The sequence below is a fragment of the Pleurodeles waltl genome, chromosome 5 (genome assembly GCF_031143425.1).
Source record: "Pleurodeles waltl isolate 20211129_DDA chromosome 5, aPleWal1.hap1.20221129, whole genome shotgun sequence".
Lineage (NCBI taxonomy): Eukaryota > Metazoa > Chordata > Amphibia > Caudata > Salamandridae > Pleurodeles > Pleurodeles waltl.
The window spans coordinates 548,917,541-549,061,719 of NC_090444.1; positions in this window are offsets into that span (position 1 = coordinate 548,917,541).

Sequence of the window (144,179 nt, forward strand, 5' to 3'; positions counted from 1 at the left end):
GTTGTGGGTGAGGGTGGGGGGTGGAGGTGTTGCGTGTGTCTGTCACTCTCTTTTCCCTCCCCTCCTACCCTGTGTTGTAGGTGCAGTACTCACCGTGGTCGTCGACAGCGTCTTTCCTGCTCCTGATACAAGAGGAGGAAGACCAGCATGGGCAGGACCTGTAGTTCGGGCTCCATGGCATCCTGGTTCCTTGTTAGGTGTTGTGAGGTGAGTGGTTTCAGTTCCAAGTCCTGTTTCCACTGTGCTTTTGATAGCGTTGGTACCACCCCGGAAAAGGTGGTGGATTGGTCTCTTGTAATACAGTGGGCGGCACATTGTCTTCCACCTGTCTGTTGGCGGTTACCACCGTGGTGTTTGTTTCTACTGCCGTGGCGGTCGGAGTGTTTAAGTGGCTGTCTATTTTGGCAGTTTTGGCCATGGTCGTGATTCCATTTTTTTCCCTGACGACCTGTTGCCGGTTTTACCGCTGCTTTAACACTTACCGCCAGGGTTGTAATGAGGGCCAATGTCTCTTTCATGCACAAACTACCTGGTTCGGGAGAAAAATTTCCACAAAGAACCGCAGAGGAGGAGATGGGTGGAACAAAGGGGTGTGCGTCGATTTCTTGGGCTGCACACAGCGATGCGTTGTTTAGTTTTCACGCAGGGACGGCTGTGAGTCGAATTCTGGTGCTCGGTCGTGGATCCTCTTAGGGTTGCAGGGTTTTCAGATGCCCCAGGGATGGTGCGTGGATTTCCTACACTGGCAGGATGAAGTCGCAGGAGCTGCTTCGATCTGGTTGGCGTTGCGTTGAATTGGCAAGGCAGGCGCTTCTTCAGTTCTTCTCTGGAAGTCAGGCTGCGTCATTCCGGCTCAGCTGTGTGTCGATCCAGTGGTTGCTACGCTGGCGCTGCCTTGATCTTCTTGTTGCGAAGTCATGCTGCGTCGTTCCGATTAGGCGTGCAGTGAAATTTTCACCTCTGTGCGTCATTTCTGGCAGGCTGTACGTCGAATTTCGCTGCACAAGGAATCTTTCTTGAAGAGATTAAGGGGGTTATTACAACTTTGAAGGAGGTGTTAATCCATCCCAAAAGTGACGGTAAAGTGACGGATATACCACCAGCCGTATTACGAGTCCATTATATCCTATGGAACTCGTAATACAGCTGGTGGTATACCCTCACTTTTGGGATGGATTAACACCTCCTACAAAGTTGTAATAACCCCCTAAGTCTTTTTTGGTCCTGAGACTTCAGGGAACAGTAGGCAAGCTCTATCTAAGCCCTTAGAGAGCACTTCTTCACCTCAGACAGAGAGCAGAAAAGCAGCAGGGCAACAGAAAGGCAGCAGTCCTTCACAGAAAGCAGTTAGGTGAGTCCTCTGGGCAGCCAAGCAGTTTGTCTTGGCAGGATGCAGGTTCTGGTTACAAGTTTCTTCTCCAGGAAGTGTCTGAGTTGGTAGGGGAAACCCAAATGTGCCTTTGAAGTGGGGGAGACTTTAAAGAGTGGCTTAGAAGTGCACCAGGTCCCCTTTCAGATCAATCCTGTCTGCCAGGGTCCCAGTAGGGGGTGTGGCAGTCCATTGTGTGAGGGCAGGCCCACCACCCTCCCAGCCCAGGAAGACCCTTTCAAAATGCAGATGTATGCAAGTGAGGCTAGTATCCTGTGTTTGGGGTGTGTCTGAATGAATGCACAAGGAGCTGTCAACTAAACCCAGCCAGACGTGGATTGTAAGGCACAGAAAGATTTAAGTGCAGAGAAATGCTCACTTTCTAAAAGTGGCATTTCTAAAATAATAATATTAAATCCAACTTCACCAGTCAGCAGGATTTTAAATCACCATTCTGGCCATACTAAATAAGACCTTCCTACTCCTTTCAGATCAGCAGTTACCACTCAAACAATGTATGAGGGCAGCTCCAATGTTAGCCTATGAAGGGAGCAGGTCTCAGAGCAGTGTAAAAATGCATTTAGGAGTTTTACACTACCAGGACATGTAAACTACACAGGTCCATGTCCTGCCTTTGGCCTACACAGCACCCTGTCCTATGGGTTACCTAGGGCATACCTTAGTGGTGTCTTATATGTAGAAAAAGGGGAGTTTTAGGCTTGGCAAGTACCTTTAAATGTGAAGTCGAATTTGCAGTGAAACTACACACACAGGCCTTGCAATGGCAGGCCTGAGACAAGGTTAAGGGGCTACTGAAGTGGGTGGTTCAATGAGTGCTGGAGGCCCACTAGTAGCATTTAATCTACAGGCTCTGGGCACATATAGTGCACTCTACTAGGGACTTATAAGTAAATTAAATAGTCCAGCTGGGTATGATCCAGTGTTACCATGTTTAAAGGGAGAGAGCATATGCACTTTAGCACTGGTCAGCAGTCTAAAAACCAGCGAAAACAGTATCTAAAAAGTGGAGGGAGGCAGGCAAAAACTTAGGGGTGACAACCCTAAGGCTGTCAGGTCTCACAGGATTCACTTAATATCAGTTCACTAATGTGTGTATAAATAATTGTTGGTTTTAGCTTTGTAAATAGGACTTCATGTCCCAGATTGCTGCATAATGGCATAATATGGGAGATATATATAATGAACATAGAAAATGCAGTCACTAACGTGATCAATCCTTGTTAGTCGAAAAGCATTGGTGATTATTAAAAGAAAACGAAGGCCCTCATTATGACATTCGCAGTAAATCCCACTTACCGCCACGGCGACTGCCGCCAACATACTGCTGCCGTGGCGGATGTCCGTTCACCATATTATGACACACACATACCAATCTGTCACTATTCAGCCACACGCACAATGCAGCCACACAGGTCAGTGATAAACTGGCGGTATCAAAACCCACACCGTTACGCTAACAGAACTACGCCCATCACATTCTGACCCACGAATCACCACAGTGGACATTTAATGACGGTAAACCATTGGCGGTATATACCGATGTGCTCAAAATACACACACACACACACATACAAAACAGCACCACATTGGACAATTCAAACAACATACACATGATAACCATACACACCCACAGTACCCACAACCCTTTACAACTGCAAACCATTGGCACGAGACAGACACCACGACCACAGACAAGACCAGAGCCACACACCGCCATCACCTATACACCACCCACGCATCTTACATGACACACCCCAACACATCACGCTACACACCCTCACCCACACTACATTCATGGCATCAAAAAGACACCCCCAATTCTCAGAGGGGGAGCTAAGGGTCATGGTGGAGGAAATCATCAGGTAAGAGCCTCAGCTATTTGGAGCGCAGGTGCAGCAGATATCCATTGCTAGGAAGATGGAGCTATAGCGGAGAATCGTGGACAGGGTCAACGCCATGGGACAGCACCCCAGAACAAGGGATGATATCCGGAAGAGGTGGAACGACCTATGGGGAAGGTACATTCCATTGCAGCAAGGCACCAACTCACTGTACAGAGTGCTGGCAGTGGACCCCCACCTGCTCCCCCACAACTAACAACATGGGAGGAGCAAGTCTTGGCAATCATGCATCCTGAGGGCCTGGCAGGAGTAGGAGGAGGACTGGACTCTTGTAAGTCAACTCTATACTATTCTAATCCTCTTACCTGCATGCCCCCACCCCACCCTCACTCCCATCACTCCACCTCCTCCCACACACCCCACCATCCCATATCACCCATCCCGATGCCAAGCCCTGCATGCATCACCAATGCATGGATATCGCTCACAGCCCTGCATGGGCACCTATCACTAAAACTTGCACACTACAGAGAATCAGCTAGCCCACCACATACCAACTCACACAAATGAAAGCTGCCAGGGAGAATACCCACCAATGCACAATGTCACACACAGAAACGATAACACTGCATTTACATCCCCACAGGTATCCCAGCCAGTGTTAGCGGAGAAGGTGCCAGCACTATCCAGTCCCCACACAGAAGAGGCCCACAGTGATGACTGCATCTCTGGTCGCCTGGATCTGGATGACCAACCTGGCCCATCAGGGACCTCCAGACAGTCGGTTACCCAGGCACAGCCACATACCACCACAGAGCCGCCCCCCTCAGGAAACACCACCACTGCACCCACCCAGCATACCCATATCTCTGACTCCAGGACATGTCAATCAGTACCAGGGGATCAGGGAGGACATGCAGGCCACTAACACCACCCTGGTCTCCACAGCGGGGGTGCTGGCAGACATGGCCAACATTATGAGGGAGACAGTCTTAAAACAGCGGGCCCCTGCCACTAGTCAGACATCTGAACTGACTTCCACCTCTGCTACCGCTAGTGGACAGGAGGCCCCGCCACAGGACCAACAGGCCACCAGTACCCCTCCCCCTGCAGTAGGAAAACCACTCCACAAACTTTGCCTGTGATACAGACAGAGCCAGAGACTATTGCCAAGAAACCAGCCAGGAAATCAGACTCTCATGATTGTCACCCTTGTGTCCCACTCTGTCACCCTGTCCACTTTGAACTGCCATTGCTCCCCTTCCTATGTCCCCATGGACAATGCACTTGTGCTACAAATAGACTGGAACTCTACCCTGGACTTCTCCATCATCACCCGATCACAATGCACTTGCCCCACTCCTCCTTATCACTTCAATAAATACCTTTTGAACAAATACAAGTATGGAGTATGTCAAATGAGTCACGTATGTATTTGGTTAACCAGGTTCTAAAATGGCAATTCAACTGTACAGTAATGTTCACATAGGATAGACCTGTAGTGATCACACCACGCATGATAGTGGGGCACCAACATCTGCAAAAAGAGTTGCCAATGGGTACAGTGGGTGGCATAGAAGTGGGAAATAACAGCGTGTCAGTGACAAAGTGAAACGAAAAAAGTCAATGAAATGTGAAGTAACACTGTCTTACCTGTGTGGCATTGGAAGTATTGTCTAATCACTGCAGTTCTGTTGTCCTCATCCTCATTCTCTGCCGCCTCATCCTCACTGTCCACAGGGTCCACTGCTGCCACACAGACATCTCCAGCCTCTTCCTCCTGCAGAAAAGGCACATGGCGTCTCAAGGCAAGGTTATGCAACATGCAGCACGCTACGATTATCTGGCAGACCTTCTTGGGTGAGTAGCGCAGGCATCCACCTGTTAGATGGAGGCACCGAAACCTGGCCTTCAGGAGGCCAAAGGTATGTTCAATTATCCTTCTTGTTTGCCCATGTGCCTCATTGTAATGTTCCTCTGTCTTTGTCCTGTGATTCCTCACAGGAGTCAGTAGCCATGATAGGTTGGGGTAACCAGAGTCACCTGCAAATATCGAGGGACAACATTTAGCCACACACTATCCCATATGGCCCACACCATACCCATACACCAACATTCACTGGGTGGGAACCAGAGGTCACCTATTAGCCACACCCGGTGCCTTTGTAGCTGGCCCATCACATTTGGAATGCTGCTATTCCTCAGGATAAAGGCATCATGCACTGACCCATGATACTTAGCATCGACATGGGAGATGTACTGGTCTGCCAGGTACACCATCTGGACATTCATGGTGTGAAAACCTTCAATTTCTGCACAGCTGTTCATTTTGCCGGGGTGGGGGGGCAAATGCAAAATGTGTTCCATCTATTGCCCCAATGATGTTGGGGATATGTCCCATTGCATAGAAGTCAGCCTTCACAGTGGCCAAATCCTCCACCTTGGGGAAAACAACGTAGTTGCACATGTGTTTAATCAGGGCAGACAACACTCTGATCAGCACTATTGAGAAAATTGGCTGTGACATTCATGCTGCCAAGCCTACTGTCACTTGGAAAGAACCAGTTGTCGAGAAATGGAGCACTGATAGCACCTGCACAAGAGGGGGGATCCCAGTGGAATGACGGATAGCAGATTTCAGGTCAGGCTCCAATTGGGCACACAGCTCTGTGACTGTGGTCCTGTCAAGTCTATAGGTGAGGATGATGTGCCTGTCCTCCATTTTTGCAAAGTCCACTAGGGGTCTGTACACGGGGGTATGTCTCCATCTCCTATTCATCCACAGCAGTAGCAATCCATGGGGCAAATGAGGAACTGGTCACAAACTGTACATCTTAGCCATAACAGTACGATGCATGATGACCGTTTTTAATGTATATGTGGCATTTGTCCTGCATGTCCAATTGTTTACTGTGACGCAGTTATAATCCAGGGCCTGCCCCCCCAGAAATGGTGTCTGCCTGTCTTTTGTGGAGGGACAGGTGGAAGTGAGGTAATTCCGTTGACGTTGTGCATCGTTGCGGGAGGCGGTCAGGAACCGCCATACAACTCCTCATTTGGATAATATTGGCCCCTATGGGGTACAGTGGCCAATGGTGATGTACGCTGGCGGTATGCACCGCCATGGCCGTGACCGCCATTTTCTATCTGATCACTCACTTGCTACCTGACCTTCAACAGCAGAGGACCTACACTGCTTGTGCTGCTGTGACCTGTGTCTGGAACATACCATGGTTCGTGTGACTGGGTAAAGGGCACCTGCCTTCACCTCAGTGGAGTTGGATCGACTGGTGGATGGGGTTCTACCCCAGTACCGACAGCTGTATGGGCCTCTAGACTGACAGGTGAGTACACTGTGAGCACCATGCTTGGGGCATGAATGCATGGAGTGGTGTGTGTGAAAACCTCATGTGGGAGGGGTAGTGGATTGCCCCTGGGCAGCGGACGGGTTGTGTGCTTGTCCCTGTGAGTGCAAATGGCAATGTGAAGGGTCATGGTGGGCCATGAGTGTAACAGGCAGGACGGTCTGACTAACACCTTTCCCTGTCTGTATTTCTCTGTAGGTCGGCGCCCATCAAAAGAAGAGTATGTGGCATGCCATCGCCAGGACGTGCAGACTGTGGGGGTCTACGGCAGTGGGAGCACCCACTGTTAGAAACAGTTGGAGGACCTGAGACACTAGGCACGGAAGATGGCGGAGGCCAGCTGGGGATGGCCTTCCAACAAGGAAGGGGTGCCCATCAAAACCTGGCCCCTCCCCCCCCCATTGCCCACATACTGGCGGTGGCCTATCTGGAGCTGGATGGGCACTTGAGGGCATCACAGCAGTGACCTGTGTCTGGAACATACCATGGTTCGTGTGACTGGGTAAAGGGCACCTGCCTTCACCTCAGTGGAGTTGGATCGACTGGTGGATGGGGTTCTACCCCAGTACCGACAGCTGTATGGGCCTCTAGACTGACAGGTGAGTACACTGTGAGCACCATGCTTGGGGCATGAATGCATGGAGTGGTGTGTGTGAAAACCTCATGTGGGAGGGGTAGTGGATTGCCCCTGGGCAGCGGACGGGTTGTGTGCTTGTCCCTGTGAGTGCAAATGGCAATGTGAAGGGTCATGGTGGGCCATGAGTGTAACAGGCAGGACGGTCTGACTAACACCTTTCCCTGTGTGTATTTCTCTGTAGGTCGGCGCCCATCAAAAGAAGAGTATGTGGCATGCCATCGCCAGGACGTGCAGACTGTGGGGGTCTACGGCAGTGGGAGCACCCACTGTTAGAAACAGTTGGAGGACCTGAGACACTAGGCACAGAAGATGGCGGAGGCCAGCTGGGGATGGCCTTCCAACAAGGAAGGGGTGCCCATCAAAACCTGGCCCCTCCCCCCCCCCATTGCCCACATACTGGCGGTGGCCTATCTGGAGCTGGATGGGCACTTGAGGGCATCACAGCAGCCACAAGGGGTGAATACAGTTCCCATCATTACAACTTATGCATGGTACGGGGATAGCCAGGTGGGGGATGTCTGTCAGTGGGTGCCATTAGGCCAGGTCTGACATTGCAGAGTAGGTCCCATGTTGGGCAGGGTTCAGAAGTGATAATCCTGCTACCTAGCTTGTAGGCATCCACTACTGGGCAAGCCTGTGTGGGTCCCAGGTGTGCTGCAGTTGGCAGTATGTGTCCATGCCCATGCCCTGGTGGCTAGCACTATTACTGGTGGTGCATTGCATAGTGTGTAGGCCTGTACCCTGTGTGCGAGTGTGCTGTGTACACCAACAGTGGTATTGGTGAAGCCATTGACCAAGTGTATACTTTGTCTCTTCCCCATCTTTTTGTTTTGTCACCCTGTCCTTATGTGCATTAGCATCATCTGGCAGAGGAGAAGAGGCACCGGCAAAGAAGGGAGCTGCATCCCACAGGACCCAGGAGGCGGAGTCCACTGACGCGAGGGCATCAGTGGGATGGAGGGCCAGGGGAGCACCACGGCAGAGACTGGAGGGGACAGTTCGGACACAGATACCTCCTCCGATGGGAGCTCCCTGGTGGTGGCAGACACTTTTGTGACCAACCCCAGCTACAGGTACAGCCGCCACCCCTGTACCAGCACTGCCCTCCCAGCAGCCCCTCATCAAGTTGCCTGTGCCCGCTCACCCAGGAGGGTGGGCATCTCCTTCGCCCCAGGCACCTCAGGCCCTGCCCCAGTTAGCCCTGCTGCCCTGAGTGAGAAGGCTATTGACCTCCTGTGACCCATCTCTGTAGAACAGTCGACCATTGTGAATGCCATCCAGGGGCTGGAAGCCCAAATGCAACAGACAAATGCATTTCTGGAGGGCATTCACACTGGCTTGGCGGCCCAACAGAGATCAATCCAGGCTCTGGCGTCCTCTCTGATGGCAGCCATTGTCCCCGTTTCCCCGCTCCCCCCTCTAACTTCTTCTTCCCAGTCCCATTCTCCTCAACCCCAACCTATCCTAAGCACACAAGCAGACATGCATGCACACAGGGCAACACACAAGAGTGGCACAGGCAAACACGAGCACCACACATCATCCCATAGGCACTCACACAAACACCATCCAGATGCAGACATACCAACATCCACTGCCTCTACTGTCTCCCCCTCCTCCTCCTCCACCTCCCTCCCAGTTGTGTCCACACTCACACCTGCATGCACTACATCCTCATCCACTACCAGCAGCACCACAACACCTGGCAGAACAAACACCTCACTGGCAGACACCTCTACAACAGCCATACACATGTCCCCTGTGTCCTCTCCCACCATGTCTGTCCCCCCCACCCAAGGTACACAAGCACAAGCACTCAGACACCCAAAAGCCATCCACCTCACAACAGCATCCAGCACATGCACCTGCACCCAAACACAGCAGACAGACACCACCTACAACCAGTCCCTCTTCCTCCACTCCCAAACCTTCTCCCTCTTCCCACCCCAATGTACGGAAGAAGCTTTTCCTATCTATCATTGACCTCTTTCCTACCCCCCCTGTCCTTCAAGCCTGGCCAGGGTGGCAATAACCCAGGCAAGCACCACAGCCACCCAGTCCACGGGCCCAGTAGTCTCCACACCCACTTGTGGTGGGAAAGGATCCAGGGCACCAGCCAGCCTAAAAGAAAGTATGCCTGCCCCAAGTGCTGCCCAGAAGGGCAAGGAAGCTGCCCCAAGTGCTGCCCAGGAAGGGCAAGGAAGGAGCCTGCCCCAAGTGCTGCCCAGGAAGGGCAAGGAGCCTGCCCCAAGTGCTGCCCAGGAAGGGCAAGGAGCCTGCCCCAAGTGCTGCCAAGGAAGGGCAAGGAGCCTGCCCCAAGTGCTGCCAAGGAAGGGCAAGGAGCCTGCCCCAAGTGCTGCCAAGGAAGGGCAAGGAGCCTGCCCCAAGTGCTGCCAAGGAAGGGCAAGGAGCCTGCCCCAAGTGCTGCCAGGAAGGGCAAGGAGCCTGTGCCAGCAGGCAGGAAGGACAATGTGCCTGGTGCAGGGACTCAGTCGGAGCCCACACCACCAACCATGGTTGTGCAGCCGTCTGAGGCTGCAGGGGATGGGCTGGAGCCTTCCCCCACTACTACCAGCAGCAGCACCAGCACCACCACCACCACCACCACCACCACCACCACCAGCAGTGGGCAGCCATCCGAGGCTTCAGGGGATGGGCCAGAGCCTCCACTCACCACTACCAGCAGCAGCACCACCAGCAGTGGGCAGCCATCCAAGGCTGCAGGGGATGCGCTGGAGCCTCCCCCGCCACTACCAGCAACAGCACCACCACCTCCAGCAGTAGGCAGCTGTCCGAGGCTGCAGGGGATGGGCTGGAGCCTCCCCCCACCACCACCACCAGCATCAGCAGCACCATCTCTGAGCAGCCTTCACCACCGGCGGACGGTCTGTAGTCCTGCCTCCATGGGCTGTTGTGTGGCCTGCCCCCTGCAAATCTTGTGGGAATGGCACCCAGCTAGAAGACTGTGACCATGCACTCCCCAGGATCTAAAGTACAGGGCCGGCCCCCTCCAGAACCAGTGGGTATGGCACCCACTCACCAAGATCTAAAGCACAGGGCACAATGCCCCCTCCAGAACCAGTGGGCATGGCACCCACTCACCCCATCCTCACCAGGATCTAAAGCACAGGGTACGATGCCCCCTCCAGAACCAGTGGGTATGGTGCCCACTTGCAAGACTGTGGCCTTGCACTCCCCAGGACCATGCACAGGGCATGTTGCCCCCTCCAGGACCAGTGGTGTTGTTACATCTGCCGGCCGAGGTTCCCCCCAGTTCCCCGTCCCCCTGAGGTGCCTTCCTATTTCCCAAATTATGCCCCTGCAGTGTTCTCTCCATGTTGCTGCAGGAGACAAGTGAGTCCTTGGACTTTGTTATGTGGCCCTGTGGCCCACACACATTGAGGACTGGGCTGTGTCCCTTGAACTGTACATATGTATATACCTTTAGACTGTATTTTCGTACTTCTACTATATTTATATTATTACACACACTTTCATCTATTCCTGAGGGGTAAGGGGTAAATATGTTTTCTTACTGCATCTGCTTGTGTGTATGGTGTTGGGGGTGTGTGTTGTGTGTGTGTGTGTGTCACTCTCTTTTTTCTCCCCCTTTCCCCTGTGTGCTAGGTGGCTGTACTCACCGTGATCATCTTCGCCGTCATTGGTGTTTGTGGTGGAGCAGGACGTAGAAGATCATTGGAAAGATCTGCAGCTCGGGCTCCATGGCGGCGTGGTTGTTCCCTGTGTCTCCAATGGGGAGTACTTTCACTTCTGTGCAGTGTTTCCACCAGGCTCTTGATGTCATTGGTACTGCCCCAGAAAAGGTGGGTGATTGGGTTGTCTTAATACGGTGGGCAAAACATTAGCTTCCTCCTGGCTGTAGGTGGCTACCGCCGTGGTGGCTGTTGTTTCCGCCCTGGCAGTCAGTGCGGTAAAGTGGCTGTCTATCTCAGTTCTCACCCCCATGGTCATAATTTGGCAGTAACTACCCCCAGCCTGTTGGCGGTATTACTGCCAGTTTATAACCGACCGACAGGGTTGTAATGAGGACTTAAGTCTCTTGGAGTGCTGTGACCTAATTTTTAATGAAAATTATACAAAGGGGAGTGGTCTGTCCCTGACAAGGGCACCAGCTGCTGAGCACGCCATGAGGGGACTGCTCTGTCTGTATTTTATGGTTCTTGGTAGCACCGGATTAATGATCCATGTTGAAGACTGTTCAAATGTGTTGCAGTGCATCAGGCTGAAAGGGATATCCAAGGAATGGAAATAACATCCACATGGAAATAATTTTAGCGCCTGTGCTGGAAAACGCGAGCACATTGGTATCACCTTCAGGAATCAACATTCAGCCAAACGAGTGGAGTCGGAGGACACTGCATGAATAGAGAGACTTCCCTCAGGTAAGAAAATATGCACTGCATGTGTTTAATTGGGTTATCATTTAAGCGGTTCAGGTATTGGGTCAAAAATTTCCACTATGCAGTAAACAGAGAGACGCTTTAACAGGACTTTGAAATAAATGGTGTTCAATTGCACCATCAGTAGTGGGTGACAATGAGACAGGGTTGATTATATTCTGTGAACTTTACATTTTGCACTACAGTTTCTAAAAGCATAATAAGTTGTAGGATTTGAAACATGGAAGCCAGGGCTGCAAAAACACTGTTCAATAGCAAATTGGCATCAGGTGAAGCCATTAAAGATGTGAACATTACTAGAGAAACATCCACTGATGATATCAAATGGATATAAGCAATTGGAATGACAATCTAAGAAGGAAATCACTAAGAGTTGGGGAGTATTTACTCTTGATAAATACATTCAGATGGGTTGAGTGCTCAGAGGACTAAGAATATTCATGTTACCTAATCATCCAGATACAAGTCCGGAAATGCTACAAGAATAGAGTGAAAACAGCATGCAATGTTCAAAACATATGATGGAAATTATAATTGAACACACAAAGAAAGACTTTGATGAGATAAAGAAAAATATGAATGAGCTGGAAATGCGAATTGATGCACTTAAACAAGAAGAAATGAGAAACAAACTGAGGTCGGCAATGGAAAAAAATTTGGACAGACATGAGAAACCAGTGGAGGAAGGTAGACAGAGGAAAGTTAGTATAGATGAGGTTGATTACAAAACAGGTAGAATTCTGATCTTTGCAAAAAGATTTGATATCTTGAAACAGCAACTGCACACACACCAGCTGATCCTGGAGGAATCTGTGGATACAATGAACAGTGAGTGATATAGATTGGAGTGCGGGTGAAGGAGAAGGGACATCTCTGAGAACTAAAAGAACAACTTTATTAGACAAGATTAAATTATTATATATGGATGAAACAACACCAAGAGGCAGGTGCAGAGGACAAGGATGTGGGTGTGGAATGACAAAGATGCAAAAAGAAAGAAATGGAGAAAGGCGAGAGGGGGGGTCCAGGAAAAACAAGAGGATACCCATTACGCAACAGACAGAGGAAACAATGGAGGAAATAGTAACAATCTTATTATCAATCTATCTAAATAGGAAATGACTCAACGAGAAACAAGGTTTCTCCAAAAAGTTCTGACATTCTGCCCGGAAAAACATTTTGACTATGTTGAAACTAAGACTGATCTATATAATTCATCCGAAAATTACAATTAGTGAAGTTATTTTTCCAGGATGGAACCCAGAGAACTAACAGAAGCATTTCAGACATCAGACTTAACCATCGAACAGAAAACTGATTTGAAAAATGTGTATGATCTGACACATAACCCATGTGGGGATGTGTTAACAGAAACACAAGTACTTAGTGAATTGGACTTCAACACGGGGGGGCATAATTTCACAAAGTGGTAACCAAGATCTACATTTTTCCCCAATTTGCCACCAGGGAACAAGATTGATATCTTCCATGAACTAGTACTAGCAGATCTGGAAACGTCGAAAAATATAACTCATGTGAATCAGAAAGAAAATCTAAGCATGGGAGAATGTGAGACACTTAAACAATTGATGAACAACAAGAGGCTAGAAATCAAGTCAGCAGAAAAGGGAGGGAACATAGTTATTATGGAGAAAAGTGACTATTTAGACAGCTCGTAAAAAGTAAAATAATATATGGTGAAATGAAAAGCTTTTGAAGCAAAGTAAGGGTTCACTTAGTATCAGTTCAATAATGTGGGTAAAAATCATTTTTGGTTTTAGCTTTGTAAATAGAACTTTGTGCCCCTAGAATGCTGCAAAATGGCATAATATGGGAGAGTATATATAGTGAACTTAGAAACCGCACTCACTACCATGATCAAGCTTGTAATTCGAAACGCGTTGGTGATGAGGATTGGTGGTGGTTATTAAAAGAAAACCAAGACTCTTGGAGTGCTGTGACTTCTTTTTTGATGAAAATATCTACCTCTGTTTTTATTTCAAGTGGCAGCGTTTCCTTTCCTTTTCCTGACGCGGTTTTGGCTGTTCAGCATCAGCCTTGTTCACAGGTGAGCCTAATTAATGTGCAGATATTCTTACTTCGGCACGTGACTTAAATTAGCATACAAGTCCCAGAATGCATCTTTTTCAAACGTTTGATTCCTGTATTTATGCGGAGTAGCATTTCTTGTTTCAATCATTTTTCGAATACATATTTGAGTACTTTACATTTCAAAAGTCTCGTGCAGAGTGTAATACAGTTCTTTGTTATAATCCTGGCTCAATTAGCAATCACAGTCATAATATCTCCTATAGCTTCAGTATAGCTGAATTATCGACAGGAGACATATTTCCTTGTTGTCTCCCTTGCTCACCTCCTTGCCTCCAAATATCTGGTTCAATCCATTTCATGACATAAAGGCAAGCAGGTCATGCTCCCATAAATTAAATCCATCATTCCCTTCTCCATCCAGTGGGAGCTCCCAACCCTGCAGGGCAGCCTCAGTTCACGGGGGACAGAGCATCCCGTGTATATTCAAACATCCAAAAGAAACACTGAAGCTTGATTCACCAAAAACCTCTGCTTATATTTCAAGTGGCAGCATTTCATTTCCTTTTCCTGACATGTTTCGGCTGCTCAACATCAGCCTTCTTCACAGCCTAATTAATGTACAGATATTCTTACTTCAGCACGTGACTTAAATTAGCATACAGGTCCTACAATGCATCTTATTCAAACTTTTGATTCCTGTATTAATGCTGAATAGAGTTTCTTGTTTCAATCATTTTTCAAATGCATATTTGAGTACTTTACATTTCAATAGTCTCATGCAGATTGCAATACGGTTCTTTCTTATAATCATGGCTCACTTAGCCACCACAGTCATAATATCTCATAAAGCTTCGGTATACCGGAGTCATCGAAAGGAGACAAATTCTCTTGCCGTCTCCCTTGCTCACCTCCGTGCCTCCAAATACCTGGTTCAATCCATTTCATGGCATAAAGGTAAGCGGGTCATGCTCCCGTAAATTAAATCCATCATTCCATTCTCCATCCACTGGGAGCCCCCAATCCTGCAGGGCGGCCTCAGTTCACAGGTGACAGAGCATCCAATGTATATTCAAACATCCAAAAGAAACACTGAAGCCTGATTCACCAAAAAACTCTGCTTTTATTTCAAGTGGCAGCATTTCATTTCCTTTTCCTGACGCGTTTCGGCTGTTCAACATCAGCCTTGTTCACAGGTGAGCCTAATTAATGTGTAGATATTCTTACTTCAGCAAGTGACTTAAATTAGCATACAAGTCCCACAATGCATCTTTTTTAAACTGGCTCCCAGTGGATGGAGAATGGAGTGATGGATATATATTTGGTGTGTGTGTGTGCATATATATATTTATATAGATATAGTTTCCTGCCAAATTTGGTTTGTGTGTGTGTATATATATATGCACACACACAAACCAAATTTGGCAGGAGGCTAGATTAGATGCGCATATTGTGCTTTTTGTTATTTGGTGTGAATCCATTCACAAGTTTTTGAGATATTAAAGGAAGTAAAGGAAAAAGAAATATAGATATCTAGACAGTTGCTGCACAGATAAGCTTTGATTGGCTAATTTAAAGGACACTAGTCAATTCTGGTTTGTTGGTGAAAACCTGAACAATATGTTTTGGCCTCCATTACAAAGCTGAGGGGCTTGGTCACTGGGTCCTGAAAATGAACGGAAAAAAAATGAAGTGGGCATGGTGATCACACCCTCACCCTAAAGGGCATATATCGGGGCCCCACATGGATCCCTCATTTATTGCATGGCCACAACATGGACAACATGCTGTGGCAGCACTTCCAGGACTCTGAAGTATAGTCCTCTTAGAAATGCATTGTAATGAATGGCAAGTTTTGAGGGTCACAAAAAGATAAATGTATAAAGAGTGATAACAGATTTTAGTTACAATATAAGTCATTTGTTGATGGTACCATAATAATTTTAGGAACTGTGGGTTGATGTAAAGTGATTTTACACTGTAAATAAGCCTTCTGCTGTGATTTCATGCATCACGTTTCAGAGAAAACTATTTTCTCATGATTTTCCCACAGAGGCAATGGAAGGTGCTACACGAGCTAAAATGAGAGCATATTTTCTGTAAAATCTTTTTTAGTCGTATGAGAATGAAGTCTGACGTTCTCAGTAAAACATTTACTTCCAAGAGGAGCAGCCTGTGAGTTGATTGCCTTGTGTTCTACTGCATCCTCTGAGAATGCGCTAAAGAACAACTAGAGTGCTAACAGTATTACTTGAGAGAAAAGTGGGGCACCCCTGAAGCCTTCTTGATTGAATCAAACTGATAAAACTTAAAACAATTACGTTTGAAAGGAACAAAATGAGGGGGGTCATTTTGTCACAGAAGGTATGGCTAGTGCTTGAGAAAGAAAAATTAGGACACATTTTAAATGAGCTGTCAAATATCTTCCTGTTAATGCACTTTCAAAACCAGCAGCAGACTGACAGTTAACTCCCTGGTAATCAGCAGCTTTACTACAGTGTTCAAATGAGCAACTACAGTGCTAACATTCTAAATTTACGGCAAAAGTGTGGCAAACTTGAATACCATCTTGATAGATTCGAAGTGGAAAACAGAAGCACTTTCTACGGAGGGTACTGCAGTAAATGAGGAAATTAGGGAGCTTCAAAACAAATAAGTCTCCTAAGATGTCCACCAGGGAAAAAGATCCCAAATATAGCAAAAATATCACCCAAATGTAGCTCAAGTATAGCCCAATGACAGCATGCAAAACATTAGATTTAGATCTTAGCGGTGGGGAATACTCTGTCACTAGCGTGACAGATATCACATCTGCCCTATTACGATCCCATAATATGCTATGGAGATCGTAATGCGGCAGATGGGATATCCCTCACATTTGTGACAAAGAAATCCCGCCACCTGCATCAAAATCAGGCCCTTAATGTTTTAGGTTGTGCCTGCAAGCGCTTTGACCCGTTGTTAATATTGTGGGCTTTTAGTCATGCTCATGTCACGCTCATCACTTTCACTTGTTCGTGGGCTTGCCTTTTAAAAATCACTTGATGTCATTGGTAAATGCTTTACGTTTGCCCCACCTTGAGGCTGTTTTTCTCACACCTTGCAGACTGCCCATATTTCATGGATGACTGAATGATTACCAATATACTTCAGCTTGGGCAAACATTTTCTATTGTCTCTCCACTTTGTGTTCCATGGCGGCCATGGCAATCAGAGCGCGAACAGGCACAACACGTGAACTCAATTGGCAGTATTGGAGCACTGGTCACATTGTTCACAGTTACCTAATCAGAGTAATTTCTTGTCGTTCTCCCCTTAAAACACTTGAAATTGGTGAATGCTTTACCTAAAAGAGAAATCCTCAAAGTTAAAACTGCTCTCCCGGCACAGGAGGAGAGCCAATACTACAACATTCACTGCACTCAGGAAACCTCGACCCATAATGCTTTGCAGGGCATTACTTTTACAAAAAACAAATGTTTGTTTATAATTCAGCCTGTGGTGGTCCTCAGACAATGGGGCCATCACCAAAATGGTCACTACAACGTGCTCTTTCTGTCCACATCATCTTTGGGCCCCCACACTAGGTTAGTGGGGTCCCTAAAATAATAAACCCTCCTACCATTCGTGCCTGTTTACACTCTTTCATTGTTGGTTCTTTGGTTTTGTAGTTGAGAATAGCTTGTGTTTTAAGTGTTTTGCATGTGATATCAATATACCTAATGTCCTATGTTCTCTAAGTGCTAAATATATGGTCATATGTCATTATTTATTTACTTTTTGTTTTTGTGTGGTTATGCCCTTTAGGGGCTAACTATAGTTACATCACCATGTTTCTTATAAATGCTATTTTCATTCTGATGTCCTCTAGGGGTTATTCGAAGCAATACAGTCCTATCAACATATTAAAATATTCATGGCACGGAAACTTGTCCTATAGTGCTTTGCAGGGCATTACTTTTACAAAAAATGTTTGCTCACAACTCAGCCTGTGGTGGTTATAGGACAATGGAACTGTTGCGTAGGCTCTCATTATCCTAATGAGACTACTGGATTTTTGGGCGGCAAGATCGTTCACAGTATGGGGGACTAAATCTGACCCACGGTGAAGGACTCTTGTCACCCCAAATCCGGGTTTTGCTCCGGCTAACTAGCAGTGCGTCATCTCTCCTGAAGGGAAGAGACAATTGGGCAGCCGAGCGCATGTCATCTTAGTACTTCCCAGGGAAGTCGTGGTCACTCAGGTCACAACCGGTTCTCTCATACACAGTATGGTCTCATATAGAAATGACAAAGGCAGTTTAAGTTTTAAAGATTGGTTTAATAAAACGACTGCATTTTAGATAGCAACGCGTGAGCTGCAATTAGCAGAACTACACAACACAGTAGGATTAAAATAGTAACAATGAGAGTGAAGCACAAGAATAAGGCTATCATAGTGCAACTAGATTAGGTTCTCTCTAAGTTATATTCTGAGCACAGCATGTGACGCTCTAAGCCTGCCTTTCAGGTTCCCCCAGGAGGACATCAACCCTCATACCTGAGCAAAGGCTTGTAATCTGCATCAGCATCTGCAACGGGGCAGTCAGCATCTAGTTGTAGGTTCCTGGTCGGAATCTTCCTCTCACGTGTACTGGGACTAGAAAGTGTTTTTATAACTAACATGCAGATGTTCTAAGAAAACGTCCCTACGTAAGAATGTGTGTTTTCTATGAACACTAGAGACTAAACTTCTACCACTTTACTGGCAATGTACCAGACTATAGCCTTGACTGAAGCACAGGGTGAGCAAGAATGCATTGCTTGAGAACACAGTGCTGAACTAAGCTAAACAGTGTGATAGAAATAAATAAAACAAGACCGTAAAACTGGTTATTGAAAAATAACAGTGCGAGGCTAAATAAAATGTATCTAGGGCAAAGTGCACAGAGACCTAATATGTTAACCTAACGTGCATGAAGCTACATTAAAAAATGGCTCCACTACACCCTCCCCTTGTCGGTAGAAAGTGGTTTAAGCCAAAGCTAAAAATGCCCTAAGCTAAAATATAAATAAAAAACCCTATTAAACTCCAACAAGTTAAGAGGACACTAAAGCACATTAATCCTCAATTTAAAAAATAAGCATGCGGCCAAATGCCGAATTCAAATGACAATGTAAATTTAGAATAAGTTCAATTCAAACAGTGGTCATGGAAAGCAGGAGATTCTCCACTTCGGCAGATGACAAAACGGGAAAATCCACACCAAAGACTATCAAGGACCAGGTGTGTTCTAAAGCCCCAGTGTCAACCAAGGCGGCATCACGTGCAGAGCCTGTGAACGAGTTAATATCGACTTCCTCCAGGAAGGGTATCTCGTAATCAGCTTCTCGAAGCAAACGCAGCAGCAGTGCGCATGTCTGGTAATGAGCTCTTATCGGGAATATCAACAGATCAGCATCAACCACTGGGGGGCATTGCTGTGAGAGACAGACGTCCAGTGCATGTTCAAAAGAGCACCAATGGCACCGAAACACGGGCTGCACACAATCCAAAACCGGTCTGAATGACAGAGACCAGTCACACTCCAAATGTTCCAGGAGTGTTGCATCATGCGTTCACGACACAGCTGCACTGATGGGAGCGCCCACATTTGTCCTTGTTGCGGCGGGACAGCCATTGCGGAAAAACAACAGCAACAGCAAAATGCCGGCTAATAAAGCCAAAGTTATAGGAAATCCCCCAAAAATGCTCCTGAAAATTGAAGGAATAGCAGAAGGTACTAAACCGAATATGGAAGAGAAGGCGTGAACGAAACCAACACCAACGGCTTTGAAAAAATGTGCTACTCCATCCATGCTGGACGCATTAACTATACATCCCATGAGTTCACCAAGGTGGCTCGGAAAGTTGGTATTTAACAGGGACTGTATTTCCGCTGATGACCTTGCCACCTGAAGTGCGTATGTCTCGCGTGCAGATGTAAGGGCCACATGCTTCTGAAACAATAAAGCCTTCAGTCTACTTAACTTGTCGAAATTCACCTTGGAAGTAGCAATGTGAGGCCAAATGTCCGCTACCTCCCTAATTTTAGTGGGGGGAAACAACACACTCCCGCAGCAAGTAGCGACCTTAGTGACCGAAACAACGCAAACTGTTCCGGCCCGCATGCCACAACAGTTGTCACTATTGAGGAGGATGTAGCTGCTGTTTGAAAGCACCTGGAATGTGTGTTTAATCAAGGGGACCAAAACTCCCTTCAGATAGCCAAATTCGTCACCGAGGCATTACACGCCCCATGCAAGGACAGCTGCTTACAAATCATCGAATGTCTGACTGAAGTCTCGCATTCACTACAGCTAAGAAAGACTTCTTTCACGCCATTGAGGCATTTGTACAAGAAGGGAAGCTCCCACACCTCATGGATGTAACTATCTCCCACCTTTTCATATCTGCCTACCGGAACATGTTTCAAACAAGAAATGAATTGCAATGTAGAAATAGGCAAATTAATAACCCCGTGTATCAACCACTCTGCAGAGGGAATCTCAGCCACGGTAAAAGGCAATCTTTCTAACTTTTCAATGTTGAGCATGACATAAGTTGCCTCCTTCTTAGCCATTAGTTGTTGTTGTTGCGTTAAATTAAAGGAAAAACATATTTCCCTGGCACTGATGTGCTGCCACGGAACGCGACCCGCCTTCAATGTCTGAAGCGTCCAACCCAACTGCATATTGGACCTGGTCTGACTCTGTCCATGACATAAAGAAGACATATCAGATTGTATAATATCCATAGCAGAAGAAACAATGTTGTTAATTGTATATATCCGGTTGGACAAGGTGTGAATTCCATTATCCAAAACAGCTATTGCTTTTTTTAGATGTTCCTGATCTATCTGCCTTAACCGGGCTGCAGCCTCTTGTTGGGAAAGTTTCCATATTTCATTATACACTTCATACAAGAAACGCTTCCTACGTGGTGTCTTCAGGCCTGACAAAAAATCTTGTAAGTCAGTGTTATTAGACAGGAGAGTGAGATGTGTCTTAACTGCATCTAGTGAGGATGATTTTAGACATTGCTAGCACAATTTTCCCAGACTATGGCCCTCATTACAACATTGGCGGTAAAAGCCGCTTACCGCCGTGCAAAAGACTGCCAACACACCACCGCGCCCGCGGAAATCCGCCACAGCTATTATGACCCACAGCACGGAATCCGCCAATGTTCAGACACCCACACAAGTCCGCCACACCAAAGGTCAGTGATAAACTGGCGAAAACAAAACCTCCACCGTCACGCCAACAGAAATACGCCCACACTATCACCACACACAAATCCACGTGGCGGTCTTTCAACCGCGGTATTCAATTGGCGGTACACACCGCCGCGCTCAAAACACACACACACATACAAAACACAACCACATTGGACAATTCGAAATACACACACCTGATACACATACACACACCACTCCCACACACCCAATACAATATAAAACACACACCCACATCACCCTCAAACCCCTGTGACCACAATTGAGAAAGAAGCACAGAGAGAGACACCACCATCAACAATAATAGCATCCACAGGCACACAACACCATCAACCACATAACATCCACGCACCTCACACAACACCCCACTACATATCAGCACACTTATCACCACACACACCACCCCACACATCACCCCACATATCACCCACACCACCCCATGGCACGGCAAAGACACCCCAGGTTTTCAGAGGAGGAGCTCAGGGTCATGGTGGAGGAAATCGTCCGGGTAGAGCCACAGCTATTCGGATCACAGGTGCAGCACACCTCCATTGCAAGGAAGATGGAGCTATGGCGAAGAATAGTGGACAGGGTCAACACAGTGGGACAGCACTCAAGAAATAGGCATGACATCAGGAAGAGGTGGAACAACCTACGGGGGAAGGTGCGTTCCGTGGTCTCAAGACACCACCTTGCGGTTCAGCGGACTGCCGGCGGACCCCCACCTCCTCCCCCACAACCAACAACATGGGAGCAGCAGGTCTTGGCGATTCTGCATCCTGAGGGCCTCGCAGGAGTAGATGGCGGAATGGACTCTGGTAAGTCAAATCTTAACTATTGCATCCCCCACCCTACCTACATGCAATCACATACCCCCACCCTCACCCCCATCACCCCAACTCCTCACAAATGTCCCAGCATCACAACCCACACATCCCAACACCAAGCCCTGCATGCAACAACAAAGCATGGACACCCATCACCAAAGCATGCCCACTGCACAAACCCATACACCCCCCTAAACCATCATCACACAGGGTCCCACACAGGAATGCAAGCACTGGGGTAAACGGTCACCTACCCATTGCACACCATGCCACACACAGATGTAATAAACATCCTTTTAATCCCCTGCAGGACCCCTACCCAACGTCACCGGACAGGAAAGTCCACATATGTCCACACCACCAACAGAAGAGGCCCACAGTGATGACAGCACCTCTGTCCAACTGGATCTAGATGACCAGCCCGGCCCATCGGGGACCTCGGGACAGTCGGTTCCCATCACACAGTCACAGGCCACAACAGAGCTTCCACCCTCTGGAAACACCAGCATAGCACCCACCCAGCGGGCCCATACCTCTGTCCCCAGGACACGTCAATCAGCAGTGTGTCCACCACTACAGGGAACCCAGGATAACCCACCACCCCAACAACAACAGGGACCTGGGGGCAGTGGCAGTGGGCACACGGTCCAGGGGACAGAGGCCCAGGAACACAAGGGAACTGGGAGGACTGCTGTGCGACAGGGGGAAGACAGGCCAAGGGAACCCACTCTCCACGAGGCCCTCTCCAACATCATGGGAGCCTACCACCACACCCAGGAGACGATTGCAACAGTACTGGCCAAATTTCAGGAGACCCAGAGCCTGCAGGAGGAACAGTATTTGGGCTTCAGGGAGGAACTCAGAACCATCAATTCCACCCTGGGCACCATCGTAGGGGTGCTGAAGGAAGTCCTCAACATAAGGAGGGACACTGTGGCATAACAAGGGGCCCCTGACACTAGCATGGACGTAGAACTGCCCACCACCTCCGCCGGCGCTAGTGGACAGGAGGCACCGCCACAGTACCACCACACCAGCACCCCACCCCCTGCAGAGGGAGAACCACCCTGCAAACGGTCCCTGAGATCCAGGACAAAGACAGAGAACAATGCCAAGACCCCCGCCAAGAAATGAGACCACCCTGAATGTCATTCTTCTATCCCACTTTGTCACCCTGTCCATCCTCAAACTACCCCAGCTCCACTTCCTATGCCCATTTGGGCAATGCACCTGTGAGACTAATAGACTGGACTCTGCCATGGACATTCCTCCACCATCACCCCTCACCATTTTGCAACCCCCTCCAATATTGAGCACTTAAATAAACACCCTTGAAGCACAAAACAATCTGGAGTCAGTCTGTGATTTCGAAATAGTGTATTAGCAATTACTGTGGCAAAAAGCTCTTTGTAATGTCAACATACCTATGTCACACAGCTCCAGTTCATGAGGAATCAAAGCAGATGTCACACAGTGGGACCCACATCTGTGAAATCGTAAGGGAAAGTGACAACTCAGTGACCATACACTGGGTGAAAACGACAGACAGTAGGGAGGTAGTAGTGTTAAAGTACATGTAGCAGGCAGGTTTGTAGTCTTACCTGTGTCTCACTGGAAATATTGCAGGATAACTGAGTCCCTGTTGTCCATGTCTTCTTCTTCTGCTTCCTCGTCTTCACTGTCCACAGGCTCCACAGCTGCAACAACACCGCCATAAGGACCATCCTCCTGCAGAAAAGGCACCTGTCGTCGCAAAGCCAAGTTGTGAAGCATACAGCAGGCCACGATGATCTGGCACTCCTTCTTTGGTGAGTAGAATAGGGATCCACCTGTCATATGGAGGCACCTGAACCTGGCCTTCAGGAGGCCGAAGGTCAGCTCGATTATCCGCCGTGTTCACCCATGGGCCTCATTGTAGCATTCCTCTGCCCTTGTCCTGGGATTCCTCACTGGGATCAGTAGCCATGACAGGTTGGGGTAACCAGAGTCATCTGCAAATGGTTAGGGACAACAGTTAGACACACACTAACCTGTAGGGATATCCGCAGACCCAGAAAACCATTCCCACTGTCTTGCTTCCAGGTGCTCACCTAATAGCCACACACGGTGCCTCTGGAGTTGACCCATCACATAAGGGATGCTGCTATTCCGCAGGATGTAGGCGTCATGCACTGAGCCAGGGAACTTGGCATTCACATGGGAGAGGTACTGGTCTGCCAAACATACCATCTGTACATTCATCGAATGATAACTCTTCCGATTTCTGTACACCTGTTCACTCCTGCGGGGGGGACCAAAGCCACAAGTGTCCCATCAATGGCACCTATGATGTTGGGGATATGTCCCAGGGCATAGAAATCACCTTTCACTGTAGGCAAATCCTCAACCTGAGGGCAAACGATGTAGCTCCGCATGTGTTTCAGCAGGGCAGACAACACTCTGGACAACACGTTGGAAAACATAGGCTGGGACATCCCTGATGCAATGGCCACTGTTGTTTGAAATGACCCACTTGCAAGGAAATGGAGCACTGACAGCACCTGCACTTGAGGGGGGATTCCTGTGGGATGGCGGATAGCTGACATCAGGTCTGGCTCCAGCTGGGTACACAGTTCCTAGATTGTGGTACGGTCAAGCCTGTATGTGATGATCACGTGTCTTTCCTCCATTGTCGACAGGTCCACCAGCGGTCTGTACACTGGAGGATGCCACCATCTCCTCACATGTCCCAGCGGTCGGTGCCTATGAAAGACAACAGCGAGCACAGAGTCAACCAATTCAGAGGTACGTACCCACAGCTTACACAGAACACGAATCCTAATCCGAAAAGTGGCCTGTATGTGTGTTGAGTCTAGGCCTAGGTATGTGTGACGCAGTAAAAAATGAAGCCATGTGGGCCCCTGAAATGGTGGCTGCCTGACCTCTAAAGTGGGACAATGGCATGTGAGGTAACTGCGCTGGAGTTGTACACCGTCGCGGTAGGCGGTGGAAGACCACATCGCAATGCTGCACTGGTTAACATTGGACCCTATGGGTCCCAGGAGCCAATGACGATGTACGCCAGCGGTGACGGTATGCACCGCCGCGGACGTGACCGTCATTTTCTATCTATTCAATCACTCGATACCTGATCTTCGACAGGAGAGGACCTACACTGCAAGTGCTGCTGTGACCTCGGTCTGGAAGAGAAAATGGCTCGAATGTCTGGGTAAAGGGCCCCTGCCTTCACATCGGAGGAGTTGCAGAAACTCGTGGACGGGGTCCTCCCCCAGTACACGCTACTCTACGGTCCTCCAGACAAACAGGTAAGTACACTGGGAGCATGCTGTATGGGCTATGCCTGTGTGGAGTGGGGTGGATGTAAGAAAGGGGGGGAGATTGCGGCGTGCATGAAACGACGGTGAGTGCATGTGCCACATGGCAAGGGTAGGGATGGGGGGCAATGACTGTGACGGTACACTTGGTAATAAGTTTTGCTTTCCCCTGTACAATTCATGTAGGTCAGCGCCTACCAGAAAAAAGATATTTGGCGTGCCATCGCCAAGGACGTCCGGACCCTGGGGGTCTACCACAGATGGAGCACCCACTGTCGGAAAAGATGGGAGGACGTTCGCCGCTGGAGCAAGAAGACGGCGGAGGCTCAGCTGGGGATGGTCTCCCAACGTGGGAGGGGTGCCCGTCGCACCATGACCCCCCTGATGTTCAGAATCCTGGCGGTGGCGTACCCGGAGTTGGATGGGCGCTTGAGGGCATCACAGCAGCCACAAGGAGGTGAGTACACTCTCATCCTGCTGATTTTGCGCGCAGTGGAGGGGTCTGGGTGGTGGAGGTGGGCTGTGGGTTTCCCTAGGCCACGGCGAGTTTAGTAGGCAAGGTCCCTCTGTAAGGCAGCCCATGGGCACCCAAACCCACCTCTGTAGAGTGCCAAGTACACCTAGTCATGCCCCTGTGTCATCCATGTGTGCAGATGTCGTGCATAACCTAGTAGGCCATTTCCCAGGGATTGAAGAGTGGAGCCCAAGAGCGCGGCGTAGTGCAGGGGGCTTCTGTGTCTGTAGTGTCCGCCAACGGTAGCAGTAATGCATGCACTCAACATGTCTTTCTTCTGTCATCCCCCCCTTTTTGTGGTCTCCCTGTTCTTGTGTGCATTAGCAGCATCAGGTGGAGGAGCAGTGGCACCGGAGCACGAGGGAGCTGCATCCCACAAGGCCATGGAGGGCCACACTACGGACTCGGAGTTCACCAGTGGGACGGAGGGCGAGGGGAGCTCCACGTCGGGGACAGGAGCTGACACCAGTGACACGGACTTGTCCTCTGATGGGAGCTCCCTTGTGGTGGCGGCAACATCCGTGCCCCCCATCTACAGGTACAGCCGCCACCCCCCCTACCAGCACTGCCCTCCCAGCAGCCCCTCAGCCTTTGCACCGTGCCCGCTCACCCAGAAGGGTGGGCATCACCTTCGCCCGAGGCACCTCAGGCCCTGCCCCAGTCACCCCTGCTGCCCTCAGTGAGGAGGTCATTGACCTCCTCAGGTCCCTCACTGTTGGGCAGTCTACCATTTTGAATGCCGTCCAGGGTGTAGAAATTCACTTGCAACAAACAAATGTATTCCTGGAGGGCATTTGTTCTGGTCAGGAGGCCCTTCAGCGAGCTTTTCAGACTATGGTCTCAGCACTGATGGCAGCCATTGTCCCTGTCTCTAGCCTCCCCCCTCCAACTTCCTCCACCCAGACCCAATCCTCTGTACTCCAGCCTATCCCAAGCACACCATCAGACCAGGATGCACACACGTCAACACACAAGGGAAGCTCTGGCAAACATAAGCACCACACATCCCACAAGCACTCACGCAAGCATCACACACATGCAGACACACCAACATCCACTGTGTCCCCCTCCTCCTCGTCTCCCTCCTCCCTCCCAGTCTCGTCTACACTCACACCTGCATGCACTACATATACAGCCACTACTGCCATCACCAGCACACCCACCACCACACCTCGCTCACGTGCAGTCACCACCCCCACTACCATACACATGTCCCCTGTGTCCTCTCCAAGTGTGTCTGTGACGCCACCTCCCAAGATACACAAACGCAGGCACACAGCCACCCAACAGCCATCCACCTCACGACAGCCTCCGGAGCATGCACCTTCACCCAAAGTCACCAAACGAACACCTCCTACAACCGCAACCTCTTCCTCCACTCCCAAACCCCATCCAGCTACCCATCTCAGTGTCTCCAAAAAACTTTTCCTGTCCAACCTTGACCTCTTTCCCACACCTCCCCCACCCTGTCCGTCTCCTAGGGCCCGACTCTCCAGGTCCCAACCTAGCACCTCAGCCACAACATCTCCGGGACCAGTGGTGCCTGTAGTCACCGGAATCTGGAGTGCACCGGCCACCAGGGCAGCCAGTGTGACACGGATCCACAGCACGGACAGTCCCCCACCTGTCAAGCATCAAAAGTTGGCCAGTGCCAGGCGGGAGAGGGGGAAGACTCCAGCCACCAAAGCCGCTCCCAGGGGTCCCGGTGGGAGTGTGGAGTCAGCTGCGACACCTTCCAAGGTGGGGAAAGGCCACAAGAAACCAGAAAAGTCTGGGAAAAGCAGCATGGCGGAGGAGACCGCCATCATCCCCGCTGCCCAGGAGGCCACCGCCATCATCCCCGCTGGCCAGGAGGCCACCAACATCATCCCCGCTGGCCAGGAGGCCACAGCCATCATCCCCGCTGTCCAGGAGGCCACCGGCCTCATCCCCGCTGGGACAGAGAGGACCACCAGCACAAGCCCCGCTGGGACAGAGAGGACCGCCAGCACAAGCCCCGCTGGGACAGAGAGGACCGCCAGCAGCTGAGTCACTGCAAAGGAGCCCGCCGCCTCAAGCACAGCTGAACAGGGCACGCTGCCTTAAGCACCGCTGAACAGGGCACTGCCGCTCCAAGCACCGCTGAACAGGGCACCGCCGCTACAAGCACCGCTGAACAGGGCACCGCCACTCCAAGCACCACTGGCCCATGAGCGCCAAGGGCACTGACGCTACTGAGTCCGTCACGAGCAGGATGATGCACTCTGGGCACAGAGCCCCCTCCAGCACCAGTGGAGACTGTCATCCACTACCTCTGTCCTTAGCAGGATGAAGCACTCTGGGCACAAGGCCCCCTCCAGAACCAGTGGAGACTGTCATCCACTACCTCTGTCCTTAGCAGGATGAAGCACTCTGGGCACAAGGCCCCCTCCAGAACCAGTGGAGAGATACATCCACTTGATAGACTGTGGCTTTTCACTCCCCAGGATGGAACAGTGGGCAACCCACCCACTGTAGAGACTTGAGAGACTGTGGCTTTGCACTCCCCAGGATATGGCAGTGGGCAACCCACCCACTGTAGAGACTGGTGAGACTGTGGCTTTGCACTCCCCAGGATATGGCAGTGGGCAACCCACCCACTGTAGAGACTTGAGAGACTGTGGCTTAGCACTCCCCAGGATTGAACAGTGGGCATGTGGCCATCTCGTCGATTTGACATCGTGCACTCAACCGGCTGAGGTGCCCCCCTCTCCCTCCCCCTGAGGTGCCTGTTTTCTTGCTCTCTGATGCCCCTGCAGTGTTCTCTCCATCATGGTCTGTGATCTTGTGTGGGCCTTGCCCATACCGTGTGGGCCCAGTGTTCCATGGACTTCATTGGAGCACTACCTGGACTACTAAGCTTGGTGTATATTTTGTTTATGGTGTATATATATATATATATATTATTTTTTTGCGTAATTGATTTTAATATATTACAATGATTACACTCATTTCCTTTTGTCTTTACATTCTTCCGGAAGGGTTGGGGGGTGTAACTATAATGTATAAATATGTATTAGTGTGTGTGTTGTAGTGGGTGAGGGTGGGGGTGGGGGTGTTGCATGTGTGTGTCCCTGTTTTTTCCCTCTCCCTCCCCTGTGTCGGTGGTGCAGTACTCACCGTGGTCTTCGCCGCCGGCATTCGTGCTCCTGGTAGTGGAGCAAGAAGATGAGGGCTGGTAGGATGTGCAGCTCTGGTTCCATGGCGTCCGGATTCCTCATGGGGTGTGTAGAGGTGAGCGTTTTCCCTTCGAAGTCCTGTTTCCGCTGTGTTTTTATCCGCGGTGAATCCGCCCCGGAAAAGGTGGCGGATTGGTAGGTTGTGATATTGTGGCGCTACTTTGTCTTCTGCCTGTCTGTTGGCGGTGACTGCCAAGCTGTTTGTCTGTACCGCTGTGGCGGTCGGAGTGTTAAAGTGGCTGTCTTTGTTGGTGGTTTCCGCCACGGTCGTAATTCAAATTTTTTTACCGCCGGCCTGTTGCCGATCTTACCGCCGCTTTAACACCGACCGCCAGGGTTGCAATGACCACCTATATGTTGTAATTATTTCAGCATGTTCTGGTGAGATATAGTGAGGGTCTGACCTACGCGTTTGGAAACCCCCCCGAGGAGGTGACAAAACGTTGATGACACCCGTTGGTATCTATGGGCCACAATAACCACCCGCCTGGACGTGTCTGTGAAGCATTAAATGTACCATTATGGACCATTCAGTAAGCTCACTAAAAGTTGCATTTGTGTACTTTTGCCACTCATCAAATTTTGCAGGGGCAGGTATACTAGGCATGTTCAATTCTCTGATTGTGGCTAAGCCTAAACAGCTAGTCTGTTGTACTGTTTCATTTTAAAAAATCATTTGAACGGGAATGAGACATACTCTAAACAAAGTTTCTCTACCCTTGGTTTGCCAATTTATTGTTCCCCAAACACTTTTCAAATCCACATTGTTTGACCAATATTCATAACCTTCAATTGATAACCGGGAAACAAAGGAGTCCGAATATATAAATTTAGTGTTGGTCAACAACATTTGTTTATCTTTAGTCGGAGTTAACCTAAAATAATATGACTTAGCATTCATTTGATGATGCCCAGAAAAATACTTAAATTTGTCAAAATAAGTTTTAGTCAAATATAGTTTTTGGACTACTTGCTTTATGTATGAAGTGGTGCCCATAATAATTATAGCAAAACATGTCACCATAATTGTCTTTAAACTGCTAAACATCTTCATTTTCATAGACAGTATAATATTGTAATTCTGTCATCATTGAGTCAATTGTCTTCACATCCCAATCATCACATACAATGCCTGGTATTACTATATCATTCATAGATAACTTTAGGACATACGGTATTTGAATTATCTCAATGGGACCGTATATATCAAACATTACTTTATCCCATACAATCCCATCCGGAATTGGCACTGCAGAAATGTTCACAAAGGACAAGTCTCTTCGAACCCTAGGTGATGAAAAATGTGGTTTCAACACCTCCTCCTCCTGTTCAACCGCTGATCTCTCAGGAAGAAAATGACCATGTATCAACAGAAAAAAGGTAATGACAAACCCAATCCAAAGAAAAAATGCTAGCAGAGTCAATAAAAGCCACAGATAGTTCCATGGAAAAACAAAATACATATCTTTAAGCCAACGCATCAGCTTACGTGGACCTGACAGGTCAGTAGTCGAAGAGGCAAACGAGTCTGATAGACCATCGTTGTTGTCGGCAAAGTAACCAGAGGCAGTTCGTGCAAAAGGCGTTGCCGTAGTCAATGGAGAAGTTGGTGTTTCTCACGGTGGTACACTGTAGATAGCACCATCCGTCACGTCTGTAGTCATGGTGACTTGATCAAATGTTTCTAAGTTGGTTGTTGTTAGTGGAACTAATGCGAGATCATCATCCACCCTCCCCAAGCTCGGAGAGGTAACAGTGCTGGTATAGATAACTTGAAGCAAAACCTCTTCCCCAGTAGTGAGAGGGATTCGGGAACTACTGGACTTTCCTCTTGGTCTGCTGTGTGGAATCAGCCACATGTTGTAACTTGACATTGTCAATAGAAACAAAGCGATTTTCTTTGGCTCCTGGCAACGGGGGTAGAATAACAGTTCTCGTTCCATGTATCCCCAACACAGGGACTGTTGCACGATAAGAAGGGCCAAATTCTTTTTTCACTACGACCTTTTCACGCACAAGATCCCCAACCCTGGGAATCCAGCCGGTAGGTGTTACTGGCACATCCTTAATTCCTGTGGAGGCGGCACTTTTAGAAGAGTTATCTTCATGGAACTGCTGTAATTCCTGTAAAACAGTGACACAATCCTTTATGTTAAAAGGTGTTTCCGCCGCCTCCACACCAGGATCATCAAGATCCGGAACAAACATTTGTGTTCCGAACAGGCACTCATATGAAGTACGACCCTCCAGGGACCTTCTAGGCAGGTTATTTAGTGCTCTCTGAACTCCATACAGGTTGGTTAGCCAACTACGACCCGTACCTAAGACTCTGGCTGTTAAGGATTGCTTTAAATCACGGTTTAATCGCTCCACAACAGAATTTCCCTCGCAATGAAATGGAGAAGAGTAATGGAGCTGGACCCCTAACGAAGCCATGGTGTCCCTGAATGCCCTTGAGGCAAAAGCAGGGCCCTGGTCCAAATGGAATGCCGCAACTGCATATGTACCGACAAAGACTCGCAAATCTTTAATAACAGTCCGAGCATCAGCCAAGCGCTGTGGCCACACCCACACAAATCTGGAGCAAGAATCTACAGTGACTAGTATATATTTGTATGCACTATCCGGTGTTAGTGGACCGCAATGATCCAAGTACACACATTGTAATGGTCTGTTGGGTATTAAGAGGGGTGTCTGCGGCGGGCACTTAGCTGTTGAAACTTTAATTGGTTGACAGATGTCACAACAAAGGACATACTGCTTAGTCTCTTTATAGAGACCAGGCCACCAGTAACGGTCCTGCAATAGCGAAATTGTAGCTGCCAGGCCAGCATGTGCAGATGCCACTCCCTCATGCGCTGCTTTGATCAATTGTGGTCTTACATCTTTATTGGGGATGTTGCGTACGCCTACGCTAGGAATTTTAACTTCAGCATACTTACCATGAAGTACTGATATTTATTTGGAAATCCTTTTGGATAAGGCGTGCCATCAACCGTAGCTTTTATGGCAGCCATAATCTCTGTGTCTGGTTTGGAACTCAAATGAGTCACTGCAGCTACAGTGGCAACTGCCACTGCCGACTTTGCGGCTTCATCAGCCAAAGTATTTCCAGCAACGTGTATTCCAACGCGCTGGTGTCCAAGTGTATACACAACATGAACTTTGGGTAGCGTCTCCTTCACGTCTGCTACCTTCCCCCACAGTAGTCTGTGTTTTATGGTGTTGCCTTTTGAATCTCTGAACCCATTCAAGCACCAGTAATGTAGATATTCATTAAAAGACTGGACGCAATAATACGAATCACAAACAATCAATGTGAACTGCGTCGGATCTGTATGTTCTAGTGCCATTAGTAGAGCTTTTAGCTCAGCCAATTGTGCTGTACAATCCCCTAAAGTCTGCATATAAGTATGTTGGGGGCAGAATTTCTCCCCCTCCATATAGCAGCTCACTACTGCACATGCATCAGAGTATTGGTGTTTTGTTCCAATCGCTGGTTGCGCAGAGCCATCGGTGTACATGACTACTTGATATTGATCAATAGGCAACGTGTCAGCGGGAACTGGATATTAAACTTCATATTGTAGAAATTCATGTGTTTGAAACTTTGGGTCAAAAATGTAGTCTACATCAGTGGCTGTTAAAGACGTAGCCCATTGGATCCATCACGGGTGAAGTGCTTTTGTGTTTGGAATGCTAGCTTTTGTAACAGCCTCGTGGGCCGGAATAGGAGAAACTACAATAATGCATTTCCCCTGGGCAAGAGGTCTTTCTTTAATAACAGCCACCTGTACAGCAGTGAGAATTTTCTCTGTGGGTGCAAATCGTTGTTCAGCAGCAGAATACAAGTGTGACTTGTATCCAATCGGGACTGTCTCACCGTCATTAAATGTGACATAAGTAAACCCAATGGCCCCAGCTATCACCCTGATGACCAAATGCGTCTTATTTTCCCATGTGTGTAGATGTTTTGCTGCTAGCATATCTGCTTGTAACTCCCGAAGAGTATGTGTATGTTCAATTGTCCAGACTTTGCTTGAAAAATCAGGATGTATTAATTCATATAAAGGTTTTATGCGTATAGCATAATCAGGAATGTATGTTCTGCCAAAATTTAGAAAGCCCAACAATGATTGGAGTTTCTTAATCGGATTGGGTGGTTGCAATTGTTCACACTTTCTAAGAATTGTGGCGCTAGGCTCTTACCTTAATTCGACAGCTCATATCCCAGGAATATGACGCTGAGGAAGGCAATTTTTGATTTTTGAAGTTAAATTTGTAGCCGACTTCGGCAAACCCTACAACAATGCGGGCTACCCGTCTTAAATGTTGTAGCAACTCTTCATCCGTGAGATATATATCATCCACATATGACAACGCATCAAGGTCTTACTTGTGTAAAATCGCAGTCACACGAGCTGCAAACAGTCCTGGGCTGTTCTTATACCCTTGAGGCAAACAACAGAATGTTTTTGGTGAGCCTAGCGCCCTAAGGCTTGTTAAATCTCGGCTTTTAGGTGCTATATTCTGGCAGAAGAATCCATTAGAGATATCTAAAGTCGTTTTATATTTTTTCCGCACAATGTTGCTCATTAGTGCAGCGCTATGTGAATTTTGTATAGCATATGTATGTGTATGTCCGTTCAAATGTCTGTAGTCTAAGACTATTCTTTATGAATGGTCCGGTTTAGCTACAGGAAATAAGGGATTATTTATCGGTGAGACACAGGGTTCAATTACCCCCTGGTATTCCAATTGTGTAAGTATTTCCCTCACCGGTGCCCTTGCTTCATGTTTAATGGGATACTGCGGTTGTGGCTGAGGCTCACCTTTAATAGGAATTACATGATATGGAGAATCCCTATCCCACCCTACGTGATTTCTATATAACGCAGGTGCCTGTGCGAGAGCCCATTTTATAGAATAGGGCTCAGCAAGTTCCTCTGGAACAAGGGGCGAGAAGGAAGGTTTAATAACCTCCTCCCCAGCTGGGCAGGTGCGGACAAAATCAGGCGGCCAATCTTGTTCTGCCAGCAAGATGTCATATATCTTAACTACACGATCCCAAAAGATTGCGTGTATAGTGCGTTCTATGTCTCCTTCCAATTGTAAAGTCACTGTATACAACCTATCGGGTTCGGAGACATGCATATCTGCTGTTTCTACTTGTATGAAGTCATCAGTTGCTTTCACCTCCAGATGCTCTAGAAGATTCAGGCGAACTATTGTGACCTCTGCCGCGCTGTCTAGCAGTGCTAGAGCCCATGTCTTATTCTTCAAGAGAACCCTCTTCCTGAGTGGCATGTCTAACTGAGACTGCTGCCACCTTTTTCTTTTTAAACTGTTGTTTTTGTTGCATCGGTTTCTCTTCCTTCTTGACAGAAAACTCAGAAGAGCGTTGTGATTCCTGTCTCGGTTTCATGTACTCTGTTCTCCGCTCTGACCGCCCACCTCTCTCATTTCTCTTTTCCGATGAGTCCTGAAAGGAACGAGATTGGCGTGTATCAGTATATTGATATCTATCAGAGGTTTTTATATTATCTCTATTTCTGAGATTATACCTATTCTGCGGGGTCTCCGTACGTGGAGATTCTCCCCTTTCTTTTTTGGGTGTTTGTTGTTTTTTCTCCCAGCGCTTCTTATTACCCTCAGGTTGCTGTTTAGTATTATCTTTATTAATTTTTCCCTGAAATTGAGGTTTTTGCGGTCTAGCCCCCAGGCTATCTCGACCGATACTGGAATATGTTTCCACTATTATTTTAGGCAGTTCCTGCTCCTGATCTTGTTGCAGGATGTCACGAAGACGCATGCACACTGCAAGTGCAACTGCTTCCCCTTTAAGATTGCTTAGGATTATCGAAGAAACCGTGGCAAAGTTGCCCATCAGTTGCATTCCTCAATCTCAGGCCGGGGCAGCCCCGTATTCATCCTGAATTTGTTTAAGCACTTCCGGCAGGTTGGCTAATGTCGGTGTACCGTGTGCCGTTGTATAGAGTGCAGCAAACACCGTGCCCCATGTATTACAATGTTCCACTGTGGGAACCATCCCAAAGGGTAAACACATAGTCAGTATTCTATGTTTGTCCTGAGGCCCCGTATTGGGAAATACTGCCTCCAGCGTATTAATTTTCTGCGCCAGCCAAAATGGTGTCTCCTCCCGTTTTGCTGGAACTTTACCCATAATAGAGTGTACAGTCACCGGGTTTATACCTGGTGTTACTGCGTGTGGTTGTGCTGGAGCAGCACGCGCTGGGTTTGTATTTAGTGACTGCATCACAAATTGTACTAATCGTCTATATATTGCTGTTAATTCAGTATATAAGTGTCGAACCTCAGCCACTGCCATATTGGCAGCCGCAGGATGTGGTGTATATGTGGCCAATAAAGGCCAGGTAGGACCATCATTACTAAGTGGACCTAACCTTACTGGTAATATTGTATGGAGTAGGGCGCCATCAAGCCAATTATTATGTTCTTGATAAGATAGAGGTATCTCTAAGTATGCGAACGCCCTGTATTGTCCAGGCGCGTTCGCTACTGTCTATGTATGGAATGCATTTGTATTCCCATCAACTGCTGGAAATGTGACCCAAGAGTAAAAAAGTTCTGTTCTATAGACTGCGTGGGTGTCCACCACAAACGTGACCGGACCACCCTGGGTGGTGAGTCCGTTGGCTAGTAAATGTGCCTTGAGCGGCTGTCTCATGTTAAGAGCTATTTGTACAACCTGAGTATTCGCCATTATAAAAAGCACCACAAGTTCAGAGAAGGCACACCAATATGGGTTCTTTACCCTTTTAAGGTTCAAGCTTGAACAACCATCCGCTGTAATTAGGATTACCTATACCGCGGTAGCGGAAATCCTCAGTGCCACGGACGTCTCCGCAGAAGGAACTGAGGGATCATTATATTATATGAGACCGAGATAAAGCGGTGGACCCGAAAAATAGAGACAGACCAACTTGGCGGCGCCATGTCGCGTAGGCTCTCATTATCCTAATGAGACTACTGGATTTTTGGGCGGCAAGATCGTTCACAGTGTGGGGAACTAAGTCTGAACCACAGTGAAGGACCCTTGTCACCCCAAATCCGGGTTTTGCTCCGGCTAACTAGCAGTCGCTCATCTCTCCCGAAGGGAAGAGACAATTGGGCAGCCGAGCGCATGACATCTTAGTACTTGCCAGGGAAGTCGTGGTCACTCGGGTCACAGCCGGTTCTCTCATACACAGTACGGTCTCATATAGAAATGACAAAGGCAGTTTAAGTTTTAAAGATTGGTTTAATAAAACAACTGCATTTTAGATAGCAATGCGTGAGCTGCAATAACCAGAACTACACAACAGAGTAGGATTAAAATAGTAACGATGAGAGTGAAGCACAAGAATAAGGCTATCATAGTGCAACTAGATTAGGTTCTCTCTAAGTTATATTCTGAGCACAGCATGTGAAGCTCTAAGCCTGCCTTTCATGTTCCCTGGGAGGACATCAACCCTCATAGCTGAGCAAAGGCCTGTAATCTGCAACAGCATCTGCAACAGGGCAGTCAGCATCTAGTTGTAGGTTCCTGGTCGGAATCTCCCTTTCACGTGTACTGTGACTAGAAAGTGTTTTTTATAACTAACACGCAGATGTTCTAAGAAAACGTCCCTACTTAGGAATGTGTGTTTTCTACGAACACTAGATACTAAACTTCTACCACGTTTACCGGCAATGTACCAGACTATAGCCTTCACTGAAGCACAGGGTGAGCAAGAATGCACTGTTTGAGAACACAGTGCTGAACTAAGCGAAACAGTGTGATAGAAAGAAATAAAACAAGACCATAAAACTGGTTATTGAAAAATAACAGTGCGAGGCTAAATAAAATATATCTAGAGCAAAGTGCACAGAGGCCTAATATGTTAACCTAACGTGCATGAAGCTACATTAAAAAATGGCTACACTACAGGACCATTTTCAAAACACTGAACACAATGTGCTCTTTCTGTCTACATCATCTCTGGGTCCCCACACTATGTTAGTGGGGACTCGAAAATAATAACCTCTACCACCATTTATTATGTTCTTCTGCTTACTCATAGCTGGAACTTTTGTTTTTACAGTTGAGAGAGGTTATGTTTTATGGGCCTTGTTTGTAATATCATTACAATAGTTCTGATAGCCTTAGAAATGTGTAATGCACTATATATGGTTACACTGCTCTACATTTTCCATTTGTTTTTTCATGTGGTTATGCTCTCTAAGGGCTGATTGTATGATTACATGACAATGTTTTTTTACCAAATGTTTTTTTTATGCTGTTGTCCTCTACGGGCTGTTCTGAGTATTGTAGTCAACATACTATAATATTCACAGCACGGGACCCACTTTCTAAACACTTTTTCTGTCTACACCATCTTTGGGTTCCCACACTTCGTTAGTGGGGAAACCAAACTAATAACTCTTCCCATCATTCAGTGTCTTTTAAGCTTTCTCATGGCTACATTCTTTGATTTACAGCTGGGAGAAGATTTTTTTAAATTCCTTGTTTGTAATATCATAGGGGTAGGCCTGTTATACCCAGAATGCCTTCTAGAGGTTAAGTATATAGCTACACTGCACTACTTTATCCTGTTGTTTTCATGGTGTTATCCCTTCTAAGGGCTAACAATATGGTTACATGACCACGTTTCTTACAAATGATATTTTTGGAATGGTGTCCTGTAGGGGCTGTTTTGAGCATTCTTGTCTAATGCCAAAAGTTTATTTCTACTAAAGATTTGCATGATAATTGTAAATGTTTTAATAATCGCTACTTATTACAATCATGACCATAATTCAGGCCAACTTAACATCCTCATTACACTATCACTGTTTGAACACTCTTTATATGTTTGAGTGACACTTGGGTGACCTTTCGAGTTTATTTGTCCTCTGTGGCTGTCTTATGTCTATTGTTGGAGCATTGTGTTAGCCAGTCAGCAACTCTGGTGGTGGGGTGGTGAAAGTGGTAATCTATTGGAATTAGCATGGCAGATTTAAATTAATGTGCTAAATGGCAAAAAATTTATTTTTTGATGCAGATAGTGGAAGAAGGTAAACGGATGTGCTTTAGTTATATGCAGGGGCCAGTTGAATTATATGGCAGGAAAAGACAACATTTTGAGTCAGAACTGGCCAATTTATGTGACAAGAAAAGTCCAGATATTAATTTACAATGCCAATAGCTCTAACTCAAGCAAATGTGAGACCTATTGCAGTGCAAATGCTTGTTTGTTTTTGTTGCGGTTTTATATAGCCCAGGCTTGACCAGAAGGTATTGGAGTGCTTTACATGAGCATCAGTTACATTACACAAGAAAACATTCATTTTGGGTTTAGGCATGGGAAGATTAGGTAATCTGCTGAGAATCACAGGATGTCGAGCTGATGCCGAAACACAAACCTGGCTCCCCGTTGGCAAAGTCTGCAACTCAGGCCATGATGCCACATCATCTCCCCTAAGTGTAACATATAATCAAGTGATCATCTGGATAAAAAACATAAATAAAGCAAATATAAATAAACAAAACCCCAACAACCAATTTCAACCAGTAATTAATTTGTTCTCAAGATGGTTGCATAAAGAAATTTTCTGTATGCATTCTAGTGAGCTGCCAAACTTATATTCAATAAGTCCACAGAAGAACTTCCACTTGTTCTTGAATCTTTCTTTTTACATATTCTACATTTCATTCCATAAGAAAATCTTCATCAAGTAGCCACCGTGTTTTGTCCTACTCAAGGACTTCCTCAGGAAGTTATGAAATCTGAATCAAGCTCTTACGTGACAAAATATATTTACATTATAAATCACATACATAACAACAATTCCTCCAAAAACTTCCATTCCTTTCCAAACCCAGTGTACTTTTCTGGCTGGAGGCATCTCAATCCTATAATCGCTTATGGTACCATTAGCCATTTTATAACACTAACGTCCATAGACTGTGAATCAATACCAATAATTCCCAAAGCAGGTGTAGCAAAAACCCATCACTTCCTACCTTTCATTGGTAACAATAATAAATAGAGCATGAGACTTTTTAGTTTTTGTTAAGCATTAGTTCGCCAGTCCACAAACCCACTCAAATCTCACTTATATATATATATCTCTCTCTATATATATCTATCTATCTATCTATCTATCTATCTATCTATCTATATATATATATATATATATATATATATAATAATAATACCGGTGTTAACTGGCTTAAAAAAACCTTGGTAACACAGAGTATTAATAGTGTAATACCTCCTAATAGTGTGTACTCGATATCTTCATTTCATAGTTCCTATCCTGAACAAGCGTATCAAAATTCTTCACCCATTGCGTGGCGCTGACAATAATAATGGAAAAAATAAACCAAAATATGTGTATCCTGAAACATAAATAAAAAGCACTGACATATCTATTATCTTAAATAGGCTGCAACATGTCTTATGTGCCCCATGCATTTAATTCTATGTTAGCCCTGGGGAGGTGGCGGTTCCCAGGGCTGCAGGTGGGGCAGAGGGCTCCCCCGCATTTAATACTGTGTTTGACCACAGAGAGGTGGCGGTCCTCTGGGCTGCAGGGGGGAAAGGTCAGCCCCCGCATTTAAAACTGTGTTTGACCTCGGGGAGGTGGCGGTCACTGGGGCTTCAGGGGGGCTGGGCAGCTCACCTTCATTTAATACTATTTGGCTACAGGGAGGTGGCGTTTCTTGGGTTGCGGGGGCCTGGGAGGCCTGAGCATTTAATTTTCTGTTAGACCTTGGGAGGTGGCGGTTCCCGTGACGACAGTTAATTCTGTGTTTGGCCCCAGGGAGGTGGTGGTCCCTGGGGCTGTGGGTGAACCCACTTGCATTCAAAAATTCAATCCCCTGGGACATGGCCCACCCAGGGGCTGTTTAAAATACAAGCGCTGGAGACCATGCTTGTGTTTTTTTATTTATTTTCTCTTGATCCGTAGATCTGCTGTGAATCCCACTGAAATGTTTTTTTTTTAAATATTGTTCTTGCTCAGTGGGTGTCCCTCTGGGACCCCTCCACCAGAACTAAGGGGTCAGGGTGTTTCTACCCTAGCCCCTTTTCTTTTTTTAAATCTTTTTTCTGGAACTCAGCTGACGCAGAGTCCCAAGATGGCTGCCAACACTTCCTTGTTGAAGTGTTGGCAGCCAATCAGATATCAGGATGAGATCCAGAGGGTTCACAGAGCCTTCACCTCCCTATATATAAACATTTGTTTTTTCTTTCATTTGTCAAAAACTTGTTAACCGATTTACACCAATTAAGCTACCATTCTGCCAAATTTGTGTAATTCTGTCCAGTGGGTGGTTCCGGAGCTATTTTCGTAAAAAATCTCCCCATTTTCTTGCCCCCTTTTTTATTGAACTTGACTTGACAGATCACTCCAATACTTTCCAGGCAGCAGCCGAAGTGAGTGTCAGATTTTTTGTTAAAATTTCGTGAAAATTCATCAAAAACCACCAAAGTTATTAGTAAAACAAAAAACACTTTTTCTCTAGAGACAAAGGGGCTGATTGCAAGTCTAGCATTTAAAAGACTGCCAGGATCGTGGGGGTGGTCAGACTGCCCGGCTGCGGCGGTCCGACTGCCACATTATGAGGTAGGTGGGCAGACTCACCAACCTACCATCATCCCTGCCAAGATTTTGATGGACTGATGGCAGTACTGGTTGTAATCAGCCAGGGCAGCGTTGAAGTCAGCACCAACCACCCTAATTAAAACTCTGCTGTTTGTCAGCCTTTCATGGCAGTTTCACTAGCTTGAAAAGGCTGGTGGAGAACAAGTGCAGGAGGCCATGGGTGGTCCTATGCTGTGCCCATGCCATGGCATGGGCAGTGCAGGAGTCCCCCTGCCCAGCACCCTTTTAATGTGTACTGTCTGCTGTGCAGACAGTGTGCATTAAAGGGTGCTGGTGCACCCTCCATGCAGCAGCATTGCTGCTGGCTCAATTTTGAAAAAAACAAAGGTTAAACCTATTAAGTTATGAAAATATGTTCGGCCGAAACAATGGTGTGAAGGAGGTGTCTGCACCATCAGCACTGCCACGCTGAGAACAGCCTGCACGCCAAATAACGAATCACAAATCTGCACTGCGGTCTCAACACTGCGCTATTTCATTGGCAATCTGAACCGCCATGGAAAAAAATGCACCTCCACCAGAACACTGCACCACATTGGACACTACCATTACCCCACAAATGATACACACACCTGACCACAGCACTATAAAACACACCCCCACACATACCCAGAACCCTTTGCACCCAGAAACCTTTTTAGAGCGAGGCAAGAGCACACTGAAAGAAGGCACAACACCTAGATATCACAGGTACCATCCCACTGAACACGCATCACACAACACACCACTGCACACAAACACCACAAACCACACGGACATCCCATTACCCTAACTTACACCAAGCACAACCAGCATCCCTGCACAACACACACCCCCACACAGAACCCAACCAGCATGTCACCACAAAAAAAAAACAGATTCACAGAAGAGAAGGTGAGGGTAATGGTTGAATAAACCATCAGAGTGGAGCTGCAACTGTTTGGAGCACAGGTCCAGCAGACATCCATTGCCTGGAAAAATTACTTATGGCAGAGGATAGTCATCAGAGTGATACTGCAGGGAACCATCCATGCACAAGGGAGGACATTAGGAAGAGGTGGCACAACCTACGGAGGAAGGTATAGACCATGGCTTCCAGTCACCAAATGGCCGTCATGAGGACTGGTATTGGGCCCTCACTGCCTCTCCCAGAATTATCAGCATGGGAGGAGAAGGTTTTGGCCATCCTACACCCAGAAGGGCTGACAGGAATACCTAGTGGACTGGCTACTGGTAAGGCTTTTACACACCCCAGTGAACATGTACCCATGCACAGCATGTACCTCCACCACCCACTCAATCCCCTCACATGACCCTTACATGCACAAACCCACCATGGACCCAATGTCCACCCTTGCATGCCACAGCCCCTACTGACACCATTCCCTCACAGGCCCACCTAGTGCATGGATATCCCACACAGCAGTAAGTACTACAACTACCACAATGCAACACTCCCTACCATTGCATTATTGCTACATCCACTTCACATCTCAGCACTTGTACGTTAAACAATGTCACTCCCCGTGACCAAAAAGTATTTGGAATGCACATCAGTACATGGCAATGACAGTAGCAAGACAAATATAAACTATTCCCCAAAATAGGACCGTTGCAACATTCCACTGATGGAAACACAAACAGTGGTCTAGTAACTGTCAATGCCATTACTGCCCTGCAAATCCTGCCAATAATGGCATACAACCATGTGTATCACTTCTACAATACCATCATGTGACACAATACCTCTCATTCCACAGGTCTCCCAAGTACTGCCACAAAGCAGAGGAGGCCAGTGACTGAAAGCCCAGGCCTGGAAGCAGGTCCAACAGTGGAATAATCCCCTGGATGTCTGGATATGGATGACGAACCTGGCCCATAAGACATGAGTGGACAGTCTACAGCCGCCAGCCTCACCCTGCCTACAACTGAAACAACCTCCCCTGTGCCATCCATTGCACAGCAGAGCCCACCTTCCCAAACCTATGTCCCAAGGTCACATCAATCATCAGTGTGCTCCCAAGGACAGGGGCATAAGTCAACAGTGCAAACCAAAGACAGTGATGGTTCTGGTGTCAGAGAGAGGGGGCACACTACACCAGGGGCACAGGGTGCAAGGTCCAGTGGAAGGGCAATCGTGGGCCAAGGAACAAGGCAGGTACAGGACACAACTGGCCAGGAGGCCATCTGCAGAGTCCTGGGAGCCTACTAGCAATTCCAGGACAAGACGGGCCAGATACTCACGACCTTGCAGGACACCCAACATTTGCGGGGGAATACCACCAGGAGGCCATGCAGCCGTGGCAGGCACTCAATGCCACCATGGTCTCCATATTAGGGGAGTTCAAGGAACTGAACAACATCCTGCGGACTTTCTCCACCCAACAGCAGGCCCCATCCAGTAGTCAGTCAACACCACTGCCTTCAACCTCAGCACCTGCTACTGGAATGGAGGCCCAGCAGATAGACCCACAGGCCACCAGCACCCCTGCCCCTGCAGCTGAGGGACCTTCCCATAAAAGAGGACCACCATTCAGACTTCCTGCCGGACCTTAGGCAAAGACCAATCCCCCCACCAGGACGTGATCCCTCTTCTGAACTTTCACCCTTGTGTGCCACTGTTACACGCTATTTGCTGTCCAATACCATGTTCCCATCATTCCAAGGCAAATGGATACAGGACCTGTGAAACAAACAGCCGTACCACCTACTCTGGTCTTTACCTAGACTGTTACCCCACTCCTCTGGACAAGTCATGGTGCATGTCTCTTCATTGTTTGTAGTGACAATTCTGCTTACAAGCAACAAATACATACACATGTCGACACAACAATAATGTCAAAGTGACAGATGTAGTGGGATACTCCAGCAGGTATGTAAATACATCCATATTTTTGTAACATCCACTGTCAATGATGCCAACAAGCAATAAAGTTAGCAAATTGCAAACAGACATGTGACCTGTAGAGGGAAAATTAAATGGAGTTGAACACAAACACAGGGTGACTGTCCCAGCAGCTATGATACCACATAAGTAGGGGCCTGCATTGTCACTCACACACATGTGTTGGACAGGTGAGACGTCACATAGGTAACATCCTCTACTGTTCACCTCCCTGAGTAGTCAGGCACAGGTAGTGGCCACACAGCAGCTGACAATATAACATGACATGCCTACACAGCAGGACAAGACTGTTAAGTCCCCCTCACATTAACCCAAACAGACAGACTGAGGACTCAAAATCTTTGGTACAACCATAACGATGTTCCGTAATGGCACCAGCACTCCACACATGTCATTAGCAGCAATGCATTTCCACTATCCCTCATGATAAGTCAGCTACCTTTCAGGGTCGGAAAATACGATGGAAGGCTGTAGCCCTCACACACATCTTGATGCATACAAAATCTGGGTACAGACTAGCATTAACAATACAGATTCCAAGTGCAGTTGACATACAAATCACACATACCTGTTCATCATTTAAAGTAGTGACAAATAAGGTCAGTCCTGTTGTCAGGTGCCTCATTCTCGTCTGCCTCCTCCTCAGCACCAGCCCCAAACACTGCTCCATCATCAATGTCCCCCTCCTCCAAAAGTGCGATGTGCCTTCTGAGGGCCAGATTATGGAGCATGCAACAAAGATCTTGAAGACTTTCCCATGGTTGGTATGTAGGGACCACCAGACACATGGAGGCAATGAAATCTAGCTTTCAAGAGGATGAAAATCCTCGCAATCACTTGCCTCATCTGGCCATGTGCCTCATTGTACCTGTTCTCCCCTTCTGTAGTTGGACGTCTAACATGTGTCAGGAGCCAGAGCAGGTTGGGGTATCCGGAGTCACCTGTGTGGAAAAGGGGACATAACTATAGGTAACAATGCTAGGCAGAGTGCAGACTGTGTAGGGAGGGGTACACACGTCTGACATGGACAGGAGTACACATACCTATGAGCCAGGCTCTTTCTCCCTATATCTGTGACATCAAAGCAGGGACACTGCTGTTCCTCCGGATGTAGGAATAATGTACTGATCGTGGGACTTTTGCATTCACATGTGTTATGTACTCGTCTGCAAGTCACACCACTTGTACACTGAGCGAATATGTTCTCTTCCGGTTTCTGTAGACCTGTTCATTGGCCCTCCTAGGTACCAAGGCAATGTGAGTCCCATCAATGGCTCCTATCAAATGTGGGACATTTGATATATTGTAGAAGGTTACTTTGACAGTGGCCAATTCTGCACGTTGTGGGAACCTGATGTACCTGTTCACATGCTTGAGTAGGGCATCCAGCACATCCTGCAACACCTTACTGAACTTGGGCTGTGACATCCCTGCAGCCAGTCCCACAGTCACCTGAAAAGTGCTACTTGCTGGAAAATGCAGGACAGGCAACGCCTGGACTGTTGGAGGGATGTCATGGAGATTTCTCAAAGCCGGCAGGAGGTCTGCCTTCTACTTGATGACTATTGCCGTGATTCACAAACGGTTAAATCGATAGGTCAGGATGATGTGGCGCTCTTCCATGGTTTCAAGATCTATGAGTGGCTGGTAAACTGGTGCATTCCTCATCACTTCATTTTGGCGATATCTAGGTAGGAAGACAAACAACAATCTGGGAACCTCCCACAATATTGAGAACCAAATATGACATACAACAATCACAAATCATTGGTCATGTAAGTTGGATGTCATGTTGTGTAAAGACATATTACTCCACAATCCATTCCCAACCCGACAATGCCACATAATCCCTGTGACAATGGACGTGTACAGGAGATGTAAACATACACCTTCCATATGTTCCACCATACGGATTGTCAATCCTGGCAAATGTAGTGACAAGTGTAGTTATGTCACCTGACACTCACTACATGTGTGATGATCCACAAAGTGTAACCGAAATGAATGAATTTGTGACGATACGCAGGTGATGACGCAGTGTGAATCCAGGACAGTCATGTAACATACTAAAAGGGCATCCACCTGTCCTGCATGCATTGGACAGATGGAAGTGACCTCATTCTGCCGGCGGCAGTGGTCATGGCAGAAGGCAGTCAGAACCGCCGTGCAACTACTCATGGGATAACATTGACGTCTATGGGAAACTGAGACCAATGACGATCACCGCCGGTGGTGACAGTCATGACCGCTGTGGTCGTAACAGCCGTTTTGTATGGGCCAGCTCACTTGACTCCTGGCATTCAGGCAGGAAAGACCTCCACTTCATGTGCTGCTGTGTCTTGATTCTTGGAGCAACAATGGCATGCACTGCAGGTGATAGGGCCCCAGCCTACACAAGTGAGAAGCTAGAGAAACTGGTGGAAGGGTTTTTACCCCTGTATGGGCGGTTGTATGGTGCTCCAGGGCAGCAGGTCAGTACAACGTCCTTTGTCCTGCATTTCAGGTGGTGTATGAGAATGAATGTGTGTGCACATTGACATATAATGACTGATTTGGAGTTTTGCATGCACATAATGTTTGTGGTATATTTGTAGTGTGCATGGTTCATGTATGTTGAGTGTAGCCAAAGGTTGCAGCTGAATTGTTATCACTTACAGCATGTCCCCCATTTTCGGAATGTTTCCCATGCAGGTCAGCGCCCATGAGAAAAAAGGGTTATGGTGAGCCATCACCAACGAAGTTCGGAAGCCTGAGGGTACATAGCCGGCGGAGAACCCACTGTAGGAAGCAGTGGGAGGGCCTGAGACGCTAGGCCCAGAAGACTGCAGAGGTCCAGCTGGGGACAGCCTCCCAATGTGGAAGGGGTGCCGCACGGACCCTGACCCCCCCCCAATCGCCCGCAAACTGGCAGAGGCCTACCCAGAGTTGGATGGGCGCTTGAGGGCAGCACAGCAGCCACAAGGCGGTAAGTGTAGACTGCCAGGTGACTTCTGCATGGTTGTGTACTGTGACCCTCACTGGACTTGGGATTTATGTGGTCAGATGAGATTTAGGGAGTGTACAGTCCTGGTTGTCACACCAATCATGTAGGATTGTGACACGTTAGCTATATAGAGTCATGCAGGAACAGAGGTGGAACTGTGACACACATTCAGCTGTATGTATGGGTCGATCAAATGTTCTATCATTTCACTGGATGCATCCTCCATCTCTGCATGTACTGAAGTAGTACAAGGTGATCATATTGACACTGTATTTGGGTAATGACAGGTATGTTTCATTAACATTGCAATTGCTTCAAATACAACATCAATAGACTTCTGTACCACATGTACTTCACACATTCCTGTCAGTTAGTTTGTGTGCACAGTTCCTCTGAGCTCAGATTTGTTTCATCCTGGAATGACTGAAATGTGGTTGGGTATGTTATTGGGTTGAATTGTGAGATCAGTCACTTAGCCAGTTGACAGGCATGTAGTAATTTTCAATCAGGTATATAGGCTGCAGGGTTGAGGTGATCACTGATAAGTTTGGGTATCACTTGCATGACTCTATTGTTAATAATTGCAAAATGGTCTCATGTTTACCCGGCAGGTATAAATTATATATTGTTTCGATGTGAAGTGGATGTGTGAGTAATCACCATTTCCTCCCTTTCTGTTTCTCCCACCCTCCTTCTCTCTCCACCTCTGTCTATGTGTGCTTTAGCATTATCTGGCGTAGGAGAAAGGGCACCAGCGTGTGGGGATGCAGCAGCCCACGGGACCCAGGAGGCTGGCACCAGCGAAGCCAGGTGGACCAGTGGGACGGTTGGCGAGGGGGCACCACAGGGGAAACTGGAGCAACCACCACATCAGATTCAGATTCTTCCTCCGATGGCGGTTCCCTGGCAGACCCATTTGGGACCACACAAACATCATCCTTGTCCACCCCCCCCCTTACCAGCACTGCCCTCCTGTAGCTCCCCACCCAGTTGCCCGTGCCAGCTCACCCAGGAGGGTGGGTGTCTCCTTTGCCGCAGGCACCTCTGCCCCTGACCCAGTCAGCCCTGCTGACCTCAATGAAGAGGCTATTGACCTCCTGAGGTCCATCTCTGTGTGGTAGACAACCATCATGAATGCCACCCAGGGACTGGCATCACAGATGAAGCAATCCAAATGCGTTCCCGGAAGGCATTCACAGTGCCATGTCCCGCCTACAGAGATTGTTTCAGATTCTGACCTCCTCGTTGAAGGCAGCCAGTGTCCCTTCCTCTTTCATTCCCCCCTCCAGCTACCTGTTCCCAATCCACAACCCTTCTCCCTAAACCCATCCAGGGCAAACCTAGAGACCAGCATACACCCACTACAACAGACAAGGTGCACATAGACAGAAATAAGCATCAAAATGAACCCACAGGCATGCATACACACAACACACATCTGCATACACAACAACGGACCACAGGAGTGTCTGCAGTGAAGTCTCTAGAATAGAGAACATGATATCCTCTATGGGGTTAACTTTATGGCCAGAGCCACCCAAGATGATTGCCATGCACAGGGTGCTGGGCCTTGTACTGACTAAAGCATAAAAAGAGTGTGGGTAAGTGTGAGCCATAATGTTGTTGGCAATGCAGCCACCAAACTAATTGGACATCTTAGCACTTACTTAGGCTGATTATTTAAGAAGCCATGCAGACTCCTCTGTCCCGTCACTAAGATAGTGGTAGTAGTAAGTAATATTAGTGAATTAGCACTCCTTTCTTATACAGTCCCAATCGCAATCTCCCAGTGATGTGTAGTATGCATCTATGCATTGAAAAGGGAGACTGAGTTGGCCCATCAAAGGTAGATGAGAAGCAAACATCATTCGATCCAATGCATTAATAGTTCCAAATTTAGTTTAGGAAACTTTGAATGGGGCTAAGGTTTTGGAAATAATAGGTCAGCTCAATGCTACTACAATAGGCAATCTGATTTAGAAAAGTACAATGTTACTGTGTTTGCCTTTGCCTGTCAAAATATTTTTGGGGAGATTAACTGTACCACTAATCATTTTTTTATCTTCTTTATTTCTTACCCCAACACCCAAGAGCAAAAAGAGGGCTTTAGAGGTGGGTCGGGGAGATGAGGGTGCTAACACCAGTGCAGCAGCTGGTGGGTCTGCTAGCCCCATTAAATCCTCCAGTTATATTATTATCTTTTTCCTAACTTTTGCCTCTCCCGATTTAGATAATTTTTATTTTTATTTTTACTGTCTGTCTCCTTTTTTTCCCTTCTCATCACCAATCTAGTTATGGTTTGTTAAATTCTTCTTATCCCTGCATTATCCTGTTATCCTTTTTATATTTTATATTTCTGGAGCTGATTTCCTCCTGTCTGTATTAGTCTGTAGCTTTCTTCTACTTCGTTAGTAAGCTTAGCTTTCTTTCTCCCCTTATATATATTGTGGACTGGTACTGTAAGATTAATAGGTCAGATTTTAGGACAGGTACTTTACCAGAAAGATTGCACGTCCACGTCAGCTTTTCCACGCATGTGTGTTGAGAAGGCATTCTTTTTCTTGCTCATGCACAAACAGTAAAACCATAGAGAGGATATCACCAATGTTGTGTTGTATGTATTATTCATTTATGCAGCAATATACCATGCCAGCAGTAGCATTTTGTTTAAGTTGTTGTTAGAAAATAACAAGGAGGGCCTTAGAGGTGGGTCGGGGAGATGAGGGTGCTAACACCAGTGCAGCAGCTGGTGGGTCTGCTAGCCCCATTAAATCCTCCAGTTATATTATTATCTTTTTCCTAACTTTTGCCTCTCCCGATTTAGATAATTTTTATTTTTATTTTTACTGTCTGTCTCCTTTTTTTCCCTTCTCATCATCAATCTAGTTATGGTTTGTTAAATTCTTCTTATCCCTGCATTATCCTGTTATCCTTTTTATATTTTATATTTCTGGAGCTGATTTCCTCCTGTCTGTATTAGTCTGTAGCTTTCTTCTACTTCGTTAGTAAGCTTAGCTTTCTTTCTCCCCTTATATATATTGTGGACTGGTACTGTAAGACTAATAGGTCAGATTTTAGGACAGGTACTTTACCAGAAAGATTGCATGTCCACGTCAGCTTTTCCACGCATGTTTGTTGAGAAGGCATTCTTTTTCTTACTCATGCACAAACAGTAAAACCATAGAGAGGATATCACCAATGTTGTGTTGTATGTATTATTCATTTATGCAGCAATATACCATGCCAGCAGTAGCATTTTGTTGAAGTTGTTGTTAGAAAATAACAAGGGGAGGCGTATCTGGCACCTAAAATATGCAATGTGTTTTTACAAGCCACACTGACCACCATTATACTTTAAGCCATTTCTGCTCCCCTTGGGGGCAGATCGGCCTATTTTTATTTGGCCCATCTGCCCCCAAGGTGGGCAGAAACAACTAAACTGCAGGGATTTTTTTATTATTATTATTTTATATACAGTCAGCGGCCCAGTAGGCAAGGATTGCTCCCCACGGGGGAATTATTCATTAGACAATTTCTGCCCCCTCCCTTGGGGGCAGATCAGCCTATTTTTATTACACCCACCTGCCCCCAAGGGTGGCAGACACCACTAGGCACCAGGTCTTGTTATGTGTGTATATGTGTTTTGTTTCAGGGTCGGCCCCTTGGGAAAAGGTCACTACCCGTGAGGGCACATTACTGTTGTCCATTTCTGCCCGCCTTGGGGCAGATCGGCCTATTTGTATTAGGCCCATCTGCCCCCAAGGGGGGCAGAAACCTTTTAGGTACCAGGGATTGTTGTGTGTGAGTGTTTTGTTTGGGGCGGTGGTCCCTTGGGCAAGGGTCGTTACCCATGGGAGCATATAACTGTTGGCCATCTCTGCCCCCCTTGGGGGCACATCAGCCTATTTGAATTAGGCTCATCTGCCCCCAAGGGGGAAGAAACCACTTAGGCACTAGGGATTGTTGTGTGTTTTGTTTGGGGGTGTTGCTCCTTGGGCAAGGGCTGCTATCCGTTGGGGCATTAATTTTTGCCATTTTTCCAACCCTTGGGGGCAGATCGGCCTATTTGTGTAAAGCCCATCTGGCCCCCGGGGGGCAGAAAGCCCAAAAGACACCAGGGAAGATTTTTCTTTAAAAAAGAAGGATGGAGCATGGCCATATCCCCACCCCTAATAAGTAGGGACAAAGTTGTTCTGCCCACCAGGAGGTAGAAGGGGTAATTACCCCCCGATCTGCCCCCTCGTGGGGACAGAAAGCCCACCAGATGCCAGAGATTGTTTTGTTTTAAAGAAAGGGGTGGGGCTGACAACCACTATGGGCATAATTATGCCCCCACCCCAACTGAAGTGGGCAAAAGTATTTCACCCCCTCAAACTAAAGCATGTCATCCTAATGGCAAGAAAGAGGACATTTGACTCTTTTTTGGTTTTGATTTTACATTTGGGCCAAGACAGCTTGGCTAATTCCCAATATCGTCCCACTTGGAATGGTGAGCAGCTGCACTTTTTGGACTTTGGTACGCTGCCATCTAGAAAAACCTGCCAGGCCTAGACATATCTGAAAACTAAACATCTGGGTGAGTCCAGGGTGGTGTGCTTCTCATGCACCCCACACCATTTTCTTACCCACAATGCCCTGAAAAATCTCCAACTTTGCTTGAAATCACACATTTTCCCTATATTTTTATGATGCAACCTTCTGGAATCCGCAGAAATACTCAAAATTTGTACCACCTAGCAATGTCACATCTATACCAATAACAATTCTGCCTCATTCTTCAGCCTCAAAGCATTTGGAACACAAATGTCCTTCTGGACCCGCTTTGGTTCCCCCTCAATTTCTACATGTTTTTGGCCCTTCACTGTCACAGACACTTGGCCCACCTACTCAAGTGAGGTATCATTTTTATCGGGAGGCCAAGGGGTAGGCTGGGTGGCAGGAAATTTGTGGCGCTGCAGTGATCCCTCACAGAAATGTGACGAAAAAAGATTTTTAGCTAAATCTGAGGCTTGCAGGGGATTCTGGGTAAGAAAAAGCTGGGGGACCCACGCAAGTCACACCTCCCTGGATTCCCACAGGTGTCTAGTTTTCAGAAATGTCTGGGCTTGGCAGGTTTCCCTAGATGGCTGCTGAGCCCAGGACTGAAAACACAGATGCCCCATTGCATAAATAGGAGTTTTATAATAGATAATTTTGATGTGTCGACATTGAGTTTTGGGGCATTTCCTGTCACGGGCACTAGGCCTACCCACACAAATGAGGTACCATTTTTATCATTAGACTTGGGGAAATGCTGGGTGGAAGGAAGGTTGTGGCTCCCCTTTGAATCCAGAACTTTGCAGCACTGAAATGTTAGGAAAACGTGTTTTAGGTGTATTTTAAGGTTTGCAATTGATTCTGGGTAACATAACCTGTTGCGAGCCCCACAAGTCATCCCATCTTGGATTTCCCTAGGTGTCTAGTTTTAAAAAATGTACAGGTTTGGTAGGTTTCCCTAAGTGACGGCTGAGCTAGAGGTCAAAATCCACAGCTACGCACTTTTCAAAAAACACATCAGTTTTCAATGGAAAAATGTGATGTGTCCATTTTGCTTCTTGGGGCTTTTCCTGTCACAAGCACTAGGCTTACTCACACAAGTAAGGTACCATTTTCATTGGGAGATTTAGGGGAACACAGAATAGAAGAACAAGTGTTATTGTCAATTCTCTTTCTCTACATTTTTGCCTTCTGAATGTAAGACAGTGTGTAAGAAAGAAGTCATTTTGAGAAATGCCCCGTAATTCACACGCTAGTATGGGGACCCCCAAGTTCAGAGATATACAAATAACCACTGCTTCTAAACTCTTTATCTTGTGGCCATTTTGGAAATACATAGGTTTCCTTGATACCTATTTTTCACTCTTTATATTTTACCTAATGAATTGCTATATATCGGGTATACAATAAAAACCCATTGCAAGGTGCAGCTCATTTATTGGCTCTGGCTACCTTGGATTCTTGATGAACCTACAAGCCCTACATATCCCCACAACCTAAAGGGTCCAGCAGATGTAATGGTAGACCGCTTTAAAAAATCTGCCATACTTGGAAAAAGTTACAGAAGAAACGTAGACAGAAATGGCTGTTTTTTTCAACAAAATTTCATTTTTTTTATTTCAACTGTTACTTTCTATAGGAAAACTATAGTAAAACCTTAAAGAATCTATACAAGTGACCCCTTGCTGAATTCAGAATTTTGTCTACTTTTCAGAAATGTTTACCATGGGTTTTACACCTATTTCTGTCACTAAGTGGAAGGAGGCTGAAAGCACAAAAATTTGTAAAAATGGGGTATGTCCCTGTAAAATGCCAGAACTGTGTTGAAAAATGTAATTTTCTGATTCAAGTCTGCCTGTTCCTAAAAGCTGGGAAGATGGTGATTTTAGCACTGCAAACCCTTTGTTGATGCCATTTGCAGGGAAAAAAAGTTTGCTTTATTCTGCGGCACTTTGTTCCTATTTTTCCCCAAAAACCCAAATTGTAGCCGTATTTTGGCTAATTTTTTGGTCTACTCCAAGGGAACTTACAAACTCTGGGTACCTTTAGAATCTCTGCAATGTGGACACAAATTTGGTTTCTGTGGACGAAAAGTTATGAGGGCCTAAGCACAAACCAAATAGCCAAAAAACAGCTTTCAGCTTTTGGTCCCGCTGGAAGATTTTGAGAACCAACAATGTGCTCAAATCTGAAGGTAAAACCTTGGATAAAGGTGAGATGGCAAATATATCCCAGCACTGAAGTGGCCTCAGGGGCTATGAAATCCACCTTTCTCCCACTCTCCTCTTTTGGCACCAAAACCAGTGGGTTTAGCAGAAACTAGATGGCGATGTACCTGATATTGCCAAAGGTAAAAGCTTTGACTGGTGTTATCTGTTAGCTTACCCAACCTTCATTCCATTGCTTCAGTACTGATATCATACCTAGGTCCCGGTCAACCACCAACTGCACATTGACATTGATGCTTTAATTTTTCTGGGTGCTTTTTGTCTTAAAAATCATATTTCAAGTTGTCCTTCGCTGATTTTTTTGTTCTGATGTCTTTTTTCTCATTCATTTTTCTTTACTTTTCTAAATCGGCTTTGGAGTTTTATTGAATTATTGTTTTCCCTTCAAAATTGTTGGCACTGCTTAAACTTAACACACATTTCTCTAGGCACTTTTCTGCTGCTTGTGCCAAGCTACCAGGAGTTAAGCAAAGTTTCACTGAGAAGTGTGCTGACACCTAATCAGAGTGTGTATATTTAGTTGGAAATAGTATACTCTTCCCAGATAGAGATGCTTGAGTGTTTCCATAATGCATTTCATTAAAAAAAGGTGTACAAGTTGATGTTTCACTGGTAACTTACCTTACACCGCCTTTGCCCTATGTGTCAGGAAGCAAATGAGATTTGTTATTGCAATGGAAGAGCATTGCTTATAAAGTTGGGTTGAAAGGTGATGATGTGCAGATTTTTTGAGAATATATTCTAGGGACAAAGAGCATAGAATTGAGCTCCAGATTCCAAGTGTGCCATTGGTAGTTTTGGTGGGAATTAGTAATCCAGGTACAAAACACATGCTTATGGCTCTCAATGTGAAGCTTGATCATATGCTAAGGGCTAATAAGAAGCTTATTATACTACACTGGAAGAATCTTGAGCCCTCCTATAGAGAAATCTGATTCATACTTTTTGGTCAATCAAATCACTCTAGGAATTATCATATTGTCTTTCTGAGGAAGGTAGGCAGTTCAAGCTGTTCTAGGGACTGCTTGTGAATCAATTTGTGGAGATAAACCAATAGATGTACTATCTGCTGCACATTCAAGTATTTCTATGAGATTTTGGCCCTCATTCCAACCCTGGCGGTCAATGACCGCCAGGGCGGAGGGCAACGGAAGCACCGCCAACAGGCTGGCGGTGCTTCCAGGGCTATTCTGACCGCGGCGGTAAAGCCGCGGTCAGAAAAGGGGATCCGGCGGTTTCCCACCGGATTACCCCTGGCCCAGAGAATCCTCCATGGCGGCGCTGCAAGCAGCGCCGCCATGGGGATTCCGACCCCCTTCCCGCCAGCCTGTTTCTGGCGGTTTACACCGCCAGAACCAGGATGGCCGGAACGGGTGTCGTGGGGCCCCCTAACAGGGCCCCATTAGGATTTTCACTGTCTGCTTTGCAGACAGTGAAAATCGCGACGGGTGCTACTGCACCCGTCGCACCCCTGCAACCCCGCTGGCTCCATTCGGAGCTGGCTTCATTGTTGCAGGGTCTTTCCCGCTGGGCCGGCGGACGCCCGCCGGCCCAGCGGGAAAGTCGAAATGACCCCCGCGGTCTTTCGACGGGGGAACTTTGGCGGGCGGCCTCCGCCGCCCGCCAAAGTTGGAATGACCCCCTTTATTATTTAACATGAATCAAAGTGGATCAAACGGTGTTGGTGGTAAGATCACTCATCTAGGCAATAGCCTCAACTGCTGAGAAGGAAGTATCCTAAGGGGGAGTAAAAGGGTAGTGCAAGGTTCATCTTAGTTCAAATTTGGTTTTTAATTTGTTCTAATTTCTTGGGTTTGTAAATACCTTGTTCCTTTCTTGTTATTCGTTTATACTCACACTGGAGTTCAGGAAAATGCTCATAATAAAACATTTGATTTGTGGGGTGGCAGGGACATGTTAATCATTACAGATTGAAAACATCTATTAATGTAAATGTGGTATATTTTGTCCTTCTCCTAAAAACTTAATAAACTATTTTTCAAAAGTAATAACTGTATATATTACAGATACCTACAAAAGTCACATTGTAAAACTGTTAACATAACAGACGTACATGCATATTAAAATACAAATATGTAAATTGTTAAGGAAATATGAGACACAACTGATGTCTGGATCCATGAACGCCTCAGAGCACAAGTGGCAGATAACAGAGTCCAGGCTGGGGGCTCCACTCATGTCCTCAAATAAAAGGCCTCAAACCAATGGCATATTTAGAACTATTACCTAAAACCTTCATGGGACTAGTGATGTCCATAGCCAGTTTGGGCCAATCTCTCACAAAACTCCTAAGAGCCTTGTCCACCCTCATCCACCAAATAACCTCCCACACTCTTTGATTCATAACCCCAGTTCCTTCATAGGTGAAGATCAAGACGTTTTCTCTCATGTCAACAGATACACCTAATTGTGTTTATCTGCATAATAACCACTCATCGCATGTTAATTCTGATGCAACCTCCAGATAAGAGATGACTTCCTGTGACATTGTTTTTGAATTAGGCCACCCACCTGCGACCCACAACATCACTAGTTTAAGAACAGCATCTTTATCTAAACAATCCCTCCAAGCACCCTCATCAAAAACACCATGTAACACTCCCGTAAACTGGTTAGTAATGCATACCTTCTCATCATCATCACACCCTCACTCATTTTGGCCACATAAAGGCATCCTGGATGTGCCACTTTATTCTTCTTTCCAGAACATACTTAATGCTGTAATTATACTCATGCAAACAGATCTACGATTTGGCAATTCTGGGAGTGGCCAGCTAGCACCTTTAGTGTTGAACAATTCGATCAAAGGATTATGATTAGTTCTTAATATATATGGTACACCCCAAATATAAGTTTGAAAATGCTGCATACTCCACCACAGAGGCAAAGTCTCATTTTCTATGGTGGAGTGTGTTGCTTTTGCCCAGTGGAGGGCTCTGGGTGCAAGAGAAACCACTTCCTCTCCCTCATCAATAATTTTCTGCATAGGAATGGTCTCCACAACCTAAAATTGCTTATGTCAGTCACAATGATGTTTGTGTATCTGGTATCAAATAGTTTCAATTCTTTAGTACTTACAATGTGTTTGGGTATGATATCCAAAGCATCTTGGCATTCTTAACCCAATTCATTCACTGTAATCTTCTTAAGCAACTGTCTTAATGATGCAAATATCTCAGCAAAATGTGGCATAAACTTCAAGCAGAACTCTGTAAAACCTAGGAAAGATCTTAATTAGTCTTTTTTAGACAGGGAAGGGGCCTCTTCTATGGTTTCAATAGCTTCATCTTAGGCCCCACACAATTCCTTGATATAGGATGACCCAAATAGTACACTCCTTCCACCTGAAATTTACACTTATCAAAGAGAAGAATTAAGCCTCTGTCCTGTAAAAAATGCAACACGCGCAAACCTGTAACGATGCTCATTACCATCACAGCCATACACCAAAATATTGTCTTGAAAATAAAGCACACTCTCTATATCCTTGAACATCTCTCTCATTAGCCTTTGCAATATGGAGGAGGCTGATGACAAACCAAAAGGCATATGCTTGTAACACAACACTTCCTCAGGTGTAATAAATTAGGTGAGATGTCCAGATTCATCAGTCTATACTACCTAATGATATGCTGTTAACATATCAAGCGTAGTAAATATAGATGCATTTTCCATAGTATAGAACATTTCAGATATATTGAGTAATGGTTCATGATCAACCCAAATATTACTTTTAATGTCACTTAAGTCCACAAAGAAATACAAAGAATTGTCCCCCTTGCATGCTGAAAGTACATGAGCTAGCCACCCTGATCACTCTATCAGATCGATGACATCCAGTTCGCACAGTTTGTCTAATTCTTCCTATAAATCACTGCTTAAGAACAGAGGTACTCTATGCACTTTGTGCACAATGTGTGCAGCATTGTTTTCAAGGACAATTTTATGTTGAAAACCCTTCAACTTTACCAATTAGTAATAAAATACTTCAGAAACAACGACACCCACTTATTCACAGACACCACATTGGTGCAACAAAGAGTGGATTTTGATAAAACCCAATCTGGATGATTGGGATCTAACGCAATGTCTAGTTCTCCTTGGTCGTTCCATCCCGGCAAATTGGAACACTCTTTAGGTACATATAAAGTACACATCACTCCTTTACCATAAAAATCCAATTCAATGTCAAACTCACCCTCAATTTAAATCCTTTTTCCACCATATGAAAACATTTTGATTGTAGACATTCTTAAATTTTGTGGACTAACTTTTTTGAATGTCTCAGGACCAATCAAAGCAAATGGCAAATCTTCCATCAACTGACCATCAGTTCCATTCACATTCACATTACAGTAGGGAAGCTTTCACTTGAATGATTTAACATGAGCCACTTGCTCACCTGCATCATTACTGTTACCCACTTATACCAACATCTTAAGTTATAGTCAGCACAAAAGTATCCTCACTCTCATTCACACATCCATCTTCCACATGTGATACTACATTCTTGTGCACATTTCCACACATCCTTTCAAAATTATCTTTATGGGTGCACTTAGAACACACTGAAGAAACAGCAAAAGAATTCTTGGCGGATGTCAAATGATTTTGATTACCACATCTGAAACACACACTACAGTCACTTTCACATTGCCCGTCATATTGATATTCACATTTCCTATCTAACCCATACTCCATTTTATGATCCGTTTTGTTTCCACACTCTTTCTTCATGTCTTTCTGATCCTTTTTTCTGATTAGTGCATTGACAACTTTTTCCAGAGTCAGTGTGGGATTATTCTGAAATATGCATCAGAATATTTCATAAATCAAGCAATTGTTAAGACAGTTTCTAGATCAGGATCTTTTGTGAAAAACAATCTCTCTTGAATTTTCTCTTTAGAGGTTTTTTCAATAAGTTGATCCCAAATGATTTCATCCTTAAGCTCTCTATATGTACATGCAACACCTAATCTTATCAATACTGACACAAAGTGATCTATGGGTACATTCTGCTGTTGCCTCCTTTGCAGTATAGAATGTCTCTCTAAAACTACATTCGTAGAGGGTAGAAATCTTTTATGCAATCTGTTAGAAATAGGGTCTCTGGTTGGCATTGAGTTTGCACTCTGTCTAAGCAGGGACCCTCACTCTAGTCATGGTAAGGGAGATACAAACCTAGGATCAACCCTGCTCACCCCTTTGTAGATTGACACAAGCAGTCAGGATCATCTCAAAGGCAATGTGTAAAGCATTTGTACCAAAACACACAGTAACACAGTGAAAACACTACAATTGGAAAAATTTCAGATAATAATCTAAATCAAGCAAGATCAGAATGACTAAAATCCAACATACACAAGCAAAGTTATCACCTCTCTTCCTTACTGTAAAAACATCAGTTTTTAATGTCTCCCTGGTGCAAATATAGCTCTTGCATATTCACAAAGAGTCGTGCAGCAGTTGCTAGCGTATGCTCTCTCCATCCACTAGCTGGCAAAGTGGGTAGCTCTAGGTGGCATGACGTTTTGGCTCCTTTCAATGTCCATACAACCCCCTCCAGGATGCCCTCTTTTATTTCTGTTTCCTTGTAATAAAGGAACCTGCTTCTTTTATCAGCCCTGGTGCCACTAGAGCTCTTTGCTTTCCACTGAGACATACCACTGCAGGTGCTATTGTTACAGCCCCTAGATACATTGAGGAATCCTGATATTTACGCCAACCTTCGATTCGATTAACTGGCCTTTTGCTTCACCAAAATGCCATTCACTGATTTAATCCTGTTCAATGGACTGATTTAGATGTAGTAGGTAACGAAAAATGCTTGGAATTCTAGAAGAAGTGTTTGTATTGAGCATGATAACACGTCTCTTTATGATAATTTATTACACATTAGCACTCGTTTTAGGCCAATGAATCTTTTGACCCAGTTGAGAGACACCTTAGGATGAGATAGCTAATCAATATGTCAATCAATACGTCAATAACATCATCAATATTTATCACAACAATACATTTCACTTTGGTCAAAGTCATTAATAAATTTCAAAACATTAGCATGACCTTGCAGTCACGAATAACCACACCAGTTTAATAGAATTTTATGAGTTTTATTCCCTATTAGTTACAATTCTAAAAGTAGATGTGTTAATCTCAAAACCAAGAAACATAACAGCATAGTCATGATAAGATTTCAATAAGGCAAGAATCACAAACATCAAAACATAACACGGCGTAAACATAGATCAATTTAGTAGAGTGTCAATAACGCGTCAGTTCAACAAAGCATAGTTTCGGTCGTTTGTCTATTTGCGTCAATTTGGTGAACACCTGTCCTAACCGCTAATTAGCATTGGCATGTTGGGCTTCATGCAAAACAATTTAGAACACCAATTTGGTAAACATCTAACTATGGTCTCTGTCAAAAGTAAGGAGTTGGTACCTAAAAAGGAAAAGCAAACAGACAAATCACAATTGTATTGTCATAGTTACCCTCCAAGGTTTAGGTCAGCACACAGGTTCAGTCTTCGTCTTCAGGGCATCAGTCTAATCGTCATCAGTCAGAATTCAACTCCAGGGCAAAAAGGGGCACTTCCCTCATAAGGAGGCAAAGTGTAATATGGGCAAATCTAAGGATGAGGATGGTTCTAAGCAAACCAATAAGTTACCAAACAGAGTGACAAGGTTTCTGGATAAAATCAATAGCATTCCCTAACCCACCTAAATGGCTCCCCATGTCATGGGTTTTTATCCCTTTTTCGTTGTACATTCCCCTAAAATCTCATTGGACATTGGTTATACCCCACTATCTTTACCCAATAAAAAGATGGATTATGTCATTAATCTTTCACCCCATATTATTTTACAAACTCTTCATTGGTCCACATGATCGCCGTCTTCAGAGGTAGCACGTCCGGTATGATTTCATCCTTTTGTAATTCTTTGCACATCTTTCGGTCAGTAGGTTCATTGTCTTCACTGGTTTGAACGACCTTGTACATTACATTAATCTACACTGTTGCATTTTGATTAACATTTTCCTCAAGCAATGGGGATTTCATGGGAACGTATCTACTATGGTTACATTCGGCTTCTAGTTTGAAGAAAACAAGGGGTCATGTCCTTTTGCGAGTCAGCACACTGCAAGATAGGAAAAATAAGTTTAATGTGAGAGCCAAGAAGCTAAGCTTCAGCCCATGCTAACTTAAGGCCTACAAGGATTTCAGCACAAATTCAATAACGCAATCATTAATAATTAGTACAAAACCACATTTTAATTTCATATTTTATCAATATTAGTCATTTTTATTAGTTCTCGTATATATTGGTGGCCACTCCCCGTGGTCACATTTTCAAGTGCACGTTTAAGCAAAAACTAATAATTTCGATTTCTATGCGGCATTATCACACATTAATTCATAAACATTTCATGTTAATATAGATTATATAAGCTACGCTCTCTCAGTCCCTCCTCTGATGACGTTCGTCATCACACAAACCTTTCCCTTTTGACCTTTCACTTTTCATTTTTCACCTTGCGCATAATGCACATTTCAACATCTTTTCCCTTATGTGAACTTTCCCAAATTTCATTAAACATTTTCTCCCTTTCACTTTCTTCATTTCTTTTTGTCCAATTTCTTTAAATTTTGTCATTAATTTTGCATGCTCCCCATAAACCTGATAAACAGACCAGAACAATTAATAGACCCCCTAGTATTTTTGCAAGAACCCCATTCCAAATGTTGCTAAATCAGCTCCCTACTCTGGCAATTCCTTTTCAAACTTTCTCCCACACTCCAGGTTCCTTCAATTCCTTCAAATCTGTACTGTCTCTAGTTAGGTTAGTAAGCATACCTCTAATCTTTTTACTATTGTCCCATATATACGAGCAACAATGACGCTCATTGAGCATCTTGCAGACTCCGCCGCTCTTTGCTAAAAGAATGTCTAAAGAAGCCGATTTTGAAGAGTCATAGCTCTTTCTGCAGCAAGTTCAGTATCCATCAAGAGTATAGCCCCTATAAAATTTGTCAGCATGTTATCCACAATAGTAGACAACTTTCGAATGGAGTTTAGAATAACCCCTACTGAAGGAATCATGGCTCCAAATATGTCACCAACGACAGCAGCCGCTGTCTCTCGTTTTTGTCTAGCATGTTGTAATTCAGACGCTTTAGGTATTTGCTTTAAGTCACCAATCTGGTAAATCGTTGGGAAAACTATCCCCAAATAACATGTCCCATACCATCCCTTAGGGAGACGGTAATAAGCATTAAGTCCACAGATATAATAGATCCCAGGGATCGCTGGATCCTGTCCATTTAACATGAATGTCCATTTACTCTGAAACAAAAACACATGCCTGCATTCACTCGTTCCCACAAATAAATTGTCATGATCAGATTTTGGCCTATATATACAAAGCCTTCCTACATGTAGTGCATCTATAGCTAATTTGCCTTGTGTCTTTATTGCTGTGTAAGCATAATCATTTGCATATGTGCGTTTCTCTAGCCCCTTTTCTAATCTTTCCTTCACTGCTTTACGTCTATTATCAGTGTGATCTAAGAAGCTTTTCTCTACAGGCGTTAATAAGCAAGTCAGACTGTTGCGGTGTGCATAAGCTGTCCCAAATGTAAGTGTTGGTTCAAAGGAGCCTCTAACTATTTTTATACCATGCTCCTTAGCTAATTTATTCAGGAACTCAATCACTGGCACAAAGAAAACACCGCATCCAAACTTGAGTAAAAATATTGCACATGCTCCTGGTCATAAAATCTTTTTAATAGCAAGCTACAACTTATCCCGTATGTTAGTGGAAGACTGTGATATGTGACCCCTTCCTGCACTGATGAAGGAATTTTTGTGCACACATAACAATTTTTCGCATCCATGGTTTCAAACATACTCATTCAGCAAGCGATAGAAGACGTTAGTGGAGAGTTCCCCTTTTGAGTTAGTTCCCTCATGCAAAGGTTTTGTATCTTGCTCAAACTTTTCCCACGGTGTTAGTGTTGTAGTCTCAGGTTTTGAAGCATTGTTAGTCGCTTTCTTATCCAACCACGGCATTCCCACAATCACACCTATAATTATTATTGCACACACAATACCTAATATAACACTTAACCAACCACATACCTTACCCTTCTTGCTACTACCTCTATTATGAGCCATGGTCTGTAAAGAATCAGATAGCAGAATAACTCAAAGCAAACAATCAATTTTAAAGCTCTTTTTTTTTTTTTCCATGCAAAGTCTCTTTCTCTCTGCGTGTATTTACAGCGTTTCACTCACTCCAGGACCCTTTTGTCAATCAGATTAGCAGCTTATCATATTCGGGTTTCAAAGTCAATTCAGGTTATCAGTGTCACATCCGGTAATTTATAAGTCTCTTTCTCAGCTTTTCAGCTTTCGATTTCAATTTAAATTTTAACACAGTCTTTTCTCTGATTGATTTCAGGAACCGTAGTATTGGCCTGGTACTTCTCGATCAAAACAAAACGCTAAGAATTCTTGTTGCCATTCAGATGTCGTTGCATATGCCCATTCAGGACCTGCGTACCTTCTATTTGAGGCTCTTTTTCTTTTCAATCTGCGTTCACTTTGTAATTCTCCTTCACTTAGATCTTCTACTCGGGTTGTATCGGTTTCTTCTGCTATTGTTTCACCTGGTACGACCTTTTCTTTTGCAGCCTGCTTCTCTGGCAAGTTATCACCTTTATGAGTCTTTTTCCTGCTTGGCCTTTCAGGACGCTGAACAGCACCCTCCTCTTGTGCTATGGTGTTTTCTCTTGACGGACCTGCAACTGGCTCAGGGGATGCCGGTGTGCTCTGACCTCTTTCTACTATTTCCCCTTCTTCTTCTGGATGTGTAACAGGTTCAAGCTCTAACCCGTACCCGTCTACTTCTGGGAGAACCTCTCCTTGATTTAGTTCTCCTGCTGCCTCTACTGAGATAGGCTCACTGTCACCTCTCTCTAACTTGTTTACTGTTTGAGGGACTAGGCCGTCCTCAGAGGGCTCTCCTGTAGTCTCAGTTTCTCCTTGGCTGTGTCCTGGCCCTGAGACTTCCTTCTCTGGAATTGCTGAGTTGGAAACTTCAAGTTCCTCATCAGTCGGACATGTTACCTTCTTTGTGTGACTGGCATGTATCCAATTTGGAACGCCTGTACATTTCACAGCAGTGGTTGTTGTCAGTATTACTTGATATGGCCCCTTCCAGCGCGGCTCCAAACACGACTTTCTCATGTGCTTCTTGACAACCACCCAGTCACCAGTTTGTAGGGTGGGACCTGGATCACTGATCGGTGGCAATGTGTTGGCTTCCCCCTGGTGGCAAAAAGAGCAAACCACATCAGCCAAACCTTTGCAGTAGTCCAACACCATATCATCCGTGATATTCACAAGAGCATTTGCAGGTACTGCGGGTAGCCTCATGGCTTTGCCCATCAATATCTCGTGGGGAGATAGGCCTGTCTTCTTATCGGGTGTGTTTCTCATTGACATTAGCACTAAAGGCAATGCATCTGGCCATTTCATATTGGTAGCTGCACACATTTTTGCCATTCTCGACTTCAAGGTACCATTCATCTGTTCCACTAATCCTGATGCTTCAGGGCGGTAGCTACAATGCAGCTTCTGTTCAATGTCTAATGCAGCACACAAGAGCTTAATCACCTCATTGTCGAAGTGTCTGCCCCTATCTGATTCTAAAGAGACCGGAAAACCGAACCTGGGTATCAGTTCTCTAAGCAACAGCTTTGCAACTGTGAGAATGTCGTTCCTACGTGTGGGGTAAGCTTCAATCCAGTGGCTGAAAACACACACAATCACCAACACGTACCTTAATCCTCCACAAACAGGCATTTCAATTAAATCCATTTGCATCTTGCTAAATGGAACACCAGCTCTCCCTATGTGGCTCAAAGTTACCACAGTCCCTTTTCCTGTATTCATCTTTTGACAGTTGATGCACCTGTGACAAGTAACCTCTGCGGCTTGTCTGAATTTCGGGTTTAACCAGTCAATTTTGAAAAATCTGATCATCGCATCTCTCCCAAGATGTGCCTGTCCATGATAAAGCCTTGTAAATTGTGACAGAAGACTGTTTGGTAAAACCAGCTTCCCCTCTTCTGAGACCCACAAGACGTCAGCTCTTTTTTACTCATTGCATTCTCTGCCAAGAGCATTTCTCCTCCCTGCTTGCACGACCCAATAGTTATTTTAACTCATCTAGCGTATCAACCACCCTTAATGCAAAGTTCAAACATGTTTCATTTTCAGTTTGCGGTAACAGTTCCCACTGATCCTTGAACGATATACAGTTCAATGCGCAAAACCTTGCGACTTGATCTGCATAGCCGTTTCCCATTGACACAAATTCTTGTGATTTAACATGAGCATTGAATTTCACCACGGCAATTTCAAGAGGTAACTGAAACAACTGAAACCCCTCTGTGACCACAATTGGCCAAAATCGTGTACAATTCCAAATCCGTATCTGCTATCAGTATAGATGGTGACTTTCAGATTTTCAGCTGCGTGGCATGCCTTAGTAAGGGCAATTAATTCTGCCACTTGTGCGGAATACACTCTCTCGAGCCAGGAAGCTTCAATAATTCCAGCTATTGTACATACAGCATAACCGGCTCTCAGTATTCCGACTGAGTCTCTTAAACAGGATCCATCATCAAACATAATGCAGTCATTTTCCTTTAACTGCATATCTTGAATGTCAGGTCAGGGCTTGGTACATAGTTCTGTTGCCTCAAGACAATCATGCTCCACTTCCTCTTCATTATTAATCTCAGTACTTTCAACAGGAAGTAGAGTTGCCGGTTTCAATACATTACATCTCTTTAAGGAGACATTTGGTGACCCCCAAAGTAATTGTCTCATATCGGGTAAGTCGGGCATTTGTCATGTGCTGGGTTTTAGTTCCAGTCAACAGAATTTCAACTGAATGTGGAACCATTACTGTTAAGGGATGTCCCATCACTCTGCCTTCACACTGCGTGAGGCTTTGACCAACTGCTGCAACTGCGCGCAAACAACCCGGTAAGGCTGCTCCGACGGGGTCCAAGGTAGCTGAAAAATACGCTACAGGACTGTTTGCACCTCCATGGACCTGTGTCAAGACAGACAAAGAACAAGCATCACGTTCATGACAAAACAGTAGAAAAGGCTTCGTGTAATCAGGCATACCTAAAGATGGTGCCCTGCACATGCACTCCCTCAATTCCATGAATGACTCAAGCTCTTCCTTGGACAGAGTTATGGTATACGGGTCATCCTTCGTTTCCTTGCCCGTTAGCTTTGTCAATGGTTTAGAGATAATTGAAAAGTTGTGTATCCACTGGCGACAGTAGCCCACCATTCCCCAAAACATCCTGACATCTCTCTTTGTTGTCGGGGGGGTTCATCTGCAAAATAGCTGTCACCCTTTCCTTTGATATTCTCCTGAACTCCCTCTCAATCAGGTGTCCTAAGTACTTCACCTCTTTTTGACAGTACTGCAACTTCTTTGGAGACACTTTATGTCCATTCTTTCCCAAGTGATTCAGTAAGGCAATTGTGTCATACCTGCAGTCATCTTTTGTTCTGGATGCAATTAGTAAGTCGTCAATGTACTGTACCAGAATCCAACTGAAAGGCAGTTCTAATGACTCCAAATCCTTCTTCAATATCTGATTGAAGATGGACGGTGACTCAAAAAACCCTTGAGGAATTCTGCACCAACTGTACACCTTGTCCAGGAATTTGAAACTGAATAAAAATTGGCTGTCCTCATGAAAAGGCACCGAAAAGAAAGCTTGTTATAAGTCTACAACAGTGAACCATTCTGCATCACACGGAACCTGAAACATAATTACTGCTGGGTTCGGCACTATAGGGCAACATTTTACCACAATCTCGTTTATTTTCCTCAAGTCCTGCACAATTCGAACCTTCCCACAAGGCTTATTCAGACCCATTATTGGTGAATTACATGGACTGCTCAATACCTCCTTCAGAACTCCTTGCTTTACAAAGTCTGCAATTATCTGTGACACCTGGATACGGACATCTTGTGCCATATGGTACTGTGGCACCTGGAGAAACACTGCATTCGGTTTCACTTGTACTTTAACTGGTTCCACTCCGTTTATCAGTCCCACTTCCTTTCTGGTTAAGTCCCACACTTTCTCTGTCACTGTTCCTTGTAACTCAGCTGGTAAGTCAGTCACTGTAAGCATCGGGAATAAGGTTATCAATGGGTAATCCTCATTCGCAGTCTCTGTCTCTAACTCTGAGAACTGACCATCATCCCCTTCTACATCACTGTTTGTCTGCACCTCAATTCCATTGTTGGAACAGGTAATCAAGCATTTCGTTTTGCACAGTAAGGGCCAGATGTACCAAAGGGTTTTTCCCATTCTGTGTCAATGGGAAAATGTGTTCATACATATGGCCCTAAGTCTCTTCCCAGTAGGGACACGGGACTCGAATCGCAGACTACAAACTTATGTAGTCCCTGAAAGTTGCCAATCTCAACCTGAACTGGATCGGTAATTGGGTTTGTCAAATACTGGTTTGCTACTCCTACCACTCTTATGGTACGCTCTGAAAGTGTCAATTTCGGAACCTCTGCACTTCTGACTGTAGAGCATGTAGCTCCGGTGTCAACCAAGAATGAAACCTTGTGACCCTTCACTTTTCCTTCTACATAGGGTCCCCTCTGGTCCACTTCTAAGGACGCTGCAAGCCTGCACTCTTCACTGCCTGAACTCTCATCCGACCATTCATCATTCATTCCATCTTCACCACGTAATGGGAACGGCTGTTCTGTATTATTTTGACTTACTACTTGACCTGTGACCTGTTGAGGAAGCATCACCTGTTGCTGTCCCATTGGAGCTTATGGTAATTGCATTTGCTGTCTAGGTACCATGGGAACCTGCTGTTGTACTTGCTGCATTTGTGCATGGGCTGTAGCCCCTGCATCTGGACCATGTTATTTTGGAAGTTCTGATTTTGACCTCTCATTTTTGGACCCCTCACATTTTGAAATATATCGACACCAGTGCTTTGTTGAACAACACCATCATGCACTGCATTCAGGCATTCCCGTTTCCAATGCCCCACGCCCCCGCACGCGTGACATGGTGACATCTTTTTCATCCCTTGTACGTCATTTTGAACCACAACAGTATTTAAGTCTTGACCGCGATTCACAAAACCTTGACCTCGGCCTCTCGGTTGTGCCTGAAACACACCATTCCCTTGCGGTTGCTGCTGTACCATCTGCTGAATTCCATTCCCTTGCATACCTGCCTGCGCTGCCCTTATCTGGATCACCCTCACTTTCTCCTTCAATTTTCTCTGTTTCAGCTCAATCTCGTCACTACAGTATTTCCCATACTGCAACACCTCATCAATCGGATTTGCTTGCCAACAGATCAAATGATTCTTAATCATCTAGCTAACCTCTGGTCTCAGCCCTTCAATAAACCTAAACACAAGATGGTTCATGTCTTCGGCTCAATAGTCTCAGTGCCACTGTAATGTTTGAACGCTTTTAATAACCTCTCATAGTAAGCATGGATTGACTCTTTAACCTCCTGTGAGGTCCGGTCGATTTTCTGCCAATCAGTCACTTTCGGCAAAACCTTCTGTTTCAAAAACTCAATCACTTTATGATAGTACTTCATCACCTCCTCAGAGGGTGCTCCGGTCGCCTTACCCCTTGCTGGCTCTTGTGTCGGCCAGTCTACACCTCTCTTGCACTCAAGCCGGAACAATGATCTCAAACAAGGTATTCAAATCTTCCCAGAGACACTTCGCAAGCTTCACAAACCTATCTGTCTGCTGATATCATTCTATCGGTTTCTCCCTCAATCTGGGGTAATCATTTGCAAATGACAAAATGTCTCCCCGAGTCCACGGTACATGGACTAGAACCCCTCCAGCAGTTTCTCTCATTGGTAGTATCTTTACTGTCCCAGTATCCGGTGAAGCTTTAGTCAGACTCAATCCTGGATTGTCGCTTTTCTCCTTATCTCTTTTCTTTGCCCATCTGCCTTCCCATTTTTCTAAGGCTCCCCAGATCTGAGCACTTTGCAGTATTTCTTTAAGATGCTCCCTTATTCCGGCTGACCTCATGTGGTCAAAATCTTTAGAGTCGAAGTGTAGTCTGTAACTTCTTTTCAAATGTTTAGTATTCTCAATGTCAATATTGTATTTGTCTGCCAAGTTCGCCAACCTCTGATGCACCTTGCCCACTTCTTTAGTAATCTTGGGACACAGATACCTTAACTCCGCTTCTGTGTACGATTCTAATCTATTTACCCCTATTGTCCCTTCCACTAGTTCAGCAGCTTCCATGCCCAGTCTCACAAAGTTCAAATACTCATCTTTTTCTGACCTTTAGGACTTCTCTGCAGTTGCTGCGGTCTTTGGAGCGTAAGTTTTTTCTAACCACTCATTCAATTGTTGTACAGAGAAACCTTGCAACAAAATATTCCCTGCATGCATCATTGGCGACTGTGAAGCATTCATACTTATTGTCTGTGGGGTTAGCACACCTAGCCCTGCCTGTCTCATTGCCTCCAACGGGGCCTCAACTGGACTAAGGTTTAACAAAGAACTTGGTCTTTCAACTGATTGCTCTCCCGGGGCCATTAACTGGGGAGTTCCTGTGGACCCTCCTCTTATTGCATCTTGGGTCATCACTCCCTGATCACACATGCCAGGCTTACCTTGCGCATACAATGGCACCGGTGGACCAACAGTAATCGGTAGTGATACGGCAGCAGGGGTCTGGCCTGGTCCAAAACACCACGGAGCAGCGACTCCCAGAGTTTGATTTTCTGAAGCCGGGGCAGGTACTAATGGAGGTCCTGCTGCTGGATTATACCCTGGTATCAGCTGTTGCTGCGGCTGGGGCAGCAATTGTGGAGTTGGGTCAAGCTGCACTAACCTTGATTTTGTATATATCGGGTCAGGCGGCACTATCAGATTTGTAGTAGTTTCTAGTACTGGGACGTCTGGATAGATTCTCTGCATCTGCGGTGGAGGTTGCAACTGTATCTGCATGTCTGCCGCAGTGGGTGCACTGACACCATTCTGTATCAAACCCATTTCACTAGTCTGTACTGTATCAGTAACTCCCTTCTCCTGCGTCTGGTTCCCACGACCCGCACTAGTGCTCAGGACATTGTCGTCTACTGCAAAAGGTGGCGGGCGATCATGCAATAACTGATTAAGAAACTCCTCATCGTCTGAGTCATCTTCCTCTATCCAAGACCTCTTAGTCTCTTTAGGCTTATTAGAGTCCTTGTCTGTCGAACAGGTGGCTTTCTTCCCCTGTGTCTCGTCTCCCTGTGCTATTGCTGGAAACAATTTTAGTCCGTCAACTATTCCCCGTCTCCACATTTTGCTCTCATTGTCCCATCTAGCCTCAGCTAAAGTATTTTCTGCCCTTTTCATTCTCCTCTCAAATTTCTGTTGTCTCTGTTTAATAGCCATTAAATCCCAGACTGCTAATGCCTTATACTGGGCTGGCCTCGGAGGTGGCTTTTGTACACTTAATATCCACGTCAAATTCTCTAAAATTCCCGTATTGAACGTTCTGTGCTCCGGAAATGCCAAACATCCCTCTTTTTCTGTCAGTTTGCGCCATTGTTTCATCCATAAGCAAGGCGCGACACCCTTTTCCTCCATGACTATATAAGATGGAGTACCCTCAGGCGGTGTAGGCTCCCCTTCACTCACCATAATGTATGCGTCTCCTTTCAGAGCGCTCCTAAAAGCTTTGATAAAGTTCATCTTTGCGTCTTTTCTTTTGTTTATATTTAATCAGAAAGTGACTTTAATTCCCAGGACACTCTTCACCCACCTTTCTCAAACTATTGCCTCTCACAGACGGCAGCCAATCCGTGCGCGGCCCCTGTCGGTAACTGACCTATCTCAGCGTGGCACCACTGACGTCACACTCACACACTGCAGCTGACAAAGTCTTGCGGCTCGTCCGCCCCTCACTAGATTCACACCAAACTAATGCAAAATTACTGCGAGCACCTTTAACAATAACAACAATGACTCAAATTTGCCGGTTTACTCCAGGAAGGGTACACAACCGCTTCAGAACTTTACAGAGACTTCACTTGAAGCCTCGGCCGCTACTCTCTCCTTCTCAGTTCCCACACCCGCAAGCAGAATTCGACCCGCAAATCCTACTCTCGACTTGTCAATGGTTCGTTCTAGTGCACTTTAGAACTTGCCAAATCTCCATCGAAGGTTTCACACATACAATTTGACTCAAACTTGACTTGTCCTGATTGACCTAATGAAACCGCACAAATTACAACATGAACCCAAGTGTCTCCTACACTTGTCAATATACTCCGGAGTCTTAGACCACGACGGGTCCGTACATTAACAAACAACCATGTGGATAATTTTGAGCACAAAGCGCCACACTCATGTGAAGTACGCTGACTTCCCTACTCTCATACGGCGGAGTATGCCTACTCCTACTAAAACAACATTACCTGGCCTAAATACACACAAACTTCACAAAACACCTGCAAAATGCATAAGCTGAGCAAGCGCAATCCTACACCACATATGCTAAAACTCCGAGAACATCCCCAACTCACTTAGACAGGCTCCGATATCCCAGGAAAGTCATGGTGAATTTAGCAAACCATCATCTCTCCAATTTGCATTATCTCAGAAAAACAATTTAAACACTAATTCTCCATCCTAGGGCCCCAAAGGGCCAAACCGTCGCTCTGCTACCAGAACTGATAAAGCGTCCCTTTATGATCATTTATTACACATTAGGACTCGTTTTAGGCCAATGAATCTTTTGACCCAGTTGAGAGACACCGTAGGACGAGATAGCTAATCAATATGTCAATCAATACGTCAATAACATCATCAATATTTATCACAACAATACACTTCATTTTGGTCAAAGTCATTAATAAATTTCAAAACATTACCATGACCTTGCAGTCATGAATAACCACACCAGTTTAATGGAATTTTATGAGTTTTATTCCCTATTAGTTACAATTCTAAAAGTAGATGTTTTAATCTCAAAACCAAGAAACATAACAGCATAGTCACGATATGGCAACTTTGATAAGATTTCAATAAGGCAAGAATCACAAACATCAAAACATATCACGGCGTAAACATAGATCAATTTAGCAGTGTCAAAAACGCGTCAGTTCAACAAAGCATAGTTTTGGTTGTTTGTCTATTTGCGTCAATTTGGTGAACACCTGTCCTAACCGCTAATTAGCATTGGCATGTTGGGCTTCATGCAAAACCATTTAGAACACCAATTTGAAAAACATCTAACTATGGTCTCTGTCAAAAGTAAGCAGTTGGTACCTAAAAAGGAAAAGCAAACAGACAAATCACAATTGCATTGTCATAGTTACCCTCCAAGGTTTAGGTCAGCGCACAGGTTCAGTCTTCATCTTCAGGACATCAGTCTAATCGCCATCATTCAGAATTCAACTCCAGGGCAAAAAGGGGCACTTCCCTCATAAGGAGGCAAAGTGTAATATGGGCAAATCAAAGGACGAGGATGGTTCTAAGCAAACCAATAAGTCACCAAACAGAGTGACAAAGTTTCTGGATAAAATCAATAGCATTCCCTAACCCACCTAAATGGCTCCCCGTCTCATGGGTTTTTATCCCTTTTTCATTGTACATTCCCCTAAAATCTCATTGGAAATTGGTTATACCCCACTATCTTTACCCAATAAAAAGATGGATTATGTCATTAATCTTTTATCACATATTATTTTACAAACTCTTCATTGGTCCACATGATCGCCGTTTTCAGAGGTAGCACGTCCGGTATGATTTTATCCTTTTGTAATTCTTTGCACATCTTTCGGTCAGTAGGTTCATTGTCTTCACCGGTTTGAACGACCTTGTACATTACATTAATCTACACTGTTGTATTTTGATTAACATTTTCTACAAGCAATGGGGATTTCATGGGAACAAATCTACTATGGTTACATTCGGCTTCTACTTTGAAGAAAACAAGGGGTCATGTCCTTTTGCGAGTCAGCACACTGCAAGATAGGAAAAAATAAATGTAATATGAGAGTCAAGCAGCTAAGCTTCGGCTCATGCTAACTTAAGGCCTACAAGGATTTCAGCACAAATTCAATAATGCAATCATTAATAATTAGTACAAAACCACACTTTAATATCATATTTTATCAATATTAGTCATTTCTATTAGTTCTCGTATATATTGGCGGCCACTCCCTGTGGTCACATTTTCAAGTGCATGTTTAAGCAAAAACTCATTATTTCGATTTCTATGCGGCATTATCACACATTAATTCATAAACATTTCATGTTAATATAGATTATATACACTACACTCTCTCAAGCACCTAGATTTCAGCAGCAAGGGCTTAACTCACTGAACTACCTTCGGCTTTTCCAACATATTTCCCCTCACCCCGTTTCAGACATAACCATTTTCCTTGGACAAGAACAGCGCTAGGCAGATGGCACTCTTGGAAAACCCACACGGTGCCCACCTATCCTCAAGGGCAGTGTGTAATCCTGCCTACTCCCCTGTGCCACCTCCTCTATGCTGAAATGGTTTCCTTTAATCTGTTGGATGTCATCAGTGAATATGACCTACATCAGATAACGTCCGATTCCTGATCTTGTGAACTTCAATGTTAACTTTTCATCCAAAAGGGCTTCTTTTACTTATCCAGAAACAGTCACCTCCAGCATCCGGACCTTCTTCTCACGGGTGACCAGCACATCTGCAGGACTGAAATGTACGCAGATTTAAGATGAAACTTTAAATATGCTTCTGCCTTCTAAAGTGAACAGTCTCATTTTCGTGCAGCAAAGAGGCCCTTCAATTCCTCCCCGTGGGTCTGGCTGTGGCGTTTCAAGTCAAAGTGTGTTTTTCTCAAATAGTTCGGGGTGTGCGTAACTCCTGACTTTTTATGTAACTGTGTGGTAGTCCGCTGAGTAAAACTCAACGAGTTCCGTCCATCCTTAATAAATACAGCCTCAGGAAATGGATTTCGATGATGGCAGGGCAGGGATATGTTAGAGGCAGTTGCTGGCTCAATTTATTGCACCTGTGTACCATTTGCCAAAGTGTCCAGCTTTGGGAGATGGATCACGGTGAGGTCCCGAAAGTTCAATTCCACCTTGTCACCTCATGAAATCAGCAAAACGAAACAGCCCTTCGCTCGGTATACAGAAGTAAAAGTCAGTAGTCGCAGGGTAGTTCCGCTCATTGCCAATGAACAGAACTGCAACCTCAGCAGGCAAAAGGAAGATAGTTGTATTAATTGATTAAAGCTTACAGCTCAATGAGCTGCAACCACTGACACCTCAGCAACTTCAACCACCTTCTCTCCAATCCTTCTGTTCCCTACATTCCATCACACATACCACACAGACAGTGCAAGGTTAGACCCAACACTATGCTAATTGTATAGTCCTATTTTCGGTGGTATGTGCCCCTGTTATGCAAGGGAGTGTGGATTTATATTTCAAATACAAGGCATACATCTCTGCTTGGAGTTGCTAAATTGCCTCTGAGTGGTGGCTTTTTGCCCAAGTGTAACTCTCTAGGCACAGAAATCTCAGCCCATGAACTTACCTTACTGCATTAGTCCCCATATTTTCATGGATGCTTTGTCATTAGGCTGATCTAAATAGCTGATTTTCTCAATGTTCAACAGGAGAACTGAAATAGTTGGGTAGCTGAGGGACATTTCTCCATTCTGTTTGAATTTGTGAATTTGCTTATGCTTTGCGTGTTCCATTTATTTATGTATTTGTTAATTAATCAACATAAAAAGCCCTGTGTGACCTATTCTAGAGCACAATATTTTGTCATTCATTTATTGACACTTTTCAATTCAATTCAAACTGCTTTTATTTTGATTAGAAAACGTAAAAAGCAACCTGTTTGTCAATACACTATGGGGGTTATTCTAACTTTGGAGGAGTGTTAATCCGTCCCAAAAGTGACGGTAAAGTGACGGATATACCACCAGCCGTATTACGAGTTCCATAGGATATAATGGACTCGTAATACGGCTGGTGGTAAATCCCGCCACTTTTCCGTCACTTTTGGGACGGATTAACACCTCCTCCAAAGTTAGAATAACCCCCTATATATTCAAGTATATCAGTGTAAAATGCTGATGACACACTTCTATTTGCATGTGCTTAGTGACAGTAAAAAAATCATAATAAAGTGAAACCGTGCTCTACAGCTGCCACAACACCTCCATCTGGATCATACTCCTGCAGAAAAGGCACCTGTCTTCGCAAAGCCAAGTTGTGAAGCATACAGCAGGCCACGATGATCTGGCATACCTTCTTTGGTGACTAGAATAGGGAACCACCTGTCATATGGAGGCACCGGAACCTGGCCTTCAGGAGGCCGAAGGTCCATCTCTATAATCCTCCTAGTTCACCCATGGGCCTCATTGTAGCGTTCCTCTGCCCTTGTCCTGGGATTCCTCACAGGGGTCAGTAGCAATGACAGGATGGGGTAACCAGAGTCACCTGCAAATGGCGAGGGACAACTGTTAGACACACACTAACTCATAGGGACATCCCCAGACCCAGACACCTATTCACACTGTATAGGGTCCATGTCCTCACCTAATAGCCACACACGGTGCCTCTGGAGTTGCCCCATCACATAAGGGATGCTGCGATTCTTCAGAATGTAAGCGTCAAGCACTGAGCCAGGAAATTTGGCATTCACATGGGAGATGTACTGGTCAGCCAAACACACCATCTGCACATTCATCGAATGGTAACTCTTCCGGTTTCTGTACACCTGTTCACTCCTTGGTGGGGGGACCAAGGCCACATGTGTCCCATCAGTGGCACCTATGATGTTGGGGATATGTCCCAGGGCATAGAAGTTACCTTTCACTGTAGGCAAATCCTCCACCTGAGGGAAAACAAAGTAGCTCCGCATGTGCTACAGCAGGGTAGACAACACTCTGGACAACACGTTGGAAAACATAGGCTGGGACATCCCTGATGCTATGGCCACAGTTGTTTGAAAAGACCCACTTGCTAGGAAATGGAGTACTGACAGCACCTGCACTTGAGGGGGGATTCCTGTGGGATGGCAGATAGCTGACATCAGGTCTGGCTCCAACTGGGCACACAGTTCCAGGATTGTGGTACGATCAAGTCTGTAGGTGATGATCACGTGTCGCTCCTCCATTGTCGACAGGTCCACCAGCGGTCTGTACACCGGAGGGTGCCGCCATCTCCTCACCTGCCCCATCGGACGTTGCCACACAGTTCCAGGATTGTGGTACGATCAAGTCTGTAGGTGATGATCACATGTCGCTCCTCCATTGTCAACAGGTCCACCAGCGGTCTGTACACCGGAGGATGCCGCCATCTCCTCACCTGCCCCATCGGACGTTGACTATGGAGGAGAACAGCGAGCAGAGAGTCAACCGACTCTGAGGTACGTAAACACAACTTAATCGGAAAATGTTTGCAAATCGACATATGGCTGTATTAGTGTTTAAGCAAGGCCTAGATATGTGTGACGCAGTCCAAAATAATGCCAGGTGGGCCCCTGAAATGGCAGCTGCCTGACCTGTAAAGTGGGACAAGGCGATATGAGGTAACTGCGCTGGCGTTGTACACCGTCGAAGATCGCAGCGCAATCCTGCATTGGTTAACATTGGACCCTATGGGTCCCAGGAGCCAGTGACGATGTACCCCGGCGGTGACGGTACACACCGCCACGGACGTGATCACCATTTTCTCTCTGTTCAATCACTTGATACCTGATCTTCGACAGGAGAGGACCTACACTGCAAGTGCTGCTGTGACCTCAGTCTGGAAGAGACAATGGCTCGTGTGTCTGGGGAAAGGGCCCCTGCCTTCAGCACGGAGGAGTTGGAGAAACTAGTGGATGGGGTCCTCCCCCAGTACATGCTACTCTACGGTCCTCCAGACAAACAGGTGAGTACACTGTGAGCATGCTGTATGGGCAATGGCTGTTTGGAGTGGTGTGGATGAAAGATAGGGGGAGAATAAGGCGTGCATGAAACAACGGTGAGTGCATGTGCGTCATGGCAAAGGTAGGGATGCGGGCCAATGACTGTGACGGTGCTGACGGTTATATCTTCTCCTTTTCCCCTATACTATTCCTGTAGGTCAGCGCCCACCAGGAGAATGATATTTGGCGTGCCATCGCCAAGGAAGTCTGGACCCTGGGGTTCTACTACAGACAGAGCACCCACTGCCGGAAAAGATGGGAGGACATTCGCCGCTGGAGCAAGAAGACGGCGGAGGCCCAGCTGGGGATGGCCTCCCAACGTGGGAGGGGTGCCCGTTGCACCATGACCCCCCTGATGTTCTGGATCCTGGCGGTGGCGTACCTGGAGTTGGATGGGCACTTGAGGGCATCACAGCAGCCACAAGGGGGTGAGTACACTCTCATTCAGCTGATTCGGTGCGCATTGTAGGTGTGTGGGTGGGGGAGGTGGGCTCTGGGTTCCCCTAGGCCAGGGTGAGTTTAGTAGGCAAGGTCCCTTCTTAAGGCAGGCCCTGTGGCACCCCACCCCACCTGTTTACAGAGCCAACTACACCTAGTCAGGCTCCTGTGACATCTGTGTGTGCAGCAATCGGGCATAGCCTTGTAACCCATGTCCCTATGATTGATTAGGGAACTCCAAGTGCACGGCGTAGTGCAGGGGGCTTCTGTGTCTGTAGTGTCCGCCAAAGGTAGCGATATTGCATGCACTCAACATGTCTTTCTTCTGTCTTCCCCCCCCTTTTTGTGGTCTCCCTGTTCTTATGTGCATTATCATCATCAGGCGGAGGAGCAGTGGCACCAGAGCAGGAGGGAGCTGCATCCCACATGGCCCTGGAGGGTGACACAACGGACTCTGAATTCACCAGTGGGATGGAGGGTGAGGGGAGCTCCACGGTGAGGACAGGAGCTGAGACCAGCAATACGGACTCCTCCTCTGATGGGAGCTCCCTTGCGGTGGCAGGCCCATCTGTTCCCCATGCATCTACAGGTACAGCCGCCACCCCCCTACCAGCACCGCCCTCCCAGCAGACCCTCAGCGTTTGCCCCGAGGCCGCCCACCCAGGAGGGTGGGCATCTCCTTCGCCCCAGGCACCTCAGGCCATGCCCTCAGTGAGGAGGCCATTGACCTCCTCAGGTCCCTCACTGTTGGGCAGTCTACCATTTTGAATGCCATCCAGGGTGTAGAGAGGCAGTTGCAACAAACTAATGCATACCTGGAGGGCATTCATTCTGGTCAGGCAGCCCAACAGTGAGCTTTTCAGACTCTGGCCTCAGCACTGATGGCAGCCATTGTCCCTGTCTCTAGCCTCCCCCCTCCAACTTCCTCCACCCAGACCCAAACCTCTGTACCTCAGCCTATCCCAAGCACACCATCAGACCAGCATGCACACACGTCAACACACAAGGGAAGCTCAGGCAAACATAAGCACCACACGTCCCACAGGCACTCACGCAAGCATCATACACATGGAGACATACCAACAGCCACTGCCTCCACTGTTTCCCCCTCCTCCTCATCTCCCTCCTCCCTCCCTATCTCGTCTCCACTCACACCTGCATGCACTACATCGTCAGCCACTACCTCCATCACCAGCACACCCTGCCAAGGACACCGCCGCCACCAGCACCGCTGAACAGGACACCGCCGCCACCAGCACCGCTGCCAAGGACATCGCCGCCACCAGCACCTTGTTCGGGTATTGAGTGTGGGCCTTGCCCATGCATTTTGGGTCCAATGGTCCACAGACTATGATGGTGGAATCCCTTGGACTTGTATTCTTGGAGTATATACTTGTTTATAGTGTGAATATCTTTATACATGTATATATTTTTGATTCATGTATTTGTATTCATGTATTTGAATATATTGCAATCATTCGACTCATTTCCTTTTGTCCTTGCATTCTTTCAGGGGAGTTTGGGGGGTGTAACTGTAATGTATCATGATGTATTAGTGTATGTGTTGCCGTGGGTGAGGGTGGGGGTGGGGGTGTTGCGTGTTGCGTGTGTGTGTCACTTTCTTTTCCCACCCCCATCCCCTGTGTCGTAGGTGCAGTACTCACCGTGGTCTTCGCCGCCGGCGTTCGTGCTCCTGGTAGAGGAGCAGGTAGATAAAGGCTGGAAGAATCTGGATTCCATGGCATCCTGATTCCTCGTGGGGTGTGTAGAGGTGAGCGTTTTCCCTTCCAAGTCCTGTTTCCGCTGTGTTTTTGTTCGCGGTGAATCCGCCCCGGAAAAGGTGGTGGATTGGACTGTTGTAATTCTGTGGGCGGTACATTGTCCTCCGCCTGTCTGTTGGCGGATACCGCCGCAGTGTTTGTTTGTACCGTTTGTATCGGAGTGTTAAAGTGGCTGTCTATGTTGGCGGTTTCCGCCACTGTTGGAATTCCAATTTTTTTTCCGCCGGCCGTTTTACCGCTGCTTTAACACCGACCACCAGGGTTGTAATGACCACCATAATGTACAAGATTTTCTTTGTCTTTTACAATTCACAGAGTACAGTTGATTTCCTCATCTGTCGAACGTTCAGGTTTCCATCTAACTGTATACAATTTAATTTGGAGAATGTCAAATCAACACTTCATGTACAATGTTTTTTCTGATTTTGGATGGACAATATCCATATATGAGCCAAAGCCTGCACTCAGTTTAGCACTTAGAAGTTGTGCAGAGAGCCTTTCCAACCTAGGATTTTGGTGGGCGCTATTCAAAACATATTCCCAGTCAATTTGCTTCAGAAGCTTCTTAGAGTGGGCGGTCAGTGAATTTGGGTCATTCCAGAAGCAACTTAAGCCTAATTTGATGTACCAAGCCTAAACATAACTAAACCAAGGGAAGGTAAGGTGACTGTCGTGCCCCAGGAGTTCCCTTAATTCCTCTCTGTAATAGGCAGATCCCTGTTTGACCCACGGTTTTACCATAAAAAGTAAGGGTCTCAAGGCTGTTAAGTGCTCCATTTTCAAATATTTATATTGTGGTACACTGGGATCATGAGTGTGCTTAGGAAGTCATAGCAACATCCTCACAAATGTATTTTCTCTAACAAGGTTTTTAGTTCAAGCCATTGAACTTTGGGCAAGAACAGCTTTAGACTGATTTATTTAAATACTCCATGAAAATGGTTTTGAATCTAACGTTGTTTCAAGGTAATTAAAATTAGTTACATGCTACAGCTGTTGCACAGTGAAGTTCCTTCCAAAGGTCTTATGTGGTCTTATGGCCATATATTGTGGTTTGGAAGAGTTCATTTCAAGGCCCTTAACTTTGCAATAATCACTAAAACTAACACGTAAAGTTTGTAAACCCTTTGGTGTCTGGGATAGCAAGATGGCATCATCTGCAAAGAGTAATGCAGGTACTGAAGTCTCACAGAGTTTCAGAGAATCATGATTACACTTCTGCAGGTGCTTTAAGTCATTGATATACAGTGAAAAAGGGGTGGGTACCCACACACATCCCTGCCTCACACTCCTGTTAATGGGTATAGTATCTGTACGGTCACCACCAGGACTCCAACGAACTTTGGCGTAGTTGTCTTGATGCAGGCTAACTAGCTGCATTAGGAGATCATCAGGCATGCCTTGGATTTTTAGCGAGTCCAACAGAAGACTCCTTGGGACAAGGTCAAAAGCCTGTTTTAGGTTGACAAATCCAACAAACAGGTGGCCTCCCTTCAGTTTGGTGTACTTCCACGCAATACATATGATCCTAAAAATCTGATTGATCGTACTAACATGTGTTCTGAAGCCAGCTTGGTAAGGTGATAGGATGTTATTTTCATCTATCCAACTGCTAATTGTTTTCAGAACCTGTTTTACTTTTTGCAGACTATTGATTAGACTTATAGGTCTATAATTGGCAGGGTGCTGCCTAATCCTCTTTTTGAAGATGAGGACTATTTTGGCCCCTCTCTATGTACCGGGTGCTGGGGCCCCTGAAGACACTGAATTACATAGTAAATAAACATACGGTACCCATTTATCCTTGTCATGTCTTTGTAGGTGCCCTGGTATTTTAATGGGGCCTGGGGCTTTCCCTGGCCTGATGCCATCAATAGTTTCCCTGGTCGCCTCTAAGCAGAAGTGAGGTACGTATGATATGTCTTGATTTAATTGGCTATTAGATGGCCCTTGTGGGGACTGGGGTTTTCAATGGAATGCAAGTATATTTGGGTAAAGTGTCTACTCCAGGTGCAAGCATCCAGATAGTGCTAAGTACTAGTGCATGCATCCTTCCTACTGTGCGCTATTATTATTCAGAATGTAATGTGGTCTTTGTTTTCGGCTGCAAGAGTCAGATCATTTCAGTTTGTCTTGTCCCATCTCCTTTAAGCTAAGACTAGTACTTTCTTGTATTCCTCATAGCTTCGCTCACTTGGCTGCTCGGCATTCCTTTGTGTATGAAGGGTTACACAGAGGACGAGTATGTTCCACCTTTTACATTTTTCAGGGGCATCTTAGATAAATGTGGTTTTAAGTTCTCGATTAAAGAGCAGCAGATATCTAATATTGGAATATCAAAGGTCAGGTGGTCTATGAAGGGAGAAAGAGTATTCCAAAATACATTGTAAATCTTGGTCATGGCATCTAAGTTAGTCACAATCTGCGGCCACTTGACTGACCTAACATTATTGCTGGTGCGCGGTTTGACTGTCATAATGTTTGTGTTGGGAATCCGGGTCTCAAAAACTACTAGACATAATGGGAAGTGATCGCTATTTTCCCTGTTGTCTACTATTAAATTTATTAGCCTGCCCCTGGTTGCAATACTGATCAATACGTAGTCAATTTTTGGCTGGGAGGAACCTTTTTTGAATAAGCATGAGGTGGGACTATCAGATTCCATCCTAACCATAAAGGCTTGCAGCCCATTTTCTGATGCTAAGTGGGATAATTGCATGGCAGTTACTGTGCATGAAGCTAAACGGCCTGTGTCTAGGGGAGGGGCACCTCTTGCCATTCCCTCTTCCTCTAGAATCAACACTAGTCCAGATATTGGCTCATACTTGAAGTTGAAATCACCGCCTACAATGACTACTGCATCAGAGCTTACGGTACCAAAAGCATTATCTAACATTTTCAACACCGGGGGTTCTACAAAAGAAATCCTTGGTCTGATATTGACATTGAACAGGTTTACTTCAGATTGGTTCTGTGTTTTGACCTTTATGGCTAGGCTATCTGGTGAGACTGTTCTCAGCCCATCACCAGAGGCATTGAGAGAGATTTTAATCCATGTAACCAGTCCTCCTGATGGTCTACCTCTTGGTGGGGGAATTGCATTAACACAAAATGGTCTATAGCCTGGCTTAAATGGTGGTTCCAGTAACCAGGTTTCCTGGAGCACGCAAAAGTGAAACGCTCCATATATACTTGCCAATCGGGGTCCATCAATTTCTTTTTTAACCAAGCTGTATTCCAAGAAACCAAGGACTGGTCTAGGTTAGGTACAAGCCCAATGCCCCTTGCATCCACTAGATGGTGATTCCCTCCGTCACCTCCCTAAGGCACTTGACTGTGTGCCGCAAGGGCATTAAAGTATAACCTATTAGTTAAAGGTTGCCAAGAGTCCTGTCACCAGTTGTCATACAATTATTTGAGGACTGTGGTCTTGCAAATCAGTCTACAGACCCAAGGTTAACCCGGGCATGGAGAAGGCTAGAGTAAATGGATGATTTTAGTAAGGTACCCAGGTTAAGGTCTGTTCCCGTGGTCAACCTATTGAATTTGAACCTTATCATTCAGCTTGAGGATGAGCTAGTTCTTAAGACCATAGCTATAAAGCTTTCAACTAGGTTTTTAGTTCTAAGGACAAGGGTTATTGTAATCGAAATTTGCATTTTTACTGGGTATGCGTTCAGCCTCAACTATATCTGAACACACATCTGACAAGCAATGGAGGTTGTGTCTAATTGAATACATCACCTTGTTTTTCAATGAGTCCCCGTTTTCTCTATTGTCCGATCCTACCTTCGGGACATTGGTTATGTATACTCTGTATTCCCCATTCTTGTATGGATCTTGGCTTATTCAAACTATTTGTACTATACAACTTTCTCTCTACTGGTCTCTGTTGCGGGTTTCTCCCTATAGCTGCCCATTGCTGAGGCACTTGCGGGGTAATTGTGTTGAAATGTCCTTTACCCACTAAGGTCCGCCACTTTAACCAGTCCTCTTCATAACATTGAATCTCTATGTAGCCTTGCATCAATGTTTCAGTTACTCCCAGCCATCCCTCTAATCACTTTATTTTGGTGCTTGGACAGCAAGTATCATAATCGGAATGTCAATCTGCCAGTAAGTGAAGGTGGTTGTGTCACCTGAAGGTGGGACTTCACCTATGGGTATGAGTTTGTTAGGAACAGCTCCATCGAGTCTCTCTATTCAAACTCCCCACTTCTCTTTTGGCTTGAGACAGCAAGCTTTTTTCTAATCTTTTTTAATCCCCAACCTCTGATGTCAGTAATAGATGCTTGAATTAAGCTCTGACACTATTGTGTTAATGTGGTTACATAGTGTCAAATTGGCCGGTCACAAGGGTTCACTTGGTGGGGGGGGGGATTCTGGAGATTGAGTAACATGTGGGTTATAGTTGTGTGCTAGAGACTGAGCTTCGCTGGTTTTGGAGGGCCAGGGGGCAAGTATCTATTTGAACAAGATAAGGCCAGAGACACTTACCCTTCACCCTTACTATCAGAATTTAGCTGGCAAGTATTTTCGGTTTGAAGACGGCTAGCAACTCGGATTTATCAATAGCAATCGAGCTACAAATCAGGAGTGAGGGGCATGGGGGCCCCAGTTCTTCACTAACAGTGCCCGGGCTGACACTACTACTAGTGCTTTTTAAATAATAGACGGCTTCATGCTTTTAGTTTTGAAGCCCGTACGGTAAACATTTTTCGCTTATCGCCCAGTATTGACTCAACTTCTTCAAATAAATTGTCTATTTCTGCCAAAGTGCAAAAATCCCCTGAGCTTTACATTATTTTGAGGTTTTTTCCTCTTACCAATAAGAGTCTCAGAAGCTTTCCGTTTCCCCATTCTAACACTTCCAGCCGTTTTTTCAATGTTATTGAGGGGCGAGAAAAAAGACATACACTGGATGTAAATGAGGGTAACTCTACCCCTTCAACTAGAGCTACCGAACCTACGACAGGGGTGGCATTACACAGTGCAGCAGGATATTGTTACAAGACTTCAATGCGCTCTACAAACTCAAGGCAGTCACAAAGGAAACACAGTCTCAGTAAAAAAAGAACATTGTTGCTGAATGCTTTGAGATGGGATTTGAAATTAAAACAGTAAACAATGGCCATATGAGGTTCTACACATAACCAATAATACAGCCGTAAAACAGCGTTGATGTAAGGAGTCCACGCCTCTTATAACGCCATTGCAATAAGTCACACTGTGCAAGAAGAGTCGGTGCGCTTTACATCGCTTTGCAGCAAAGTGCAGAGTGCAAGAAAAGGGGTCAATGCGCTCCATAGGGTTGTTGTGGCAAAGTTCAGAGTGCAAGAAAAGGGGTCAATGCGCTCCATAGGGTTGTTGTGGCAAAGTTCAGAGTGCAAGAAAAGGGGTCAATGCGATCTATAGGGTTGTTGTGGCAAAGTGCAGAGTGCAAGAAAAGGGGTCAATGTGATCTATAGGGTTGTTGTGGCAAAGTGCAGAGTGCAAGAAAAGGGGTCAATGCGCTCTATAGGGTTGTTGTGGCAAAGTTCAGAGTGCAAGAAAAGGGGTCAATGCGCTCTATAGGGTTGTTGTGGCAAAGTTCAGAGTGCAAGAAAAGGGGTCAATGTGATCTATAGGGTTGTTGTGGCAAAGTGCAGAGTGCAAGAAAAGGGGTCAATGCGCTCTATAGGGTTGTTGTGGCAAAGTTCAGAGTGCAAGAAAAGGGGTCAATGCGCTCCATAGGGTTGTTGTGGCAAAGTTCAGAGTGCAAGAAAAGGGGTCAATGTGATCTATAGGGTTGTTGTGGCAAAGTGCAGAGTGCAAGAAAAGGGGTCAATGTGATCTATAGGGTTGTTGTGGCAAAGTGCAGAGTGCAAGAAAAGGGGTCAATGCGCTCTATAGGGTTGTTGTGGCAAAGTTCAGAGTGCAAGAAAAGGGGTCAATGCGCTCTATAGGGTTGTTGTGGCAAAGTGCAGAGTGCAAGAAAAGGGGTAAATGCGCTCAATAGGGTTGTTGTCGCAAAGTGCAGAGTGCAAGAAAAAGGGCCAATGCGCTTTATAGCGTCATTAAGCAAAGTGCAGGTATTACCAATTTAAAGGGCCTCCTCCTTGCCCCCTCTAAGTTCTGGGATACGCAAACTTAATTTAACATGACCTTTGCAAATTTATTTGGGCCTTGAGTCTGGACTGTGAAGTATTTGATGAGGTGACATGTTTAGTTTCGCATGAAAGAGGATTCATCCTAAAAGCAAAGGACCAAGTGAAATAAGCTGAAATAAAAAAGTAAAAAAAAAACATTTTAAATAGTTACCTAACTTCAAAATAGTCAAACATTACTTCAGAACAGGGAGAGTGAAGATAATTGGTGTCTTGACAGGGCAGACTTTGCATGTTTCCTGCTCTATAATAAGGCACCTATAATTTCTCGTTACAAAAAAAAGAGAATTATGTTGATATATTTAACAGCTTATTAAAAACTGTAGCACGTATAATTGATGAAATGTGGCCAGGGTTGCGAAGTTTACACCTTTGCTCGGTGTCAAAGCCCTGGAGGCATCAACCTGCTGGGATGATAATGACTATTTCGAAGACAGCTGCGCAATGAGCCATTTCAGCTGCCAGTGAGGTAACTAGAGGTGGCCTCTGAGGTTACATGTTGGTCCCAGCGGAAAGACTCAGATGAAACATTATCTGAACTGGATAGGATGTGTGCTTTCATAAAAGCCTTGGCAGAAGGTGAAATGCTTTCTGCAAAGGTAGGAAATAGATCTCTGAAAATATTCTCCTTAAATCATTTTAAATGAATTGTTGAAAATATGCTCGCCTTATTTTAGAAGTAAACCTTGGTAACAGTGGGTTTCTCCAATCGAATTGACAAGTGTGTGGCTCACATTAATGAGAAAAGAATACCATTAGCTATTCCATACAGCAATTTTAATAATCTTCGGGGAGAAAGCATACGATATATTGCCTAGAATAAGTATAAAGTGTAAGTTTAATTGAATGTTAAGAACATGTTGAGATTTTGGACACATTTACCTGGTTTATAGGTGGGTTATGAAAAATCTGTTGATCGCTGGAGGAAATCCTAAATCTGGCCGCAGTTCAATGCAAGTATTTCATAAACCGTAGACAAAATAAAATTTAGATTTTCCCGCTTCAGTGCTCCTGTCCCTTAGCAACAAAACCATTGCCTTCGATTTACTAACTTTCCAGTGGCTACTTAAGGAAAATCCACCAGAGAATGTCTGCAATTTTACCTTATACTGTAGGAAATTACACATTGGCATTTCTGGATTTAGCACTTGCTCCGTTATCAATCAATCAAAACACCACTTCAATATAATAAACAATATTTAAAATACAGCATGTGCCTTCACTGAGAACAAGCTACAGTAAAAACGAAAATGCACACAATGCATTATAATTAGGACTATTTCATTGCCATGGTGATAGAGTATCAAACGAATGTGAACTGATGGCAAACATTCGCAGTTAATGCTGAATTACATAGGACCAATATCAAAATCAGTTAATTAAACTACTAAAAACGTATTTAAACAATCCAACTGATAGCTGTTATTAGCGTTGGGGCTGAGTAGAGGAAATCCATTGCTGCTTATGCTATTCCAATTCTTACCTCTAAAAAACCATTTTGTGTATTTTGATGCTACAAACATAGTGCCCGGTGTACAGCAAGGGGATGTGAAAGGTTCTGCATGTTAAGTGCGTAGCTTCCATTGATGCAGCAGGTGCAGTGGCACCGGGGTGCAGAGGCCTGAGGGTCCCACTGAACCCTTATTATTGGTATATTTTTATAATTCTGACAGCACTAGGGTCCATGGCAAACTGGCTATGCTACTGTGGCACATGGCCTTGTTACAAAGAGCAGAAAGGGCACAGTCTAGTGTTAACTTTCTGCTCCATCTTCCATCCTTCGCCTCAGGGATGTCACCTGATTTTAGGTTTAAATAGAATCAGCATACATTTGCCTGCCTCTAGGTTGTCCTTGAAATAAAATTACAGCCCTCTGGCTCTGGCAGGTGGAATGTAGTTTTTGATTCTCATAAAAGGTGCCAGATCGTAATGAAAACACTACTCAATGAAGCACTCTTTCAAAAGTTGCTGTAACCAGTTTGAGGAGAAGCAACCCATTGCCTCCCACCTGGTGAGGCTTAGCTTCAACAGAGTTAGGGACACACAGGAGTAAGAAGTTGAAGGTTTCTCTGTGGTCCCCTCAGTAACATGTTTCCCAGCCCGGTAGCCGCTGAATAACTTAGCCACACATGGAGCTGTGACTCACAAATTTTAATTCCCATGCATGTACTTCTAACCTCCAACATTCTAAAGGAAGATTTCATACATTCTGTTCTAGCAATTACATTGGATACTGATACAAAGTCTTCGAGGAGCCAGAAAGGTTTGTTTCTAAATCATGCAAGTCACTTCATTTCCCCTTCTGTTAAATGAAAAATTGTTAATTTTTAGAAATCATTAGACAGACAGAAGTATCTACATATATAGAAACATGTATAACTAAATCTCTTCAATTAATCTTATTTGGCGCTTGATCTGTCCACCCTATCTGGTTACTAGAAGCTGTACATGATAGTCTTCAATATCAGAAATTGTCAATGATGGTAAGAAATCAGCAACAGTCATTGAGTTTTCATAATCAGTCTTTCTTTCACCATCTTGTCTGAAGACCAATGAAACACAGGTCAAAGTGAGAAGAGTCTCTGGTAATGGATTTCCCAGGTCGTTGGGCAGACACCATCTGTCCTTTGGTAGACACTACTTGAAAAGGTTCAACATTGTAAGGAGCATCAGATTGCCTTTTTTCATAGCTGTCAAGCGATCACCAAATCTCCTTTTCTGAATGGGAAGTCTTTTGCATGTCTCCTCTTGTCTGCATAGACCTTAATGTTCTGTTTTTGAACCAAGTCCCTTGTACGAATCAGGTTTTCTTTACTATTTCTTTCTGTAGTCCATTGGGGTATCTTGGTTGCCATTGCTCTCCCGAATATCAAAGTAGCAAGACTTTCACCTGTGGTCGACTGGGGTGTTGAACGATAGGCTCGTGAAGTAGAGTTCACTAATGTTTTTAGACTGAACCTCTCAAGCTGTTTCACACTGCATTTCTTTCTTTAGTGTTCTCATAAAATGCTCAACAAGTCCATTGGCCTGAGGCTACAAAGGTGTGATCATTTGATGCTTCACTTTCAGATGCTCCAGAAATACTTTGGATTCTTTTTTGTTGAAGGGCCGACTATTGTCAGACTTCACAATGGTTGGCAAAGCCCATGTTGCAAATATGCCATCAAGTTTTTTGAATCCTCGCTCATGTGTCATGGATAGGAGATCTTCAACCAAAGGAAAATTTGAATATTCATATTTTATCCCCTTTGAATGATGCCCATTGTCAAGTGGACCAAAGAAATCAATGACTATTCTCTCCCAGGCATATTTAGGGGGTTCTGACAAGTTAAAGGTATGTGGAGTAACCTTGATTGACAGGCAATTGCATATGTGACAGGCCTTGAGCTCCTTTTTCACTCTTTCTTCTAGGTGTGGAAACCAAACTAGGTCTTGGGGAAATCCCTTTGTAGCAACAATACCACAGTGTCCTTCATAAGCCACTACTACCAACTTTTGTCGTAAACTCTCCAGAATCAGGATCCTATATCCTCACAGAATAACTCCTCCGTGAGTTATGGACAATTCATTTTTGGCGTCCTTGTACTTTTGATATTCACCATCATTATTGAGAGGTTGGCCATATTTGTTCCACAATTCATGTTATTATGTCCTTCAACCTGAGCAGGTCACTATCATGACTTGTAGCAGTGACAACAGCCACTGGTGTACTTGATTTGACAATGAGATTGATGTAGGCCCTCAGCCATTTTGAATGGAGTACCATGACGTTAAATAGGCAATCTTGAAAAGTGTTCAGCGGGATTTTGATCCTTTTCTGGTCAATGCACAATTGTATAATTGTACTCTTGCAATCGTAGTTGCCATTCTTCAATTCAAGGAGGCATCTTGGCTTTTAGATTGCGGTAGATGGTCAGCAAGGCTTGATGATCAGTCATGAGTGTAAAAGGTTTCCTGTACAGGAATACATGCAAAGGTTCATAAGACCATACTGCAGCCAAACTTTCCTTTTCAGGTTGTGAGTAAGTACATTCTGTTTGAGATAAGCTCCTCCAGCATAGGTCATAATATTTCATCTTGTATTTGGGCATCCACTATGCTGTGCAAGTATGGCGCATAACCCTGGGGCTAGAGTCAACTACAATCTTGGTATGGAGCTTTGGATTGAAGTACAAAATGTCTGTGGCATTGCATCTTGCATGTTTGATTCTCTTGAAACTCTTTTCACATTTTTATGATCATTTAAAGGAAAGATTTTTCTTTGTTAACTCTCGAAATGGAGCACTAACTGTGGCAAAGTCCTTTATGTATCGTGAACAGTAGCTAGCAAATCCAAGATAAGAACGTACCATTGAAACATCTTGTGGGGGTTCAGCATTGGTCAAAGCTTGGATTTTTGCAGGATCAATTGTCATACCACCATCAGAAAAGATTTGGCTAAAGAATTTAAATTTTGTCTTAGTGAATTCACACTGATCTGCATTTAAAATCAAACCTGCATCATTGGGTAATTGACATATTTGTGTGAGGGCTCTATCGTGCCCCTTCTGTGTAGCTCCAAAAACCATATGCCAATGCTATAGTTACTGCATTCACAACAGGTTGTATGATTCATCGGATGCCGTCTTGGAAAGGTTCTGCAGCCAATGACACACCAAAACTAAGTCTCTTGTATCAAAACAAACCAATATGTGTAGCAAAGGCTGTAATATATCTGCAGTCTTCTTCTAATTCTAACTGATGATAACCTTTAGCTATATCAAGTTGACAGAAGATTTGGGCACCATACAATTGCATGATCATGTCAGCAATGTACGGCCCTGGATTTCCCTCTTGTTCAAACATTTTGCTTGCTTGGTGCATGTCAAGGCATATGGGCACAGCTCCTTCATGGTCCTCTTGAAGCTTTACTAAAATGGGAGAAACCCAATGCTTTGAACCAGTGGGATATTAAATAATGATTTAAGTTATTCTTCAACAGCTTCATGTAAATGAAAAGCAATTTGTTTATGACTCTGGGCAACAGGATGGGCATCCTCAATAATACGCAGTTGGACTGTCAGAGTTTTTAATTTTCCTAAACCATGAAACAAAGAAGATAATTGACTCACTATTTTGTGATGAGTATTCATGTTGTAATCCACTGAAGTCAATCCCATGTCAGCAGCCATGTTGAAAATGAGCAAGCAGGCACTTGTGGCTGTATTTTGAAGTATGTGGATCGGTGCTTGGACTTTCATTTTCCTGTGTTTGACTGTTGCTACAAATGTACCTTTACTCTTCATTGGTGTCTATGAAGCCCAAGAGTATACTTTGGTCTTTGATGGCGTAAGCCATGGTAACATAGATAGTTCATTGTACTTTTCTTCAGGCATTATATTTAGGAAGCACCACTATCAATAATGAAAGGTATTTAACATCCATTTAGTTTCAGTGTAATCTTTGAACAGTGTTTTATAATTAGATTTTTTGACATGCTGACTTTTCTTTGCTTGTCTTTTCTCCTCAAAAGCAACTAGTCCAACATGTGCATTTTGTCTGAGGTAAGCATTGACATGGCACTATCACTTTCTTCACTTTCACTTACTATTTAGGCTGAAGAACTGTTCAATGATTTAGAAGACAATCAACTATGTTTAGTATCTGTTTGGCTCAAATTATGTTGCTGCTTGGCCTTGTGGGCGCACATCGAAGGTTGCTTCATGGACGTACTGGTGGCCATTTTGTCTTCATGCTATGACACATTTACTTTTTCCTGTGCTCTACACATCATCACAAAATGGCTCTCTTTGCCACAGCCTTTGCATATCTGATCAATGGTGGAACACTTTCCTTCATTTGGAAATGCAAATCCACATCTGAAACACAACATCTTTTTGTATGTAGACATTACTTTATGTCCTTCAGTCTTTTATTTCAAAATAATTTTCACACTCATGACTGACTTGCTTTAGGATCTCAACACGTTCCTCAGGTCTGGCAGCCATCTACACACGCTCCGGACTAAGAGTTCCCCTGGTAAATTTTGGAAAAGTCAGTGTCGATGTGCACCATGACAAAATCACATATTCCAACAAAATCACATCACTATTAGCTAATCCACCCAACTTGAACTCTCCTTCAACCCTGCTCCCAAGACACGTGATGAGACTGGCTCCCAGACCTAGGCCTGAGAATAATGACTGACATAGCCAGTAGACAAACGTGAAAACAGGAAATTCAGATCACAGATAGGCACAACAACACCATAATGGTCCCAGGAGATTTGCCTCCATTAAACATAGATGGCCGGAGGGGTGCATGCATCCTCAAACACCATAAAGTTAGATGTCACATTACGTTAGGAACACGCAGCCAATCAGAACACAGCATGCACTGTAACACATCACACGCCCCCCAGGCCGGACATGCGGACACTTTACCAGCTGGCCCACATTGTGTCCCGCAAGGCTGAGGCCCTAGTGCATTTGTTATCAGGACCCTATTTATGACTCCATGACAACTGTTCACGTTCTTCACCACAAAAGAAACACTTTAAATGCTTTATTGCACCTAAAGAAATGTATAAAACACTATCCAGAACACATGTACTTTCAGACAGTCCTCGGACCCCGGTTCTGTAACTGTTCTCTCTGCTGTAATTTGTAATGAAAGTAAACGTACCTGTTTTGCCAAACGCCTTTTGTCTTTTTTTTTTTTCAAGGTAAATTCACATTTAAGCAACACTCTCAGCATTTGTCATCTGAATGAACTGGACTGGCTTCCATTCGATCTCTCTAGACCGCATATCTTCTTCATAATTAAATTAATTAAACTAACAGTGTTTGATGAGTATTTTAAGTCTCTTCATGAATTCATCGATTGTTTGCCCAACTCTTTGATGTTCTTGATGGAAAACATATCGTTCATAATCAACATTTGCTACTGGATTAAATTTGAGAGTAAATTTATTCTTAATCTGACAGTATCTGACTTCTTCATCAGTTCTTTACATTTTCTTTAAGACTTCTTTCACATCAGCATGATATTTTAGATATTTAATAATCTTCCTGTTATCATCTTTTCAAGTGCAACTACAAAATCTTTAAATGTATCTATCCAGGCATAAGTATCTATCCAGGCAGTCCATCTATCACCAATGTTTTGCTTTTTGCCAGTGTCGAATGGTGGTGGTGGTTTGAGGAAGGCGGCAGCATTGCAAACCATTGCAAACCATTGTGAAACTTACTGATATTGAGAGTAGTGCTTTTCCTGGCCTCTGTGACTGGTAATAATGATCTGTTGCATTCATGCCCCAGCCCTGGCCCTGCGATGAACCAGCCTTGAGACCATCCTTGATGGGTTCCATTGGCAGAATGGCCTTCTGCTGAGTTTCTGGCCACTGTGTAAATACAGACCACTCCATTGGCACAACCCTTGTGCTTCTTCTTGGGTCCAGCGTTAGCCGTGATGTAGCAACTCTCTTTAGCAGGCTCGATAAGTCCTTACATTATTCCTTTTATATTTCAGCTTTTATTGTTTAACGCCTGGTTGTTTCACCTTTAGCGCTATTTGGTATCTGATAACTGTATCCGCATTTTGTAAACCTGCGTGAATCTGCCTTTATCGTTGACTCTCTGAATATTTCATAATTTCATTTTGTGTGACAGCGCAGTACCTTTCCGTCAGATCTTGGTCCAACGGTGCATAGACTTTTCCATGAAGGTCTTTCCATTCACACGTTTCACATGTAATGGAGCTGTGCTTTGACACCACATATGCCAACTGGCAGCTCAGCGCTTCAATGAAGGCAAACGTGACATGCACAAGCAGTTTGCTTGGACCAGGGCAAACTCTCCAGGAGAGCACTTTCTTCTTCGAGTTACTTATCACCCTATCTCATCGCCAATTGTACTACTTTCCCCAACCTGGTACCCGCTGAAGGACTAGGCCACACAAGGAGCTGTAAATCACACGTCTTTTTCCTCTGCATGTATCAGTGAACTCCAACATTCTAAAGCAAGCTTTTACACATTCTATTCTAGTGATTACTTCACACACTGATATGGAGTCCTCAAGGAGCCAGAAAGGGTGCATTTTCAATCATGCAAGACACTACACCCTCTTAGTTGCAATAATGAAGAAATTGCTCCAGTGATCCAAGTATGTTTAATTGTCACCGAATCCTGTGGCAGAACATTTAGTGCAAAGGGCACATCCTGACAAGGAGATAGTCAGACAAAATGTGGAGTGTGAAATGTGCAGGTGGAGCACAACCCATGGAAATCATAGACTCTCCAATCACATGTAATTTCCACATCAAACAACCATACACAATAGACTACAGATGGCATTGAGATCATCATGCTTAACAAATCATAAGCAGTGTCTGACCGGCCTATAGGGCAATCAGTCCCTGATGGGCTTGAATGGTAGGTCAGTGTGTGGACAGAATCTTTTGCTGTTTGTGGACCTGATTTATGGTCTGCTGAGCGGTTTTACTGTTGATTTCCCTGATATTTAAGCAAACATTGCCTTCAGCAAACTAAAATTTATACAGTCTTTCGTAGCTGGGAAACCACTTACACAAGATGTTTTTACAAATTCAAAATTGCCCCAGTTTGTGGACATAGGACATTTTTTAGTGACCTATTTTCTGTCGCAGTCTGACTTTGATCATAAGCATTAACACATCCACCATTCCAATTAGCTGAAGAAATACTAGATTCACTGTAGAAACAAGCCCTGGGAAAAAAATGAAAAAACATTAGATATGTCTCTTGTTGCTAAAAGAAAAGCTTTTGTGTGCTGAATAGGTGTAGGTTTATTTGTGTGTTTGTGTGTGTGATTGTGTGGGAAGGGGTGAAGATAGAACGAGAGAGAGAGAAGATGAGCAATGCTGCAGTCACAAGTTGCATCAACACCAAGCAAATACAACATGCTAATGCACCTGCTGCATAGAAATGTGCATACATTGTATGTCACAGGACCCAATAAGGTGGCTAAGTGGGTAAATATCCTACTTTTGAGGTTCGCATGTTGCCTGCACCTCATATGACCCACTTCTGGATGAGTCAGCTACACCTTTCATCCTTTCAAATTTCTTGGAATTAAATTGATTTCATTTATAATATCTACTATTGCAAAATATGTAGGCATTATTACTAAATTATTTGTTTATTTTGATTTTAAAATCAGCTCTATAGGATCAATGTGCCTGTAACAGGGATATCTTCTCAGATTTCAGGTATCTGGTTTTAATACACAGGGGAGAATTAGCCTTCATCCTTTAAAATTGAAAATGTAAGCACCATTGATGCATGCAATATTTCATGGAATAATCAAATGACTAAAGCACTGACAGGTCTTCAATATTGTTAGTCATATAGCAGGTCGCATATCTCAGGTTTATTGCACTGGCAGGATCTTGCATGTTACACTGCCACTTTGTTAGAATATTTTCCCTCCATTTAGACTAATAGCTGACAGAATTTCACCAAAAAAGCCTGGTTCTCAGATTCTCCAAATGCTGGAAATGTAATAGTATGAAAATCTGTTGTCCGATATAATACAATAACAGCAGGAAAACTCCAAAGCATATGATCCATTAACCTAAGCAAAACTCCAACGCTCATGAACATAAACATACCTTTGAGAGTATAACAAATAAAATGTCATGATGAGCAACTATGGCCCAGTTAAATTAGTACTAACATACCCCAAGCCAAACATCTTGAGCAGTAGCAATACCTCAGAGATGAAAAACATCTTAGAAACTCTTATACATGATATTACAGACAGTGTTGGCAGTATGTGTACCCCAAACTGCAGGAAAAACAGCAATATTTCAAAAGCATGACATTGATTGATCAACACCTTTGTAGAGTGAGCTGTTACACTGAGGGGTGTCCTAACACTAAGTGAATATAGGATGAGAGACTTGGGAAGTCCTACTAAGTAAATAAAAAGGTTTTTAATTTTTCCAAAGTCTAAAAATTAAGTTTTTTGTAGAAATTAAAGGGAAGTCCATTCCAAAGCTTGCATTCCAACGAGGAGAATGCTCGATCTCCTGCTCTCAACCTACAAATCTCAAAGACCAAAAGATAGTTCAAAGTGGAATAGTGTAAGCAGCATGGAGGTGTGAGACTCCTAAGTCTCCATTGAATATAGACAGGACCGGTTCCATGACAAGTCCTGAGACAAAAACAGAGGGGCTTGAATGATCAGAATGTGGTGTAGCATTTTCATCATTCACAGTAATCAATGCTTACGGAGGTTAACAGACCTTTTGACCCAGCAATAAAGTGCAGTAGAACCATTAAACATATTATAATCACCGTTCAATAAATTTAGACAGTACGGCCTGTTTGACTATACAAAGAAAACTCCAATCAGGGATAAGGTTAAAATATTTATTAAAAACTCAAAATCAAAGTAACTTAAGTTATCCTCAAAACGAAGTTATAGACATGCATTATCACCAGAGTTTGCCAAAGGTGAGAAAAGAAGTTTAGTTGAACTAACATTAACACAACTAAACATGCTAGAAGAACACTGTACAATATTAAAAGAAATATCTGAACTAAAAAAATCCAGTGTTGCTCAGGATTAGCAATCAACAGTAAATCCAATTAAAAAAATTCATGAATGTATGCTCGACAGCTAAAAACCCTACCACTAGCCAAATCAGGAAATGCATGTGTGGGGTGGAACACATGTGGGCAAAACACAAAAAGCACAAAAAGGTCAAACATAATTTGGAAAAAGCGAATCTTGGACCCTAGATGACTAATTAAATTAGGCAAAATATAAGTAAAAAGGGATAGCATCAGCATATCAGAAGCTCGGTCAAGATATAACTGAAGGGGGAAAAAGATTTCTAAAACTCAAAAGGATATTTCAAAGGGGCCAATAGAGAGGGAGATACCTCTCAAAGGGGCTCAGAATTCAGGGATTCTGCATCAGCAAAGCATCAGCAAACCTCAGGACAGCAACTAGAATCTCAGAGAACTGCTCTAAACATCCAGTTGAACAGTACTATTTCAAAAACGTCACTACACATTCTGATTCGCCAAAGGTATCCGTCCATGTCACATTAAAGGGGCAACATCCAATAATAATCAATCGCACAACTCCAAATTGTAACATGATCTTTCTTTCCCAGGCTCTCCATGGTAACATCTTTCAACCGTGAGACTCCACACAAGTTTGAAACAATTGTATACAACGTCAGTCCATGTTCCACACTATACTTCCTTCAAGATTGATTGTAATACAACTTTTCCATGTTTGAAAAAAGGAATGTGTTACCACAAATCTAAGCTTCTCATGGGAAATTAACCCACAAGAAAGTTCATGTTCTAACCCATTCACAAACCGCACTCTACAGGCCTCACTTATGCTACAACAAAGTCATGACATTACATTCATACTATTATGTTTTATTAAAACACATGTAGTACACAAACTTATAATTTCAAAATTAATAATACTTCAACAATATGAATAATACATTTAATTTTAAATGAAAAGCTTTGTTAATACATTTCTCTCATTTTTGCATGCATTTCAAACTCATTGTTCGAAATATTAATATTGTTTTAATATTCACTTAGTCTAGAGTTTAAATTTCATTTTAATACCACTTTTGTTCTACTATCATTGAATTTTATTCAAATACCACCTAGATCAAACTCTGCATTATAATAAGGCACATTCATAAGTATGTCAGTGCAACTGTCAATATTAAAACTGTTGATGCTCTGAAACAAATGTCATACATTGTAGATTTTGATTACTTTCGTGACACAAAGCACTACTAAATTTCAAGCTCTGTCAAAAGTGATCTATATTTCAAAAGGTAGCAAATGTAACTTCAGAAGGTGATGAGAAGCTGAAGAATAGTGAGGAAGTCAAAGAAGTAAGTGAGCTACAGCATTCTGGAACATCTGACATTGTTTGTTGAGGTACAGAGGGAGGCTCAAGTACAAAGAGTTTGTGTAGTTCAATTGAGAGAGAGAATGAGGACACAGACAGACAAAAAGAAGAAAGAAGTAAATTAGAGGCAAACTTTTGAATAGGAAGAGAAAGGGATATGGATGTTTCTTGCTTGTGGCACCTGACTACTTCAGACAGACAAGAATGAAACTTAATTTGAGAAGTTGAAGTATCACCATCTAGTGATAAAACATGTTGAGTGATGTCAGCATATGACATAAGCTTGAAGATGTTTGAGTGTATAAGTTGAACAAGAGGAGTAACATAGATCTTAAATCAGCAGCATCCATACCTAAGGGCTTAGGGGCTCCACCCCACCACCTTTTGGCAGGAATGAAGAGTACCTGTCAGGCTAAGAAAAGGTGAATCAGACAGACAATCTTTATGTTCAGGTAAGGCAGCCAGGCACCGTATATGCGCTAAACATGCAGGCGTCTTGCGGCTTAAGCTTAAGTTTGCCAGGCTGTACATGTCACAGCCCTGTGAGTGTGACCTCCTCAGCCCAGCGAAGTGCTGAATGATCCTCAACCTCTTGACGAGGAGGAAAGAGACTGGTAGCCTAGGCTCTTCAATTTTAAGTCCTGAAGTGCCCATGACTGAGTATCAATCAGTAACACCCTATCACAGAGTGCAGTGGGGTCAGCAGACCCACTGAACCAATCTCATTCTTTGATGAGGAAAGGGACTGAAAGGGTCAGAGGCAGTAGTTCCAGTCCTCCAGTAACCTTGAAGCCTTGCCACCCTAGATCACTGCTGCAGTCAGTAAGTTGTTTTTTAAGTTTGGTGTGTGTGTGTGTGTGTGTGAGAGAGAGAAGCAGAACCATAAACCCCAAGTACTAATGCACCCCAAAAATTCAGATTACCCTCAAAATTCACCTTCAGGGTTCCTGCTTCTTCACCATTGATTTTGTGATAAAGAGCACACTCCTCAACATCCGATCCCACATCCATTAACAGAGTAATAAAATAAGTAACTGGGACAATAAGGGCCTGATGTAGCAAGGCATTAGTGCCTCGCTAACGGCGAAAAACGCCGTTTGCGAGGCGCTAATGCCCGCCCGCGATGCAGAAACGCATTTTGCGAGTCAGAACCGAGTCGCAAAATGCGTTTCCGACTCGCAAATAGGAAGGGGTGTTCCCTTCCTATTTGCGGCTCGCACCGCGATGTAAGTTGATTTGCGACCTTTAAGGAAAACGGCTGCAGATAGAAAAAAAAAAACCTGCTTTATTTAAAAGCAGTCACGGACATGGTGGTCAGCTGCCTCCAGCAGGCCAACATCCCCGTGAGTTCCCAGACTCGCTATGGGGTCGCAAACTGTGACCCACTTCATTAATATTAATGAGGTGGGTCTTTGCGACCCCATAGCAAGTCGCAGAAGGTGTCTGAGACACCTTTCTGCATTTCAAATTGCGAGTTGCAATTTGCTGTCTACCTACATCTGGCCCTAAATAACTGAGTTGTAGATTATGGAAAAGTTGAAGTAAAAAAGCAACTAGAACAGAATAAATGCTAAATGCAACAAAGACATAGATACAGAGTACATAATCAGGAAATCCGAATAACTGTAAGTCCCCAATAGACATAAGAATAATAAAGAAATGCACATAGCCCCTATTAGAAAATGAAAAGTTTTCAGTAAATCAAACAGTTTCCCTGGAGGAATCCAAAACTTTCTGATTCAATGGGCATAGCCACTAGCAAAACAGGAAAGCCTTCTGCCTCACCCCCAATACCAGGAGCTTTTATATAATTGTTCTACATAATTAATAAACAAAATCTACATGTTCACAGTGGCATGACTAGTGATAACACATTTTAGACAAATCAGAGTTTGCCATGTAAAAATAAAGCACATTGCATGATCCAATTTTACGGAAAGTCTCCAGCAGCTCCAATGCTGCTTCTGTCCAGAGATGCACAGCATAATAAATTACGTTTGTATAGACAATTACCTATTCACCAGTGTTTTCTACTAAGTCACATCTGGAAGTTACACTGAAGGACGTTGAATTAGATATTTTCAGAACACAAAAAAAGTCTCATTCAAGGTACATGCACCCGAAGGAAAATAACTTTTTTTTTTTTCACAGTCAACTGTGCTCTGTGAAGACTATGGTGGGAGAAGACATGCAGAGGACCATTTAATGAGATGGAAAATGATCAGAAGTCTGAAGAGAACATCAGAAAAACATGCATTTTAATAAACAATGTTGTCTCATTCTAAAACTCATCATAAAAAAACAGTAATATTGAAAATAATTTGTCATCGAAAAGTGCACATTTAAAAAACCTCTAACAAAAGTACCCCTATGATTGTTTTATAATCACTAGAAACACATTCATAAATCTTTATTATTCAGCATAATTAGTAGGTGTCGTCTTCATCTTCAGTTACCTTTGAGAATTCTCTGCCACCTTAATCTGTTTGTAAACACAATCCTTTAAATCTATCATTCTTTTTCATTTCAATTTAACATTTTCTTTTCTGCAACCTATGTTTACCTTACCTATGCCACTTCCAATTATATATTTTGTAAATGTTAGCAAAAAGAACAAAACAAATACCCAAACCACTATAATTCTTAGAGAAGTTATTATTTATTTTTTATGTAGTTCCTCTCAAATCAACCAACATTTCACCAACAATACCGAGCATTTACTTGTGGTCCATGGGGGAAGTGAATGAGTGTGCTTGTAGGTGAGTGAATGTATGTGTGTGCATGTGTGGCTGCCCACCCCTCCTCTTGCTTGAGTTACCATCTGCCACTGAGTTAAATAGAGTAGGGCTCAAAGAGAAGCCCTGAGAAACACTACAATATAAGATGCAAAACTCAGAACGGAAAGATGAGGTGAACTGTCTTTGAGTGTTGACTGAGAAAAGAAGAAAACCCGGTGTACCATAGGCCTCGAGACAGAGCAACAAAATTGAATGCAACACATCAAATGCTGATGACAAATCAAGAAGGACCAAGGGCCTGATTTATACTTTTTTAGCACTGCATTTGCGCGAATGTACAAAATATAATTGACACAAATGCGGCACTAAGAAAGTATAAATCAGGCCCCAAGTTAGCACAGCTGCTCTGATCCACTATCATCCTGAGGTTGTCACTAACTTCACGTAGTACAGATTTTGGTGCAGTAAAATGGTTGAAAACCTGAATGAGTGGAGTCCTTGAAATGAGCAAGAGGTGATATGAAGTGCTAATTGTGCCTTGGGCTTTTATCAGGAGAGGGAGAACAGCGATGGGGTCAACATTAGTGAGAGCACGGGGATATGTAGAAGTTTTCTTGAGCAGGGACACCATCAGGGCTTTTTGTTATATGTTTTCCAGGAGTGATAGCTTAGGAAACAGACAAGTTACACTGACTAAATCTATTGGAACTGAATATGTATGCACTTTGTGAATGAAATAGGAAGACCTAATGAAGATCCAGATTTTATGTTGAGCTGTAGAGATTCTGTTTCAATGGCAGTAAGCAGAGGAAAGTCAGAAAGCAGCTAAGTAGGATAGCACGAATACCACAGAGAGCATCATCATGTCCAGTCCGGGGGTTCCTTGAGAACTCAGTGATTACGGGACAGTAACCTATGTGAGCTATGTTGTTTTAAACCCACTGATTTGCCAAGGCCACCAATACTATACCTCTGAAACTGGATGACCAACTTGCTTCCTTTGGGAATGTGACTCTTCGGAGACTGTAAAGTCAAGCAGATTATCAAGCACTCACTTTGTTCCAACCAAGGCAATGCTGGACCTCTTATCCCCCTTGACAGCAGCTTATGATCAAGGAAGCCTAAGCCCTTAAATCATACATTGCCCTTGAGGGGAAGGGGATTGGGACAAAATAAGAAAATATAGATTTGCATCACCAGTCCTGCTCTGCTGCCCTGTGACACTGCATTAGAGGTTCTGCACTCCCTGGACCTTTTGTGTTGGCTTGGCGTGGATGTAGTGCACTGGAAATAACAAGAAGAATAGTTTACCCACAGTTCTCAGCCTACTAAGATTATGTATATAAAAGACAACAACAGTGGCTGTATGAAGAATTGGTGCGCACTTCCAACAAGTAAGCAAAATAATCAACCGTAATGTATATTTAGAGAATGTCCACCATTTTGTTCAAAGGAGTGCCACAGTGGTTATTCACCCAGCCACAAGGTGTAGATTCTGAGAACCCAAAAGGGCTAACAGTTGAGTACAAGTCCAAGAATAAACCACAGCACATCTCAACTTCAAATTTCTTCTGTGTTTATTGTTCCATAGTGTATTGGTGAATATCCAAACATAGAAAGTCCATATCCATTCATAAAGATGCAAAACGTAGAGCAACAGCAAAGGCTGAAGTGATTCAAGAGAATCCACAGCCACAGATGTAGCTGTTCAATACACTCCGACAGCTAACACGTGTTTTGTCAACAACTTGACTTTTTCAAGGCTGTAAATGCAATTTGAGAAAAAGAAATCCTTATCAAGTTACTTAAACAATTGTCTCACATTCTACTAGAGAGGATCAGTGCACACTAATCAACACTTACTACCAAAAAGACACCTGTGCAAGAGAGTGAGGCACTCCTATTAGTTAAAAGAGGCCGTGTGAACAGTAACTTCCAAAGTAGCATAGTATTATGTCCAGTCCAAACAACCATCTAGAGACACCAAAGCAGCGTGACACAAACTTTGAGCTAAACAGAAGTGACAGAAAAGTGCCCATGGTGAGGTCAAGTGACACATATGTGTCCTACTTTTATAAGCCAAAAGTAGTATAGAGCAAGAAATTGTAAGAGGGGGCATCCCCATTACAAGGGAGATGAATAAGACAAGATCATACCGTAACGAGAAAATTTGCTAAAGTTTATGGTGGTTCCTGTTATCAGAATGCTGTTGCATACTCAGTGTGTATGTAAAGACGTTGATTCTGCATGCATAAGGTCCCAAGAAAATCTCAGTGAGTTGTGAAATCCTTGGTAAGTATGTGTTTCCAAAGTATTTGGCTCAGACCATGGTAAGTCTGAAAATCTACAAGTAAATATAAACATATGTAAATACTAGGGGACCCAAGCATACGTAATGGCTGAAGAGTACATGGTCATGTATAGTCCGTGAAAATGTCTGGAATGACGAATGGTGCAAACAAAAGGGAATTTATACAAGGTGTGCAAGAGCATGCGAACAGGATCAAAGAAGGTCAAATGCTCCCCTATGGTACTCTATAGTTTGTGGGTGGAGCACAACGGTGCCCCTGCAGGCAACTTTGGTAACGTATTGTTGGGGACGATGTGCTCAGATACCACTAGCGTCAGAAACAGATAAATAAATAAGCGGAGCCGAGTTAAATTCCGGTGCTAGTAAATAGTGAAAGAGGTGTGCTAGAAAATGGGCTTTAACAAAGATAGTACTAGAGGCTAAGAAGCCCCATAGGATGTATCAAAATAGCCATGTACATACCCGTATTGAGAGTTGAAACCGACCACGCGTGTTAGCAGACGCTAGAGCCGGTTCCGACATATTGTTTTTATGTGTTCGGGAGGGCAAGAGACACAGAAGAGGGATTTGAAAAAATTAGATCTCTACCTGAAATTCAATATGACGCGTAGCGGAAAGAATTCTCAGTGGCCATATTGGAAGAAACAAAGGTATATGCAAAAGTTTGTATGGTCATTCGAAAAATAAATAGATGGCCCAAAGAAAATAGAGAAAAGGAGTAATGAATAAAATTGGTAAAAAATAAATAAAATAATGCATGTGGAATAGAAGAGCCCATTACCAATAGTTGGGGTTAATAAGATGGTCTGCGTCTCACATAAGAAGAGCACTTTATTAAGCGGTAAGAAAAGGAACAGTTAAAGGTATGATGCAGAAAACAGCAGGCACCTTCACCTTCTCGGATCAAGCAGCGCCACAAATACATTTGTAACTTTTACACTATTGGTCCTAAATGTAAAACAACAGTTTGCCTTTTTGCCAATGTCTTGCTATAGAGGGGGAGTTTTTTTTTTTCAGAAGTGCTTGGGATTTATTGGTTCTCTCTACAATGTATGGAAATGAAGCTACTCCGGCGTAGGACATAGGCGCCAGGCATAGCTATACAATTCATCAGAAGAGCTCTCAAATGCAAACTGGCTTCTATATCTACAGGTGAAATTAGATAGCTCGGTTTGTCACACTCCCTGCTGTTGGTTTTCTACAATTAGAGTCCAAAATCCATTAGTTCCCAAAACCCACCATCAAAAACCAAGAGTCAATATTCAGTCTTGAAACAGTTCCTAGTCGGACTGCTCAAGGGTTTAACAAGTCTCTGAATCATTCAACAAGTACCGATGTAGCAGTCTGTCACTAACTGCTACGAAGTCTGAAAGGGCTACCAAGTTTAGGAGCTATTATTTCAAAACAAACTTGTTCAGGTCAAGTAGTGTTGTTGATGGAGCCACTCAAGGAACAATGGGTACATATTTTTCATCAGGTCCAAATGGTAACTGGCACTTTAGGATAGGACACAGCCATAAATGAACACTAAAATATCTTGCGGTTGTGAAGTTTATCTATGTAATTTTTATGATTAATTTTACATGTAATTAAAGAAAATAATTGCACTTGAAATTAGTTTAACATGGTATTTAGAAGTGCATTTTATATTATGATTTAGTTGTGGCACATTTTCAAGCAGTGACCATTTATTTTAATATGGATTCTGTTTTGAAGCTGTTCAACTCACTCCTGCTCATTCCTCCTTCAAATCATACCTCCTGTGGATCGTCTCTCTTCCCAGTCTTCAGAAAACCCAATGCACTGCAACATAATTGGTTATTTTCCTTAGAGTGCATGTATTGTGAATGAAACTTCCTTATGTTCCCAAACTAACTAATGCTCAGAAACTATTTCTCTGTAATTCCGATGTGGGCTTTGAGAATTCCTTGGAGTATGGGTCAAATAACATTTCATACTTTGTTATGCATTTACAGACAGCAAAACTGCAGAAGCTGCTTGACGATTTCGTAAGAGTGGTTTAGTGTTATGTACTTAATTGCTATATGTTGCGATCTGATTTGTCTAAAATGTGTTACCACTAGTCATGCCACTGTGAACCTACAGTCTTTTCTAATTATGTATATTGAAAATGTGTATAAAATCCCTTGGTTTTGAAGGTGAGCCAGGTGAATTTATTTTTCTGTCTGAGACTCTGTCCAATTTATTACAGAGATCTAGGGAGATTTTTAGACTGCTCTCTAGTTGCTGTCCATTGTTCTTATGATTTTACTGTTCATTTGGGAATAATTTAGATTTCTGAGTATGTATTCTGTAACTATGTCCTAATGGCATTTGGGGTGTCTGAATGGTGGGGCTTGGGTTCTGCTTCCACAGGAACCGTACAAAGTAAGCAAATGCTTCAAGTAGTTCAAGGATGATGGTGATCAGCTTAAGCCCATGCAACATCCCAGGCAGGAGTGAAGAAGAAAGACCTTTGTCTCATTGGGGTACAGGACGGGTGCTAATGAGAGCACTCTACAGTACTGTGGAAGTTGGGAACAGCTGAAACTCCCCATTATTATTGTGGAAGCAGTTCTTCAACTTGTAGTAATGTTTTTTATTGAGTTTACTAGCTGTGTTTCGCATATATCATGTCTTCTCAACAGTTCAGTCTGTCGGGCCAACATGAATGCAGATGTTCTGTGAGATGGGGCTTGTGCATGTCTTGTTGAATGGTGGTGGGAGTAGAACTCTGCAGTAAGTGAATACAAAACTGCAGACACCTTCCCCATTTATGAAGTTTTTGCATCCACCTACCCTGGATTTAAAAAAAAGGTGTAATGAAGATGGAATGTTCGGTAGAACGAGAATTCCTCTTTCTATGCACTGAGGATATAAGGTAACAAGGAATTCTTGTGACTTCAAGCACTGTCAGAAGCCAGACAATATAATGAAATTAGCGGCATTTACATTAAAAAAAGGGCTGGATTGGCTACCAGGCATTTCAGTGGGTCGGCGTTGTAGCCTGGTTTCACTGCTCATGGGCTGGTTTTATTGATGGGAACTTGCTGACCACGTTCTGACTTGCAGCACCTCTGAATAAACAATGCAAAAACAAATGGCATTTGAATAGTGCTTAAAGCGTACTCATTTGCTTTTGTGTTGTTTATTTAGAACGAAATGCCTGGTAGCTAGTCCAAACCTGATTAAGTTAATTACACTGACCGGCCCCTGACAGTAGGTTCCAAAGCAATGTTCACAGCAGGTGGAGTTTGTGTGTGGTGCATGTAAGCTAGGGTGACAGGAAGACGCTGCAAGCAGGCACTCCACATAGTCCTGTTGGGACAGTAGTTTTGATGCTGCTTTATAAAGCACTGTCAGGTGCCCAGGCAATGTATTTACCTTATTGCACTTAGCAATAAGGCAAATACATTGCCTGTCCCCTCACAGTGCTTCTAAAACCAACTGTGGTTTTGGGGTTGGGCTTTATTCATATTTACAGAGTCCTAAGCAGCCCACAATCTGCTCAGCAAAAAGAAGAATTAATTTCGAGTTCTTCAAAAAAAATCACCAAAACTATTTGCCCTCCTCTGTACCTGAGCAGTCACAGTTCAGTTAATGTACCTTTTGGGGTACAGCAGCAAGGTTGCCAAGAGTACAGAACACATTTCCTGTACCGTGGGCTTTGTCCAAGGTATGAATTATTTTTCCAGTCATAAGTAAGTGCATTTGTTCAATTTCCCATGCCTTGGTGGTACTTTGCAGACAGGAACTCACAAGTCGCTCAGGTTAATTCCATCCGGAATGGTCAAGCCACAGAACTTAGATTCCAGAAGACAGACAGCAGCCTAGAAAAGGGGCAGCTAATAGTTTTTTCTGAGCTAAGGAGGAATTTAGTCCTCAAGAAAGCCAAGTAATTCAAGTGTCAAGGATAAGAGTCAAGAACTGTCAAGTCCATCATGGGCAGAGGGCAGTCAGCAATCAATCAATCAATCAGAGATTTGTAGAGTGGGCTAATCACCCATAGTGTCTCAAGGTGCTGTTTGTAGGCATGCTGCTCAGTCCAAGAGCCAGGTCTTGAGGTCCTTCCTGACCTGCATCAGTCTGCCTGAACTTGAGCGTTAGCTTGTTCCATGCCCAGGCTGCTAGGTAGAAGAAGGATCTTTTCTGGATCTTGGGGACAGCTGCAAGAGCAAGCTGGGAAGAACAGAGATGTCTGTTGGGTACGTAGAAGGTGAGGTGGTGGTTGAGGAATGCCGGTCCTATGTCACATTTTCTGCACCAATGAACACTATGTTGATATTAGACTCAGAAAGGACTCAGAAACACAAACATAGGTAACTAATAAAAAATGCAAGGACCACTCATGCAAGACCTGTGGAACATTTGCAGGGAGCTGCCAGTAGGTGGCATCCCCACTGTGGTGCAGATAAAAAGTCCTGCACACCTGGGACCCGATTCACTAAGGTCAACTTAGATCTGCACTCTAAGTTAAGATCTTAAGACTAACTTTAGTCCTGAAGCCTAAGTTATGCTATGTTATGTTAGGTTAGGTTATGTTATGTTACATCATTTGTAAAGCGCAACAAATGCCAGAGGGCGTCTTGGTACTAGCATCTGCATGAGAACAGGTATATGTGAGGAAAGAGTATATATCCTGGCTTCATAAGAAGATGGAAAAAACAGGTTTTAAGCAGTTTCCTGAAAGTCAGCACATTTGACTGACTTCTAAGATTAAAAGGCAGTTGATTGCAAAGTTTGCTCATCTAAATGATAAAACTTCTGCTTCCCCAAGAGGTAGTATGGATAGTAGGCATCTTGACCGACTTCAATGTTGCTGATCAAAAACTTCCACCTGGAGTCCATCTTTAAACCTGAAGTTTAACTTTAGACTTAAAGTCTAAGTTAACCCAGCAGTCTAACTTTAGACCTGAAGTCTAAGTTAGACCTTAAGTTTAAGTTTAGACCTAAAGTCTAAGTTAGACCTGAAGTCCAAGTTAGAACTGAAGTCTAACTTTAGACCTGAAGTCTAAGTTAGACCTAGTGTCTACGGTTAGACCTGAAGTCTAAAAGTAGACCAGGTCTAAACCTGGACTTCAGGTCTAATATTAAACTTCAGGTCTAACTTAGACTTCAGGTCGAAGATCATTAGACCGCATCAAGGTACTGTGAAAACCTCTCCTTATCTGTGTGTGTTTTTTGCTACGTGCTGTGCCTATAACATTCTGTATTGCAATTAATCTTGCCAGACGCACGTGTTCAGTGGCTGACGGCAGATCTAAAAAGCTGCACATTGTCTTGGACATTTTAGAGCACGAAGGAATCAAAAGTACTGACCTATTTTAAAACTCACCGGCTATTTTAATTCTGTGTCGTGCTTCTTGCTACTCCCGACACATTTTAAAAACAGAGGCATCTGCCTCCATTTTTCAATACACCCAAGGTTCCTTTTCTGGCCGCCATCTTGGCTGACGGTCTAGTTGTTGTACTAACATTCACCCTCTATATAGAGCTCCATGCGGCGAGTGCAGCGGACGTGCACAGCGGATGCACCAGTGGCGCGCAAAAGGCACGCCAAGTGCAAGCCCGTCTATGCCCATCCGAGCCCGACAGAGACCAGAAGCCACTCGTAATGTCCAATTGACTACAAAAAGATCAGTCTATTCTAGACAACATCTACTAGTGCTCAACAGCCCCCTCTCAAACACTACCCACAATATTATACACCCAGACTCCCCCAAATTGGCATGCAATGCCTGTACCTGGACCCCTCAACATACTTTCCCCGTACCTCCCAGTAATTCAGAAGGGCAATCTGTCAAATTTGTATTACTCAGTTGTCGCTCTCTGCCAGCCCACCATATACAAATTTCTTCACTCTTAGAAGACTATCTTCCGGATGCTCTATTCCTAATCGAAAGCTGGCTTAATGAGGGGTCACTCCCAGAGGTACTGATGGCATTACCCCGAGACTATTCCATCCACTGACTAGATAGACTCCATGCAAAAGATGGGGGGATTGCCATCATTTACAAGAACTCAATTAAGTGCTCTGCCACTCCTTTAGATATTACTGATTGTGAATGTCTGTCCTTCTCTCTAGCTCTTAATGCCACATACACCCTATCTGGACTACTTATCTATCGTCCCCCAGGTCCTAATGGGAAATGTTTACAAGCGCTACCCAAATGCAGTAGCAGACCTGTCCTGTAAAACTCCCAATTTTACAATTCTTGGTGACTTTAACATCCATGCAGATGACAAGGACTGTCTTGCAAATAAGTCTTTATTATCCGGGCTCGCCTCATTAGATCTCATACAGTTGATTAAAGGTCCTACCCATATTAAAGGGCACACTATCGATCTAGTCTTCAGCAACCTCTCTAATTTAATCTCTCATGTCCCTATTCCACTTATCTGGACCAATCACTATTTATTGTCTCTAACGTTTTCCTTTCCCCTCTCCTCTCCATCATATTCCAAGAAAAGCGATCTCCGTCAATGGTCAAGACTTAATCATACAGATTGGCTAAACTTTTTACTCCTATCACAACCTGCCTGTGATGAATCTGGCTTTTGCGCAATAGAAATATGTAATAATTGGATATCTACATCTTTAGATACTATATTACCCACGAAGACGGTCACTAGAAGGACCAATCACAAGATCATACCATGGTTCACACCCCAATTGCTCCAACAAAAAAAAGAAGTGTAAGCAACTTGAAAGAAAGTGGAGAAAGAATATTGACATCACCTCTAAAACTCAATATAGGGAGGCGATTAGATCATTTCATGCAGAAACTAAATAAGTGCAAGCGGTATTCTATACACCTAGAATTGAGCAGTCCGCTAATTCTCCCAAAGAGATATTTATGATCCTCAAAGAACTGACTCTGGACCCTTCAGTAGACAATCTAGTGGAAGCTTCTGCAGCTCATAGCAATGACTTGGCAAATTATTTTCAAAGGAAATCACAGACATCTATTTAACATTCCTGCCTAACCATTCCCAAAATATAGAGTGTTATTCAGACGACAACTCCCAACTTCCGAGATCTACTTTTCCTTCTTTCCAATCTACAACTGAAGTCACTAATTATCTGCAAACCATAAAATTTGGATCCCCTTTAGACCCTGCCCCACCTCATGTCTTATCCTCGGTCTCAATTATAATCTCACCCACCTTAAAAGATATTTTGAACCAGTCTCTAACCTCTGGCCTTGTGCCCCAGCACCTGAAACATGTAGTTGTTAAACCTCTACTAAAAAAAAACAAGCCCGATCCATCTCTCTTTTCTAACTATAGGCTGGATGCTCTTCTCCCTATTGTATCAAAGATAATGGAAAAACATGTTAATAAGCAATTAACATGCTTCCTTGAAGATCACAAACTCCTCCATCCCTCACAAATGGGATTCATACTACAACATAGTACAGAGTCAGCCCTGCTGGCAGTTGTGGAAGACACTCATAAACTATTAGATTCAGGCGGACTCACAGCCATTATTCTACTGGATCTCAGTGCTGCATTTGACACAGTGGATCACAATATATTACTTCAAAGACTCTCGGCTTTAGGAGTTGAGGGTACAATGTTAAGATGGTTCTCCTCCTTCTTGAAAGATAGAACTTTCCAAGTTCTTGACCGCACGTTTCTTTCCAACACATTTCCTCTTACATGCAGGATCCCTCAGAGATCTTCATTGAGTCCCACACTTTTTAATGTTTATATGCTTCCTCTAGCCAAAATTGTTGAACCTCATGGTCTTTCCTTACCCAGCTGGTAGTCTCTCTTTCCAACACCAGCAACACTCCCCAAGCCAATCTATCTTCATGTCTTGTGGATATCGCCAGATGGATGACTATCTCTAAACTTAAATTGAAGGATGAGAAATCCGAGGTAATGAAAGTTGGAAACCAAGCTCTTCTCAAGTCTCCATCTTTGGCTCTTGAAGATCTTAAAAATTTCCCTTTACCTAAGGAAAAGATAAAAAGCTTGGGCTTCTGGCTGGACTCGCGCCTCAGGATGGATTGTCAATCTTAAAATCTGGCCACACCTTATTTCGGCATATTGAGATCCCTGAGGAAAATTCTTAATATTCTTCTGTTTCTGTCCAGAAGGCTTATCATCCAATCTTTGATATTGTCTCACCTAGACTATCGCAATTCTCTTTTCCTCAGCTCTCCAAACTATGTAATCAAAAGACTGCAGGTTGTGCAAAACGCCGCTGCACGCCTGCTTATGAACACATCCAGACATATGTCGGCTAAACCAGAATTGGCCTCACTTCACTGGCTCCCAATTAAACAACGGATTAATTTCAAGGCTATCTCCATGAGACACAAAGCCCTTCACAGAAAAGGTCCTATGTTTCTTAGGAAGAGTATCACGCCCTATATCCCTCAGAGGGTACTTAGGTCTTCATCTGCCTCACTGGTGATCATACCTCATTTTAAGAAAGTAACTCAGGGAGGTAGTTCTTTCTTAGTTAAAGCTGTGCACCTCTGGAACTTCCTCCCTCTGGATCTCTGTCAGGAACAATTGGAATCTGCGTTTCGGAAGAAATTGCAGACATTCTTGTTTACAGCATAGATCATTTTGGAGTCTGATTCCTCTACCTTAAGCGCTGAGAAGCCTCCGGGTAGCCATGCGCTCTATAAATTCATTAAACTAAACTAAACTAAACCTTTGTGAATTGGGTTCCTGGTCTATAAATATGTATTCTGGTTTTATGGTATTTATTTGTTAGACATTGTAATAATCCATGCATACATGTTACTAATTTTGCCTCTATCTGTGCGTATGTTGTGTTTTGTGAAACAAAGTGCAACAAGTGTTTTTGCACACTTATTAAATGAAGAAAGGAAGACTCATCCTGAAGTCTGATGTCTTTTAGAGGCAAAGGAATACTTATATAATGCACCATATATAAGCAATACTTTCATTTGTAAGGATCTAAAGAGATGCCATCATCCATAAAGACTCTGAGATTCCTAGCCTAACTGGCAAGTGTTTGTGGGATTCCACTTCCTTTTGGTTGTGGGGTACATAATCTAACTTTTAATCAATTTCCTCAAGTGAGTATATTAATTATTATTGCACTCAGTTTGAAGTGACTAATATGTATTCATTTTTCATCTGTCAGCAGACAGGTGTTGTTGGACCTGGCTTTTTGACAGGGTCATCCCCAAACTTTTTGCCTCCTTCCTCCTATTTTTTCTGACCTGTTGTTGTTGGCTTTTGACCTCTGGGCGCTTTACCACTGCTAACCAGTGCTAAAGTGCATATGCTCTCTGTGTAAATGGTACTACTGATTGGTTTATCCATGATTGGCTATTTAATTTACTTATAAGTCCCTAGTAGAGTACACTATATGTGCCTAGGGCCTGTAGATTAAATGCTGCTAGTGGGCCTGCAGCACTGGTTGTGCCACCCACTTCAGTAGCCCTTTAACCATGTCTCAGGCCTGCCATTGCAAGGCCTGTGTGTGCAGTTTCACTGCCACTTCGACTTGGCATTTAAAAGTACTTGCCAAGCCTAGAACTCCCCTTTTTCTACATATAAGTCATCCCTAATGTGTGCCCTAGGTAACCCCTAGAGCAGGGTGCTGTGTAGGTAAAAGGCAGGACATGTACCTGCGTAGTTATATGTCCTGGTAGTGTAAAACTCCTAAATTCGTTTTTACACTACTGTGAGGCCTGCTCCCTTCATAGGCTAACATGGGGGCTGCCCTCATACACTGTTGAAGTGGCAGCTGCTGATCTGAAAGGAGCAGGAAGGTCATATTTAGTATGGCCAGAATGGTAATATAAAGTCCTGCTGACTGGTGAAGTCGGATTTAATATTACTATTCTAGAAATGCCACTTTTAGAAAGTGAGCATTTCTTTGCACTAAAATCTTGTTGTGCCCTTCAATCCACGTCTGGCTAGGTTTAGTTGACAGCTCCTTGTGCCTTCACTCAGACACACCCCAAACACAGGGTACTCAGCCCCACTTGCATACATCTGCATTTTGAATGGGTCTTCCTGGGCTGGGAGGGTGGAGGGCCTGCCCTCACACAAAGGACTGCCACACCCCCTACTGGGACTCTGGCAGACAGGATTGAAATGAAAGGGGGCTTGGTGCATTTCTTAGACACTCTTTGAAGTGACCCCCACTTCAAAGGCACAACTTAGTATAAAACAGGGCCTCTGCCCTACCTCATCAGACACTTGCTGGAGAAGAAACCTGAACCAGAAACTACATCCTGCCAAGAAGAACTGCCTGGCTGCTCAAAGGACTCACCTGTCTGCTTTTCTACAAAGGACTGGTGCCTTGCTGTTGGCCTGCTGCCTTGCTGAACTCTTGTCCGGCTGTAAAAGTGCTCTCCAAGGGCTTGGATAGAGCTTGCCTCCTGTTCCCTGAAGTCTCAGGACCAAAAAGACTTCTCTCTTCCACTTGGACGCTCCATGCGCCGAAATTTTCGACGCACAGCTTGTTCCGCGGCAAGAAAAATGCCACACACCGATGCTGATCGACGCGACGCCTTCGGGACGACCGAAACTTTGACGCACGGCCTCGCAAGGACAACGCCGCCAGACTTCCCCGGAGAAATCGACGCGACGCCTGCCGTGAGATCAAAACTTTGACGCACGGCCTCGCAAGGACAACGCCGCCCAACTTCCAAGGAGAAATCGACGCGACGCCTGCCGTGAGATCAAAACTTTGACACACGGCCTCGCAAGGACAACGCTGCCCGACTCCCCAGGAGAACTCGACGCGACGCCTGCCGTGAGATCGAAACTTCGACGCGAAGCCCCGCAGAACGACGTGCAGCCGGAAAACAAGCAGGAAAATCCACGCACAGACCCGGGACATCTGGTACTCCCCGCGATCCACAGAAAGAGACTGTCCACCTGCCGGAAAATGACGCACGCCCTCCCGCGTGGAAAATAACGACGCAAGTCCGTGTGTGCTGAGGAGAAATCGACGCACACACCAGTTTTCCACGTATCTCTTCTCCTGTGACCCTCTGAGGAGATTTTCCACCAGAAACCAGGTACTTTGTGTTTGAAAGAGACTTTGTTTGCTTTCTAAAGACTTAAGACACTTTATATCACTTTTCAGTGATATCTTTACAAATTCATATTGCAACTTTGATCGTTTTGACCTGAAAATACCCAGATAAATATTATATATTTTTCTAAACACTGTGTGGTGTATTTTTGTGGTGTTATACTATGGTGTTGTATGATTTATTGCACAAATGCTTTACACATTGCCTTCTAAGTTAAGCCTGACTGCTCGTGCCAAGCTACCAGAGGGTGGGCACAGGCTGATTTTGGATTGTGTGTGACTTACCCTGACTAGAGTGAGGGTTCCTGCTTGGACAGAGGGCAACCTGACTGCCAACCAAAAACCCCATTTCTAACATTGGTGATCAGCGGTGAGGATAGGACTTGTGTTTGTGCATTGACATACAGTAGCTAAGTATTTCACTACCTACCCACAGTGGAAGGTCAACTTGATTTTTCATCTTTTTTGCCTTTGGTTCTCTGATGTCCTCCTGGATATACTATTGATATTTTGGACTTTGGATTTTGTTTTTTGCCAGTAAGACTTTATCAACAATGAGATTGCTTACCTACTCACTCTTTGTGCCTACTGACCACCTCACTAAGGCTGACCTAAGAAGGCTTTGCAGAAAATGGGGCCTTCCTGTATCAAGGAGATCTACTAAGATGGAAATGCTACATGTCTACATAGTCTGGGGGGAAGAAAGATGGGCAGAGAGAGAGCCAGAAAAAAAACAAATGACTAAGTACCCCTCAGATGAGGAGGGGGACTGCTCAAATGAGGAGGAAGACTACTCAGATGAGGAAAGAGAACCAGTGAGAGATGAATGGCTCCTAGCTCTGGAGCGGTGTATGGAAGAGCTAGATGAGCAGCTTGAAAGGGCTGAGGCAGCAAGTCTCTTAGCCCTGGAAGAAGAAAAGATTGCAGCTCAAGAGCTGAGCTGTAAAGAGCTGAAACTGGAAGCCGGAAGGGCTGAGTCCAGTTCAGATGGTGGCAGCAAAAATCTTGCATCTAGTACTGCTGAAGAAGGGCACAAGCCCAGAGATGTGGTGCCCAACTTGAAGAAGGGAGTTGACACACCCCAGGCGGTGCAAGGGTATGAGGTAGTTCCCGTTATGCACAGGGTCCCTGAGAAGGATTGGGGAACTGGCACAGGGAATCATATTCCTACTGGGGGGAGGGACACTTTACTGACTCTAGCAGAGAGTGACAGAGAAAAGGGTTCCCCCCTGGTGGACGTCCTGGATATAGAGTGTAGAGACATCCTAGAAGAGTATGGGTTGAGTGTCAGGGACAGTCAGATACTGTCTCACCAGTCTGAGAAGGGTGATGTAGAGTGCTTTTTCAAGGTTGAGTCACTGGATGGTTGGGTGAAGGGTACTGTGGTTAATACATGTGAAGGGCAGAGTGATATAATTACTGGAGAGCATATGTCTGGTCCTTATTTTCCAGAGCTACGCCAACACCAGGTGGAGTGTGAGTTCTCTGACCCCAGGGAACTTACAATGGAGGCAGACTTCTGGGTGAGTACCAGAGAGTCTGAAGAGGCATTTGGGGGTGCTCCTGAAGGGAGTGGTCTAGGTGGTTCCCAACCGAGTGAGGTGGGAAAGGATTGTAGTGTCCCAGGTAGGTCCCAGGTCCTACAGGGTTCCATGAGGGAACACCAGGAGGGAAGCCTAGCCTGTACCGTAGGGCCACCTTTTGAGGGAAGCCCCGCAGTGTCAGAAGAACTTGGGGGGGTGACTGTAGCCAGCATCCCAACAGTTCTGGTGTCTGGCAGTACCCCTCCTAGTGAGGGGGTGCAGAAGTCCAGACATAGGGTTGAGAGGGAGTTGCAGACCCCAGTGGAGGACCTTGAGAGTCAGGGGTCAGCTCTGAGAGCAGAGTCCCCCAGGAATGACCCAGGTGAAACCGTTTCTGGTTTGGGGGAAACCCAGACTCTGCCGGATGGGCAGAGGTCGGGAGACCTGCGCCAACCAGACTCTTGTGTGGCCCTTGGGGACGGTGTGTCCCTTGTGGGGGGTGAGAGTGCCCCCCAGGAAGTCCTGGCATGCCAGGCAAAGATTCAACCTCAGGGTGGTGACTCTGGGTTGGATACCCAGGTTCAGGGGTTAAACTCTGACCTGGTGGGAGGTAGGTGTGCCCCCCAAGAAGTCCTGCTGTGCCAGGCAATTGTCCAACCTCATGGTGTTGACTCTGGGTTGGATGGCCAGGTTCAGAGGTTAAACTCTGACCTGGTGGGAGGTAGGTGTGCCTCCCAGAAAGTCCTGGTGTGCCAGGCAATTGCCCAACCTCAGGGTGGTGACCCTGGGTTGGAGAACCATGCTCAGAGGTTAAACTCTGACCTGGTGGGAGGTAGGTGTGCCTCCCTGGAAGTCCTGGCCTGCCAGGCAATGGTTCAACCTCAGGGTGTTGACTCTGGGTTGGCTAACCAGGTTCAGAGGATAAACTCTGACCTGTTGGGGGGTAGGTGTGCCCCCCAGAAAGTCCTGGTATGCCAGGCAATGGTTCAACCTCAGGGTGGTGACTCTGGGTTGGATACCCAGGTTCAGAGATTAAACTCTGACCTGGTGGGGGGTAGGTGTGCCCCCCAGAAAGTCCTGGCGTGCCAGGCAATTGTTCAACCTCAGGGTGGTGACCCTGGGTTGGAGAACCAGGTTCAGAGGTTAACCTCTGACCTGGTGGGAGGTAGGTGGGCCTCCCAGAAAGTCCTGGTGTGCCAGGCAGTTGCCCAACCTCAGGGTGGTGACCCTAGGTTGGAGAACCAGGTTCAGAGGTTAATCTCTGACCTGGTGAGGGTCAGTGTGCCCTCCAGGAAGTCCTGGCGTGCCAGGCAATTGTTCAACTTCAGGGTGGTGACTCTGAGTTGGATGGCCAAGTACAGAGGTTAAACTCTGACCTGGTGGAGGGTCAGTGTGCCCTCCAGGAAGTCCTGGCGTGCCAGGCAATTGTTCAACTTCAGGGTGGTGACTCTGAGTTGGATGGCCAAGTTCAGAGTTTAAACTCTGACCTGGTGGAGGGTCAGTGTGCCCTCCAGGAAGTCCTGGCGTGCCACACAATTGTTCAACTTCAGGGTGGTGACTCTGAGTTGAATGGTCAGGTGCAGAGGTTAAACTCTGACCTGGTGGGGGGTAGGTGTGCCTCCCAGAAAGTCCTGGTTTGCCAGGCAGTGATCCAGTCTGAGGGTACAGACCCTGGGCTGGAAGACCAGGTTCAGGGTGTCCCCCCGGACCTGGAGGGAGGGGCTACTGATAACAGTGCCCCTACCATGTTGTCTTCTGAGGAGTCCACTCCTAGTTGGAGGGTGCTGGACCCCAGAAGGGAGGGCAGGGGGAGGGAAGCCTCACCCCGGGCCCTAGTCCAACCTGAAGGTACAGACCCCAGGTTGGAGGGCCAGTTGCAGGTTAACAGCCCTGCACTGGTGGAGGAATGGTACAGGGAGACTTCCATAAGCACCCTGACCATGTTGGACTCTGGGGGTACCGCTCCAGGAGGGAGGGTACAGAGCCCCAGAGGGGAGGACCAGGTTCAGGCTGTCATCCCTGACCTGGTGGAAGGGAGAGTGGTTAAAGGGTGCCCAGCACCTGGGGCTACCGCCCCCCCACTCTCCACAGCCACAGTGGTGGGAGAGCTTTGAGAGGCCTGGGGCCTGGCTCTCATCCCTGGCAGCTGTCAGTAACCACTGTGGCTTGCTGTCCGGGTGGACAGAGTTATCCCTGGGGAGGGGACAAGTGTCACACCCCGGGGGTAGAGTGGGCAACACCACTGTGTTGGTCATGGTGGTACTATCCTGCTCCTGGGATACATCTGTGAGCAAAGTAAGGTTAGGTGCTGCACAGATGGTATCAGCAGGTAAGGAGAAAGGTTCCCCATGGGTTGGCTTAGTGGGCCCTGAGAGTATGGACAGAAGGATCCAATTGGAGTCAGGAAGGAGAAGAACTGGAGCATGCCCCTGCTGTTGTGGGCCTGGGTTCTTGTTCTGTCGCCTCAAACAGGGAAATACATCAGGATAGTGATTGTTCTCCCCTGGCTTTAGGCTGGTAGGGGGTCATGTTGGACCTGGCTTTTTGACAGGGTCATCCCCAAACTTTTTGCCTCCTTCCTCCTATTTTTCTGACCTGTTGTTGTTGGCTTTTGACCTCTGGGCACTTTACCACTGCTAACCAGTGCTAAAGTGCATATGCTCTCTGTGTAAATGGTACTATTGATTGGTTTATCCATGATTGACTATTTAATTTACTTATAAGTCCCTAGTAGAGTGCACTATATGTGCCTAGGGCCTGTAGATTAAATGCTGCTAGTGGGCCTGCAGCACTGGTTGTGCCACCCACTTCAGTAGCCCCTTAACCCTGTCTCAGGCCTGCCATTGCAAGGCCTGTGTGTGCAGTTTCACTTCCACTTCGACTTGGCATTTAAAAGTACTTGCCAAGCCTAGAACTCCCCTTTTTCTACATATAAGTCATCCCTAATGTGTGCCCTAGGTAACCCCTAGAGCAGGGTGCTGTGTAGGTAAAAGGCAGGACATGTACCTGCGTAGTTATATGTCCTGGTAGTGTAAAACTCCTAAATTCGTTTTTACACTACTGTGAGGCCTGCTCCCTTCATAGGCTAACATGGGGGCTGCCCTCATACACTGTTGAAGTGGCAGCTGCTGATCTGAAAGGAGCAGGAAGGTCATATTTAGTATGGCCAGAATGGTAATATAAAGTCCTGCTGACTGGTGAAGTTGGATTTAATATTACTATTCTAGAAATGCCACTTTTAGAAAGTGAGCATTTCTTTGCACTAAAATCTTGTTGTGCCCTTCAATCCACGTCTGGCTAGGTTTAGTTGACAGCTCCTTGTGCCTTCACTCAGACACACCCCAAACACAGGGTACTCAGCCTCACTTGCATACATCTGCAATTTGAATGGGTCTTCCTGGGCTGGGAGGGTGGAGGGCCTGCCCTCACACAAAGGACTGCCACACCCCCTACTGGGACTCTGGCAGACAGGATTGAAATGAAAGGGGGCTTGGTGCATTTCTTAGACACTCTTTGAAGTCACCCCCACTTCAAAGGCACAACTTAGTATAAAACAGGGCCTCTGCCCTACCTCATCAGACACTTGCTGGAGAAGAAACCTGAACCAGAAACTACATCCTGCCAAGAAGAACTGCCTGGCTGCTCAAAGGACTCACCTGTCTGCTTTTCTACAAAGGACTGCTGCCTTGCTGTTGGCCTGCTACCTTGCTGAACTTTTGTCTGGCTGTAAAGGTGCTCTCCAAGGGCTTGGATAGAGCTTGCCTCCTGTTCCCTGAAGTCTCAGGACAAAAAAGACTTCTCTCTTCCACTTGGACGCTCCGTGCGCCGAAATTTTCGACGCACAGCTTGTTCCGCGGCAAGAAAAACGCCTCACACCGACGCTGATCGACGCGACGCCTTCGGGACGACCGAAACTTTGACGCACGGCCTCGCAAGGACAACGCTGCCCGACTTCCCCAGAGAAATCGACGCGATGCCTGCCGTGAGATCAAAACTTTGACGCACGGCCTCGCAAGGACAACGCCGCCCGACTTCCAAGGAGAAATCGACCTGACGCCTGCCGTGAGATCAAAACTTTGATGCACGACTTCGCAAGGACAATGCCGCCCGACTCCCCAGGAGAAATCGACGCAACGCCTGCCGTGAGATCGAAACTTTGACGCGCAGCCCCACAGAACGATGCGCAGCCGGAAAACAAGCAGGAAAATCCGCGCACAGACCCGGGACATCTCGTACTCCGCGCGATCCACAGAAAGAGACTGTCCGCCCGCCAGAAAACGATGCACGACTCCCCGCGTGGAAAATAACGACGCAAGTCCGTGTGTGCTGAGGAGAAATCGGCGCACACACCAGTTTTCCACGTATCTCTTCTCCTGTGACCCTCTGAGGAGATTTACCACCAGAAACCAGGTACTTTGTGTTTGAAAGAGACTTTGTTTGCTTTCTGAAGACTTAAGACACTTTATATCACTTTTCAGTGATATCTTTACAAATTCATATTGCAACTTTGATCGTTTTGACCTGAAAATACCCAGATAAATATTATATATTTTTCTAAACACTGTGTGGTGTATTTTTGTGGTGTTATACTATGGTGTTGTATGATTTATTGCACAAATGCTTTACACATTGCCTTCTAAGTTAAGCCTGACTGCTCGTGCCAAGCTACCAGAGGGTGGGCACAGGCTGATTTTGGATTGTGTGTGACTTACCCTGACTAGAGTGAGGGTTCTTGCTTGGACAGAGGGCAACCTGACTGCCAACCAAAAACCCCATTTCTAACAGGCGTCAATTATGCAGTGTTCAGTGATGTTTGGTTTCACTAGTTTCATGATTTCCTATGTCATCTATATTATTGTTGCAGGAGAGGCCAGTGGTCTTGATAATGCCTAGAAGTGAGCCAATTGACCCGAACCAGACATTGAAGAGCAATGGTACAAAGGAGGAGACTTGAGTTACTCCTGCTTCAATATTGAATAGTAAAGATTCATAAGGGAGAAGAGTGATGATCTGAAGACACACATTGAGAAAGGATGAGGTCCATTTTATGGTGGGTCAGTGAATTCCAAGATTGTTAAAACTTTCAGTAAGGTGGTGGATGGACAGTGCTGATTGTCACTGAAAGAACGAGGAATGCTGCATCTCCATTCCAGTCCATGGTTACTTTGAGGTTTTCCACACATGCGACCACTGAGGACAATGCTTTTCCAGATTGAAAATATATGGACATCTTAACAAGCTCTTAAGTTTGAGGAAAAGTATGAAACAGGCTTTAGTGAAGACCCGGTTTTATACTTCAGTTAAGTTCCATTCCTGGATGGCACACACTTTGGATACATTTTTAGCAGTTGTTGACTCCCCTCTCTTACACATCTTGTTGAAGGATGGAACACCACCGATGGGTTTACAAATATTTGAGTCCACTAGAATAAAAATAAAAAGCAAGTTAAAAGATGCCAGACGGCCAGGCAACATTGTTTCTCATCTCAATTGAAAGAACTTGTGTTCTGTTCAACCCATGAACTGCATCAGTACTCTACTGACCAATTGCAAAAATAACCCACAAAGTCTTTAGCAATAACATTACCTTGGAGATGCTCAGCAGTATGATTTATGCGGCTGCAGCTGGTCTTGCTTTAAAAATGCAAAGCTTCTGCATCTGCCTCTTGTCTGATACGCAATAATGTGAAAGGTGTTCATGCATAGGTCACCTGCTCTCTGAGCAGCTAGGTGATGAGCTATACTGCAGGTTAAAAAACTTTGGATAAAGTGTATCAAGTTTCAGTGTGAGTAAAGGAGATCCCCTAAAATAGTTAATGAAAATACCACATAATGCTCAATTTGAAAGTGGATTTACATGTATATATTAGCTACAAAATCTACACAAGTGTCAGATGTTATTAAACAATCCAAAAAACATGATCCAATTCCTCATTCATTCCTCTGCATCCCTGCTTAAAAAGTCCTTACTTCATCTATTGTCCCTCCTTACCTATTACAAAATGAATGCTGGAAAAGTACTCCAGTTAAGTAGGATGCTCGTGTGGCAACATTAAAGCAATTGATGACGTGTACTAGCAAGGACACCGGAGATGATGCGTTTCCAGCTGAGTTTTATTAAACCATCAAAACCAAAATACTGAAGTTGTTATGTGAAACAGAATAAGTCTCTGATGAAAATATCACAATGTGAGCCTTTAAATAAACTAAATATTGATGATTAGACTACTTGAATTAATCTTAGCCTTTGGTCGTTACCTGTGCCACTTTCCAGTCCATATTTGTTTTTGCTCACCAACCTTTGGGAAATCATTCATGGTTCTGTTACAACTGTAGCAGCTCAGAATAAACTTCAAAGCCCAGGCCCCTGTAGACAGGAACAGAATGAACCTCTGAAAGGATTCGGCCTTCTTGGGCCACATGGGTGAGCTGCAGCTTCATTGCAAAGTTGCAGTAACCATCTTTGCATAGTTGTCACATACAGAGTGTACTACCTAGCAAGACAAAAAAATGATTGGTGGAATGCTTGAATTAGTCTCAACCATTCGTTATTACTTGGGCTGCATTCCATTCCATTGTTTTTGCCAATAATGTTGCTCCAGACAGAGACCAAGTATATGCAAATCAGAATTGGTCCTCCTCGAAAAGGAACAATCCAAGTTGGCTCAACTGTCCCCTTTTTAAAATTGCCCTCTGGATGTTGTCCACCTATTTTCAATTGACAACTGGATAGACTAAGATCCTACTCTTTGAAAAATCTCACTCCTTCTGGTTTGAAGACTGGTGGCCTCTAGAACTAGGGCAGGGCCCTAGCCAAAAAAATTTAGTTAGAAATCTGTTCATCCTGATCGGCAATAACCTCACTATGAAGGAACAGGTACATTTCATTTTTGGGTCCTGTTTCAGGATTATGCACCTTCTAAGGAAAGCTTTCAGACCATAAAATATCTCACTCAGACACTTATTGTAAGTCACCTGGCCCTGATGTTAGCAATGAATGAAGCTCTTCTAGCCAAACCTCAGATGGTACTAAACATATGCATCACACATTATTGGAGTAATTTAAAATTAATATAATTTCGAAATTGCATGAGACAAGATAAAACGTTTAATTTTCAAGGAATGTGAAATTAATGTTAGTTCTAAACGTAAATCATTTAAATATTTATTGAGGTAACATATTCCCTTGTCTAGTGCATTATTATTAAGTTAAAATGTTCTCCTAATGTTGTCAAAATGTATCACTCACCTGTATTAACACTTAAAAACTAACATTTTCAAGGGTTATTTTGGTGTAAGTGTCCATTATTGTGATGAATGCTTGCACCAAATTTTGTATGTCCATCACATCCTGTTTATTACTAGTGTATGGACTTTACCAACAAGAAATGTGAAAAAACTGTTGTATTTTGTTGTCATAATTGTAAGTAAAAATATGTAATTCACATTTTTATTATTAACATTTGTATAAATTAATGGATTGTAATTAGCAATAACATTGTCAAATTGAAATATATTTTATTAATAAATTAGATACTTCTCTCATAGTTATATTATTATGTATAAAATGAGGAAGAAAAGGTTTTCTAATTATTTTAGGATCTGAATGTGTTGTCCATAACTTGTCTCATATACATACTGCCAATGGGTAACCCCCTCAGGAAGGAGCATTTATTGGGCACAGAGCAGGGACCTCAAGGATCTTTCTTCGAAGGGTTGGGTTTAGGTTTGACAGGGGCTAGGGATCTTGGTCTGAAATGGAGTGTGATATGCAGGTGCAAGCAATTAGCCAAAACACATCAGGTGTGTGATGCTAGCCACAGGCATAGCACAATGTCGAACGTGTCCCGTGTTGGAATCCCGCCATCAGGAATCAGCTACTAGGACAATGCCAGCACAAGTGTATAATCTAAATATGCTCGGTGCCATCCTGCCACTCTGATGGCAATAGAGTAATGCTAGAGAGCAGAGGAATCCGTTGCCTTTTCGTCAGTGTGCCATTTATATGATGGAAAACACTCTGTGAACTCGGGTGGCAGTTCAGCCGACAGAGATATAAATACGGTAGACAGGAACCCATCAGCTTGACAGAGTACTTGTAGCCCCAGAGGGATGACCTAAGATCTAAGTCAGGCCCTTAGTCAAGGAGTATGACTGTACATTTGCAATAAAAGTATGAAAAATAAATGTTAAGCCCTTGTTGTTTGAAACCTCTATAGAACATATTCTATCCTCTGTTCTGAACTAGTCTAGCTAAGTATACATTTTTATTGTACTGCATGTAATAGCGTTTCAAGATGCTTTTGCAGCAATAAACTGGTCATTCCCATATTTCTCTAGGAGAGAGAAAACATCGAAGTTAAACTACATTTTATATTAACATCGCAAAATGTATGCACCACTACTTTGCTATTGCTGCCCATGACAACTATTACAGTATAGTATTCATTGTAGCTGACTTCAGTCACCACCAGATTGGCAACCATTAAAACAGTGGCCAAAGTCCCTGTCCTCCTGGACACAGCCTGTATTTACCAATAATCAAATGAAAGCCGTTTCGTTTTTCCTCTTGGACACTTTCCTTTTGTTCAGCTTAGATAGAATTTTCTTTGGTGCTGGAAATAAATCAATATTAAATGTTTTGGTAGTGTGCAGTCCTTTATTGTTAGAAGTAAGGTACTTTGCGGTAGTTTCTGTTAATTAATTTGGTAGCAGTTGGTGGGTTAGGTTACTGCATGAAGAGCAGTAGAAGAATATAATTATTGGGATATTGTATTACATTAATACTGTGTTCCAAATATCGTTTACAAAAATATTGGATCATTGATGTTATTAATCTAAAAAATCTGCACCCAATGGGATTACATCTTTGCAAATGCTATTTAGAACACATTATTTAGGTTAAACAACGCTCTTCCATCTGGTAATCTAACAAAGACCTTTGGATGGTTACTAATAGGATGGTTTCTGACACTATGTGGTAATTTGCTCAGATGTTTGTGATACTTTCTAATTAATATTAGGTTCTTTGTAGTACTTTCGAGTTATTAGTAGACTAAGTAGTGTGTGATACATTTCAGTCATTAGTACAAATATATGAGGTGCATTTGAATAATTATTGGCAAAGTAGATAAGGTTATTTGTGTCAATTTGTGATAATAGCATAGTTTATCATATTGTCAGTAACCTTTTGGTATTTTTGAGTTGTGTACTTTGGTAACTTGAGGTAATTAGCAGGGTTGTTTGTGGCACTTTGTTTCGTTGTTATCAGTAAGACAATATGGAGTGATGTTTGGGAACGTGGTAGGGTAAGGCATAGTACCTTTCTTGCCTTTGTGGTAGTGGGTGCGATAATGTTCAGATATTTATGATAATTTGTGTCAGTTTTCAAGATATATTATGGTACATTGTGGTAAATTCTAGAGTAGTTGTTAGGGCTCTGTTATTTCTTAATTAGTATGAGTTGTTTGTAGTGCATGTTGTATTTTCTGGCAAGCAGTATGGTACTTCACGTTAGTTTAGGGACCCGAAGTGATGCTATCATTGCAGAGAAGGAGGGACTTATCCCTTACCCTACCAAGTGTATGGAGTGTGTCCTTCTCCTTAGAAGTGAATGGGAGGCCTACAAGTCACCTTTTTCTCTGGCTGAAGCAGTCATTCACTGTGCATGGCAGCATGTGGTGCAGGGGTCAGAGAAACATATACCCAATGTATATCTGGCAGAAAACCTGCATGCAGATTCAGAGAGGGATCATAGCTGCTGCTGGTGAAAGTCAAGGCATAAAGGTGAACTGCTCAAAGTAAGAAAATACATATTAAGGAACTCTCAAACTAAAGTGAAACTTTCAATCAATTAGATGTTATTGGACAGAAATGTGACGTCACTGTATCAGAATGATGGATTGTCTTTGAAAATGGCCCTATTTAACCCCTTCGCTACCAGGCCTTTTCCCCCTCCTGTGCCGAGCCTTTTTTTGGCTATTTGGGGCAGTTTGCGCTTAGGCCCTCATACCTTTTTGTTCACATAAGCTACCCATGCCAAATTTGCGTCCTTTTTTTCCAACATCCTAGGGATTCTAGAGGTACCCAGACTTTGTGGGTTCCCCTGAAGGAGACCAAGAAATTAGCCAAAATACAGTGAAAATTTTGTTTTTTTCCCAAAAATGGGAAAACAGGGCTGCAGAAGGAAGCTCGTGTTTTTTTTCCCTGAAAAAACCAAATCAACAAAGGGCTTGCGATGGCAAGATCACCATCTTCCCAGCTTTCAGGAACAGCCAGATTTGAATTGGAAAACCCAATTTTTCAATAAAATTTTGACATTTTACTGGGACATACCCCATTTTTACTATTTTTTGTGCTTTCAGCCTCCTTCCAGTTAGTGACCAAAATGGGTAAGAAACCAATGCTGGAACCCAGAAAGCTAAACATTTCTGAAAAGTAGACAACATTTCTAAATTCAGCAAGGGGTCATTTGTGTAGATCCTACAAGTGTTTCCTACAGAAAATAACAGCTGAAATAAAAAAATATTGAAATTGAGGTGAAAAAAACAGCCATTTTTCTCCACATTTTACTCTGTGACTTTTTCCTGCGATGTCAGATTTTTTAAAGCAATATACCGTTACGTCAGCTGGACTCTTCTGGTTGCGGGGATATATAGGGCTTGTAGATTCATCAAGAACTCTAGGTACCCAGAGCCAATAAATGAGCTGCACCTTGCAATGAGTTTTTAATCTATACCGGGTATACAGCAATTCATTTGCTGAAATATAAAAAGTTAAAAATAGGTATCAAAAAAACCTTTGTATTTCCAAAATGGCCACAAGATAAGATGTTGAGAAGCAGTGGTTATATGCACATCTCTGATTTCCGGGGTGCCCATACTAGCATGTGAATTACAGGGCGTTTCTCAAATAGACATCTTTTTTACACACTGCCTTAAATTTGGAAGGAATAAATGTAGAGAATGATAAGGAGCAATAACACTTGTTTTGCTATTCTGTGTTCCCCCAAGTCTCCAGATAAAAATGGTACCTCACTTGTGTGGGTAGGCCTAGCGCCCACGAAAGGAATTGGCCCAAAACAGAACGTGGACACATCACATTTTTTCTCAGAAAACAGAGGTGTTTTTTACAAAGTGCCTACCTGTGGATTTTGGCCTCTAGCTCAGCCAGCACCTTGGGAAACCTAGCAAACCAGTGCATTTTTGAAAACTAGACACCTAGGGTAATCCAAGATGGGGTGACTTGTGGGGCTCTGACCAGGTTCTGTTACCCAGAATACTTTGCAAACCTCAACATTTGGCCACAAAAACACTTTTTCCTCTCATTTCGGTGACAGAAAGTTCTGGAATCTAAGAGGAGCCACAAATTTCCTTCCACCCAGCATTCCCCCAAGTCTCCCAATAAAAATGGTACCTCACTTGTGTGGGTAAGCCTAGCGCCCACGAAAGGAATTGGCCCATAACACAAGGTGGACACATCACATTTTTTCACAGAAAACAGAGATGTTTTTTACAAAGTGCCTACCTGTGGATTTTGGCCTCTAGCTCAGCCGGCACCTGGGGAAACCTAGCAAACCAGTGCATTTTTGAAAACTAGAGACCTAGGGGAATCCAAGATGGGGTGACTTGTGGGGTTCTGACCAGGTTCTGTTACCCAGAATCCTTTGCAAACCTCAAAATTTGGCCACAAAAACACTTTTTCCTCTCATTTCGGTGACAGAAAGTTCTGGAATCTGAGAGGAGCCACAAATTTCCTTCCACCCAGCGTTCCCCCAAGTCTCCCAATAAAAATGGTACCTCACTTGTGTGGGTAGGCCTAGCGCCCACGAAAGGAAATGGCCCAAAACACAACGTGGAAACATCACATTTTTTCACAGAAAACAGAGGTGTTTTTTACAAAGTGCCTACCTGTGGATTTTGGCCTCTAGCTCAGCCGGCACCTGGGGAGAACTAGCAAACCAGCGCATTTTTTAAAACTAGACACCTAGGGAAATCCAATAATGGGTGACTTGTGGGGCTCTGACCAGGTTCTGTTACCCAGAATCCTTTGCAAACCTCAAGATGTGGCCAAAAAAACACTTTTTCCTCTCATTTCGGTGACAGAAAGTTCTGGAATCTGAGAGGAGCCACAAATTTCCTTCCACCCAGCATTCCCCCAAGAATCCCGATAAAAATGTACCTCAATTGTGTGGGTAGGCCTAGCGCCCACAAAAGGAAATGCCCCCAAAACACTATCTGGACACATCAAAATTATCAAATACAAAACTACCTGTTTTTGCAGGGGGGCACCTGCGTTTTTGGTCCTGGGCTCAGCAGCCTTCTGGGGAGACCTACCAAACCCAGACATTTCTGAAAACTAGACACCAGAGGGAGTCCAGTGAGATGTGACTTGCGTAGATCCCCCAATGTTTTCTTACCCAGAATCCTCAGCAAACCTCAAATTTAGCTAAAAACATTTCTGTGTGGGATGACCGCACTGGGACACATTTCATATCACCCAATGTTCCCCTCAGTCTCCCGGTAAAAATGATACCTCATTTGTGTAGGTGGGCCAAGTGCTTGTGAAAGGGAAGAGCCAAAAACAAGGGCTGTTTACAAAAAAAACATTTTTAGGCTGACAAGTGCAGCAGAATTTTTATCGGTATAGATGAGACAATGCTGGGTGGTAGGAATTTTGTGGATTCCTGCAGATTCCGTAAGGTTCCATCACAAAAACGTGGGAAAAATGTGTGATTTCCAGCAAAGTTGGAGGTTTGCAGGGGATTGTGGGTACTAAAATGGTGTGGGGTGCATGTGAAACACACCACCCTGGAATCACCCAGAAGTTTAGTTTTCAGATTTGTCTAGGTCTTGTGGATTTTTCTACATGGAAGCGTACCAAAGTCCATAAAGTGCAGCCCTCACGATTCAAAGTGTGACGATTTTGGGAGTAAGCCAAGTTCTCATGGCCAAAATGGAAAACTAAAACCCTAACTAATCAAATGTCTTCTTGCTTGCTGTGGGATAAGATGTTTTAGAGTGCGGAGGAGAGCTGAAAGACTGTTACCCCCCTTCAGTTGAGGTGGGGTTGTAACCAGGCCCATACTGGTTGGTAGCCACCACCCCAATATTTTTTGTTGTTTTTTACATTCCCTGAGATCTAGTAGACTTTCTGCCCCCCGGGGTGTGGATCAGGGGTAATTGCCCCATCTGCCCACTGGTGGGCAGAACAACTTTGGCCCCATTTATTTGGGGTGGGGGTATGGCCATATCCCCACCCTCTTATTTTTGAAAAAACAAACTTCCCTGGCCTCTGGTGGGCTTTCTGCCCCCCCTTGGGGGCAGATGGGATTTCCAAAAATAGGGCAATCTGCCCCCAACGGGGGGCAGATATGGCCAACAGTAATGTGCCCCCATGGGGAGCGACCCTTACCCAAGGGGCTGCCCCCCTAAAGAAAACACATGCATACACACACACCAATCCCTGGTGCCTAGTTGTTTCTGCCCCCCTTGGGGGCAGATTGACCTAAAATCAGCTGATCTGCCCCCAAGGGGGGCAGAAATGGTCTAAATACAATTTGCCCCCCAGTGGAGCGACCCCTGCCTAATGGGTCGCTCCCCATCTCAAAAAAAAAAAAAGTTGTAAAAAAAATTGCCCTGGCGCCTAGAGGTTTCATAACAATGAAATAGTTTAATAACAATAGGCCAATCTGCCCCCAGGTGGGGCAGAAATGGCCTTAAATAAAATTGCCCCATCGCCCCCCACCCCTCCTGGGAGCGACCCTTGCCTACGGGGTCGCGACCCTTGCGTGACATTGGCGCAAAAAACGAAATCCCCGGTGCCGAGTGGTTTCTGCCCCCCTTGGGGGCAGATTGACCTAAAATCAGCCGATCTGCCCCCAAAGACAATGGCATAAATACAATTTGCCCCTCCAGGGGAGCGACCCTTGCCTAAGGGGTCACTCCCCATCTCTCAAAGAACAACAAAAAAAAAATCCCCGGTGCCTAGTGGTTTCTGCCCCCCTTGGGGGCAAATTGGCCTAATTAAAATAGGCTGATCTGCCCCCCAGGGGTGGTAGAAATGGCCTAGAATGAATTTGCCCCCCAGGGGAGCGACCCTTGCCTAAGGGGTCGCTCCCCTTGCATGAAATTCACGTGAAAAAAAAAACTCCCTGGTGTCTAGTAGTTTCTGTCCCCCTTGGGGGCAGATTGGCCTCATAAAAATAGGCCAATCTGCCCCCAAGGGGGGCAGAAAAGGCCTAAATATCATTTGCCCTCTATGGGAGCGACCCTTGCCTAAGGGGTCACTCTCCACCTCTAAAAAAAAACTACAAAAAAGAAAATATTTTTTATCCCTGGTGCCTAGAGGTTTCTGCCCCCTCTGGGGGGGCAGAAAAGGCCTTAAAAAAAATGCCCCCCCTGGGAGCGACTCTTGCCCAAGGGGTCGCTCTCCTCATGCCAGTTTCCTTTTGTAAAAGAAATCCCTGGTGTCTAGTGGGCATTTCAAAAGCCAGATTGCTTTACAGTCCGGCTTTTGAAATGCTCAGAGAGACTTCAAAGGGAAGGAAATTCCTTTCCTTCCCTTTGAAGCCTCTCCGGCCTCCTCCACGTGATCGGAAGAGAAATGGGCGCTGGAAGCTAAGCTTCAACGCCATGGGAGGAGGCCTCTGTGATTGTCAGCGCGCAATCGCGCGCTGACGTCACAGGGGAGGGGTGGGGGGTCAGGGGTGAAGGGCTTCCCCTTCCATCCCTGCCTTGGGGGGGTGGGGGGAACCCCACAGAGGGAGGGCGAGGGCTCCCTCTGGGCTCTGTGTCCAGGATGTAATGGTTACATCCTGGGCACACGAGCACTGTGCCACAGGACGTAACCATCATGTCCTGGGCACAGAAGGGGATGATAATAAGCTTATGACACTTAACACAGGTTTCCTGAAATATACAGTTTGTAAAGATGTAACAAAACTTTACCATATTTTAGCAAGTTAATTCATTGCCTATTGTGAGTAGATAGAGTGTCAAATTCAAAATTGTACTCCTCTATTGTCCCAGAACTATTATGTACAATATATACATATAGCGGCCTGTGGGTCAACTCCTTGCATGCGATTGCATTGTATTCTTGCCTATCTCAGATCTCTCCTGACTAATTGGCTTTTCTCTCTATTCTTGCTTTTGTCTTGCTCCTACAGCATAGCTCCTCTACCATTATTTTGAGTGGATAAGGTATAGTCTTTCACTGCTGAAATTAGTGAACTATATTTTCATTTGAGCTATAGTACCCCATGAGAGCACATCGGTATCATAACTCTTCTGCCATCTGCTTGTCCACCTACTACATCCCCACCCTGCTCTCTTTTTTCCTGTATCTCACTAGCCCCACTGTGTATCTTTTGCTCCCTCAACTTTCGACACCCCTAGCTTTACTCGGTTTTAAACATGTTTTAATTTTATTTGAGAGGACCCATCTGCTGCACAACCCGATAGGCCACTTGTTTACTTGTTTGTGCAGCAACTGTTGATTTTGTTTCTGAAATGGCCCTCATCCATCATAAAATGGCAAATTAATTAATAACATATTACAAAGCAAAATTGCAACACAGAATCAAGTGAGTAACCATGCACATGTACAAGCAACCATCTTGGGATGCTTTTTCTTTCAGAGAAAAAAATCCATGCTGGCAACCCTTCAATGGCACATGCATTGGAACATCTCAAACATGTATTCTTATAAATTGGAAGAGCACTACTACTGCATAGGAGGACATGCACACAGAGGTAAACATAATTGAAAACATTTTTCTTACGACAAAAACATTCCAAGATTGGCACCCATCTGTGCCCATGCATTACCATGCATGGGGAATGTAGCAAATCCTCCTTTTCTATATGGTTGACCAAGATTTTGTGCCTTTTGTCTGGACCCTATTATTGCTGGGCTTTAAACTAAACAGGAGTAAAGTCTCTTTGTTCCTACTGTAAACATAGCTTAATTAGCTTACCCGTGATTGACATATTTTACTTGCCTATAAGTTCCTAGTACATTGTATAGGAAATGCAACTAGGACAGTTAAATGTGACCTGTGGACTGTAGCACGTATTGCGCCATCCACAGAGTAGGTTTACAGAACATTGTTTTGAGCCTGCTAATGTAGCTTGACTGCTGCACTGTACACCTTAGTCAATCAATCAATCAGAATTTATAAAGTCCGGTAAATCACCTGTGTTCTCTAAAAGTTATTGAACCTTACTGTGCCTAATTTTTCCTTACTATAAATCGTTGGCACCTAAAAATGAGCACATTCATAACATGTGCTATGCAAGATATCACTATTCGTTCAACATTATTTTTGCTTTGGTGCAGTGTCCTTCCTGTACTGTGTATAACTTCTACCCAATGTGACTGTGTTAATTGACCCTATATTAAGTGCAACAACTCAGAGAAATAAAGATTGGCCGCTGACTGACAACTGCTGTTCACAAGTTCAAATCCTGGCAAGGCCGACTCAGTCTTACAACCTTCCAAGGCTGGTAAACTTACTCTCATTATTTCTCCGGATTCTGCAACATAAGCAGTAGTCAGGAATTACAGTAAGAATTCTATGCACTCATGAATACCTCATAAATACCAGTAACAGGAACATTAGAGAACATATCATAAGTCAAAAAAATACATATCAGCATGTAATACCAATAAAAGGAACATTAACATATATATGTAATGGCAGGAAAAGCAGGTAAAACATATAATTTCCCCTAGGTCCATACTTGGCTCATTGAGCCACTATATTCCTAGAAAGTACCTTGTTTCCTGGTGAAGAGGCACTCCCAGTGCCTAGAGGAGCATGAGGGGGCCCCCGGCACTCCTGCATGCCCAACGGGGGCCACATGGTGCTCCTGGGGGAGAGGGGCGATCAGCATCATCTCCTTGCAGAAAACGGGCCCCTCTGGGGGCCTGTGGTTTGGATGGGGGCCTGCTTCGGCCTTCTCACACCCTGTCCTCTGGGTGGGGGCCAGGCAAGGCCCAACAACAATCAGGTGTGAGGGGGAAGGGACCTCCGTCGAGGTGTCCCTTCGCGGTTTTAGAAACAATGCCCGTTTTTAAAAGAGAAAAAGGAGCGTCCTGCCCCTAGTGCAGAGACCGGGGAAGGGGGCACTCCCCGCGCCTTCCCCGAGTCATGCTTTGAGGCTATTTGAAGCTCGGACCCCTCCGGGGGCCCAGGGAGGCACTCGCCCACACCCGATGCAGTGCGTGAATGGAGCTGTTCCCGGGCCGCCGCGGTGAGTCGGAGGGAACTGGAGGCGGCTGCTACCCCGGGGGCGCTCCCGAGAGCGGACCATGCACTGGAGGCACCGACAGGAGCCCGCTTGCTCCTCTGGACTTCTTCTCGTACCCCGGGGGCACTGAAAACAGTGCATACCTCACGCTTCACGATAATCCAATGCCTGGGCTGCGGCAGTGATCCTGGGGGCCTCCAAGGGCGCTTTTTTACACGCACAAAGGTCCCACTGTGACCCCGGGCTGCAGAGGTGATTTTGGAGCAAACGAGGAGCGCTTTAAAATGGCACTGTCTCGACACAGCAGCACTCTGGGTGCCAGATAAGTTCTACAGAGGTCAGGGGCCACAACACCATGCCTCTGGAGACAATCAATGAAGAAGGGGACACTGGGCTGGGGAGCCCAGCAGCAGGTTAGCACAACAAGGGGGTGCAAGCTGTGGCAGTTCTTCCTGGTGACCAGGCAGGTCACAGGTCAGCACAGCAGCAGCAGTCCAAGGTGGTCCTGGTGAGAACTCTCTACAGCGTCCTGTCCAGCTCCAGTAACCTTCCTGTAGTCCAAAGTGATATCAAATGATGTCTAAATTGTGGGGAAAATTCCCCTGTACTTATACTAGGTTTACAGTGTGTTTTACAATGGGAAAGGAGAGGGGGTTCCAACCAGTTAAAACTGGTTCTGGGAGTGCCCTATCTCTCCTCCAGCACAGGCTCCAAACATCAGTGGGGGGTAAACAACCCTACTGTGTGAGGCCAGGACACAGCCTTTTCAAATGCAGGTGTGCCCCGCCTCTCCCTTCTCTCAGCCCAGGAAGGTTTTACAATATGTAGATGCACCTCTACCCTCCCTGTGCACAAAGCCCCAACTGTCAGTCTGCCCAGACGTTGATTGGAGGTAAGCTGCAAAACACCAAAGTCATAAGCACAGATAAATGCGCACTTTCTAGAAGTGGCATTTCTGTGATAGTAATGAAAAATACACCTACACCAGTAAGCAGCATTTCTCACCACTATCACAACCATACCAAACATGCCTATGCTACCCCTCATAAATCAGACAATACCCCTTACACATAAGGCAGGACATTTCCAATGCAATCCTATGAGAAGGCATCACTCACAACAGTAAGACACCAAGTTAGGCTGTTTGTCACTACCAGGACAGGCCACGCAACATGGCACATGTCCTGCCTTCTACATACATGGCACCCTACCAAAAGGGCTAGCTAGGGCGTACCTTAGGGGTGACTTACATGTAGTAAAAGGGGAGTTCTGGGCGTGGCAAGTAAATTTAGATGCCAGGTCCCTGTGGCAGAAATCTGCGCACAGAGGCCCTGCGCTAGCAGCCCTGAGATAGGTTTGACAGGCTACTTCAGTGGGTGGGGCAAGCAGTGCTGCAGGCCCACTAGTTGCATTTAATTTACAGGCCCTGGGTATAGGGATACCACTTTAAAAGGGACTTATAGGTAAATTAAATATGCCAATTAGGTATAAGCCAATCATACCAATTTTGTAAGGGAGAGTGCATGCACTTTAGTACTGGTTAGCAGTGAAAAAGTGCTCAGAGTCAAAACGTCAGCCAACAAAGGTCAGAAAGATAAGGAGGTAAAAGCAAAAAGTATGGGGAATGACTCTGTAAAAGGTCCAGGTCCAACATGACCCCCTACCAGCCTAAAGCCAGGGGAGAACAATCAATACCTTGATGGACTTCCCTGCTTAGGGCGATAGAACCAGGACCCTGGCCCGCACGTGCAGGGGCATGAGCCAGTTCTATGCCAATCTGAACCCAGTTGAATTCCTCTGTCTATGCTCCCAAGACAATCTAAGCTAATTGTTGGAGTGTAGCTTTTATAATCAAAAATTAACATGAACTGCTTGTAAAATAATGTGTAATGAAGCTGCATAGAAAACGCATTAATATGTTTCTAATGTACGCATTTGAAATGTGCCCACGGGGAGTGACCACCAATGTATACGATGATTGATGAAATTGACTAATAATTAATTATTAATGTACTAATGTATGATTCTGTTTTAGCATTAAGAATTATGGGGGTCATTCTGACCCTGACGGTCATGGACCGCCAGGGCCAACGACCGCGGGAGCACCGGCAACAGGCTGGCGGTGCTCCCATGGGCATTCTGACCGCGGCGGTACAGCCGCGGTCAGAAACGGAAAACCAGCGGTGTCCCGCTGGTTTCCCGCTGCCCTGGGGAATCCTCCATGGCGGCGCTGCAGGCATCGCCGCCATGGGGATTCCGACCCCCTTACCGCCAGCCTGGCTCTGGCGGTTTTGACCGCCAGAACCTGGCTGGCGGTAACGGGTGTCGCGGGGCCCCTGGGGGCCCCTGCAGTGCCCATGCCACTGGCATGGGCACTGCAGGGGCCCCCTAACAGGGCCCCACCAAGATTTTCAGTGTCTGCCAAGCAGACACTGAAAATCGCGACGGGTGCAACTGCACCCATCGCACCCCTTCCACTCCGCCGGCTCCATTCGGAGCCGGCATCCTCATGGAAGGGGGTTTCCCGCTGGGCTGATGGGCGGCCTTCTGGCAGTCGCCCGCCAGCTCAGCGGGAAACTCAGAATTACTGCGGCGGTCTTCTGACCGCGCAGCGGTATTCTGACGGCGGGACTTTGGCGGACGGCCTCCGCCGCCCGCCAAAGTCAAAATGACCGCCTATATGTTAAGGTTTTTTTTAATACATCATTAGGCCTTAGTTAGCAAGAGTCTGGGCCTAGCTGCCTGGTCTCATATTAAATGTGTTTTTCTAACGTGCAATGTGCTGTCTTCCTGAAGGACATAAAGCTGTACTTTTCCAGAAGTCAGAGATGTGTGTAGCCGCAGTAAATTCTTTCTCATGAGACCCGACTTGCTCAAGGAGACATTCTTGTTGAATGCAACAGTGTAATTCGCAACAGGTAAAAGGTCGCCTGAACTGGTAAAGACAATAGAGCTACTGACTGAAGCTGTGCGTGTAACTTTTCCTACCTGCCATCTCACCTGATGAAGACGGAAATCACAGGAGCCAATGAACTGTGTGAGAACTGTCTTAGGTGAAATTCCTAGTAAGGTGACCACTCAACCATTGGATAAAGATAGTGGTGCACCAAATACTGACTAATGGGAAATTAGAGACTTGTCTGGCAAATTCAATTTAATGTTGTGTCACAAGGAGACATCAGCCATTAGAGGGACACCCCCATTGTTACTCTGGCATTCCGTCTTTACCTTTGCTGCTTTGATTCTTCAAAACCATCCTCACCTTGTCTTGCCTGATATCTACTTCTTCTCCTCCTTAAGAGGGAAGGACTTTCTGCCCTAGTTTCTGAGACTTTGCTGTTCTATCCTGGCTGAATGGCGAATCGACTACTGTCCTGAGGACGAAGACTGACCCTGTATGCTGACCCATTACGGAGACTATAGGATAATGAAATTGTAATTGTCTGCTTGCCTTTCCTTTCTAGGTACCAACTGCTTTTGACAGAGACCATAGTTAGATGTTTCCAAATTTGTGTTACTAAATTGTTTTGCATGAAGTCCAACATGCTGATGCTAATTCAAGGTAGTCAAGGAGTTCACGAATATTGGGTGCAAACAGACAAAATGACAGAACCTTTGCTGTGTTGAATAGATGCGCTAATTATACTCTGCTAAATAGATACATGTTGACGCCGTGTTTTGTTCTAATGTTTATTATCTTTGCTTTGCTTAAATCTTACTCAAGTTGCCATATTGTGACATTATTGATGTGTTTTCTGGTTTTGAGACTAATAAACTTGCTGGTAGAGTGTAACTATAGGGAATAAATATCATAACTATTACTAAATTTCATGTAGTTATTCATGGCTGAAGGTTATGGTGAGTTTTGATTCCTGGTAATGTCATTAACTAATTTGATTAATTTGCTGTTGTGAATATTGATGAGACTACTGACCTATCGATTGATATGCTGATTAGTTATCTCGTCTTAAGGTGTCTCCAATCAGGGTCAAAAGATTCATTGGCCTAAAACGAGACCCAGACTAAGTAAATTACCTAGGGCGGGACGCGTTATCAGTTCTGGTAGCAGAGGACGGTTTCAGCCCTTTAGGGGCCCTAGGACGAGGGTCCATTGTTTTAGGATTGTTTTTTAAATGATGCAAATTGGAAAGATGATGTTCCCCTAAGCCTTAAATGACTTTCCTGGGACCCCGGAGCTTGCCGAAGTGAGTTGGGTATGTTCTTGGCGTTCTAGTGATGGTATGAGGGAAGTAGAATTTGCGCTTGCACAGCTCATGCATACCGCAGGTGAATTGTGAAGTCTGTGAGAATTTTAGGCCAGGTGATGTTTGAGTAGGAGTGGGCGTACTCCCCAGTATGAGAATAGGGAAGTCGGCAAACTTCATGTGAGTGTGGCGCTTTGTGCTCAAAAATTGTCCACGTGGTTGTTGGTGATGTACGGACCCTGCGTGGTCTAAGACTCTGGAGTATACTGATAAGTGTATGAGACACTTGGTTTATGTTGTAATTTGCGCTGTTTAATAGGTCAATCAGGCGTGGTTTATGAGTCGAGTTTGAGTCAAAGTGTGTGAGTGAAACCCTTCGATGGAGAATTGGTAAATTCTAAAGTGCACTAGGACGAACCATTGACAAGTTGAGATTAGAATTTGCGGGTCGAATTCTGCTTGCGGGTGCGGGAGCTGAGAAGGAGAGAGTAGCGGCAGAGGCTTCAAGTGAAATCTCTGTAAAGTTCTGAAGCGATTGTGTTACCCTTCCTGTAGTAAACAGGCAAATTTGAGTTTTGTTGTTAAAGTGCTCGCAATATATTGCATTAGTTTTGCGTGATTAGAGAGTGAGGAAGACAAGCCGCAGGTCTTTGTCAGCCGCAGTGTGTGTGAGTGTGACATCATTGGAGCCATGCTGGGATAGGTCAGTTAGTGAGAAGGGTCACGCACGGATTGGCAGCCGTCCGTGAGAGGCAATTGGTTGAGAAAGGCAGGTAAAGGGTGTTCTGAGAATTAAAGTCACTTGCTGATTCAGTTATAAACGAAATAAGAGACAAAAAAAAAATGAAGTTCATCAAGGCCCTAAAGAGCGCTTTGAGGGGAGATGTGTACATTACCGCGAGTGTGGGGGAGCATACACCACCAGAGGATACTCCGGCTTATGCCGTAATGATGGAGATGGGAGTCGCACCATGTATTTGGCTAAAACAATGGTGCAAATTAACAGAGAAAGATGGGTGTTTGGCGTTTCCAGAGAATGGGACGTTCAACATAGGGGTTCTAGAGAATTTGCGGAAGGCGCTAACTGAGCAGAAGCCGCCTCTGAGGCCAGCACAGTTTGAGGCATTAGCAATTTGGGAATTAATGGCCATACGACAGAGGCAGCAGAAGTTTGAGAGGAGAATGAGAAAAGCAGAAAAGATGCTAGCAGAGGCTAGGTGGGATAGCGAGACCAGGATGTGGAGAAAAGAAATGATAGATGGTGTCAGGATGTTTCCCGCAATAACTCAAGAAGCAGACACACAAGGAAGAAAGGCCACATGTAAAACAGACAAGGGGTCGAGTAGAGGGAAAGAGAATAACAGGTCTTGGGCAGATGACTCAGATGACGATGAGTTCCTTAATCAGTTGTTACATGATTGTCCACCGCGATATGCCATGAATGACAACAGACCAAGTACTAGTGCAGGTCCTGTAAATTTAACGTAGAATCAGGGAACAGCGCATACAGCTTAGGTAAATGCAGTTGCGACACCAGCTCCAGTGCAGAATAGTAGCAGCGTATCTTCTGCGTTAGCAATGCAGACACAGTTGCAGCCACCACCGGTTCGGAGGCTCTACCCTGAGGTTCCAGTATTACAGACCACAACGAATTTGATGGTGCCGCCCGATCGAGCATATGCAAGATCAAAGTTGGTCCAGATGGAGCCAACTCAACTTCTGCTGCCCCAGCCGCAGCAATAGATGGTTCCGAATTACGCTTCGGTCACAGGACCGCTGTCAGTCACAGCACCCGAAATGAATCAAACTATGGGAGCTAATGCCCCCCAGGTTTTGGGAAACAGGCAGGCGCCAGCTGCTATATCTTTGCCGATTACAGATGGTCCACCGGTACCTTTGTATGCACAGGCCAAGCCCAGTGTATGTGACCAAGGGGTAATGACTCAAGAGGTGCTAAGAGGAGAGTTTGCAGGAAGTTCCCAAGAGATGGCACCGGGAGAACAGATAGCAGAAAGATCTAGGTCCTTGTTGGATTTTAGTCCGATTGGGGTTCCTCTAGAGACAATGACACAGGCTGGGACTACTAACCCCACAGATACCCAGTACCGACATGTCGCAACCACGTATGATGTAGGCTGGAAATATCTTGTTGCAAGGTTTGACTGCGCAACAGCTGAATGAATGGCTAGACAAGCTGAGTTCACCACAGAATACCCCTGCGACAGCAGAGCGGTCAGAGAGAGAGGAATACTTGAATTTTGTGAGGTTGGGCGTGGAAGCAGCTGAATTAGTTGAAGGGAGCATGGGAGTGAATAGGCTAGAGTCATACACCGAAGCAGAATTGAGATATCTATGCCCAAAAATAACCAAAGAAGTAAGCAAGGTTCACCAAAGGTTGGCGAATCTAGCAGACAAATATGGCATAGACTTAGACAATACTAAGCATCTAAAGAGGAGTTACAGATTGGACTTCAAACCCAAAGATTTTGATCACATGAGGTCTATTGGGATGAAAGCACACCTTAAAGAAATTTTACAGAGCGCGCAGGTTTGGGGAGCCTTAGAGAAGTGGGAAGGCAGATGGGCAAAGAAGAGAGACAAAAGGAAAAGTGACTGCTTGGAGCAGCAGCAGCAGGCAAAACCAGTGCCAGAGACCGGTACCATAAAGATGCTACCCATGAGAGAAACAGCTGGAGGGGTTCTTGTCCATGTACCGTGGTCTAGAGGTGACATTTTGTCATTCACCAATGATTTCCCCAGGCTGAGGGAGAAGCCGATAGAGTGGTATAAGCAGACAGACAGATTTGTGAAGCTTGCAAAGTGTCTTTGGGAAGACTTGAATACATTGTTTGAGATTATAATTCCTGCCAATTAGTGGCTCGAGTGCAAGAGAAGTGTTGACTGGCCGACTGCAGAACCGGCAAGGGATAGGGCTACCGGAGCACCCTCTCAGGAGGTAATTAAGTATTACTATAAGGTAATTGAGTTCTTGAAGCAGAAAGTGTTGCCGCAGAATATTGACTGGCAAAAGATTGATCGAACGGAACAAGAGGGCAAAGAGTCGATACATGCTTACTATGAGAGGTTTTTGAAAGCATTCAAGCATTACGGTGGAACGGAAGTCATAGAGTTGAAAGACATGAATCACCTTGTGTTCAGGTTCGTTGAAGGGCTGAGACCAGAAATTAGCCAGATGATTAAGAATCATTTAATTTGCTGGCAAGTGAAGCCAATTGATGAGGTACTGCAGTATGCAAAATACTGTAGTGATAAAATCGAGTTGAAGCAGAGAAAGTTAAAGGAGAAAGTGATGGTGATGCAAATTAAGGCAGCGCAAGCAGGGATGCAGGGAAATGGAGTGCAACAGATGGTACAACAGCCACAGGGAAACAGAATGTTTCAGCCCCAACCGAGAGGCAGAGGTCGAGGAGGTCTTGTGAACTGTGGTCCAGATTTGAATACTGTTGTGGTACAAAATGACGTGCAAGGAATGAAGAAGGTGTTACCATGCCATGCGTGCGGGGGGTGGGACATTGGAAGTGGGAGTGCCCGATGATGGTGCAGGAGGGTGTTGTTCAACAAAGCATTGATGTCAGTGCATTTCCAGATGTTAAAGGACCAAGAATGAGGAGTCCTAATCCCAATTTTCAGAATAACATGGTTCAAATGAAGGGTCTTCAACCCATGCAACAGGTACAGATGCCACGTATGCAACCAGTGCAGATGCAGCAAGTACAACAGTAGATTCCAGTGGTACCTAGACAGCAAATGCAGTTGCCCTTAGCGCCAATGGGGCAGCAACAGGTGATGCTTCCTCAACAGGTCACAAGTCAAGGATTGGGTCAAAATAACACAGTACAACAGTTCCCATTGCATGGTGAGAATGGAATAAACGATGAATGGTCGGATGACAGTTCAGATAGTGAGGAGTGCAGGCTTGCAGCGTCCCTAGAAGTAGATCAGAGGGGACCCTATGTGCAGGGGAAGGTGATGGGTCACAAGGTCTCATTTTTGGTTGACATAGGAGCTACACGCTCTACAGTCAGGAGTGCAGAGGTTCAGAAATTCCCCCTTTCAGGACGTACAATAAAAGTAGTGGGAGTGGCAAACCAGCTCCTGACCAACCCAATCACGGATCCTGTTCAAGTCGAAATTGGTACCTTTCAGGGACTGCACAGGTTTGTAGTCTGTGATTCATGTCCTGTGTCCCTACAGGGAAGAGACTTACTGTGTAAGACGAGGTGGTCTATCACCTGTTCGAATGAGGTGCAGACGAACAGTGATGACGAGGGGGGTGATGGTCAGATTTCAGAGCCAGAAACAGAGACTACAGATGAAGAGTACCCCTTGATAAGCTTCTTCCCGATGTTCACAATGACTGATTTGCCCGCAGACCTGCAGGGGACAGTCATAGAGAAGGTGCGGGACTTGACAGGAAAGGAAGTGGGACTGATAAGAGGAGTAGAACCAGTCAAGGTCGATGTGAAGCCAAATGCTGTGTTTCCCCAGGTACCACAGTACCACATGGCACAGGATGTCCTCATACAGGTGACGCAGATAATTGCAGACTTTGTGAAGCAAGGAGTTCTGAAGGAAGTTATGAGCAGCCCTTGTAACTCACATATAATGGGTCTGAGAAAGCCCTGTGGGAAAGTCTGAATTGTTCAAGACTTGAGAAAGATCAATGACATAGTGGTGAAGTGTTGCCCAATAGTGCCAAACCCAGCTGTGATCATGTTTCAAGTTCCATGCTACGCAGAATGATTCTCAGTCGTTGACTTGTCCCAAGTTTTTTTTTCTGTGCCTCTTCATAAGGACAGCCAATTTCTCTTCAGTTTCAAATTCCTGGACAAGGTCTACAGTTGGTGTCGAATCCCTCAGGGGTTTTTGGAGTCACCATCTATCTTCAATCAAATTTTGAAGAAGGATTTGGAGTCATTGGAATTGCCTTTCCAATCGACTCTGGTGTAGTATATTGGCGATTTGCTGATTGCTTCTAAAACAAGAGATGACTGTAAGTACGATACTATTGCCCTATTGAACCACTAGGGAAAGAATGGGTATAAGGTGTCCCCGAAGAAGTTGTAGTACTGTCAGAAAGAGGTAAAATATCTAGGCAATTTGATTTGATTGAGAAAGGGTTGAGGAAAATATCTAAGGAAAGAGTGACTGCCATATTGCAGATGAATCCCCCGACGTCTAGGAGAGACGTTAGGATGTTTCTGGGAATGGTGGGCTACTATCGTTAGTGGATCCCGAATTTCTCCATTATCTCCAAACCCTTGGTGAAACTGACAGCTAAAGAGGTTAAGGATGGCCCAGATACCCTAACTATATCCGAGAAAGAGATAAGGGCATTCATTGAGTCGAGGGAGTGTATGTGCAGGGCTTCAGCTTTAGGTATGCCTGATTACACAAAGCCTTTTGTCTTGTTTCGTCATGAACGTGATGCTTGTTCTTTGTCTGTCTTGACCCAGGTCCATGGAGGTGCAAACTGACCTGTAGCATATTTTTCAGCTACTTTGGACCCAGTCGCAGCAGCCTTACCGGGTTGTCTGCGTGCAGTTGCAGCAGTTGGTCAAAGCCTCAATCAGTGCGAAGGCATAGTGATGGGACATCCCTTAACAGTAATGGTTCCACATTCTGTTGAAATATTATTAACCCGAACTAAGACCCAGCACATGACAAATGCTAGACTGACAAAGTACGAGACAAATATATTGGGGTCACCAAACGTGTCACTCAAACGATGTACTGTATTGAACCCAGCAACTTTGCTTCCCAATGAAAATACAGATGTTGATGATGTTGAAGAGGTAGAACATGATTGTCTTGAGGTAACTGAACTTTTCACCAAACCGAGACCTGACATTAAGGATACTCAATTGGAAGAAAATGACTACATTATCTTTGTTGATGGCTCATGTCTGAGAGACTCAGTAGGAGTACTGAGAGCCGGATACGCTGTACGTACAATCACTGGTATTCTAGAAGCATCTTGGCTTAAAAGAGTATACTCTGCTCAAGTGGCTGAATTGATTGCTCTTACTAGGGCATGCCATGCCGCTGACAAATTGAAAGTGACTATCTATACAGATAGCAGATACGGATTTGGGATAGTCCATGATTTTGGCCAGCTATGGTCCCAGAGAGTTTTCGTGACCTCTTCTGGTTCTCCAGTGAAAAATGGCGAAAGAATTAAGGAATTGTTGCATGCGATTCAGTTACCTCTTGAAATTGCCGCAGTGAAATGCAATGCTCATGTGAAATCCCAAGATTTTGTGTCAATGGGAAATGGATATGCAGATCAAGTCGCAAGGTTTTGCGCATTGAATTGTTTATCATTCAAGGATCAGTGGGAACTATTGCCTGAAACAGAAAATGAGACATGCACCGGTTACGCACTGAGGGTGGTTGACACAATGGAAAAATTAAAACTGTTACAGGGACGTGCCAGCAGGGAAGAGAAACGCTATTGGCTTAAAATGCAGTGTGTACAAAGACCAGATGATTTGTGGGTTTCAGATGAGGGGAACATGGTTTTGTCAAACAGTCTTTTGTCTCAGTTTGCAAGGTTTTACCATGGGCAGGCACATATTGGGAGAGACGCCATGATCAGATTGTTCAAAATTGATTGGTTCAATCCGAAAATTCAGACAAGCCGCAGAAGTTATCTGTCACCGGTGCATCATCTGTCAGCAGATGAATGCAGGGAAAGGGACAGTGGTGAATTTGAGCCACATAGGGAAAGCTGGAGGTTCATTTAGCAGGATACAATTGGATTTTATCAAGATGCCTGTGTGTGGAGGACTGAGATATGTGTTGGTGATTGTGGGCATCTTTAGTCACTGGATTGAAGCTTACCCTACACGTAGGAATGACAGTCTCACAGACTTTGCTTAGCCTTGCTGTAGAAAAAAAGAGAGAAAAAAAAATGAAAAAGCTTTTAGCCATCCTCTGTTGATTGTCATTTACATTTGTAGTACTTCACTTCTGATTCTTTACAGATCATGGCTAGTGCGGGAGATGATAGTGAGGGGAGTAGGCGTTGTAGATATTTGGGTGTTGCTTTGGGTGTTGTGTGTGTGATGTTCATTATAGCTTTATTTGTGGAAATGCGTTAGGCGGATGAGAATGAAGCTAACAATGCTACAGTTTCTGAGACCGCTACACTAACACCTTGGGAGAAGTTTGAGCAAGATACATAGTATCTGCATGACAAAACTAATGCAAAAGGGGAACTGTCTACTAACGTTTTCTATCGCTTGCTGAGTGAGTATGTTGACACTATGGATGCAAAGGCTTGTTATGTGTGTACCCAAATTCCTCTTTCAGTCCAAGAGGGAGTTACTTATCACAGCTTGCCACTAACCTATGGGCTTAGTTGTAGTCTGCTACTAAAGCGTTTCTATAACCAAGAAGAAGTGCAATATTTTTACTCTAACTACGACCTTGTTTTCTCTTATGTGCCTATCATAGAAGATCTGAATAGTGTAGCTAAATACTATGCCATAAAATTAATTAAAGGGTTCTTTGAACCTAGAGTAGCGATCAGTACATCATATGCACACCGCAATAACTTGACATGGTTGCTTACACCCGTAGAGAAAATCTTTCTAGATCACACTGAAGATAGAAGGAGGGTTTTAAAATAGAAATTAGAAAAAGCCTTGCAGCAACGATCATTTCTTAGTAATGGTAATAACAATGGGATTAGGGAACAAGTGACGCTAGCTTTAGATGCAAAACATGTAGGTAGGCTTTGCATAAGACGGCCAAAGTCATATTATGACAATGTGTTTGTGGGAACGAGTGAGTGTAAGCATGTGTTTTTGTTTCAGAATAAATGGACGTTCATGCTAAATGGAATGGATCAAGCGATCCCAGGGGTTTATTATATTTGTGGACTTAATGCTTATTACCGTCTTCCAAAGGGATGGTATGGGACATGTTACTTGGGAATAGTTTTCCCAAAGATTTACCAGCTAGAGGACTTAAAGAAATTTCCGTAAGTGACAGAATTACTTCGTGCTAGACAAAAGAGAGAAACTGCTGCTGTAGTAGAAGACATATTTGGATTGATAATTCCTTCAGTAGGAGTTGTCTTAAACTCCATAAAGATTCAAAAGTTGGCTACTATTGTGGATAACATGTTGACAAATTTCACAGGGGCTATACTCCTGATGGATACTGAACTTGCTGCGGAGAGGGCTATGACTCTTCAAAACAGGCTTGCTTTAGACATTCTTTTAGCGAAAAGTGGCGGAGTCAGTAAGATGCCTAATGAGCATCACTGCTGTGCCTACATACCTGACAATAGTAATGAGATTAGAAGTATGCTTACTAACCTAACAAGAGATAGTGCAGATTTGAAGGAACTGAAGGAACCAGGAGTTTGGGAAAAGGCTGGAAAAGGACTTGCTAATGTGGGAAGTTGGTTTAGTAGTATTTGGCATGGGATATTGGGAAAATTAATGCAGGGAATAGTGATTATTCTGGCTTGTTTATTTGGACTATGGTTATAATGCAAAATTAGCAACAGGATTAAAGCAAATTTGACAAAACATAAAGCAAAGAGGGAAAAAAGGAAAAGGGAGAAAATGTTCAGAGCAAAATATGAAAAGGCAAAATAAAAG